Source organism: Stegostoma tigrinum, chromosome 4, assembly GCF_030684315.1.
Source record: "Stegostoma tigrinum isolate sSteTig4 chromosome 4, sSteTig4.hap1, whole genome shotgun sequence".
In the NCBI taxonomy this organism is placed as follows: Eukaryota; Metazoa; Chordata; class Chondrichthyes; order Orectolobiformes; family Stegostomatidae; genus Stegostoma; species Stegostoma tigrinum.
In genome coordinates this window covers 3497335-3641513 of record NC_081357.1, presented here as the reverse complement: position 1 = coordinate 3641513, position 144179 = coordinate 3497335, and the positions used below count along the sequence as shown (strand labels likewise).

General features: G+C 41.6%; 2 protein-coding genes across 5 annotated transcripts in view; both read left to right on the top strand.

Moving 5' to 3' along the window:
* Positions 1–42280, top strand: part of enah (ENAH actin regulator) — a 350400-nt gene extending 308120 nt beyond the window's left edge. Inside the window, exons 12-15 of one of the 2 annotated variants that reach the window (XM_059645099.1) lie at positions 5082–5141; positions 19539–19617; positions 37559–37616; positions 38361–42280. In XM_059645099.1, coding sequence (XP_059501082.1) covers positions 5082–5141; positions 19539–19617; positions 37559–37616; positions 38361–38398 — 235 coding nt within the window. In that variant the 3' untranslated portion in view covers positions 38399–42280. The remainder of the gene's footprint in view (positions 1–5081; positions 5142–19538; positions 19618–37558; positions 37617–38360) is intronic. The other variant, XM_059645100.1, reaches the window with a different exon arrangement.
* Positions 42281–74126: 31846 nt separating this feature from the next.
* lbr (lamin B receptor) lies at positions 74127–143827 on the top strand. 3 transcript variants are annotated; one of them, XM_048531349.2, is made up of 14 exons: positions 74127–74270; positions 87791–87958; positions 90525–90725; positions 91369–91461; positions 96266–96431; positions 97410–97606; positions 101966–102020; positions 110092–110286; positions 120495–120598; positions 125159–125284; positions 126878–127046; positions 127188–127268; positions 128557–128679; positions 139636–143827. In XM_048531349.2, the coding sequence occupies exons 2-14, from the start codon at positions 87794–87796 to the stop codon at positions 139794–139796; spliced, it is 1836 nt and encodes a 611-aa protein (XP_048387306.2). In that variant the 5' UTR covers positions 74127–74270; positions 87791–87793; the 3' UTR covers positions 139797–143827. The 3 variants fall into 3 exon arrangements, with proteins under 3 accessions (XP_048387306.2, XP_048387307.2, XP_048387305.2); XM_048531348.2 differs by having other exon boundaries at positions 74128–74270; positions 91360–91461; XM_048531350.2 differs by lacking the exon at positions 91369–91461.
* The last annotated feature ends 352 nt before the right edge of the window (positions 143828–144179 follow it).

Below are 144179 nucleotides of genomic sequence, written 5' to 3'. Positions count from 1 at the left end.
GCAATATATAATGCAGATACGCAGTTTTGTGTTTTATGGACCAGACCAACCCTGCTTTAAATATGAGATAACAATGTGTGGGGCTGGATGAACACAGCAGGCCAAGCAGCATCTTGGGAGCATAAAAGCTGAAGTTTCGGGCCTAGACCCTTCCTCTGATGAAGGGACTAGGCCCGAAACGTCAGCTTTTATGCTCCTAAGATGCTGCTTGGCTTGCTGAGTTCATCTAGCCCCACACTTTGTTATCTTGGATTCTCCAGCATCTGCAGTTCTCATTATCCCTGCTTAAAATATTGTAGCCTATATCCTAACTTTTTCTTATTTTAGAGGTGAGTGTAAGATATTATGTTCTGGGTGCAATCTGATTGGTCAAATTACTCAACTTTAAGCAAAAAACACTTTATTTTGACACTACAGTTAAAATACAGACAAAATAAAAATAAAAGAATTAGCTTAACTTAACTCTATTGAAATGCTTAACAATATATATATATTAACTGCCACTAAGTAACTGCTCCAATATAGTTACTTCCCATAAATACACCTTTGGCTAAGGCAAATTGATTAAAATGCATTGTCTCACATGCAATTCTAGCAGAAAAAAAGAGAACCCAGCTTTTATCTGTAACAGAGAGAGGAATAAGAGCTTCCACATCTAGCTTCAAGGTCCCAGCAACTGCAGAAAGCTAAAACTAAAAATCCAGGTTTTGTGGGACTTCACCCCACCCATTCAGGCTGCTTCTATTGTTCCAACATCTAAAAAAAAACTCTGGGCTTCACACACAGTTTAATTTATTGGCTTAGAGCAGACCATTCGACACCTCTGTCTTAACCTTCATTAAAAAAAATGTACAAAATACAGGAAAGCCATTGTATTGTTACAGTGTCATAACGTAACAACAGTATACTTCATTAATTCTTAAGATATTCTGCAGTGAGCAGGAAGATGCGAGCATGTCCTCAGATGATGTGTCAGATGCTGGAGATCAGAAATAAAAACAAAAAAGTTCTGTCAAAACTCAACAAGTGTGGCAGCATCAGTGGAGAGAAGAATAAAGCTAATGTTTTGAGTCTGATATGGCAACTCTTCAGAACTCCGCACTTACCAAGAATTTAGGTTTATCCTCCTTCAGAACAAGTATCTGATGTCGGACAGATTTCCAGGGAATCGTTTTGATCAGCTTTGACCTGACAGTTGCTTCTTCTTTTATTGTAGTATATGGAAAGCTATGGGTAAAGAGCAATGAATTAAAATTAAAACAAAATAGTTTGTCCCAGTGTAAACAGGACCTAGAAATTTCACATCAAATATTTTATTCTGTTGTGTCCAGCTGTCAAAAATTGTAACTGTCTTCAGATGCATCAGCACCCATATTTTGCTTGGACCATTTGCATGGTGTTCTTGTGCTTTTCATCAGTCAAGCTTAGCTGAGTGGATGCACTGCCTTCTCTGAATCAGAGGTTGTGGGTTCACTTCCCACCACAGGAGTGATCACATAATCTCATTTGACTTTCTGTTGCAACCTGAATATCTTGCAGATCATGGCGTCCTTCATGCACCATGGCAGGCAAGGTACAAAGATATATCACCTTTAGCTTACATAGAACATAGAACATTACAGCACAGTACAGGCCCTTCAGACCGCAATGTTGTGCCAACCTGTCATACCGATCTCAAGCCCGTCTGACCTACGCTATTCCATGTACGTCCAAATGCTTATCCAATGACGACTTAAATGTACCTAAAGTTGGCGAATCTACAACCGTTGCAGGCAAAGCGTTCCATTCCCTTACTACTCTCTGAGTAAAGAAACTATTCTGACATCTGTCCTATATCTTTCACCCCTCAATTTAAAGATATGCCCCCTCGTGCTCGCTGTCACCATCCTAGGAAAAAGACTCTCCCTATCCACCCTATCTAACCCTCTGATTATTTTATATGTTTCAATTAAGTCACCTGTCAACCTTCTTCTCTCTAACGAAAACAGCCTCAAGTCCCTCAACCTTTCCTCGTAAGACCTTCCCTCCATACCAGGCAGCACCCTAGTAAATCTCCTCTGCACCCTTTCCAAAGCTTCCACATCCTTCTTATAATGCGGTGACCAGAACTGTACGCAATACTCCAAGTGCGGCTGCACCAGAGTTTTGTACACCTTCACCATAACCTCTTGGTTCCAGAACTCCATCCCTCTATTAATAAAAGCTAAAACACCGTATGCCTTCTTAACAGCCCTGTCAACCTGGGTGGCAGCTTTCAATGATCTGTGTACATGGACACCGAGATCTCTCTGCTCATCTACACTACTAAGAATCTTACCAATAGCCCAGTACTTTGCCTTCCAGTTACTCCTACCAAAGTGCATTACTTCACACTCGTCTGCATTAAACTCCATTTGCCACCTCTCGGCCCAGCTCTGCAACTTATCTATGTCTCTCTGCAACCTACAGCATCCTTTGTCACTATCCACAACTCCACCGACCTTAGTGTCGTCTGCAAATTTACTAACCCATCCTTCTATGCCCTCATCCAGGTCATTTATAAAAATGACAAACAGCAGTGGACCCAACACCGACCCTTGCGGTACACCACTAGTAACTGGTCTCCAAGATGAACATTTCCCATCAACCACCACCCTCTGTCTTCTTTCAGCAAGCCAATTTCTGATCCAAACTGCTATATCTCCCACAATTCCATTCCTCTGCATTTTGTACAATAGCCTACTGTGGGGAACCTTATCGAATGCCTTGCCGAAATCCATATACACCACATCAACCGGTTTACTCTCATCTACCTGTTTGGTCACCTTCTCAAAGAACTCAATAAGGTTTGTGAGGCACGACCTACCCTTCACAAAACCGTGCTGACTATCCCTAATCAATTTATTCTTTTCTAGATGATTATAAATCCTACCCCTTATAACCTTTTCCAACACTTTACCAACAACTGAGGTAAGGCTCACTGTTCTATGTTTACCAGGGTTGTCTCTACTCCCCTTCTTGAACAGGGGAACCACATTTGCTATCCTCCAGTCATCTGGCACTATTCCTGTAGACAATGACGAGTTAAAGATCAATGCCAAAGGCTCGGCAATCTCCTCCCTGGCTTCCCAGAGGATCCTAGGATAAATCCCATCCGGCCCAGGGGACATATCTGTCTTCACCCTTTGTAGGATTTCTAATACCTCTTCCTTGTGAACCTCAATCCCACCTAGTATAGTAGCCTGTATCTCAGTATTCTCCTCGACAACATTGTCGTTTTCTAGAGTGAATACTGTTGAAAAATATTCATTTAGTGCTTCCCCTATCTCCTCTGACTCCACACACAACTTACCACTGCTATCCTTGTCATCTCTGTCACTTGGCTGCGCAACAGTACTTTATTTTTCATTTTTCAATATCAAGGACAAACATTTTAAGGAGAACGCCTTGCTCTTTAAATCATAATATTTACCATTTATATGAAAAGAGCAGCAGTTAAAAGGTTACCTTTTCAATTTACAACTCTTTAAATTTGGATTCCATGACAAAAATCATCTTTCAAATACCCGGAAGGTAATTGTACCTACCAAGGATTTGGGTTTCTACTCTTCTGTCTTCTGCAGAATCTGAGCAACACTGGCAAAAAAGAATGTGAAACAAATTTCTGATCTTTCCAAGAAGAACAGAAACTGCTTTTGAGAAAATACATTACTTTTGAAATATTGTGGTAACTGTTGTAGTGTTGGGAGCACAACAGCTAGTTAGCACGCAATAGGCTTTCACAAACAGCAATACACAAACGACCAGACCATCTGTTTTTAGTGATATTGTTAGCAGTAAATAACAGCCAACAAACCTGAGTAGTTCCCTGCTCGTTTTTGAAATAGTGTGACCTTAGATGGCAGATGGAGTGTCATGATGAAGCTGAGACTTCTTCAGTCAGTTTTGAATCTGTTACTGTGTCAACTTCAGGCCGATCTTATTATCAACTCTGGTTTCATGTGTCCTAATCCAGAAAATAAGCATGAATACTGCTGCAAAGAAAAGATTATGAATAAAATCTTATTTAGCTAGCTGAATCTGTTACTGTAGGGTTCATTTCATATCTTGCAACATGAAGGAATTAGCTTATGGCCAACATTCTCAGCAGTCTAAAAATCTAACACTCCCATTTTCTGATAAGGTGACTCTATTAGATGTCCCAGAGTCAGCATGAACACCATTATTCATAGAACATAGAAAAGTACAGCACAGTACAGGCCCTTCGGCCCACGATGTTGTGCCGTGGAATAATCCTAATCCAAAAATCATACTTAAAGTTTCCCTTAAAAGCCAGCTCCATATTCAGAAAATGCTTTTCATTTTGAAACTACGTACCAATTAAAGGCTGTGTTTATGTTTTAGCTCTTTGAATTCTGGAATAAATGACCAATAACTGCCTCCTCATTGCTGTTGTTCTTTGTATAACTCTGCAGAAATGTAATGGTTAAATAGACTTTAGCAGCTTAAGACGAGTTGATTGATGAACTGCATAGGGGAAGAGGGCCTGACTGCTGTTTGTATAGCCGGGGGCGCTGATTATTGTAATGTAAAAGCAGAGGGGAAACAGAGGGTGCAGTCATTAGTTGTTGAGGTGGAGGAAGCAGTAGCTCACAATGTGTTGTGATGGAGAAGAGTGCAGAATGGCCAATTATAGTATGTGGGGACACGACACTGGTTGGTTGCTGTGAGATCAGTATTTTAATGGATGTGTATTGGCACCAACCTGTCATGGCAGCCTGCAAATAATAGAATTCATCTGTTTCAATAGCAGTGTATTTTGAGCTGAATAACTGAAATAAGCTATTTTATGAACATTTGAACTTTGCAATTTACTTTGTGATATTTTATGTTCTGGAACAATCTTTTAAACACGGAGACAGGAAAATAATGCCCCAACTGTACTGTTGAGTACCCAACACTGCTTGCAGTTCTTCAGTAACTTCCCAATCCTGTTATTGGTAGTGTACCTTTAGGAAAAGCTACATTTGTGTTGATCCTGATCCTTTCACACACCCTCAATAGTGACAATTTATTTTCAAGTTTCCTTTTCTTTTTCATAGACGAGATTCTCCGTGGAGAAATCAGCTGATCTCTGACAAGTTCTATGATACATTAAACAGGTACCAGCTGGCCTGTTGAGTATGTTTATAAAAAAATTAAAAATCAGTGTGCTTCACCAGAAATTACCAATAGGGGTCAGAGCCCCACTATGCATGGGATATGGGGATGTGTGTTAATCTGCATGCCAAGTGTGATCCTTGTTTGTGTGGGGGTCCAATAATTTCCCATTTTTCTGCCCTTGTTTTCTCTTTCTTATTGTGAACAGTGGTTTCCTTCATATCTTTAAAGATATAGAGGAGAGCACAAATAATTTCGCTAACTTAAAGTTTCCCACTATATTCGCAAAGATTTCTGACTACACATTTTTCTACCGCAACTTAATGTTATGGTGCTTCGACTATCCCAAATAATGAATTAAATTTCTAAGGTTTCAGTTTGTGTCTGTCAAAATTCCCATGTTGCTGAGTTGAAGCATGAAAGCATACAGAGTACATAGATCATCTATCACAGAAAGGATTGCTAAGACTGTTGGGTTAACCTTCAACAAGAGGCCTTTGTGTTGCATGAAATAAATTTTGAACAGATCACATCCTTTTCCCCAATCAGCTACTAACACTTAATTCTCCATCTCTTTCCCGAAACATGGTAAGCAAGATCTACTAAGGTATTGAGTCTTAGTGTCCACTGTTGAAGGTTCATGTGCCCCGCATAGCTGTAAACTGAGATCATATATCGCAGATTAATGCTTTCCTTTATTTCTAAGTTTGTGTGCTATCATTGGTTTAGCAATATTAATTTTGGCTGAATTGGTTTAATCATGTTCTGTTCTGAAAGACAGCAGCAGTACTTTGCACAGTGAGACAAGTTAGTTAAACACATTATAGAGTATGATTTTCTCTTTGTTCTGAATAAATGTAGTTTCTTGGGTGGAACCAATTCATGTTTGTCATGCCAAGCAGTACGTAAGAAAAAACACATGAATAAGGAGCAGAAGAGCCTGCTTCACTGTTAAACATGATCATGACTGATCGTATCTACCATGACTTCTCACCATTGCAGAATCCTATAGGAGTTGGGAAGTCATGTTGAGGTTGCATGAGGTATTAGTGAGGCCTCTTACATAGATGATTTGGAGTTGGGGATCAGGTGTACTGTGTCAAAGTTCACAGATGACACTAAGATAAGGAATAGGGCATAGTGTGCAGAGGACCACTAAAAGTCTGCAGAGGTATACGGATAGGTAAAATGAGTGGGCAAGTGTTGGTAGATGGAGTACTATGTTGGTAAATGTAGGAATAACAGCAAAATGGACTATTGTTTAATTGGTGAAAAATTGCAGCAAGCTGCTGTGCAGAGGGACCTGGGTGCCCTTGTGCATGAACCACAAAAAGTTGGTTTGCAGGAACAGCAGGTAAGTAAGAAGGCAAATGGAATTTTGTCGTTCATTGCTAGGGGGATGGAATTTAAAAGCAGGGAGGTTATGCTGCAGCTGTTTAGGGGGCTGGTGAGGTCACACCTGGAGTGCTGTGTACTGTTTTGGTCTCCTTATTTGGAAGAAAGGATGTACTAGCACTAGAGGGGTGCAGAGGTTGATTGTCTAGGATGATTCTGATGTTGAGAGGGTTGGCTTATGAGGACAGATTGTGTAAATAGGGACTATACTCATTGGAATTTAGAAGAATGGGAGAGATCTTATAGAAATATATAATATTATGAAGGGAATAGATAAGACAGAAGCAGGGAAGTTGTTTCCACTGGCAGATGAAACTAGAACTAGGGCATATAACTTCAAAATTAGGGGGAGGTGATGACTAGTGGAATTATTGCTAGAATGTTAATCCAGAGACCCAGGTAGTGTTCTGGGGACCCAGGATTGAATCCTGCCACGGCAGATGGTGGAATTTGAATCCCATAAATATCTGCAATGAAGAATCTAATGATGACCATGAATCCATTGTCGATGTAGAGAAAAACCCATCTGGTTCATTAATGTCCTTTAGAGAAGAAAGCTGCCATCCTTACCTAGTCTGGCCTACATGTGACTCTGGACCCACAGCAATAGGGTTGACTTTCAACTGCCCTCTGGGTAATTATGGATGGGCAGTAAATGCACCATAGTCAGTGATGCCCTCATCCTGTGAATGATTAAAGGAAAAAAAGGATTGAGTTGAGGAGGATCTTCTTCGTCCAAAGATTTGTGAATCTGTGGAATTCCCTGCCAAGTGAAGCAGTTGCGGCTACCTCATTGAATGCCTTTCAGATATTTGATACATCTTTGAACAGTAAAGGAATTAAAGTTTATGGTGAGCAGGCATGTAAGTAAAGCTGAGTCCATGAAAAGATCAGCCACAATCATCTTGATTGGCGAAACAGGCCCAAGGGGCCGGATGACCTAATCCTGCTCCTATTTCTTTTGTTCTTATGTTCTGCACTGGAGTACTGTGTCCAGTTCTGGTCACCTTGTTATCAGGAGAATATTATTAAGTTAGAGATTTTACCATGATGTTGTGAGGTATGGAAGATTTGAGTTACAAAGAAAGGCTGGATGGCCTGGGAATTCCCTTCATTGGAGCTTAGGAATTTGAATGGTGACCTTCGAGAGGTTTATAAAATTAAGGTGTATAAATAGGATTATTGGTAAGTATCTCTTCGTTAGGATGGGGGATTTCAAGACTGGGGGCATATTTTTTAAGATGAGAGGAGAGATATTTAAAATACACATGAGGGGCAATTTTTTTACACAGAGGGTGGTTCACATGTGAAATGAATTTCCTGAGGAAGTGATGGATGTGGGAACAGTTAGAACATTTAAAAGACACTCAGGTAAATATTTGAATAGGAAAGGTTTGGGGGGGATATGGGCCATTAGCAGGCAGGTGGGACAAGTTTAGCTTGGGATTATGTTCAGCATGGGTTGGACTGAAGGATCTGTTTCCATGCTATATGACTTTAGAAACGCTTGCATTTTATTGCCTGCTTATAAAACTGCAGTATAGTGAAGCTGAAGGCTGAGAATTCCATAGTATAGAAAATCACAAGTAAATCAGACTTAGAGCAGCTGACTACATGGTGAGATAACAAAGTGTGAAGCTGGATGAACACAGCAGGCCAAGCAGCATCTCAGGAGCACAAAAACTAACGTTTCGGGCCTAGATCCTTCATCAGAGAGGGGGATGAGGAGAAGGCTCTGGAATAAATAGGGAGAGAGGGGGAGGCGGACCGAAGATGGAGAGAAAAGAAGATAGGTGGAGAGGAGACTATAGGTGGGGAGGTAGGGAGGGGATAGGTCAGTCCAGGGAAGATGGACAGGTCAAGGAGGTGGGATGAGGTTAGTAGGTAGGAGATGGAGGTGCGGCTTAAGGTGGGAGGAAGGGATAGGTGAGAGGAAGAACAGGTTAGGGAGGCGGGCAGAAGCTGGGCTGGTTTTGGGATGCACTGGGGGGAGGGGACGAGCTGGGCTGGTTTTGGGATGCAGTGGTGGGAGGGGACGAACTGGGCTGGTTTTGGGATGCAGTTGGGGAAGGGGAGATTTTGAAGCTGGTGAAGCCCACATTGATACCATTGGGCTGCAAGGTTCCCAAGCGGAATATGAGTTGTTGTTCCTGCAACTTTTGGGTGGCATCATTGTGGCACTGCAGGAGGCCCATGATGGACATGTCATTTAAAGAATGGGAGGGGGAGTTAAAATGGTTTGCGACTGGGTGGTGCAGTTGTTTATTGCGAACCGAGCGCAGGTGTTCTGCAAAGCGGTCCCCAAGCAATGGGCAATATATGGAGGGGAAATATTGCAAGTGTGGAGCTGGATGAACACAGCAGGCCAAGCAGCATCTTAGGAGCACAAAAGCTGATGGTTCGGGCCTAGACCCTTCTCGGATTCTCCAGCATCTGCAGTTCCCATTACCTCTGACGTAAGTAAGCAAGGTTGTGTTTGATAAGAATTTGAAGTCAAGACTTGAGAGAAAGTTGGCCACCTTTTTAATGAGTCGGAATTTGGAGAACCTTCACATGTATAGAGCATTGTTCAACTCTTCTTCTGGACTTGGGTATAATTAGAGTTAGTATGTGAAAATGATGTGAAAAATCAGATTTGCCCTTTTGAAGTCATTGTTTTTAATAAAGACTTTGGAGGGATTACACCTGTGAAAGGAATACGGTGCGAATCAAGGCCCCACTACTCCATGAGCCACATAGATGTTTAAGTAGTGTAAATGTTTGGATGCAATACAGACAAAAAGAATCTTCCAGGTTTCTTCAGTGAGCATTAAAATAATTAATCTCTAAAAAGAAGTGGCAAGACTGGTTACTATCCAAGCTGGAATCAAGCTTTTTGCTATTCATTCACAGCTTGAGGGCCTCACTGACTCGGCCAGCATTTATTGCCCACCCCAGAGGGTAGTTAAGACTCAACCACATTGATGTGGGTCTGGAGTCACATGTAGTCCAGACCAAGTAAGAATGGCAGTCTACTTCCCTAGAGTACCTTAGTGAACCAGATGATATTTTGCAAGCAACCAACAATGGTTTCATGGTCATCATCGGACTTTTAATTTTTGTAACCAAATTCTAATTCCATCATTTGTAATGTTAGGATTTGAAACCCAGGTCCCCAGAACATTTCGTGGGTCTCTGGATTTAGCAATCCAGTGATAATACCACAAGACCATCGCCTCCCAGTAGCTGGAGACCAATTGAAGCTTTTCCAAATAAAGATTCATTTCAGATGAAAGTCAGGATGGTTCCAAGTTTTTGGAAAGTGGTCACAGTTCACATTCTCTGGATTTACAAGATAGTCAAAAAAAATGAGATGTGGACACTTATCAGGATCCCAAATACTTCAAACATGAGAGAGGGGAGAGAGAGTCTTGAAGCCTTGCTGTAGCTTTGGAGGTTTTGCTTCTTCTAACTCCCCAATTTGTGAAGTCCAAATGGTTTGCTAGACAACCATCAACGTGAAGTCCAATAACCTCTTCCAAAACCAGGTTTTCAGCAATTAAGGGCAATAAACCCCATTTCTTACCTCTCCAAAAGCTTTGTTTGGCTGTGTTTGAAAGTCATTTGCTTTCTGTAATCAGCAGATGTTGATTTAATTTCCATGAAACTCTTTTTAACCCAGGAAGTGTACACTTTTTCACATTGTCTATATGCCTATTGCCAACTAAATTCATAAGATGAGTGAAGATGGGCCTGAATCTATATAGAAAGAATAGATGGCATTGAGGAAGTGGGAGCTGTTGATTAGATTTGATATATCTATTTGGGCCCAATAAAAAAGTGTTGGAGATGAGACAATAAAGGATAAAGAAAGAGAAAACAAATTAAAACGAGATGGTGCTTCACAAGCGTCTCAATACTTTACAACCAATGAAGTACTTCCCAAGTGTAGCTACATTTTCAATGTAGAAACAACAATATGATGATGCCAGAGAATCTGAGGATTTTTCTTCTGATATTAAAAAAGTCAGAATACTTTGGGTAAGTCTCCTGTTTTCCTCCCAAATAGTGCTATGGGATATTTCATGCTTGCCATAACGCAATTATCTCTGACTGTGCTGTACTGCCTTGGATTTGGACTTTAACACTTGTGCCATGATCCCAGCTGATGCTACTCCTGGATGAGTTAGCTGTCAGAGTGAAACTTGGCTTGATGGATCTTATGTTTACTTTTTGTGAGCTAACGTGGTCAAACATTGAAACATATTTACATGAGGCTGAAGATTTTCTTTCACAACAGAACAGAAATTTATTAAATGACAGATGTCAGAGGTAGGTTCTTTCCTCAGAGAGTAGTAAGGGTGTGGAATGTCCGGCCTGCGACAGCCAAGTTTAAGGGCATTTAAATGGTATCTGGATAAACATATGGATGATAATGCAATAGTATAGGTTAGATGGGCTTCGGTTTGGTTTTACAGGTTGGCGCAACATCGAGGGCCAAAGGGTCTGTACTGCACTGTAGTGTTCTATGAAAAGAGAAACAATAAACTAAGTATGAAACAGTGATAATAATCTTAAAACATGAAACAAAACAAAGTCTCAGCCTGTTTCTTATCCAGTATAGAAACTCAAGTACCGAGAAATTACATCCCTATCTCAACTCTTTCAGGTTCTATTTAACTGATACCTTTCATTTTCTTTGCTTTGGATTATGGAGACAACTTGGTGAGTCCATTCCATGTCTGCTGCCTTGACATGTCAGGAACCTGGGAGATGAAATATTCTCAGTGTTAATAATCTGCAGATGCCTAACCAAACTCACTTGGTTTAGAGGTTTTATAAACTAAACCTGCTTGTCCGGATGACTTGTTCCCTGAACTGTGCTGAACTACATTGAGGAGAGAACTAAACTTGCTCAACCAGATTAACAGTCCCAGTCAGGGAACTCGTATTCTATGAGGTCCACCTGGCTGACCTAGTTATAATCACTACATTCCTCCCACTCTAAGTCCAGGCATGTCTAATGGTAGAATCCCTAGAGTGGAAACAGGCCCTTTGGCTTATCAAGTCCACACTAACCCTCAGAGCATCCCACCCAGACCCATCCCTGTACCCTTTCCCTGTAACCCACCTAATCTACACACCCCTGGATACTACAGACAATTTAGCATGGCCAGTTCACCTCGATTACACGTCTTTGGACTGAGAGAGGAAACCCTACACGGACACGAAGAATGTCTGAGGGGTAATGTGGCTTAAATTTAGGTCTCTACAGGCCCTCTCTCACCCTGCTGTACTTACTGATCTCACTGATTCTATGATGATCACTGACATAGAAACTCAGAAACTCAGAAAATAGGTGCAGGAATAGGCTATTCAGCCCCTTGAGCTTGCACCATCATTCAATACAATCATGGCTGATGATGTAATTTCAGCTCCCATTCCTGTTTTCTGTCTGTGGCCCCCTCTCTTTAGCTGCAAGGGCCATGCCCAACTCCTTGAATATATCTAATGAGCTGGCCCCAACAGCTTTCTGTGGGAGAGACCTCCATAGGCTCACAACTCTCGAAGTGAAGAAATTCTTCCTGATCTCAGTTCTGAATGGCTGACTGCTCATGCTTACTTCCCATTTTTCTTGTAACCTCTCCTGAGGCATTTCACACCTGGTCTGGATTTTCCAACTGAGGAAGGTAATGACCTAATGGTGTTATTGCTGGTGTTAATTCAGAGACCTAGGTAACATTCTGGGGATCTGAGTTTGAATCCCGCCATGGCAGATGGAGGAATTTGAATTCAATAAATCCCTGGAATTAAGAGTCTGATGATGACCGTGAATCTATTGTTGATTCTTTAAAAAAACCCATCTGTTTCATTAAAGTCGTTAAGGGAAGGAAACTGCCCTCCTTGCCAAGTGTGGCCAAAATGTGATTCCAGACCCACAGCAATGTGGTTGACTCTTAACTGCCCTCTGGGTAACCAGGGATGGGCAATAAATGCTGCTTAGCCAGTGATGCCCTCATGCCATGAATGAATAAAAAAAGAATCTTGGATACAGGTGGTGTGTACAGAACTGTAGCCTGCCTATTTTGCCCAGAGCATCTCAGAAGAAATTCATCCTCTTCTTCAGGAGGTAAATTTGCCGAGGCTGCAACATTTGCCGTGTCTGCCTCAGACTCTAAGGTCTCTTCAACACTAAACAAAGAGAGAGCCCATGGGTTCCAGTACCCTTTCCGGCTGTTCTGAGGGGGCTGGGCATGTTTTGGTCCTGCCCTGTTAGTGAATTTACAACTTTCATGTGGTCCATGTGCTTGTTCAGGACTGCCTCATCTACCTGGACTTTGTATGTCACAGGACCTGACCTCGTATTGACCATGTCTGTTATCCATGCAGAGTCATTTCTATGGTTTTGGCACCAAACTAACCTGTCTCTCTCGCTTAAAGGAGTTTTGTGTCTGGCTTTGGCGTAACTGATGCTCGCAGCCTTTCTGTCATCGGCCCCAAATGAGCTCTATGCACCTCCAAACACTTTGAGTGATCATCCATAATGACTAGGAGCATTGAACCCATGAAAGAACCAACATAGCTGACATGTAACTGAGTCCAGGGTTTTCCCAGCCATCCCTATGAGTACTGTTGGCAGTAATTTTTATTTTTGTTGGTACTTTAATGCTGTCCCACCAACACAGCTATGTCTGCAACCAATGCTGGCCACCAAACATAATTTCTTGCCAACATTTTCATTTTGCAAATCCCTGGATAACCCTGATGGACCTCAGACTGTATCTGGTGGCAACCCTTACTCAGGACAAATCACTCTTCCTCACCATAATAAAATACCATCCAAATGGTGATCTGGTCTAGCCACGTCCAGAAAGGTTTCAGTTCTGGTTGTGATAGCCCTTTTGTTTTCCACACCGCTATCTGTTTTAGTTTTGCCAGAACTGGATACTTTTGCTTCCACAATCTGATAGTGTCAGCAGTGACCAGAATTGTGTCCAGAAAGTTCATAAGCAGAATGACTCTTCCAGTAGCAGCACCACCAGTGGTATATCTGCCAGCAGGACATGGCTCAAAACATCCGTATTTGCTACATAGCCATCCAGGTGGTGTTCCAGCTTGTAATTGTACTCACTTAGAGTGAGAACCCACCCTTGAATTCAGCTTGAAGCAGTGGGCAGTACAGCCTTGTCCTCTTTGAGAAGCCTTAGCTTGGGTTCGTGTTCTCTTACAGATTTATGTCCATAAAGGTATTGGTGGAAATTCTTACACCAAAGACGATCACCAAACCTACTTTCTCTATCGAGGCATATTTGTGCTCTGTCTTAGCCAAAACAGCATACACTATTGGGAGTTCGTCTCTATTGGGACATCTGTGAGCCAGCACTAACCCAATACCGTATGGGGAGGCATCACATGTCTGCCATTGCATAGTGTGCCAGCACAAACAACGGTGATAGCTGCTTCTTCACTTCCCTGAAGGCTACATCTTGGCTGCGATACCATTTCCAAGGCTGCTGCTTCTTACAATAGCAGATGTAAGGGTGCCAAGATGGAGGCATATCCAAGGAAATAACTAAGCTTTGGTACAGACATTGGAGCTGGGGCACCTTTGATTGCCTTCACTTTGTCTTCCAATGGGTGTAACCCTCTGTAGCTCATGTAGGTCACTTGAACTGCCTAGAACACACATTTTTCCCTTCTAAGACTGGAGAAATGTCTATGGACTATGTCTGAGTTCTCTAAATCCTCCTTATTGGTCTTCCCTGTTATTAACACATTATCCAGATAAATTGCAGCCTGAGGTAGACCCTGTAATATAGCACAGGCTGATGATGCCCCAAATGGCAGTCTCCTACATTGGTACAAGCCCTTACAGGTATTAATTGTAGCATATTTCTGGGATTCCTTATCTAACCGCAATTGCAGATACGCATGGCCCATGTCTAGCTTCGTGAAGGACAGCACCTCCCACCGGCTTTGCGTGTAAGTCCTCTATGCGAGGGATTGAGTATTTATCCAGCTGCCTGAAGCTGTTTACAATTTGTTTAAAATCACCACTCAGGTGAACCAACCTTTCAGGCTTTATAATTGGTACAATTGCTGCTGCCCATTCCACAAACTGTACTGGTTTGACAATTCTTCGCTTTCTAGCCTCCTGATTTCTGCTTCAACTTCTGCACATCGTGCAACTGGCGCAGGGTGGGTCTTGTAGAATCGTGGAATTACTTCTTGGTCAACATGCAAGGTGGCCTTGGCTACTTTGTTAGTCTCTAAGCCTTCCTGAAAAATGTCCCAATATTTAATTAGGGTTTTGCTCAGGCAGCCGTTTTCTAATTGAAAAGTGTTGAGCCAATCAAGGTCAATCTTTCACAACCAATTTTGCCCCGTCAGGCTTGGTCCCGAGCCTTTTACTAGTAATCAGTGGTAACTGAACATGCTGCTTGTCATACGAGCCTGGAACTGAAGTTGTACCCTTTATCTGTAAAGGTTTGCAGACCATTATCTGTGTCTCTGGATTAACACACCAGCGATAATACAACTAGGCCATTCCCTTCCCTGAGTTAATAAAGGAAAGAATTCCATACGCCTCAACCACCTTATTAATCTGTCTTGCTACCTTCAAGGATCTTGCACTCAAAGATCTCTCACTTACTGTACATTTTTCAGTATCCTCCCGTTTATTGTGCATATCTTTGCCTTCTTTGACATCCCAGAATCTGGCATTTTACACTACTCTGGGTTGAATTCCATCTGCCACTTTTCTGCCTACCTGATCAGTCAGTTGATATCTTCCTGCAATCTACAATCACCTTTCTCACTATCTGTATCAATTATGTAGTCAGTTTTTGTGTTGTTTGAAAACTTCTTGATCACAACCCCTACATTTACATCCAAATCATTAATATATACCAGAGAAAGCGGGGATCCTGATACTGAGTCTTATAGAACCCCACTGAAACTAGCTGTTTTCTTTTTATTTCAGATCACCAACATATCAGTGTTTACTTTTACTCCAAACCTAATGGCTTGGTAGCTCATTTCAGAGGGTAGCTAAGAGTCAATCACATTGCTGTAGGTCTGAAGTCACATTTAAACTAGACCAGAGAAGAATGGCAGATCTCCTTACCTAAAGGGTATTTGTAAATCTGATGGGGTTTTATTTACAACAGTTGACAGTGGTTTCATGTCACTGTTGCTAAGACCAGTTTTTTTTTTGCATCATTCCAGATTTATTCATTGAATTTAAATTCTAGCTGCCAGAGTGGAATTTGAACTCGTTAACATTAAACCTCAGCATCTAGACTACTAGTGCAGCGGCCTTATCACTAAGCCACCACCTCCCCGTAAGTAGGTAGGATAGATATATCTCTAGATATGAATGAAAAACACTGCAAATAATGGAAATCATAAACAGAAAGAGAATGCTGGAGAAACTCAGGTCTCACAGTATCCTTGAAGAGTGAAACAGAGTTAATGTTTCAGAACTTTGATTCTGAAGAAGTCATTCAACTCAAAGTGTTAACTGTGTTTCTCTTTCCATAGGTGCTGCCAGATTTGCTGCTTTTCTCTGTAAATCCCTAGGCTTTGATTTGTGAGGAAATCGAACATGCATGTGCAATTTTCATCAAGAATTATGCCAATGTAGTTTGAATTTATAGAAGGGACTTGATAAGAGTCTACACATGAGATCTTGAGTAAATGAAAATGCACTGACTGAGAGGTAACTCTTGAAATGAATGATTGATTGATTGGTCGATAGGAAACAAAAGGGATAAAGGAAATAAAAACCAAAAGAACTGCAGATGCTGTAAATCAGGAACAAAAACAAAGTTGCTGGAAAAGCTCAGCACATCTGGCAGCATCTGTGTAAGAAAACAGAGTTAACGTTTCAGGTCTAGTGACCCTTCTTCAGAACTGATGGTGGCTGGGAAATCGTCAGTTTTTATTTGCAGAAAATAGAGAGGTGGGTGGGGTAGGGAGTAAACAATAGGATAGAGCCCAAAGAGAGAGACAGTTGGACAGACAGAGGAGTTGTTAACAATCAGGCTGGGAGGGTGAATAGTTGTTAATGGGGACTGTTAGTGACTAGACAGTCCCCTTTATCTGTCCACCTGTCTTTCTCTCTCTTTGGGCTCTATCTTATTTACTCCATACCCCACCTACCTCCCTATTTCTGCATATAAACTGACGTTTTCCCAGCCACTATCAGCTCTGAAGAAAGGTTACTTGAACCGAAACGTCAACTCTGTTTTCTCCTACAGGGATAAAGGAAATGCTCTGTCATTTATGGCATATTATTAATCATGTTCCTCTGGGACCCGTACAACATTTTTCCCTATTCATACATGAAATCTGGGCATTTATTGCCCATCCATGGTTGTTTTTGAGAAGGTGAGGTGAGCTGCCTTCTTGAACCACTGAAGTATTTGGTGTAGGTAGATCCACAATACATTCAGGGAAGAAGCTCCAGGATTTTGACCCAGCAATCTGGAAGAAATAGTCTTATATTTCCAAGTGAGAATTGGAGGGTACCTTGCAGGCAATGTTGTTCCCAGATGTCTGGGGCAACAGATTTTAACCAGATGTATTCATGACTTGGATGATGGAATAAAGTTGTATGTCTAAGTTTATAAATGATACGAAGATAAAAGGTGCAATAAGTTGTGTACAAGAGAACTGGTAGTTCAACAGTGATGTACACAAAAAGGGGAAAGCTGCTACAGGTTGAGTTCTTCATTCAGAAGTGAGAAGCCAAACGTTTTAATTTGAATTAGACAAACTGGAATGGTTTCTTAATTGGATCCATGTACTGAAAATAATAAATTCATCCAATGGAGTAGGGTAACGGGAAATATTTTGTTCTGCATTTATGCAGAAAGAGAATCCAGAATATTCAAATTACAGCTAGGACATTCAAGTATAAAATTAGGAATCTACTTTTTAATTGAAAAGACTGTGGACTCTAGGGGTGCTGTCACTTGAAATTTTGAAAATGATAGACTTTTGTTAAGTAAGGGCATCAAACAATAAAGAATCCAAGATGCGTGAGTGAAGTTGAGGTCAAGATGAACCAGGATCTGGCTAAATGAGAAAATAGCTTCAAGGGGTTGAATGGCATACTCCTATTCTTAGGTCTGTAATTGACTGTGGGAATTGCGATCACATGAGTCCTAATTTTCCATTCACCCATTTAAACTTTTGCCCCTTTTGTGAATGTTTGTGATATAAAACAGTAACATGAATTTGCTGTCTGTTATCTTCTACTTGTCTAGGTTTGCCAAATACAACAAATTATATTGAGAATTATGTGAATTGTTTTGGTAATTTTGTCTTGGACATAGTGCTCTGGAAACCCGTGCTTTCATTTTCTATTAAATCCCCTCTGTAACTTTTCAGAGGACTTTCTGCTCTCTTCAGTGCCAGATTCAGCCCTGTGATTCTCCCTTCATGACTGAAATAGTTCATGTGTATGTCTGTGACCAAAACTGAACAAATTATTTCAGATTTGGTCTGAACACAGCTTCAGTATAAAAACTGAAAGAACTGTGGATGCTGTAAATCAGAAACAAAAACCAAAATTGCTGGAAAAACTCAGTTGGTCTTGCAGCATCTGTGGAGAAAAATCAAGGGTACTGTTTTGGGTTGAGTGACCCTTCCTCAGAACTGGAAGGGGGTCAGGAAGGGTCACTCGACCCAAAACATTAACTGATCTTTCTCCACAGGTACTGCCAGTAATTTCTGTTTTGGTTACAGCTTCACTATGATATTCTTCAAAATGTTTTTGATTTATTATGCTTTCTGTTTGTGATTACCACTGATCTAACTGAAACATTGTTCTTCTATTTGCAGCAATTCTGTCAGATGTCTAGAATCTTTCCACATTGCACTTTAAATTATTGGTCTGCCTGCAAACTTCAGTCCGTCTCCCCCTCTCTCCCTATTTATTTCAGAACCCTCTCCCCATCCCCCTCTCTGATGAAGGGTCTAGGCCTGAAACGTCAGCTTTTGTGCTCCTGAGATGCTGCTTGGCCTGCTGTGTTCATCCAGCTTCACATTTTGTTATCTTGGATTCTCCAGCATCTGCAGTTCCCATTATCTCTACACATCTCTCAGTGTTGGAACGTGATGTAAAATGAATTGATTTATAGACTTCAAGACTCACTCTGGTAAATTGCATTTCAGTGGGTTTCTGAAGGAGAAGATCTGAGGAAAATGTGATTTTGGAATCTGTGGTCTTTAGATATTGGGACTGAGGTTCACAAGTGGTAGATAAAGAATTTAATTGTATTATTATTTTTAATGTAGTACTTATTTTACTTGCAAATGCTTTTCTATATTTGTAATAAAAATTTAGAATAGCATCTGCTGGTCAAGATAAATTAAAAGTTGTGGCACTGTTAACACCTTGGTGCTATTTCACCACCAATCCTTCGGGGTACACACGTTGACTTTATTGAGGCACAGTTATTTTTCTTTCCTTTATTTATTCAGGGGATGAGGGCATTATTGGCTAGGCCAGCATTTATTGCCCATCCCTAATTGCTTCAAGGGCATTTCAGAGTCTACCATATTGCTGTGGGTCTGGAATCATATGTAGGCCAGACCAGGTGAGGGTGGCAGTTTCCTTCCCTAAATGACATTATTGAACTAGATGGAGTTTTCCAACAATCGGCAATGGATTCATGGTCATCATTAAACTCTTAATTTCAGATATTTATTGAATTCAAATTCTACCATCTGCTGTGGCAAGATTTCAACCCAGGTCCCCAGAACATTAGAGATAATGGGAACTGCAGATGCTAGAGAATCCGAGATAACAAAGTGTGGAGCTGGATGAACACAACAGGCCAGGCAGCATGTGTTCCTAAGATGCTGCTTGGCCTGCTGTGTTCATCCAGCTCCACACTTTGTTATCCCCATTACATTACCTGGGTCTCTGAATAGGCCATTGCCTCCCTATTAAGGCGTCTTGGTTTATCTTAAGTCATAATGCAGTGTAACTCTTCTGTTTTCCCCTATTCCAGAAGCAAATCTGCATCAAGTGGCCCAGCAAATACTAATGGTGTGCAGGCAGAATTCTTGGATTATGACAGATTGAAACAGGTATGTTGGATGGCTTTTCTGTTTCTTTTTCCTTTTCCCACATTATTAAGTACCACACGTTTCTCAACAAATCATTGCTATTCCTCTGGCTTAGTTAAAGTTATAGTGTTTCTGAATACAGTTCTGTTGTTGACGATGGCCTATAACGCCCGTAATAGCTTTGAACTGTGAGATGTATTTTGAGTCTATCCACTTAGCACAGTATTAGTACCATACAACACAATGGAGGATGGCTTCAGTGTGAAAAGGGGACTTTGTCTCCACCAGGGGTGTCTGGTGGCCATTCTGTCCAGCGCTATTGTGAGCAAGTGAGGACAAGGTCAAGTGATTGATTCTTTCATTATCTGCTGAAGGCCTGGTCTAGCTAATTATTCTTTTATGACTTGCTGAGTTTGGTCGTTAGTGATACTACTGAGCTAAGGTAGATGATAAGCAATGAACTCTTCATCAAGATTACATTCTGTGCCTTTGCTATCTTCAGGGCTTCTTCCCAGTTCTGTTGAACACAATGGTGACAAACATCGTGGAACGTCAGTGTTCAGGAACCCCAGGCCCACTCCTTTCTGAATATATAAAACAGATGGATTTTTACAACACTTGACAGTGATTACCTGCTTACTGTTTAGATTTTATTACTGATTTTTTTTGTCAGTTCAAATTATACCATATGCCACAGTTTCCCTTTGAATCATGTCCTTAGAATATTAACCTAGGGTTCTGGATTCCTAGTTACCACTGTTGCTGCCACCTTCCCCTAAATCCTGTAGCATATGACACTAAAGGTCCATATTCAACTGATTTCAAATGGAATAGTGGCTTTTATCGCTACCACGTTTTCATGCAATGAGTTCTGAATTCCCATCACACTCTTTCTAAGGTTCACCTCAGCTCCCCCAATTTCATTTTAGTTCTACAGTTCCTCGTTCTTGACATCTTTTCAAAGGGAAACAAGTAATTCTTACGCATTATCTATAACAATTTTAATTTTATACTAAATTAAAAATGAATATATGAACTAGAAGCAAGAGGAGGCCATTCAGACCTTCTGGTGTGGTCTGCCATTCAATAAGATTGTAGCTGATCTGATTGTGGCATCAACTCTACATTCTGGTCTCCCCAATAACCTTTAACTCCCTTATTAATCCTCTGCCTTGAGGATATTTCATTATCCTTGTTCCAGTACTCCCTGTGGAAGAGAATTCCAAAGATTCATGCCCCTTTGAGAGAATTTTTCCTCGCCACCATCTTATTGTCAGAGACGCCTTATTTTTAAACTTGTTCTAACCTACAGGGAAACATCCATTCTGCCCCATTACATCTGTTCAGGATCTTTCAATTTCAATAAGAACATAGAACAGTACAGCACAGTACAGGCCCTTTGGCCCACAATGTTGTGCCGACCTATTATCCTACTCTAAGATCAAACTAACCTTCATTTCTACATTTTACTATCATCCATGTGCCTATCCAAGAGTCGTTTAAATGACCCTAATGTGTCTGACTCCACTACCACTGCCAGCAGCGCATTCCACATACCCACTACTCTCTGGGAAAAGAATCTACCTCTGACATCTCCAGTCTACCTTCCTCCAATCGTAAAAATTATGCCCCTCATAATAGTCATTTCCGTCCTATTAAAAGTCTCTGGCTATCCACTATGTATGCCTCTCATCATCATGTATGCCTTTAACAAGTCATCTCTGATCCTTTCTCGCTCCAATGGGAAAAGCCCTGGCTCCCCTAACCTTTCCTCATAAGACCCGCCCTCCATTCCAGGCAACGTCCTGGTAAATTTCCTCTGCACCTTTTCTAAAGCCTCCACATCCTTACTATAATGAGGCAGCCAGAACTGGACACACTATTCCTGGTCTAACCAGGGTTTTAAAGGGCTGCAGCATGACCTCATGGCTCTATACTCAATCTCCCTGCCAATGAAAGCCAACACACCATACGCCTTCTTAACAACCCTATCAACTTGGGTGTCAACTTTGAGGGATCTGCGGATGTGGACCCCAAGATCCCCCTGTTCCTCCAAACTGCCGAGAATCCTGCCATTAACCCTGTATTCTGCATTAAAATTCGACCTTTTCTGGGTTGAATTTCATCTGCTACTTTTTTGCCCAGCTCTGCATCCTGTCACTATTCCATTGCAACCTACAACAGCCGTCCACACTGTCCACAACTCCTCCAACCTTCATGTCATGGGCAAGCTTACTAATCCACCCCTCCAATGCTTTATCCAAGTTGTTCATAAAGATCACAAAGAGCAGAGGTCCCAGAACCGATCCCTGTGGAACACCAGTGGTTTACTGAGCTCTAGGCTGAATACTTTGCATCCACTACCACCCTCTGTCTTCTATTGGACAGCCAGTTTTGTATCCAGACAGCCAATTTCCCTGAATCCCATGCCTCCTTACTTTCTGAATGAGCCTACCATGGGGAGCCTTCTCAAATGCCTTGCTAAAATCCATATACACCACATCCACTGCTCTACCTTCATCAATGTGTTTCCTCACATCTTCAAAGAATTCAGTAAGGCTTGTGAGGCATAAACTTTATCCAGTACTCTCTGGAAGAGAATTCCAAAGATTCATGCTGACTATTTCTCACAAAGCCATGCTGAATATTTCTAAGCAAACTGTGCTTTTCCAAATAATCATAAATACTATCTCTCTGAATCATCTTCAATAATTTGCCAACCACAGAAGTAAGACTGACTGGTCTGTAATTCCCAGGGTTATCCTTATCCTGTTTCTTGAACAAGGGAATGATATTTGCCACCCAGCAATCATCTGGTACTACACCAGTGGACAGTGAGGACATAAAGATTGTCATTAAAGGCGCAGCAATCTCTTCCCTCACTTCCCATAGAAACCTTGGGTATAGACCACCTGGCTTAGGGGACTTATCTATCCTCATGTTTTTCAAAATTTCTAGCACACCCTCCTTTCTAACATCAACCTGTTCAAGTATGTCATCCTGTTTCATACCGTCCTCACAAATGTCAAGGTCCCTCTCATGGATGAATACTGAAGCAAAGTATTCATTAAGGACCTCTCGTACCATCTCCGATTCTACGCACAAGTTCCCTCCACTGTTCCTCAACAGCCCTACCCTTAGTCTGGCCTTCCTCTAGTTCCTCACATAAGTATAGAGCACCTTGGGGTTTTCCTTAATCCTACCCGCCAAGGCTTTTTCATGCTCCCTTCTGGCTCTCCTAAGTCCATTCTACAGTTCCTTCCTGGCTACCTTGTGACCCTCTAGAGCCTTGTCCGATCCTTGCTTCCCCAACCTTAAGTAGGCTTCCTTCTTCCTCTTGACTAGATGTTTCACATGTCTTGTCATCCAAGGTTCCTACAACTTAGATCCCTTCCTTGCCTCAGTGGGACAAACCTATCCAGCACTTGTAGCAAGTGCTCCCTCAATAACCTCCACATTTCTGTTGTGCATTTCCCTGAGAACATCTGTTCCCAATTTATGCTCCACAGTTCCTGCCTAACAGCATTGTAATTCCCCCTCCCCCAATTAAATACTTTCCCATATCGTCTGCTCCTATCCTTCTCCTTGACTGTAGTAAAGGTCAGGGAGTTGTGATTACTATCACCGAAATGCCCTCCCACCGAAAGATCTGACACCTGGCCTGGTTCTTTGTCAAACACCAAATCCAATATAGCCTCCCGACTAGTCAGCCTATCTACATATTGAGTCAAATCCTTCCTGGACACACCTGACAAAATCTGCTCCATCCAAACTATTTGCACTAAGGAGGTTCCAGTCAATATTAGGGAAGTTGAAGTCACCCATGACCATAACCCTATTATTTCTGCACCTTTGCAAAATCTGCCTCCCAATCTGGTCCTCGGTGTCTCTGTTGCTGTTGGAGGGACTTTAGAAAACTCCCAATAAATTGACTGCTCCTTCCCGGTTTCTGATTTCCACGCATACTGACTCAGTAGACAAACCCTCCTCGATGACCTCCCTTTCTGCAGCTGTGGTACCACTCCTGACTAGCAATGCAACTCGCCCACCTCTTTTACCTCCCTCCCTATTTCTTTCGCAACACCTAAACCCCAGAACATCCAAGTGGCCATAATGAGCACAACATTGTAGGTCTAAGTCCTGATCCATGTTCTAAGTTCATCACCCTTATTCCTGACACTTCATGCGTTAAAATAGACACACTCCAATCTGTTGCACTGACTGCAACTTTGCCCTATCAACTGTCTGTCCTTATTCACAGACTCTTTGCATGCTGTATCTGCCTGTACAGCAGCTACCCCATCCTCTGATCTGTAGCTCTGGTTCCCATCCCTGCCAAACTAGTTTGAACCCTCCTAAAGAGCTCCAGCTAACCTTCCACACAGGATATTGGTGCCCCTCTAGTTCAGGTGTAACCCGTCCTTCTTGTACAGGAGGTACCCCAGTGATCCACATATCTGAAGTCCTCCCTCCTAACCAGCTCTGTAGCTATGTGTTCAGCTGCACTCTATTCCCAGCCTCACTAGCTCATGGCGCCAGGAGTAATCCTGAGATTACTACTCTGTTTGTCCTGCCTTTTAGCTTCTAACCTAACTCCCTATATTCTCTTTTCAGGTGCTCATCTCTTTTCCTAGTTATGTCATTGTTACCGATGTATACCATGACTTTTGGCTGCTCATCTCCCTTAAGAATCCTGTAGAGTCTATCAGAGACATCCCTGACCCTGGCACCTGGGAGGCAACATACCATCTGGGAGTCTCACTTGGGACCACAGAATCTCCTGTCTGTTCCCCAAACCATTGCATCTCCAATCACTATCGCTCTCCTATTCTACCACCTTCCCTTCTGAGCCACAAAACCAGGCTCAGTGCCAGAGACCACTATGGCTTTCCCCTGGTACTTTGACACCCACTCCTGCCCCCCTATTATCTCTGATATCCTTATCCTGTAATTTGGATGTAACTCCTCTCTATCATGCCCTTAGCCTCCTGAATGATCCAGAGTTCATCCAGCTCCAATTTCCTGACGTGGTCTGTGACGGGCTGGAGTTGGGTGCACTTCTCACAGGTGAAGTCAGAAGGGAGACTAGTGATGACCCTTACCTCCTGCATCCTACAAGGGAAGCATGCAACTGCCTTAGCTTCTATCCCCTCTACTTTAGCCTGCCAAAGAGATAAAAAGAGGGGAAAAAAATGCTTACCTTTCTGATCGTCTGCACAGAGTCTTTTGTTTTCTGTTAGAGGAGGAGGATGGGTGGGAGATATAGAACATAGAACATTACAGCATAGTACAGGCCCTTCGGCCCTCGATGTTGTGCCGACCTGTCATGCCAATCTCAAGCCCATCTAACCTACACTATTCCATGTACGTCCATATGCTTGTCCAATGACGACTTAAATGTACCTAAAGTTGGCGAATCTACTACTGTTGCAGGCAAAGCGTTCCATTCCCTTACTACTCTCTGAGTAGAGAAACTACCTCTGGCATCTGTCCTATATCTTTCACCCCTCAATTTAAAGCTATGCCCCCTCGTGCTCGCCGTCACCATCCTAGGAAAAAGGCTCTCCCTATCCACCCTATCTAACCCTCTGATTATTTTATATGTTTCAATTAAGTCACCTGTCAACCTTCTTCTCTTGAATGAAAACAGCCTCAATTCCCTTAGCCTTTCCTCATAAGACCTTCCCTCCATACCAGGCAACATCCTCGTAAATCTCCTCTGCACCTTTTCCAAAGGCTCCACATCCTTCTTATAATGCGGTGACCAGAACTGTACACAATACTCCAAGTGCGGCCGCACCAGAGTTTTGTACAGCTTCGCCATAACCTCTTGGTTCTGGAACTCGATCCCTTTATTAATAAAAGCTAAAACACCGTATGCCTTCTTAACAGCCCTGTCAACCTGGGTGGCAACTTTCAAGGATCTGTGCACATGGACACCGAGATCTCTCTGCTCATCTACACTACTAAGAATGTTACCATTAGCCCTGTACTTTACATTCCGGTTACTCCTACCAAAGTGCATCACCTCACACATGTCTGCATTAAACTCCATTTGCCACCTCTCAGCCCAGCTCTGCAGCTTATCTATGTCTCTCTGCAACCTACAGCATCCTTCGTCACTATCCACAACTCCACCGACCTTAGTGTCATCTGCAAATTTACTAACCCATCCTTCTCCGCCCTCATCCAGGTCATTTATAAATGTGTAGTGTTTTGGGTTTAGCCACTGCCCAAATATATTAGTGCTCTTGCTCTTCCTTAGCTTCGCCTATTCACAAGGAAACTTGTTATTACCTTCTTGGCTGCCCCCCAACTTGCACTGTTACTACTCCTGCTGCTGAATTAGAGGCTGTTGTCTCATGAGGCAAGTTTTTTTATCCGGAAACCTTTCCTTCCCGGCTGCTCCCGGTTCACGCTCTTACCACTCTCGCCGCTGATTTACAGTCTCTTATTCTTCTAAACTTCAACAGATAGAGGCCCAACCTGCCCAACTACCACCGCATTCCATGTATCGGCTGAGCGAATCTTCTCTGAACTGCTTCTAAAGTATTTACGTTCTTTCTTAAATAAGGAGACCAAATCTGTGCATAGAAGCAAAGAAGATAGGAGCAGGAGAAGGCCATTTAGCCTTTCTAGCCTGCTGCACTATTCATCGCGATCATGGTCAATTGTCCAACTCAGTAGCCTGATCCTGCTTTCTCCCCGTAACCTTTGGTTCCATTCTCCCCAAGTGCTATATCTAGCCACTTCTTGTAATCATTCAATGTTTTAGTGTACGCCATATTCCAAATGTGGCCTAACCATACATGTGAATCAAAACATCCCTACTTTTATACTGCATTTCCCCACACCAAAGAATATTCCATTTGCATTTTGAATTGCGTGCTGTATTTGCATACATCTACCAGCACTCCCAGATTCCTTGGAGTTCTGCAGTTTGCCTCCATTTAGATAATATACCCCTTTTTTCATCTTCCTGGCAGAGTAGAGGACTTCACACTTTCCCATAATACTCCATCGAGCACTTTTTTGCCCACATATTTAATTTACTTATATTCTTTTGCAGATTCTTTATGTCCACATCACAACTTTCTTTCCAATCTATCCCTGTGTCAGCAGGAAAATCACAGCCATCAGTTTGGTCTGTTTATCCAAATCATTTTTTAGGTTATAAATAATTGAAGGGCCACACATGCACCAGTGGCATACCACTTGTCATATCCATTCAGACCGAAAGTTACCCATTATCACCCATCCACTGCTTTCTATTAATTAGCCAATTCTCTCTCCATGCTAATATGTTTCTTGCTTTTGTTGTCCACCTCTTGTTTCACATGGTTAAGAGTCCACCATACTGCTGTGGACCTGGAGGCCAGTCCAGATAAGAACTGCAGATTTCCTTCCCTAAAATACCCTAGTGAACCAACTGGATTTTTTTATGACAGTTGACAATGATTGCATGGTCATCAAGACAGTTGGCGCGTAATAGCAGGTGCTGTTTCAAAATTTTTTTTTGACTGCAAGATATATCTCAGTGAGGAAATATGACTCCTGGAAGGGAATAAACCAACCATTGTATACCAAGAAAGTTTTATTTTATTTGTTTATGGTATGTTGGTGTTGCTGGCTAGGCCAGCATTATTGCCTGTCCCTAATTGCCCAGAGGGCAGTTAAGAGGTCTGGATTCACATGTAGATAAATCAGGTTAGGGATAAAAATCACGCATATATAATGTGGCAAAAATTAGTGGAAAGCCAGAGGATTTGTAAAGTTTTGGAAAACAAAAGATGGATATGGATTTATAATCATACAGTACAAAAGAAACCCTTTGGTGTGTCAATTGTATACAGACAAAAATACTCTAAATCTACATTAGTCCTGTTTTACAGCATTTGGCCTACACCTTGACTTTTATGACATTTCAAGTGCTCATCCAAGTACTTACTCAAGGTAGTGAGGTTTCCTGCCTCAGCTATCCTCTGAGGCAGTGCATTCTAGTTTGCCTGCCAGTTTCTGGATTTTTCCTCAAATCCCCTCTAAATGTACAGCCTTTCACTTTAAAATTATACCCCCTGGTTGTTGACACTTCATCCAAGTGGGACAGGTATTTTATATCCACCCTGTTCAAGCCCCTCATAATCTTATACACTTCATTGAGGGGCCGTCTCAACATTCCCTTCTCCAAAGAAAACAACCCAAGCTTGTCCAGCCTCCCTTCAGACCTTAAAGTCTCCACGCCATGCTGTACTTTTGTGAATCTCCTTTGCATTCCTCTGGTACAATCACATCCTTTTTATATTATGGTGACCAGGTCCAGATGAGTAGTATCATTTATGTGTATCACAAACAATAAAAGAACCAGGACTGATCGCTGACTTCCACCACAGAACAACAGTGTCCAGTAACACAAACAGCCTTCTACTAACACCCTCTGTCTTGTACACTTTTGGGGTCCAACTTGCCAAGTTACCCAGGATCCTACACACTTTTGCCGCCTTTATCCTATGTGGGACCTTGAGAAAGGCTGAAATCCATATAAGCCACAAAAACTGTACTACTCTCATACCTGGGAGAGTAGGAACTGCAAATGCTGGAGAATCTGAGATAACAAGATGCAGTGCTGGATGAACACAGCAGGCCAAGCAGCATCAGAGAAGCAGGAAGGCTGACGCTTCGAGCCTAGATCCTTCTTCAGAAATGGGGGAGGGGAAGAGGGTTCTGAAATAAAAAGGGAGAGACAGGAAGGTGGATAGAAGATGGATAGAGGAGAAGATAAGTGGAGAGGAGACAGACAGGTCAAAGAGGTGGGGATGGAGTGTAGGTGGGGAGATAGGGAGGAGATAGGTCAGCCCAGGGAGAGCGAACCATTTCAACTCTGCCTCCCATTCCTCAAACGACATGTCCATCCTGGGCCTCCTGCAGTGCCACAATGATGCCATCCAAAGGTTGCAGGAACAGCAACTTACATTCTGCTTGGGAACCCTGCAACCCAATGGTATCAATGTGGACTTCACAAGCTTCAAAATCCCCCCTACCCCCCTACCGCATCCCAAAACCAGCCCAGCTCGTCCCCGCCTCCCTAACCTGTCCTGCCTCCCACCTAACCCTTGCTCCTACCTCAAGCCCCAGCCCCATCTCCTACCTACTAACCTCATCCCAATCCCTTGACCTGTCCGTCCTCCCTGGACTGACCTATCTCCTCCCTAACTTCCCACCTTTACTGGCTCCGTCCCTGCCTCTTTGACCTGTCTGTCTCCTTCCTACCTACCTTCTCCTCTATCCACCTTTGATCCGCCTCCCCCTCTCTCCCTATTTATTTCAGAACCCCCTTCCCCTCCCCCATTTCTGAAGAAGGGTCTAGGCCTGAAACGTCAGCCTTCCCATTCCTCTGATGCTGCTTGGCCTGCTGTGTTCATCCGGCTACACCTTGTTATCTCATCTATATACCTGGTCACTTACTCAAAAATTTCAGTCAGGCATTACCTCCACTCTCAAAGTCATGTGACTATCCTGATCAAACCTCACCTCTCGAAGTGGAGATTAATTCTTTCTTTCAGCATTTTATCCAGCAGTTCACTGCCATTGATGTGAAACTCACTAGTCTGTAATTCCCTGTTTTACCTCTACCTTCTTGAAAAATGAAACTGCATTTTTGTAATCCAGTCCTCTGGCACCTTATCAGTGACCGATGGCTTTAAAAATTGTATCAGAGCCCTGGTGATTTCCTCCGTTGTCTCCTGTAGTAGTCTGGAAGAATACATAAGACATCGGAACAAGGAGCAGGAGTAGACAGTACAGCCCCTTGACTCTGCTCTGCCATGATGATCTCATTCCACCCCATATCAATAAAGTGAAGAGGAACTAAAGAATCTTTGAGGATAAACTAGTAAATAATATAAAACAAACAGTGAGAACTCCTTTAAATATATTAAAAGGATGACAGTGGCCAAAATAATATGAAATGAGGCTGGGGAAATAAAAATGGGGAACCAGGAAGAAACAGAAGAGTTGAAAATACTTTGTGTCAATTTTCATGCTGTAAGACATTAAGAGCAGTGACATCATGAAGGGGAAATCATGCCTGATGAATTTATTATAATTCTTTGAGGAAACATCAAGCAGGATAAGTAAACAAGAAGCTGTAGCTATAATGTATTTAGATTTCCAAAATGCAATCGATAAAATACTGCACGTAAGGCTCCTTAATAATATAAGAATCCTTGGCACTGGGGTAGTATATGAGCATGGATAAAGGTCTGGTTAACTATCTGAAGACAGAGAATTGAGAAAAATGGGGCATTTTCAGCACGGCAACCTGTAAATAGTGGAGTATCACAGGGATCAATTCTGGAACCAGAATTATTAAAATGTATTTTAATGACTTAGAGGATAGAAGGGAATGTACAAAGTTTGTAGGTGAAAGAATAGGTGAGGATGTTGTAAAGTGTCCACAGGGGGATGTAGTCAGGTCATGTGATAGATAGAATATAATGTGGGAAAATGCGAGGTTATGCACTTCGGAAGAATATAGGAGCTGAATATTCTTTAAATGGAGAAAGATTGCAGAAAGCTGTGGCACTGAGAGATTTGGGGGTCCTCACACATGAATTGTGCACAGATGCTAGTATACAAGTTCATAAGTTCATCAGGTAATATGGAATGCACATAGTGTTATACAGTACAGAAACAGATCCTTCGGTCCAACTCGTCCATGCTGACTAGATATCCTATGTCCCATTTGCCAGCATTTGGCCCATATCCTTCTAACTCTTCCTATTCATGTACCCATCCAGATGCCTTTTAAATGTGGAATGTTGGCATTTATTTCAAAGGAAGTGAAATATAAGTAGGAAAGCCTTGCTAAATCCATACCAGGTGCTAGTCAGACCATGGCAGGAATACAGATTCACAGAATTATTGCGATGCAGGAGACTATTTGGCCCATTGTGCCTACACTGGCTCTATTAGCTAGTGCTAACCTTCTCCCTTTGACCATATCCCAGCATACCATTACTAATTAAAAATAAACATCTGGTACTGTCTTAAATGCCTCAATTTGAACCTGCTTCCACCACATTTCCAGGCAGTACCGACCCTGACAATTCGCTGCCTGAAAAAATGTTTCTCACATCACCCTCCAGTAGGGCTTTGACCTATCTCTGGTATGGTTTGTCCAGCATGAATTTCCCTTCTCTCATTCCCTTGGCCCCAGCACAGATTTAGCCTAACCTGTGTGGTTTTCCCTTGGCCCCTTCTGTCCTGAATATTTCTGATTCCTTCAGATTTGTTTAATACTTAACCAGACCATTCGTAGCCTTACTGCCCTGACTATGGGTGATAACTAAAATATACTAAAATAAGAGTATCTTGTTCCTGACGCCATTTGTTGAAGCACCATTTGTTGAAGTTAGATTATTTTATGATGTCATCTTAGGATACTCAGATCCAGGATAACAATTGATTATTTTGCCAACATGTTGGTAAGTCACCACATGGAGAAACTCCAAAGTAGATCTCTGCCCTCAACAAGAAATTTGAGATATTTATACATTGTAAGTCAGGTAGAGAGTACATCGTTCAAATTCTGAAATTATCTGTTTTGGATAAACACCTTGTTTCCCACACATTCCAAACTTGTAGGGATGCCTAGGAACCCTTTTATCTATCTTTCCAGGTGTCACCATATTTCCTTCCCAGAGCCTGTGCTTATTCTCACAGCTTTGAGATCCCCCTAGTTTTGTCTGTTGGTACTTCACTTTGTGTGCAACGTCCCAGCTTCAGAAAGAGTCAAAGTTTACTGCTAGTTCAGCCACAATGGACTTTTGCAAAATTGTCTGTCTCTACCACATCAGTAATAATTCTTATTCTCAAATAAGAATAAATAAATCATATGAGTCTTATTTAATAAGTTAATTAAATTCTCTATTTCTTTCTAATGTACTTGCTCAACCTAACTTAAGATTTTATTAATCTTGCTGAAATAAATTGATGTTGATCTAACCCATGTTATTCCATGCCATACCCAATATTTTCCCCTCACACTTTGTTCGCACTTTAAATCAATGCCCTCGCATCCTTTTTTCCTTCACAGTTGGAAACAACCGTATGCTATCTGCTCTGTTTAGCCGCTCGTGATTTTGGAAACCTCAATCGTATCTCCTGTTAGCTTTCTTCACTCCAGGGAGAACAGACCCTTTGAGTACTTTTTGTGGTCTTATTAGACTAACTTTTTATTTTAGATTTTCATTTGAACCCATGTTCTAGAACATTAGCCAGCAGTTCTCAATTACGAGTGTGGTGACATTACCATACACCACTGCCAGCCCTGAACCATGACTCTTATTTTCTTCTTTTCTGACAAGACATGGGAGCAATAAAAGGCCATTTAACCCATAGAGTCTGCTTCACTATTTGGTGAGATCATAGTTGATCTGATAATGCTGAATTCCATTTTTCTGTCTTTTGACCTTGAATCCCTTAATGATTTAAAATATATCTCAGCATTAAATATAGCTAACCACCCAGCATCGCTAGACCTCGTTAAAGAATGCCTTGGATTCTTTGCTGTCTGAGAGTGTGTCCTCTGATCCTAGACTCTCTCTCAAGACTAAACAACCTTTCTGCATCTATCCCTGTCAAGATTCCTTTGAATCTTGTATGTTCCATAATGTTGCCTGTTATTCCACTAAACTAATGAATACAGACCGAACCTACTCAGCTTCTCATACGACAGTCCCCTCATACCTGGGATCAGTCTAGTTAAACTCTGTGGACTGCCCCCAATGCCAGTTATATCCTTCCTTGGATGTGGACCCCAAAACTGTTCACAGTATTGCAGATGTGGACTGACCAGTGGATTGTATAGTAGTACCAAAACCTGCCTGCTTTTATACACCATTGCCTTCAAAATAAAGACCAAAATTCCATTTGCCTTCCCTATTACTGGCTGAACCTGGCTGCAAGCTTTTTGTGATTCATGAACAAGGACCCCCAAATTCCTCTGTGCTGTACCTTTTTGCAGTCTTCCTTAATTTAAATACTATTCAGCTGTTCTAATCTTCCTGTCAAAGTGCATAACCTCACATTTCCCCACATTATGTTCAATCTGCCAAGTTTTTGTCCACTCTCATAAGCTGTCTAGATCCCTCTGCAGACTTTTTGTGTCATCTTCACCACTTGCTTCTCATCTATCATCCATTGACTTGAGAACAATACATTCATTTAGGTCATAAAGTCATTAAGAGAATTTGTAAATAATTGTGGCCTCAGCAATGATCCCTGTGGCATTCCACTAATGATAGGTTTTCATCCCAAAACTGTCCCCTTATCCCAACTCTTCCTCTTCTATTAGCTAGCAAATCCACTATCCATCCTAATATACTACTTACAATACCATGGACTGTTGTCTTATTAAGTAGTCCAATGTGTACCTTCTGAAAATCCAAACATATTACATTTGCTGCTTCCCCTTTATCTTATTACTTTCTTAAAGAATTCTAATAAGTTTGTCAGACATGATTTCCCCTTCATGAAGCCATGCTGATGCTGCTGGACCATATAATGTATTTCTAAAAGCTCCACTGTTACATCCTTTAAAATGGATTCTAGCATTTCTCAGTAACCGAAATTAAGCTAACAGACCAATAGTCATCTGTTTTTGTCTCCTTCCCTTTTTAAATAAAAAGGTACATCTACATTAGCAGTTTTTAAACCTCTGGAACATTTCCAAAATCTAAGGATTTTTGGAAGATTGCTATCAGTACACCCACTGTCTCTGGAGCTACTTCCTTAACATTCCGTTGGGTCCAAGGGTCTCATTGTTCCTTAGCATGTTAGAGCACCTTTTCTCTAGTGATAGTTATTATATTTATTTTCTCACCTCCTGCTGTGCCCTTGATTATTTTGGAAAACTATTACTGTCTTACACTGTGCAGACTGATGCAATGTAATTTATTCAACCTTGTAACATTTTCTGGTTCCTCATTATTATTTTCTCAGCCTCAGTTTCTTAGGTGCCTGTGTTCACTTTGGCTTCTCTTTTCCTTTTTATTTTTTCAACAAAGCTCTTGCTGTCTCTTTTGTTATCACTTGCAAGTTTATTCTCAAAGTTTATCTCCTCATCCTTGTAATTTCTTTGGTCATCTTTTGTCAGATTTTAAAACTTTCCTAATCCTCTAATTTCCCACAAAGCTTTGCCACATTGTATCTTCATTCGTTCAAATTGATCCTGTCCTTAACTTCCCTGGTTAATCATGCTTTTCTTATCTCTTTCCTAAAATCCCTCTTCCTCACCGAGAGATATCTTTGCTTTGATCTATGAACAGTCAAATGTCTGCCATTGTTCATCATTAGACTTTTCTGTTAAACCCTTTCCCCAGTTCACTCAGTCTGGCTCTGCCCTGATTTCCTTGTAGCTTTCCTTGTTTAAGCTTAGCATAGTTGTTTCTGACCCAAGTTTCTCTCTCTCAAAATAAATGCTAAATATTATGGTCACAGTTTTCTATGGAATCTTTTACCTTGATAGATTGTTTTAGGAAGTCCTCCTTTCTAGTTCTGCCAATGTTGACTATTTGATCCCTCTGTCTCCAAGTTCCTGTCAACCCCAAGGAGATGTTCTTAACCCTGGCGCTAGGCAAGCATAACTGCTATAACTCCCACCCATGGCTGCAGAGAACAGTATCGATTCTCCTTAATATACTTGCCTCTAACACTACTTCATTCCTATTTCCTCCCCTCACTTGAATGCATCAAGGTGCCCTTGTTGTTTTGCTCATTGTCCCTGTCCTCACTTTCAACTCCTTGGTCCTTATACCTGCCCCACCTGCATTCATGCTCTCCTGTCCATGATCACAGGCTAATTTTGAATGACCTAATCTGGAACAAAATGTCTAGGTGACGTTTCCCTTCCCTCATGTGGTGCAATGTCAGCAGCTCAGACTCCAGCTCCTAAACTTGGCTCAAGGAAGCTTGGATCTGCAAACACCACAGAGATGTTCCCTCTCTGGATCACACTGGTGTCCAGCAGCTTCCATATGTTGCAGTTACAACACATCACCTGTCCAGACATCATTGTCAAATTTGATTTAAGTTACAAATTAATTACTTGAGATTCTTTTACACTCTTGTGATATTTCATATTTATAAAAAGAAAAAAAAGCACTGTCAGTCTCACACTTAAGCAGCTACTTTTAAGAAGAAATAGAAGAAAATCACTAGAGACATTTTTTTAAAATCATGAATGGGATGAGGACTTTGCTGGCTAGGCAGCATTTATTGCCCATCTGTAATTGCCCAGAGGGCAGTACAGAGTCAACCACGTTACTGTGGATCTGGAGTCACATGCAGGCCAGACCAGAGAACGATGGCAGTTTCCTTCCCTAAAGGACATTAGTGAACCAGATGGGTTTTTCCAACAATCGACATGGTCATCACTGGATTCTTAATTCCAGATATGAATTGAATTCAAATCCCATTTTCTGCTGTGGCAGGATTCGAACCCAGGTCCCAGAACATTATCTGGGTCTCTGGATAACAGTCCAGCAATAATACCACTAGGCCATTGCCTCCCCGGGACTTAAACACAAACTGAAGACCTTACTTTTACATTTAAGACTATAAATGTTTATCAGTTCTACTCACTAAACAGCCTCTTTCCCTGCATTTGCATCACACTGTGGTCTGTAATGTCATTCTGCCTCAGGACTCACTGCAGGTCAGTCCTTCAATCCATATCTTTTATCCATTCCCACTCACCTCTCACTCTCTGGAGAGTTTACTTCTTGCAGTAAATCTGAGTTAAAGCATCTTTGTCCCCCTCAGCACTGAATTTCCAATAGTCTACTCACTCAGCTTTCATCTCACTCTAGGCAGTGACTAGTGGCATACCACAGGGATCAGTGCTTGAATTCCAGTTATTCACAATACATGTTCATGATTTAGATGAAGAAATAAGTGTTTCCAAGTTTGCAGACAACATAAATATGGGTGGGATGGTGAAGCACGAGGAGAATGCAGAGATGTTTCAGTCAGGTTTGGACAGTATGGATGAATAGCAGGTGCATGTCTGATGCACTGTAATGTGGTTAAATGTGAGGCTATCCACTTTGGTAGCAAAAACGGGAAGGCAGATTATTTTCCGAATGGCAATAGATCGGGAAATGGGAATGTGCAACCAGAACTTGGTGACCTTGGACACCAGTCGTTGCCTGATTGCGTGAAGATTTTCCAAATGCCTGCTTTAAACTCCTTAGTAATAGATTCCAGCATTTTCCCCTCCTAATCAATCTTTTCTCATGGCTAGAATTTTCCATTCCTACTGACATCCTCTTGAATTTCCTATATAACCACTCTAATGCATTCACATAATTCCGGTTTTTAGTGACAGAACTGTACTGTCCTCCAGCTGTACCCTGACTGTTTTATATATTGTTCCAGCATAACTTTCCTGCTCTTCTACTCTATGCCTCAGTAAAGGCAAGTATCCTGTATGCATTGTTAGCCACATATCTCACTATAAAGATCTGTGAAATGCACTGTGAAGTCCTTCTGCTTCCTGTGCACTTCTCAGCATCTTGGCAGTTGTTGTCTATGTCTTTGTGTTGTTAATCCTCCACAAGTACATTATCTCCTTTCTCAAAATTGAATTTCAATTGCCACAATTTACTTAATTTGCCAGACCTGGTTCTCCTTGTATGCCAGTCAGTGAGCCAGGAAGCCTGGTTGCAAGTCCCAGCAGGCAGTGAGGAAGGCAAATAGTATTTTGGCCTTCATAGCAAGACAATTCGAGTACAGGAGGAGGAATGTCTTTCTGCAATTGTGAGGATCTTGGTGAGACCACACCTGAAGTATTGTGTGCAGATTTGGTCTCCTTCCCTGAGGAAGTATGTTCTGGCTGTGGAGGGAGTGCGAACAAGGCTTACCAGTCTGATTCCTGGGATGATAGGGCTGACATATGAGCGGAGACTGGTTCAGTTAGGACTGTATTCTTTCGTATTCAGAAGAATGAGGGGGATCTCATAGAAACCTATAAAATTCCAACAGGACTAGAGAAGATAAACACAGGAAGGATGTTCTCAATGACAGGGAGTCCAGAATCAGAGGTGACAGTCTAAGGATACAGGGTATACCTTTTAGGACTGAGATTAGGAGAAATGTTTTCACCCAGAGAGGATAAGTTTGTGGAATTCTCTGCCACACAAAGCAGTTGAGGACATTGAATGTTTTCAAAAGGGTATAGCTCTTAGGGCTAACAGCATCAAAGGTTATGTGGAGAAAGCAGGAACAGAGTACAGAGTGAGATGATCAACCAAGATCAGATTGAATGGCAGAGCAGGTTCGAAGAGCCAAATGGCTACTCCTCCTATTTTCTATGTTTCTATGCTACTACCTTCCTTCAACAAATGAATGCCAACTGTACATACTTGACCTGTGTCTTTCTAAATCATCATTTATGTTGTTCCCTCAGAGTATTTCCACAGTGGAGATTAGAATGACTGGCCTGTCACAATTCAACCTTAAAGAAGGTCACGATGTTAACAGTGCTGTGCTATTACCCTGTAGCTGGAGAAAGTTGTAAAAGAGTAGAGCCTACACAATCAATTCTCTTAATTGTCTCAAAATTCAGAGAAATGTTTCATTGAGACCTGTTGATTTATGTACCTTCATTCATGATCAATGCCTTTATACTTTCTCCGTCATTATATTTATCCCGACTAATATTTCAAACTTCTGTTTAATGATATCCCTTATGGATTTTGTTGTGATCTGTGTTCAGTTTACAATCTGTCTCCAGAGCACTCATTGAGTGGCTTCTCAAATTGTTTCCCATCAAGATCAGTTTTGCTGTAATAGGATTGTTGAAGACAGTACCGCCTTGGATGGAGCTCTTGTGTGTAAATTTTCTGCTTTTATTTTCACTTGCTTTTTAATTTTCTTCATTGGAATTTGTTTGTAAAAATAGGATCTCTTGGAAGAAATGAGGAAAGAACTTCAGAAACTAAAAGAAGAGCTTATCAATGGTGAGTACAGACTCAATGTAATTTATAAACTACCTCAACCAACATTTACTGACTGCTCGCACATCATGCAGTTATTGAACACTCAGAACACGCTTCACAAGCTGATATCCAATTCTCAGCTCTTGTGCTGTTATCAAACAAGCAGAATACTTCCCTGTCATGTTGCTAATAAACACTCAAACCATTCCCCCCTCATGACATTATCAATCTCTCATATCCAGTGTCATCAAGCAAGGTTTTGATCTCTCTTGGTTTCTTGTGTGTATGGCATAGTAACATGGTAATCTACAAATTATTAGATAAATTCAACTCAATTTTATACTTTACATTTTAATGGTACAACCCTCTGCTTCTGGTTTGTAATGTTAGTACTATAAGCAGTAGATTATTTGCATGAGAACGAGAAACATTTGTTAGTTTGCATATTTTCAGTTTTACAAGCTTTAAATGGTAAGATCTAAGGGAGCTTGCCTTTTTAATTGATAGAAAGTGTCTAAACAGCAACTGTTTCGGCTCAGTGCTTTCTTTGCTAAACTGCCTATGAAACTAGAACAACTACATGCATTTATATAGCACCTTTAATATTTAGCATAGTACAATGCCAAAGATGCAGCAGGTAAATAACTTCAAGAAGGATAATCTTACTCAGGTGAAATTCAAACAATGTATATAATGCATGTATAAGTCCAGTTTTGGGCTGAAATTGATATGGTTATACTAACGCTCTTCTCTTTTTTTCCACAGCAATCAGACAGGAACTGAGTAAATCCAACAATGCGTAGACAACGTAGCAAATGGAATTGACCCTTTAATTAAGAAGTGATGACAAATGACAGTGAGAGGGTGATGAGAAAATGACAAGACATCGAGCAAAAAATGGGAGGGAAGAGCTCTCCCATGTTCTGCAGTTGGAGATTTTGCGGGCAGCCTCATCACACCGTTGTGCTTTTCTTTATTTTTCCCCCTCACTGCTTGCCGCTTTTTCTGACTTTTTTTCTCAGAGGAAGAGAGTCTTCTTACTGTAAAATTATGCAAAGTTTCTTAAGTCTGTTGAAATCTAATCACAGTGTGCTGAGAAGTCACATAAATTGAAAGAAAAAAATTTGCACAACAATTGTGTTTCTTTTCATTTTTTTTTCCTCTAGGAGGTGGCTTATAATTTGAGCACAAATCTTGGAGACAGCTAACTATTGAGCAGTTAATGCTACACCTTTCCCAGGAATGTGATCTCACCTGAATGGGAATGGCGAAGTTTATACATATAGGAAGATGCATTGAATATAAAAGCCTGGCAGAATGTTATGTGCCTGTAGTGAAGGTGTCCTGGGATTATGTTTTTTTTTAATATTCAAAGCATTGGCAGTTCACAGGGTTTAAGGATACAGAGATGCCTTCCTTAGTTTATTATCATGATAATGCTTTACCAAATCAAAGACTTGTCTGTTAATCCAATCAATAATGTAAGTTAATCAGTGCAGTGTCTGTAATCATTTTTTCCCTGATTGCGCATGTTGAGATGTAATTCTTTTTATAGATCAAATTTGTCTGTAAATTCGTGTTGTATCCCATTCTATCTGAGCAATAGTCAATCATGTTAATTTTCCATCCAGTTGCCTTTTCTCATGTAGGGCGTGGGGAGAGAGTGAAGCTGAGCAATCTGACACAATGTTCTCGTGTGGCTCACATCTATATATTCTGATAAACCTTGTGCATTTCTGCACACAATTAGTTTTTCCAATCAGTTTTCATAAAACTAGTAGAAAAGAAACACTTCCTAATGTCTATTGTTCATGTATTTTTGCTTGACAAGCAGATGTGATTCAAAAGTACCCACGAAAGGATATTGAACAATTATGGGTATGATTATAGAGATCCTTTAATTCCTAATCATTGGGTAGAGTCCTGAGCATTGGTCTCCTTTGTAACTGCAAGTTCAGACAATGTCCACCTCACAAAGTCACTTGCTGCTAAGATGGAACACTTTGTTTCCACTATGTATTTTTTCCAGCAGTTTAGAGACCCTGTGAAGCAGGTGGGTTTCATAGCAGGCCCATGGTATGTTTTCCACCAAAATCCCCATCCACCATATCTGCAGGTAGCTTTGGGACATGTTTGCTATCTTTTCTGGGATACTGAAGGAGTCCTGTTCCATTTGTGTATGTAGTTTGAACTGAAGCTATGCATAATGTTTTTTTTGAAAGGATTTGTAGCTCTGGTCATGCATGAGTTTGCAGACTCGCTCGCCAAGCTAGTGTATTTGATTTCAGATGTTTCATCATCCTGCTACATTTCATTGGAGGTGCACTGACGATGCTACTAGCAGGGTGATGAAAAGTCTGCAGTCCATCACACCAGCTCAGTGAGCAAGTTTGCACCCCAAAGCTGTGCATATTAAGCATGAACATTGGTTTCTCACTTAGTCTCATAATATATGAAAAACAAATTGATCCCAAAATTGAACTTTTTTTTAATGTGGCCTGGCCTTTTTAAACTTCAATTTTTAGCCTGATATGGCCCTCCAGCTTTCACAGTTGGAGTGATAGGGCATTGCTATGATATTATAATCGTTCTTTGAAGAGGGAGCCACTCCAGAAACAGGCCACCCACTCTAACTATTTAAGTTGGATTAGTCCCTGCTGTTTGGGATAGCACCAACTCCACATACATTCTATGAAGCAGGATTCTTGAATTTCAAGTCTGTTACATTTAGCAAATTCTTGAAACTGATTTTTTATTTGTTGCAGATAGTTACTAGTGGCTTGCCTTGCCTCCAGCATTACTCATCTCTAGTATCACCCATCACTTATGAGCCACATGACTGTTTCAAGAACCAGATTTTTTTTTGTTTAAAGATGGCATTTTTGCTTTATATGCAGCACTCCTTCAGGGACTGTCATTGCTATCAGAGTAAAATTCATTTTTCTTGCCCAGCGTGGGAATTATGAACAGGGTGCTTAATCTTTTTTTAAAAATGTCCTTCAGTAAGATTTTTTTTTGGCATATCCTAAATTGAAATCCCGTGTTAACTACAGTGTTAACCCAAAAGCTTTCAGTTAAAAATGTCTATGTGCGTTAGCAATTATTTTCCAAAAAAAGTTAAATAATTTCAATAACAAAATTGTATAAACAGCTTTAGAAATTTTATAAAATCTTCAGTTCATATCTTGTGGTCCTTGTTCATTGAAGTATAGATAATAGTTGCCAGTATAGCTCAGAATCCTAGTCAGCTGTTGAATGGTGGGTGAATGTAGTTGTGTCTTTGTTGTCCAGATTATGCTGAACTCATGGGATCTAATGAAAGTTCTAGAAAAGTAAACTTGTGTAAAAGATAATGAAATGGCTGATGTAATTGTCAGGAGGATCATTAACCACTTAATTTCAAAGCATTTTCACTATGGTATTCAGATGTATAAAAGCATACTCTTAGACAAAATAATCACAAACACTTGTTTTTTACATTAAGAAACATTTAATTTTTTTCTATAAAGGTGAGACTTTTCCTTTTTGAAATGTTTATTAATTCTTTTCCTTGATTCATCTCCAAGTACTCAGATCAATAGATTCAGAAGAATTTCAAGGGGAAAGGCATTGGTGATGTTGTGGGATGGTCATCTTCCTTAAATAATTTATTCTTTTCCTAAATTTCAGTGGAGGTGATTGGCCTCTGCATATTATCTGTCCACAAAATGAACTGTGATAATTGTGCAGAAGATAATCTTGGCCACAGTCCTAAATTCTAACACCAGGGTAACTTGTATATTGGAGTTTCCAGGTGTTATGTCAGCCAGTGCTTTGAGCTTAAACCAACTCCTTCACCAGATGATGGGCAAAGTTTATTCTGTCAGTTAAAAATAACTTGGGAAAACTATTTGTTAATTCCACACTCTTAAGCAATCTAGTCTTCCTTACTTGTGGAAAGAATGTTGTAGTTTGCAGTTCTCATCCAGTACACTCGTGGAGCAAGAGTCAAAATACTGGTACATAGAATCCCTACAGTTGGAAGCAGGCGATTCAGCCCATTGAGGTTCACATGATCACTTTTAATCACAGCTATCTCACATAAACTTTTAAGTCAATAGTTAAGCTAAAAAACTTGCCTTTCCTATGACTCAACAGAAATTAGGTATTCTTGTCTTGTTTAATTACCTGTGCAGCTATTCAGAGGATCATTGTACCTTAACCAATAGATCTGTATAGAAATGCTTTTCAAAAATAGTTCCACCTCATATTAACATGGAATTTTTTTAAAAAAGCATTATTCTGGTTTAGCTGAAATAATTTGTCAGAAAGCACACAACACTAGGTTATAGTCAAACAGGTTTACGTGAAAACACAAGCTTTCAGAGTCTCCCATAGATAACACAGTATGGAGCTGGAGGAAACAGCAAGTCAAGCAACGTCAGAGGAGCAAGAAAGTTGACATTTCGGGTCGGGACCGTTTCTGAAGAAGAGTTGGGACCCTTATGAAGAAGTGTCCTGACGCAAAACATCAACTGCTCCTCTGATACTGCCTGCCCTCTGTGTTCTTCCAGCTCCACAATATCTCTAACTCAAGCATCTGTAGTTCTTCCTATCTCTTTTGGAGTCTTACTCCTTCAGGTGTTAGTGAGAGAGGTAGTATCAGACACAGAATTTATAACTAGAAGCTCAAAGGGTCACACCACTGATGAGGATATACTAAACAAACCTGAGATGCTATTAAATCTTTTAATTAGTTAGAAGGCTTTAATTGAATAATATGTATATGTAAATCCCTGAATTCCCTTCAAGTCACTTTCCTGAAAGAACTAAATGTTTTATCAGTGTAAAGAAGAGGTGACACATTGAATGACTGTCAATAAGTTCACTCTCATAGATTCACAAGTCTGTGTATGTGTGTGCTTCATCCTTGACCACAATGTCTTCACCTTTCACAACCAGTTCTTCATCCAGACACATGGAACAGCCATCGGGACCAGATTTGCTCCCCAGTATGCCAATGTTTTCATGCACAGGTTTGAACAAGACTTCTTTGCTGCACAGAACCTCCGACCAATGCTATACAACAGATACATTGACAACATTTCTCCCTTTGGACTCATGGCGAGGAATCACTGAAACAACTACGTAGCGATATCCACAAGTTTCATCCCAAAATCAGACTTACCATGGACTAATCTTCAGAATGAATCTCATTCTTGGACACACGTACCTCCAGCTAGGATAGACCCTATGTACCTCACCCTACCGCAAGCCCATGGGTAACTTCATGATGCTGAATTTGTCTAGCTTCCACCATAAACATTTTAAAACAGCCATTCCCAAGGACAAGCCCTACGCTTACAAAAGATCTGTTTGGATGAGGAGGAACAAGATGGAAACCTGCAGGTGTTGAAGGACACCCTTATAGGAACAGGATACAATGCTCAAGTATTTGCCAGTTCTGACATGCCACAGCGAAAAATCCATAATGACTCCTCAGAAGACAGACACGGGTTGCGTCCAGGAGGGTATTCTTTGTTGTCCAGTACTTCCTGGGAGGGGAGAAACAAACTACACCATGTTCTTCACAGCCTTCAACACATTCTCGCTGATGATGATGAACACCTCGCCAAGATCTTCCCCATGCCTCCACTTCTCGCCTTCAAACAACCATCAAACCTTAAACAGACCATTGTTCACAGCAAACTACCTACCCTTCAGGACAACACTGATCACAACACTATACAACCCCGTCATGGTAACCTCAGCAAGACATGTCAGACATTCGACATAGACACAACCATCACTTGGGGGAATATTACCCACCATATGTACAGCAGATACTTGTGTAACTTGGGCCACATTGTCTACCTCATATGCTGCAGGCAAGGATGCCCCAAGGCATGTTATAATGACGAGACCATGCAGACGCTACAACAATGGATGAATGGACATCACCAGACAAGAATGTGTACCGTCCCAGTTGCGGAACACTTCAGTGGTCAAGGACATTCATAGAACATTACAGCACAGTACAGGCCCTTCGGCCCTCGATGTTGTGCCGACCTGTCATACCGATCTCAAGCCTATCTAACCTACACTATTCCACGTACATCCATATGCTTATCCAATGATGCCTTAAATGTACCCAAAGTTGGTGAATCTACTACCGTTGCAGGAAAAGCGTTCCATTCCCTTACTACTCTCTGAGTAAAGAAACTACCTCTGACATCTGTCCTATATCTTTCAACCCTCAATTTAAAGCTACGCCCCCTCGTGCTCGCCGTCACCATCCTAGGAAAAAGGCTCTCCCTATCCACCCTATCTAACCCTCTGATTATTTTATATGTTTTATGTTATATTCGACTTTGGATCTTCAGGTAAATGCCTTTTAAGGTGGACTTTGGGATTCGCAACAATGCAGAGTCGCCGAGCAGAGGCTGATAGCCAAGTTTGGTACCCATGAGAGTGGCCTCAACTGAGATCTTAGGTTCATGTTGTACCACAGGTGAACCCACCACACTTTCTACACACTTTATATACACACACACTGTCCAACCATGCTCACACAGATCCTCTTTCATACACATACTCTCTCAACGCACACGCGTGCACACACGTTTTCTGTCTCTCTTCCCCCATACACATACACTTTATCTCTGTTCCCCCCCACACCCCACCCACACACATCCATGGGATGAATTTGTATTTGCAGGTGCTTTTATGTTGTTCAAAAAGCACACAATTTATAGACAGCCAGTCAATGTGGCATTTTATAAATTCCTACTTTAGAAATAAAACCAGTCTGGCTCTAAAGCAAAACACAAACAGATACTAAACAAGTCCTTACACCTAACATGCATTGTCTGACCTAAAATGTCACCTTTTTTACACTGATAAAATGTTTAGTTCTTTCAGGACAGTGACTTGAAGGGAATTGGGGGATTTACATATGCATATTAATGAATTAAAGCCTTCTAACTGATTAAAGATTTAACAGCATCTTGGGTTTATTTAGTGCTTCGTCATCAGTGGTGTGACCCTTTGATCTTTTACTTAGAAATTCTGTGTCTGATACTACCTCTCCAATTAACACTTGAAGATGAAGTAAGATTCCGAAAGCTTGTGTTTTCAAGCAAACGTGTTGCACTATAACCCAGTGTTGTGTGATTTCTGACCTTGTCCACCCCAGTCAAATACTGGCACCTCCACATGAAATAATTTGTGATGCAGTTCATTATTCTTTTGCATCTGCCTCCTCTCATATCTTGGTATCAACATTATTTGGCTATGTTAGCTGGGCATCTGTCAACCAAATCCTGATAAACACACAATTATTTGGAGAAGTATTCTGCTTGGTCAGGTTTGTGTTGACTTTATAGGATTCGAGAATGGTATACTAAGGTATTGAGTGTTACCCAGGCCTTATGTTATTACTGGATACAAATGTTTCAAATTAACATGCTACAGAGTCAAGCTATTAATTTTAACAGTTTACACTTAATTTTCTTGAATCTCCTGTTGTATATTGGTGAAGGGTAATTAACAGTTGAGAAATAGCTAGAGCCAGAGTGCATTTTCCAGTAATGACCAACAGAACATTGACTAATGATAAAAGTACATATGTTTTCCCATCTTTTATGCCTCAAGGATTTTTTTCCTTTTGATTTGGGATTTTTTAAATGCTCTTTACTTTGAGAATTTGTGAATGCTTCAGAAAAAGTGTTCAAATTTCAATTTTGTTTTTAAATAACTCATGGTGAATGAGGACACATTTGTACAACCAGTGTTTGAGTGGTCTTCTCAAACGGAAGATATTTAATTCTGATTTAGTAATGAAAGAAAGGCTGGATAAGCTCAAGTTGTTTTCTTTCGGGAACAGAAGGCTGAGAGAGGACATGATTGAAGTGTTTAAGATTTTGAGAAGTATGGACAGGGTAAATAGAAAACAGTTGCTTCCCTAGTTGAAGGGTCAATAATAAGGGGTACAATTTTAAGTTGAAGGGAAGGATGTTTAGAGAGGATTTGAGGAAAAACCGTTTTCACCCAGAAGGTGGTGGGAATCTGGATTGCATTGCCTGGTAGTGGCAGGAACCCTCACAACCTTTTAAAAAGTATGTGAATGAACATTTGAAATCTCATAACCTTTAAGGCTGTGGGCCAGGTGCTGAACATTGGGATCAGTGTAGATAGGTCAGTGCAGGCTCAGTGGGCCAAAGGGTCTCTTCTGTACTGAATTACTCTGACTTATTTCTAAGACTGTTTTTCCCCTTTCGTGCAAATGAAGTATTGCTGGAAAAAAGAAATATAAAATGTAATCTTTTTGTTGTAGGTAGGGGGATAGTGGCAGGGTCATGGACCTCAGTAGCCTGGAAATTATAGGCTGTTTTGTCAAATAAATCTTGATGTTCAAATTGCACTTGAGCAGTGTTCTAAATCTTGAGTTCACTCTGGTAGTATGTTCTAAAGTCTGACAAGAAGTTTGTCCTGCACTGTTACAAATCTCAAAGAAGTTTGTGACTCTCTGGGAATGTGGGCTGCTTCTCTCCTTTTTGCATTTTTCTTTTAGAATATTAGTTGTATCTGACATTGAAATAACTGGAGGCAGAGATAACTCAAAAAACTTAGTGAGACTGAAACCATTCTGTAATTGGCATCGTTAGTGGGGAGGCAATGGCCTAGAGGTATTTCAGTTCTGCCATGGCAGATGGTTGAATTTAAATGAAAAAATATGGGATTAAAAGTTTAATGATGACCACGTGTCAATTGTCAGAAAAACTCCATCTGGTTCACTCATGCTCTTTAGGAAAAGAAACAGCCATCTTTGCCTGTTTGGGGCTATATATGACGCCAGACCCACAGCAATGTGGTTGACTCTTAACTGCTGCCTGGGCAGTTAGAGATGAACAATAAATGCTGGCCCAGCCAGTGATGCCATCATCCCATGAAAGAATGAAAACAATACAGCAGTTTTATGTCTGCTGTGTTCTGCCACACTATTAGTACAATGTTATGTTTTGCAAGTGAATTTGGGATAATTTGAATTGGAATATTTCCAGCTTATGTCCAATGTTCACCAAGCTATCTCCCTCTATACTATTTCAGTGGGAATATAATACGAGCAGTCAGCAGTTAATATTTTGCCTTTGCCATTATTTGATGACAAGCTTATAAAAAGTGCACTTCAGATCTGCCAAAAATCATAATAACATTTCTGTAGTGAAACTACAGTTTAAGACCTGTACACGAAGACCAAACGTTTACCTATATAGAGATGCAAATATTAAATTGTAGGCAAGTTGGAATAGAAAATATTATGAAATATCTTGGTAATTGAATACTGTTTGAAAAGTTGATACTTGTTCAAACTCAGCCTTATTTAGATATAAGGGGAATTAACTTGGTCCTGATCAACATAGAGTTCAATACTTTTTGAGTTTCATGCTCTCTACGGAGTTTTCTGAGGACACTTGCACAGAATTTGTGACTTTTTGTTGGAGTGACATGAATTGGCTTTTACTGGATTGAAGAATGTTGTTTATTTAACATATTTTATCTGCCTCTGTTTTAAAAGTGCATCTTGATTACATAAGCCTGGAGGAATACTGCCAGCTACTCAACTTATAAAAGGTCCACCTTATTAGTATTTTGATTGTGCTAGTTTCATGAAAGTTTTTAAAAAATAAATATGCAAAATGTTCCAATAAAGTTTCAGCAGTATGTACATTTATTTCTACATAACACAGAAATAAAACATTTAAATTCGGCTGTGTGTTGTGCGTGTGTGTGTCTCCAAAAGAGAATTAAATTGATCACGCTTATATTTTTCATCGCAAGTGCCATATAGTAGCAGAGTAGAGAAGTGGACGTATTTATTTCTCAATAGAGGTGCATTTCAAACAAGAGTCAAATATTTTCCTGGCTCCAGTGTTACGCGAAATAACAGGAGAATTGGCATACCCCACAATAAATAAAGTATTCTAGAAAGTTTTTTTAGATCAATCCCACAATCTAAACTGTATGCAGAAACCAGTCTGGTTCAAAAAGGATATTCTTCTCAATCTATTGCTTGTAATGAACTGAAATTAATATCTGTAATAAAAGTAAAGTGCTCATGCTGGAACATGGCTTCAGTCTTTCCATCATGCTGAGCAGTTTGTATCAACAAATTTTATGCTTTGTATGTTACAATTTACATTTAGGTGTTGTGCAGGTGAATGTCAGTTATTTTTAATACCATATGACCATAGATACAGGTTGCCATTGAGGCGAGAATATCCTTCAACTTATGTACTTTAGCTTTATGATGGATATTACAGAATCTCCCCATACTTCAATAAAACATTCCACTTAATTGGTGACAGTTACAAAGTGGACATAATCAGCAACCAACTGTATAACTGAGGCAGACCCAAGCTGACTCATTCCACCCTCCTTGGACAGTGCTGCTGTTGCCAGACTTTACAGTGAAAGTTGAGGTACAGCAGTGTCTTCTCAAAATTACTCTTGGTAGGGAAAAACCCCAATGAAAATGCCTATAAGGTGCATCTAGACAGCAGATCTATGTCATGGTCCCAGTATGTTTGCAAGATGGCATAAATACGGACAGCAAATTATTTTGATTCAACTACTTCCTATTATGTAGTGTTACCAAGCTTTCTGACTCCAGCACGTCACTGGATATTGACTGCACTCTACTTATTCTTCATCACCAACATTACTGCATTTTGTTTGGGACTGTTTATTCTTTTGGTTACCAAAAGTACTGTGCAGACTTATCTTGGTAACTGCCTTGTCAGAAGAGCATTAGAGATAATTTTCCTTTTCTGGTGAAATAAACTTTGTTAATTAATGTATCTGTCCAATTTTCATGCTTCTAAATCAGTGATTCACAATTTGTTGCTATTGTGTTTTATTAAGTTACATTTTAAAATTTCTTACATGCTACTTTTTCAGTTAATGGAATAAAGTCAATATTAGATCTTGTGGACTTTGTATTAATATGTCGCACCATTAAATACGTAAGCAAATTTCCTGCAAAGTTCATTGTTGAAATCAAGTCGTGAAGTTTTTGCAATTTTGCAGTGGAACACTATGAACAATGAAACTCGCTGTAAATAATAAAAAAACTTATTTTGACAAATAAATCATCGAATACCTACCATGCAGGTAGAGGTCATTCAGTCCATCAAGTCTGCACTGACCCTCCAAATAGGATTCCATCCACTCATTCACCTTTGTCCCTCTCTCCTAATCTCCAGGAGCCTCCATTTATTGTGGCTACGCATCTCTGGAGCTATAGGGCAATTTAGCATGGCCTGTCCACCAAATCTTCACATCTTTGGACTATAGGAAGAAACTATAGCACCCAGCAGAAATCCACAGACACAGGGAGAATGTGCAAACTCCACACAGATGCCCAAATCTCAGAACATTATATAAGATAAATTTATTTGTTTTGGTAGTCTCAGGGAAAACTCCTGTTATTTATCAAACTGTGTCAAGGTGTTTTTTATATACACACCTGACAAACACATATGGATTCTGTTTAATGCTTCGTCCAAAAGACACATTCTTTGACAGTCCAAATCTCCCTAATAATACACCAAATCAACGGTCTGGACTATAAGAATGTAAGAAATAGAAGCAGGAATAGGCCATTTAATGCCATGAATCTGCTGCACCAGTCAAAAACATTGCAGCTTATCTATGATTTTAACATTTGATTTCCTGTCTGTCTCCATAACCCTGGATTCCCAGGTTAATCAAACATTAAATTCAGCCTTGAAAATATTTCATGATCCATCCTTGACTGTTTTCGAAGAAGAAAAATCTAAAGACTAGACATGCTGAGAAAAAAATTCTCATTTCCATCTTAAATGGAAGATCTTAGTTTTAAACAATGCTCCCAGTTCTCGATTTCACTATGTCTCATTCCCTTCTGTATTGAGTTTGTTCAGAATTTGATATTCCAATGAGGTCACCTCTCATTCTTAAAGATTTAAATGACTTTCACCTTTCCTTGTAAAGCAACCTTTTATCCAGTAATCCATCAAGTGAAATTTCTAAATAGCTTTCCAAGTATGTTCTTCTCGAAATAGACCAAAATTGTACACTGCACTCTACATGTCTAACCAATGCCCTATTGCTGCTACAGACTTTTTTCTGTTGTTCCACCATTGTCCTTTTCATAAGGTTCAATATTCAATTTACTTTCCGAATTACTTTTTGTACATGAGTACATATTGTGACTCACAAACAAGGTCATCCAGATCCCTCTACATCTGCATTCTCTTCTTCTTACATAATGTCCTGTTTTCCAATACTTAAACCAAAGTGGACAACCTCATTATCCTCATATTATACTCGCATCTGAAAAATAATTACCCACTGACAATACCTTTCTGTATCCCTTTACAGACTCTTTATATCCTCTTGCATTTTGCTCTTACACCAATCTTTGCATTATCAGGAAATGTATATGCAACAGTTTTTTTTCATACAAGTTATTAATGTAGATCTCAATGAAGGGGCTTGACCTAGTTTGGCAGGGTGACAGCATCAGAACGATAGGGACACAGTATAGTAGTGGAAACAGGGCACAGAGAGTTAAAGCATTTTGAGATTCAAGGGAGTAAGATGAGACTGGATGACATCTACTTTAATGATATAAGTATTATAGGTAGAAAATAGATAACAGGTTAGACAGAGGATCTCGATTGATGCAGGCTTGGAGGGCCGAAGGGCCTGTTTCTGTGCTGTAATTTTCTTTGTTCTTTCTTTGTAAGATAGATGAGCTAAGGGCAAAAACTGATATACTGACTCTAGCATCTGCAGTTCTTACTATCTCCAAGTGAGTTGCTCCACGCCTGAGGTGTTTTTCTGGCCAATTTGTATGCCTCTTCCTTGGATCTAATTCATTCTCTAGTTCTTCTTGTAGGCTTTGATTGGCCATCTTTCCTGTTTTACTTTTGTGCCAAAAATAGTAGGAACTGCCGATGCTGAAGTTAGAGATAATAGTGTGGACCTGGAGGAGCACAGCGGACCAGGTAGCATCAAAGGAGCAGGAAAGTTGACGTTTCAGGTCTGGACCCTTGTTGCAGTTCATGCATTCACTTTTTGAACGTTTGCCCTTTCCTTTTCATTGTCTTTCCTTTATAAAAGATCTTAAAGTAAGGGAACACTTAGGAGGTAGCGATCATAATATGGTAGAGTTCAGTCTGCAGTTTGAAAGAGAGAGGGCAAAATCGGATATAATGGTGTTACAGTTAAATAAAGGTATTTACAGGGGCATGAGAGAGGAATTGACGAAAATCAACTGGAAGCAGAGCCTAACGGGGAAGACAGTAGGGCAACAATGGCAGGAGTTTCTGGGTGTAACTGGGGACACGGTGCAGAGGTTCATACCAAAGAAAAGAGATTATCCGGCGGGGGGGTGGGTTTAGACAGCCATGGCTGTCAAAGGACATCAGGAAATGTATCAAAGAAAAAAGACAGCCTATAAAGTGGCCAAGGACACTGGGAAATCAGAAGATTGGGAAGGCAACAAAAACAAACAGAGGATAACACAGAGAGAAATAAGGAAGGAGAGGGTTGAATATTAAGGTAGGCTAACTAGTAATATTAGAAATGATAGTAAAACTTTCTTTCAATACATAAGAAACAAATGAGAGGCAAAAGTAGACAATGGACCACTCCAAATTGATGATGGAAGGCTCGTGATGGGAGATAAGGAAAAAGCTGAAGAACTTAATAAGTACTTTGCATCAGTCTTCACAGTGGAAGACATGAGTGGTATTCCAACAATTAAGGAGAGTCAGGGGGCAGAGTTGAGTATGGTAGGCATTACAAAAGAGAAAGCTAAAAGGTCTAAAAATTGTTAGATCTCCTGGCCCCAATGGGCTACATCCTAGAGTTCTGAGGGAGGTGGCTGAGGAAATAGCGGAGGCTTTGGTTGTGATCTTTCTGAAGTCACTGGAATCAGGGAAAGTCCCAGATGATTGGAAAATCACTGTTGTAATACCCTTGTTTAAGAAAGGATCAAGACAAAAGATGGAAAATTACAGGCCGATTAGCCTAACCTCGGTTGTTGGTAAAATTCTAGAATCCATTGTTAAGGATGAGATTTCTAAATTCTTGGAAGCGCGGGGTCGGATTAGAACAAGTCAGCATGGGACTTAGTAAGGAGAGGTCGTGCCTGACAAACCTGTTAGAATTCTTTGAGGAGGTAACAAGTAGGTTAGACCAGGGAAATCCAGTAGATGTTATCGATCTAGACTTCCAAAAGGCCTTTGATAAGGTGCCTCACGGGAGGCTGCTGAGTAAGGTGAGGGCCAATGGTGTTTGAGGTGAGCTATACTGGCATGAATTGAGGATTGGCTGTCTGACAGAAGGCAGAGAGTTGAGATAAAAGACTCTTCTTCAGAATGGCAACTGGTGACAAGTTGTGTCCCACAGGGTTCAGTGTTGGGGCCACAGCTGTTCACTTTATATATTAATGATCTGGATGAAGGGACTGGGGGCATTCTGGCAAAGTTTGCCGATTATACGAAGATAGGTGGACAGGCAGGTAGTAGAGGAGGTGCGGAGGCTGCAGAAAGATTTAGACAGTTTAGGAGAGTGGTCCAGGAAATGGCTGATGAAATTCAACTTGAGCAAATGCAAGATTTTGCACTTTGGAAAAAAGAATACAGGCATGGACTACTTTCTATATGGTGAGAAAATTCATAAAATTGAAGTACAACGGGATCTGGGAGTGCTAGTCCAGGATTCTCTAAAGGTTAACTTGCAGGTTGAGTCCGTGATGAAGAAAGCGAAAGTAATGTTGTCATTTATCTCAAGAGGGTTGGAATATAAAAGCAGTGATGTGCTTTTGAGACTTTATAAAGCACTAGTTAGGCCCCATTTAGAATACTGTGACTAATTTTGGGCCTCACACCTCAGGAAGGACACACTAGCGCTGAAGCGTGTCCAATGGAGATTCACACGGATGATCCCTGGAATGGTAGGCCTAACATACGATGAACAGCTGAGGAGCCTGGGATTGTATTTATTAGAGTTTAGAAGGTTGAGGGGAGATCTAAAAGAAACATACAAGATAAAGCATGGCTCAGAAAGGGTGGATGCTGGGAGGTTATTTCCGTTAGGTGGGGAGACTAGGATCCGTGGGCACAACCTTAGAATTAGAGGAGGTAAATTTAGAACGGAAATGAGGAGACATTTCTTCAGCCAGCGAGTGGTGGGCCTTTGGAATTTGTTGCCATGGAGCACAGTGGAGGCCAGGATGTTAAATGTCTTCAAGGCAGAGACTGCTAATTTCTTGATCTCACAAGGTTTAAGGGCTACGGGGAGAGTGAGGGTAAGTGGAGTTGACATGCCCATCAGCCATGATTAAATGGCGGAGTGGACTCGATAGGCCCAATGGCCTTACTTCCACTCCTATGTCTTATGGTTCTATGATCTAAGTAACAACCCCCAACCTATCATTGCTAACTAATGCCTCATACCATTGTAGCTTCCTTTATTGAGATTCAGGACCCTAGGGATAAAATCAACCACATCATTCTACATCTTGATGAGGAATTCCATAATATAATGGTCACTCAGTCCCAAGGGAATTCCCAGAACTAGTTTGTCAATTATTACTTTCTTATTACACAATACCCAGTCTAGGATGGCCTGTTCTCTAATTGGATCCTGGAAAACATAGCAATACATAGAAACATTGAAGATTGGAGCAGGAGGAGACCCTTCGGCTCTTCGAGCCTTCTTCGCCATTCTTCATGATCATGGCTGATCGTCCAACTGAACAAGCCAAACCCACTTTCTCCTCATAATGTTTGATCCCATTCACCCCATGTGCTATATCTTGTTGCCTCTTGAATACAATCAATGTTTTGGCAGTAACTACTTCCTGTGGTGATGAATTTCACAGGCTCCCCATTCTTTGGGTGAAGAAATGTCTCCTCAACTCTGTCCTAAATTGTCTATCCTGAATCCTCATACTGTGACCCCTGGTTCGAGACACCCCAAAAGTCGGGAACATCCTCCCTGCATCTTCCCTGTTGAATCCTGTTAGAATTTTATAAGTCTCTATGAGATCCCCGCCTCGTGCAGTCTACACTCCAGGAAATCCTTTTTTTTAAACCAGTTTTATTTCCCAATCTATACGCAAATTAAAGTTACTCATCATTACTGATTCTTTTATTTCACGCAATCTCTATCCCTGTTTAATGCTGTAGTGATTAGAACTAGGTTGACATCATTGACTACAAGATCCTTGATAAGGGTGGTTGACTGTGGCCAGTCAGGAAACCCCTGGCTGACCAATACAAAAAGAGATTTAGAATGTCCTCAGCTCAGGTCACTGACTCCAAGCTAGCCAGCCACAGCTGTGCACAAGTATATAAAGGATGATTTGTTTACAAAATACTGGCCCCTGTGCAGTTATTTCAAATGACTTTCCTAACATCACTGGCAGTTATGACATCTATATCCACGAACCACCACTAATGTTTTTTTAATCACATCTATTTGCACGATTAATTCATCCACTTTATTCATAGAATCAGACAGTACAGGAGAGGTCCTTGGTGAAGAAGGCATTTGGCATGTTTGCCTTCATTGGTCAGAACGTTTGTGTATAGGAGCTGAGATGTCATGTTGTGGCTATTGGTGAGACCAATTTCAGAATACTGTGTATAATTCTGGTCGCCCTTTTATAGGAAAGATGTTGTTAAACTTGAGAGGATGAAGAAGATATTTACAAGGATGTTGTCAGGACTGGATGTTTGAGTTATAGGGAGAGGCTGAACAGGCTGGGGTTATTTTCCCTGGAGCGTCGAGGCTGAGGGTGACCTTATAGAGACATATAAAATCATGAGGGCATCGATAGGGTGAGTAGCCAAGGTCTTTTTCTAGGGTGGGGGAGCCCAAACTAGAGGGCCTAATTTTAAGGTGAGAGGGGAAAAATTTAAAAAGGACGTGATGGGTAACTTTTTCACAGAGGGGATAGTAAGTGGTTGGAACAAGGTGCCAGAGAAGTGGTGGAGGCTGGTACAATTAAACTTTTAAAACACACCTGGATGGATGCATTTTACGAGGGGTTTAGAGGGATATGGGCCAAATGCTGGCAAATGGGACTAGTCAGATTGGGATGTCTAGTTAGCACAGACGAGTTATACCGAAGGGTCAGTTTCCATCCTGTACAAACTCTGTGAGCCTAAGTCTGTACTGCCTATGCTACAGTAAAACTACACCAATTCCACCTTATAGCACTGGGCCCATATGCCATTGACATATTACATGACAGGTACAGGAATAGGCCCTTCGGCCCGCCATGTCTGTAATGACCAAAAACCATTCTAAACCAATGGTGTGGTGTGGTGAGTGGTGTTCCACAGGGCTCTGTCCTTGGACCTCTACTGTTTGTAATCTTTATTAATGACTTGGATGAGGGGATTGAAGGATGGGTCAGCAAGTTTGCAGACGACATGAAGGTTGGAGGTGTCGTTGACAATATAGGGGGCTGTTGTAGGCTGCAGCAGGACATTGACAGGATGCAGAGATGGGCTGAGAGGTGGCAGATGGAGTTCAACCTGGATAAATGCGAGGTGATGCATTTTGGAAGGTCGAATTTGAAAGCTGAGTACAGGATTAAGGATAGGATTCTTGGTAGTGTGGAGGAAGAGGGATCTTGGTGTGCAGATACATAGATCCCTTAAAATGGCCACCCAAGTGGACAGGGTTGTTAAGAAAGCATATGGTGTTTTGGCTTTCATTAACGGGGGATTGAGTTTAAGAGTCGTGAGATCTTGTTGCAGCTCTATAAAACTTTGGTTAGACCGCACTTGGAATACTGCGTCCAGTTCTGGTCACCCTATTATAGGAAAGATGTGGATGCTTTGTAGAGGGTTCAGAGGAGGTTTACCAGGATGCTGCCTGGACTGGAGGGCTTATCTTATGAAGAGAGGTTGACTGAGCTCAGACTCTTTTCATTGGAGAAAAGGAGGAGGAGAGGGGACCTAATTGAGGTCTACAAGATAATGAGAGGCATATATAGAGTTGATAGCCAGAGACTGTTTCCCAGGGCAGAAATGGCTAACACGAGGGGTCATAGTTTTAAGCTGGTTGGAGGAAAGTATAGAGGGGATGTCAGAGGCGGGTTCTTTACACAGTGTTGTGAGAGCATGGAATGCATTGCCAGCAGCAGTTGTGGAAGCAAGGTCATTGGGGACATTTAAGAGACTGCTGGACATGCATATGGTCACAGAAATTTGAGGGTGCATGCATGAGGATCAATGGTTGGCACAACATCGTGGGCTGAAGGGCCTGTTCTGTGCTGTACTGTACTGTTCTATGTTCAAACCTATCTACCTACATATGGCCCATACCCCTCTAATCCCTGTCTGTTAATGTGTTTGTCTAAATGCCACTTAAACATTGCTATCATTGCTTCGACCACCAGCCACGGCAGCATGTTTCAATCACCTAGTTATCATCTATGTAAAAAAACTTGCTTGCATGTCTCCTTTAAACTTTGCTCCTGTCACTTTAAACCTCTGATCCCTAGTATTTGAAATATCCCCCTGGGGAAAAAGACTCTGACTATCAAACCTATCTATACCTTCTATAATTTTATTTATTTCTGTCAGGTCTTCCCTCAGTCTCCAACACTCTAGTGAAAACAATCCAAGTTTGTCAACCTCTCCTTATAGCTAATATACTGCAAGTCAGGCAACATTCTGGTATACCTCTTTTGCAACTTCTCCAAAGCCTCCACATCCTTCCTATAGTGAGGCAACCAGAACTGCATGCAGTACTCGTAAGGGTCTTGCCATTTCCTGTATACTTTCCTCTTGCATTTGACTCCCAAAATGCATCACCTCATACTTGTCTGTTTAAACACCCGCCACTTCTCTGCCCGAATGATCTATTCACGCTGTATCCTTTTACAGCTCTCCTCAGTATCCATAGATTCACCAATTTTTGCATCATCTGCAAACTTATTAATAGTCATTACATTTTCATGCAACTCATTCTAAATATATTACACACAACACAGGTCCCAGCACTGATCCTTGTGAAACGCCACTAATCACAGATCTCCAGTTAGAAAAGCACCGATCTACAACTACCGTCTGTTTTTTTTATGACCAAGACAATTCTGTATCAAATTTACATATGACATTTCAATTGCTTATTCAAATTTAAAGATTGTGAGCTTACCCACCTCAGCTTCCCTCCCAGGCAGTGCACTTCAGATACCCACCATCCTCTGGCTGAAACTGATTTTCCTTAAATTCCCTCTAATTCTCCTGCCTTTCACCATAGACTTATGCCTCTTGTTCTTGACCCTTCAACAAAGGGAAAGAGTTGCTTTCCCCTCATAATCTTATATGCCTCTAACAGGTCCTGTTCTCCGCTGCAAAGAAAATAATCTCAGCCTCTCTTCATTGATAAAGCGCTCTATCACAGGCAACATTCTGGTGAATCTCCTCTGCATTCCCTCCAGTGGAATCGTAACCTTTCCATAGTTTCGTGACCAGGCCTGCACACAGTGCTCTAGCTGTGGCGTAACCAAGTCATGTATAGCTCTAAAGTAACCTCCCTGCTCTTATCAACTGATACAGGCAAGCATCCTTTACGCCTCCTTAACTACCCTGTTAAACTGTCCGACGACCTTCAAGGATAATGGGAACTGCAGATGCTGGAGAATCCAAGATAACAAAGTGTGAAGCTGGATGAACACAGCAGGCCAAGCAGCATCTCAGCAGCACAAAAGCTGACATTTCGGGCCTAGACCCTTCATCAGAGAGGGGGAGCTTCACACTTTGTTATCGATGACCTTCAGGGATTGGTGGACAAACACTCCAATATTCCTCTGAGGTGCCTTGTATTCTGCCATTTATTGAGTACTCATCTGCCCATCTAACCAATCCATTCACGTCCTTCTGTAACCTAGGATCCTCTTTCTCACTGTCAACCACCTGACCAATCTTCATGTCATCCATACTTACTTATCATTGCCCTAACACTCTCATCTACATCATTCATGAATATCGCAAACATAAAGGAACCCAGCACCGATCCTTCTAGTATGCCTCTGGACACCAGCCTAGACACACAAACAGCCTTCTACCACCATTCTCTGTCTCCTGCCATTGAGACAATTTTGGATCTTGCCAGGTTACCCTGAATTCCATTTGCTTCTACCTTCTTTGTCAATCTTCCATGTGGGACCTTCTTGGACTTTGCTGAAATCAATATAAAGTAAATCCACTGTACTACACTCACCTATGCACTTGGTGACCTCTTTGAAAAATTCAACGATTTGGAACAGGTTGCCAGAGATAGTGGTGGAAATGCGTACAATTTCATCATTTAAGAAACATTTAGACAGGTACACAGACGGGATAGGTGCGGAGGGTTATAGAACATAGAACAGTACAGCACAGTACAGGCCCATCGGCCCATGATGTTATGCTGAATTTTTACCCTAAACCTAAGGTCTATCTCACCTCCATCCCTACCTTATATTATCATCCATATGCCTATTTAATAGCCGCTTAAATACTCCTGAGGCCGACTCCACTGCCCTCTCCAGCAATGTATTCCACACCCCTAACACACTGCGAGTAAAGAACCTACCTCTGACGTCTTCCCTATATCTAACTCCACTCATGTTAAAACTGTAGCCCCTCGTAATGGACCAAATACAGGCAAATGGGACTAATTTAATTGTGAAAACTGGGCAACATGGTCAAGTCAGGCTAGAGGGCCGGTTTCCATGCTGTAGGTCTCTAAGGCACTTCTTTAACCAGATTTGTTAGTCATGACCACCCTCTGGCAAAGCCGTGTTGTCTACCAAAACCAAACATTGCTTCTCAAAATTGAGATTAATTCTCACCTTCAAAAGTTTCCTCAGTAGTTTCCTTAGATAATTAGATATCAGAGCTGAATTAGGCCATTCGGCCCATTCAAGTCTGCTTTTCCACTTGTTCATGGCTAATATGTTTCTCAATTTCATTCTCCTGCCTTCTCTCTGTAACCTTTGATCTTCTTATTAACCAAAAAACTATCCATCTCTGTCTGAAATACAAAGATTTGGAGTCCACAGATTCACCACTCTCCGGATGAAGAAATTCCTCATCTCAGTTCTAAACGGTCACCCCTTCACTCTGAGGTTGTGCCTTTGGATTCTACTGTCTCCTACTAGTGGAAACACTTTATCCTGATCCACTCGTTCCAGGCCTCTCACTATTCTGTATTTTTCCTTGAGATCCCCTCTCATCCTTCTAAACTCTACTGAATACAGCCTTGCATACCCCGGACCCTTCTGAAATAACTCTTCTGGACCGATCCAAGGCCAACACATTCTTCAGAACGTAAGGGGCCCAAAACTGCTCACAATAATCTAAGTGCAGTCTGACCACAGCCTTATACAGCCACAGCAGCACATCTCTGCTCTTGTATTCTAGCCCTTTCGCACTGAATGTTGACATTTCATTTGTTCCCCTTTCAAACTGCAGGTGAGCTCTATCATATTATAGATATTGGTGAGTTTCCCGAGCTAGGAGGTTTGATAACAGACGGCACAAGCCAACAGCGCTTCACAGGAGGCTCCACAGCACTGAAGATAGAACACAGAACATAGAAAAGTACAGCACAGTACAGGCCCTTCGGCCCACGATGTTGTGCCGTGGAATAATCCTAATCCAAAAATAAAATAATCCCCTCAATTCACTGCTGTCAATGTGCATGTCCAGCAGTCGCTTAAATGTCACTAATGACTCCGCTTCCACGACTACCACTGGTAAACTATTCCATGCGCTCACAACTCTCTGGGTGAAGAACCTCCCTCTGACGTCTCCTCTATACCTTCCTCCTAACACCTTAAAACTATGACCCCTCGTGGCAGTCAATCCTGCCCTGGGGAAAAGTCTCTGGCTATCGACTCTATCCAGCCTCTCATTACCTTGTACACCTCGATCAGGTCACATCTCTTCCTCCTTCTCTCCAGAGAGAAAAGTCCAAGCTCAGTCAACCTCTCCTCATAAGACAAGCCCTCCAGTCCAGGCAGCATCCTGGTAAACCTCCTTTGCACCCTCTCCAAAGCCTCCACATCTTTCCTATAATAGGGCGACCAGAACTGGACACAATATTCCAAGTGTGGTCTCACCAGGGTTTTGTAGAGCTGCAGCATAACCTCGCAGCTCTTAAACTCGATCCCCCTGTAAATGAAAGCCAAAGCACCATATGCTTTCTTAACAACCTTATTCACCTAGGTGGCAACTTTGAGGGAGCAAAGCACTTGAGCACCAAGATCCCGCTGTTCCTCCACACTGCCAAGAATCCTGCCATTAATCTTATATTCAGCATTTAAGTTCAACCTTCCAAAATGCATCACTTCGCATTTATCCAGTTTGAACTCCATCTGCCATTTCTCAGCCCAGCTCTGCATTCTGTCAATGTCTCGCTGAAGCCTGCAATAGCCCTCGATACTATCAACGGCACCTCCAACCTTTGTGTCATCAGCAAACATACTAACCCAACCCTCAACCTCCTCATCCAAGTCATTTATAAAAACTACAAAGAGCAGAGGCCCAAGAACAGAGTCCTGCGGGACACCACTCAGCAGTGACCTCCAGGCAGAATACTTAGCATCTACAACCACTCTCTGCCTCCTGTCAGCCAACCAATTCTGAATCCAGACAGCCAAACCACCCTGTATCCCATACCTCCTGACTTTATGAATGAGCCTGCCGTGGGGAACCTTATCAAATGACTTGCTGAAGTCCATGTACACCACATCCACTGCTTGATCCTCATCAACCTGTCTCGTGACTTCCTCAAAGAACTCAATAAGATTTGTAAGGCATGACCTGCCCCTCACAAAGCCATGCTGACTCCCTTTAATCACGCTATGCTTTTCCAAATAGTCATAAATCCTATCCCTCAGAATTCTTTCCAAAATCTTGCTGAACACAGACGTAAGACTGACTGGTCTGTAATTTCCAGGGATTTCCCTATTCCCTTTCTTGAAAAGAGGAACAACATTTGCCTCTCTCCAATCTTCCGGTACGACTCCCATCGAGAGTGAGGAAGTAAAGATCTTCGCCAGCAGCTTAGCAACCTCCTTTCTCGCTTCCCGGAGCAACCTAGGATAAATCTGGTCTGGCCCTGGGGACTTATCAATCTTAATGTTTGCCAAAATTTCCAGCACATCAACTTCCTCAATCTTGATCTGTTCAAGCCTGTTTTCCTGCTCCTCAAAGTTCTCATCCACAACAAGGTCCCTTTCCTTAGTGAAAACCGAAGCAAAAAACTCATTTAGGGCTTCCCCGACCTGCTCAGACTCCACGCACAAGTTCCCTACGCTATCCCTGATCGACCCTACCTTCTCCCTGATCATTCTCTTATTCCTCACGTATGAGTAAAATGCCTTTGGGTTCTCCCTAATCCTTCCTGCCAAGCCTTTTTCGTGCCGCCTCCTGGCCCTCCTCAGTCCACTTTTGAGCTCCTTCCGAGCAAGCTTATAATCCTCTAAAGCTGTGCTAGACCCTTGCTTCCTCCACCTTACATACGTTGCCTTTTTCTTTTTGACAAGAAGCACCTCTGTACCCGTCATCCAAGGCTCCTTAATCTTACCCCTTCTTACCTGTCTCAGAGAAACAAATTTATACATCACTCGCAACAACTGCTCCTTCAACAGCATGTCTGCTGTGCCCTTTCTGTCTCCTAGTAAGGGGATGAAATGACTGCTATCAAACCTCCCAGCTCGGCAAACACACCAACATCCACAACCAGCGCCTGAGCTACAGATCTTCACTCAAACTCTATCATATTTTGGTCACTACCCCCTGTGAAGTTCCTTTACCTTAATCTCTCAACCACTGATGTGAGATTCACTGGCCAATAATTCCCTGGTTTATGTCTACCACCTTTCTTGAAAATGTTACCTGTCTTCCAGTTCTTTGGCCCTTCATATGGTCAGAGAGGAATTAAAAATTTGGGTCAAGGCCTCTGCAATTTCTTTCCTCGTTGCCCGCAACGTGCCAAAACCTCAAATATCTCCCCACTCTCTTGTCAATCTGCTCAAGAACCTCATAGTCCACCTTCCCTAATTCTGTACCTACATCCTCTTCCAAAGTAAAAACTGATGCAAAATATTCATTTAAGTCTACCAATGTTCTCCAGCTACACACAGAGATTTCCTCCTTGGTCCCTACTCTTTACCTGGTTATTCTTTTCCCCTTGACATACTTGTAGAGTGTCTTGTGATTTCCCTTATCTTGCCTGTGAGTGTTTTCTTATGCTCTCTCTTTTCTCTCCTCATTGTTTTCCTAGGCTCCCCCTGCACTTTATATACTTCACTCGAGCCTTCATTGATTTGCTCCCTTTGTACCTGTGATATGTCTACTTTCCTTTTTGTCCAGTCTTGAATATTCTTGGAAATCAGGGTTCTCTGAGTTGTAACTCTGACATTTCAACCTGAAGGGAACTGGGAAGACTTACGCCAAGTATCTGTTCAGTTCCACTGCTCACCAATATGTTCTTGAATGCCTCCCACTATTCTGCTGTAGTTTAACCTCAAGTAGCTGTGCGGAATCTATATAAAAAAAACTGTATATGCTGAAAGTCAGACATAGAAATGGAAATTGCTGGAAGAACACAGCAGGTCTGGCAGCATCTGTAGAGAGAAAGCAGAACTAATGTTTCGGCTCCAGTGACCCTGCTTTCTGTTCCCAGTCTATTTGGCCAGATCCTACCTTATTTTAATAAAATCCACCTTCTCTCAAACTAAAACCTTTTTTTGCCATCTTTCTTTCCTTAACTAACTGAAATCAAAGAACACCTCCACAGAGTCTTTAAAATCAACAGCTACCCAAAAAGCATAATCCACCAGTACTTACTCAACAGACAACAACAGGAAGACACAACATGCCCAGATACATTAGTCAGCCTGCCATACATTAAGAACATAGCAGAGATGACTACCAGATTACTCGGAACACTAGGAATCGTGGTAGCAAACAGACCCACATGTACACTAGATTAGATTCCTTACAGTGTGGAAACAGGCCCTTCGTCCCAACAAGTCCACACTGCCCCTTGGAGCATCCCACCCAGGCCCATCCCCCAATAACCCACACACCCCTGAGCACTACGGGCAATTAGCATGGCCAATTCACCTAGCCTGCACATCTTTGGACTGTGGGACGAAACTGGAGCACCCAGAGGAAACCCACAGACACAGGGAGAATGCACAAACTCCGCACAGCCAGTTACCCGAGGCTAGAATCAAACCCAGGTCTCTGGCACTGTGAGGCTGCAGTGTTAGCCACTGAGCCACCATGCTCCCCGACGACAACTATGGACAAAAACGAAGGATCCCATTCCCACAACTAACAGGACCAACGTTACATATAAAATCCCATGCAAGGACTGCCACAAACACTATATCCGACAGACCGGGAGAAAATCAATTAACAGGGTACATGAGCACCAACTAGCTACCAAGGGACATGACCAACTATCACTCGTTTCCATACATGTGGACAAAGAAGGCCACCAATTTGACTGGGATAACGTACTCAAGTTAGGGCAAGCCAACCAAAGACACGCATGGGATTTCCTAGAGGCCGGGTACTAAATATGACACTAAATGTGGTACTAAACAAAATATGATCTGTCAATCTAAATTTCAGTCTGATATTTGACTTGTCCACAATAACTTCAGCTGGGATTACAACATTCTAGTTTTGGCTAGTTTTCTCTCATGTTCCAATTTCTCCCCTTTTTGGTTGCTTTTTTCTTTCCCCTTTCTTGAGTAATAAAATATCTCCTTAAACTAAGACTGACAGTAGGGTGGACTCCTTTCTTCATTCATGAGATGTGGGTGTCATTGGCTAAGCAGCATTTATCGCCCGTCCCTAATCAGCTGGAGGGCAGCTAAGAGTCACTACATTACTGTGGGTCTGGAGTCACATGTAGGCCAGACCAGGTAAGGATGGCAGCTTCCTTCCCTAAAGGACATCAATGAACCAGTTGGGATTTTCTCCTAACAATCAGCAATGGTTCATGATCATCAATACACTCTTAATTCCAGACATTTACTGAATTCAAATTCCACCATCGGCCATGGTGGGATTCGAATCCAGGTCCCCAGAACATTATCTGGGTCTCTGGATTAACAGTCCAGCAATAATATCATTAGGCCATCACCTCCCCTAAATAATTGAGATACCGGACAAATCTCCGGAGAGCGCGTTTACAGTTCCATTACAGCCACTGGTGGAATTTCAATTCAAATAATCAGTCTGCAATTATAAAGCTAATATCTCTAATGGCTACCATGACAACTATTCTCAACTGTCACAAAAAGAAAATCTAGTTCACCAACAGCCTTTTCAGAAGGAACTCCTCACCTGGACCAGCCTATGTCACTCCATACCATCAGCAATATCATTGGCTCTCAAAAGCCAAAAGAACTGCGTATGCTGTAAATCAGGAACAAAAACAAAGTTGCTGGAAAAGCTCAGCAGGTCTGGCAGCATCTGTGGAAGAGAAAACAGAGTTAACATTTTCGGGTCCGGTGACCCTTCCTCAGAACTGATGGTGGCTGGGAAATTGCTTTTTTCTTTCCCCTTTCTTGAGTAATAAAATATCTCCTTAAACTAAGACTGACAGTAGGGTGGACTCCTTTCTTCATTCATGAGATGTGGGTGTCATTGGCTAAGCAGCATTTATCGCCCGTCCCTAATCAGCTGGAGGGCAGCTAAGAGTCACTACATTACTGTGGGTCTGGAGTCACATGTAGGCCAGACCAGGTAAGGATGGCAGCTATGCAGAAAATAGGGAGGTGGGTGGGGTAGGGAGTAAATGATAGGATAGACCCCTCCCTCTGGCCTTTTACCTGCACTTGATCTTTTCATTGAGAACTGTCAACGTGACATCAGTCGACTCAATTTCACTGACCCTCTCAACAAATCCAACCTATCTCTCTTCAAACTGACTGCACTCCATGCACTCAGGAGAGCCCAAACAGAGAGAAAGACGTTTGGACAGACAGAAGAGTTGCTAATGATCAGGCTGGGAGGGTAAATTGTTATTAATGGGGACTGTTGGTGACTAACAACAAGGGGTGTGTAATGGCAGGCTTTGTGGTAACAAGGCCTGGTGTGTGGGGTGGGGGGCTGGGACATGGGAGAGTTTAGCCCCTAAAATTATTAATCTCAATATTGAGTCCGGAAGGCTGTAGGGTCCCCAAACAGAAAATGAGGAGTTGTTCCTCCAGCTTGCACTGGACTTCACTGGAACACTGTAGCAAGCTGGAGACAGAGATGTTGGCCAGGGAGCAAGGTGGTACATTGAAGTGGCACACAACAGGTAGTTCAGGGTCTTTCTTGCGAGCAGAATGTAGATGTTCTGCGAAGCAGTCGCCAAGTCTATGCTTTGTTTCCCCAGTGTAAAGGAGACCACATTGTGAGCAGCAAATGCAGTGGACTAGATTCTTGGAAGTGCAGGTGAAGTGTTGCTTCACCTGGAAGGTATGTTTGGGCCCTTGGATACTGGTGTGAGGAGGTAAATGCGCAGGCGTTGCACCTTCGCCGGTTACCAACTCAAAAAATAACTTTGGCTCTCTGGAACCTACCTCTCCTTCCCTTCCCTCTGACTCCATCCTCCCCCCCGCTCCTGTCAGGTATTCACCATCCTTCCTAACCTTCTGCTCTCTGATGCTGAACACTGTGTACTTAGAAAAGGCCTCAGCTTTATCCCTCTGTGTCCCCACCTTAACGAATTTCAGGCAATGACATGATGGCGAACCGTTCCTCCGCCGTTTTCACCTCTGTGCTCATTTCTTTGGGCAAGAGTCCTCTCCCAGCCCTAAAGACCCCTTTGCCCAACTCCTACACTCTCCCTCCAGCTGGACCCCTCCCTCTGGCCTTTTACCTGCACTTGATCTTTTCATTGAGAACTGTCAACGTGACATCAGTCGACTCAATTTCACTGACCCTCTCAACAAATCCAACCTATCTCTCTTCAAACTGACTGCACTCCATGCACTCAGATCTAACCCTAACTTTATCATCAAGCCTGCCGATAAGTGTGGTGCTGTTGTTGTCTGGCGTACGGACTTCTAATGTGCAGAGGCTGAGTGCCAGCTCTTGGATACCTCTTCCTACCTTCCCCTGGACCACGACACCACCATGGCACATCAGGCCATGTTACCACAAAGCCTGCCACTACACACCCCCTGTTGTTAGTCACTAACAGTCCCCATTAACCACTACTAACCCTCCCAGCCTGATTATTAGCAACTCCTTTGTCTGTCCAACTGTCTTTCTCTCTCTTTGGGCTCTATCCTACTGTTTACTTCCTACCCCACCCACCTCCCTATTTTCTGCATATAAACTGACGTTTCCCCAGACACCATCAGTTCTGAGGAAGGATCACCGGGCCCGAAACGTTAACTCTGTTTTCTCCTCCACAGATGCTGCCAGACCTGCTGAACTTTGTTTTTGTTCCTGATCATTGGCTCTTAATTGTCTTCTGAAGGAGCCTAACATTTGGTTCAAGGGCAGTCAAGAATGTTCACTAATATTAGCATTGCAAGTGATACCAACACATTTTGTGTGTGACTAAAAAAATTGTTTGCTTTTTTTATGTTCTTCATTCCCTTGTAATCCAGGGAAGTGGTATCATAATGACAATATCACTGGCAATGATCTGGATAATTTGGGGAGACAGCGATGAAGTGGTAATATTGCTGGATACATAATCCATTGTTCAGGGGACAAAAATTCAAATTGCACCATGGTAATTGGAATAATGGAATTGAAAACTATACGCAGCAATGGTTACAATGAAATTTCCATCAATCCAAAAAAAAACCTTCTAGTCCATTAAAGCCCACTAGGGAAGGAAAACCTGTTGCCCTTACCTGGTCCGGCTGAGATGTGACAGACAATGTGAACACCCTTTTCTTGAGGAGGCTACCAGGAGTGTTGATGAATGTGTGTTTGATGTGGTCTACATGGACACCGACAAGGCTTTTGACAAGGTCCTTCACGGCAGACTGGAAAAGAAACTTAAGAGTCCATGGGATCCAAGCAAAAAGGCATACTGGATATTGGTGGAGAGGCAGAAAACAGACGGCAACAGTAGAAGAATGTTTGCAATGAGGTTCCATAGGGCTTGGTATTAGGGCTCTTACTATTGTATTCATTAATATTTGGACATAAATTTTGACCGTATGATCAAGAAGTTCATGGATGACATGAAAATTGGTAGGATTGTAAATAATGAGGATTTCCATAAACTGCTAGAGGATATCAACAGGTTGGTTAGCTCAGCAGAACAATGAGAAATAGGATTAGACCTGAAAAAAGTGTGAAGTAATGCACTTAGGGAGAGCTATTAGGCAAGGGATTATAATATGAATGAAAAGAATTTGGAAAGTACTGAAGATCAGAGGAACCTTGAACTAACTCAGATGCAGGAGGAACACAGCAGGCTGACAGAGAAACAGACTTAACATTTTGAGTCCAGTAGGAATCTTCTTCAGAACTCTGCCATTTTAGTTTGAACACTGGCTAGCTAGCGACACCCACATCCCACAAATGAATAGAAAAAAAAGACACTTCACAAGTGCAATAGCAAATAATACCCCTTGGACATAAGTTCTGGTCCTGCCCAGGTATAGTTTTGGTAATCTTTTCTAAGATATAGGAGCATCAGAGGGAGTTGAGAGAATGTTCACTAAATTAATCCAAAATTAATGGAGCAACTGTCTTATGAAGAGAAGTGAAATGTGTCTTGGCCATACAAATTCGAGGTTAGAAGAATGAAAGTCAATTTTACCGAAGTATATAAGGTTCTCAAAGGACTTGACAGATGATGTGGCAAGGTTATTTCCCATTGTGGAAGAGTCTTGGACCACAGAGCATAATCTCAGAATAAGGGTTGCCCATTGAAGACAGAAATGAAGTGGAGTTTCTTCTCTGAGAATAGTAAATCTGCAGAATTCTTTATCACAGAAGGCTTTCCAAAGCTGTCATTATATATATTCAAGCTTGGGGTAGACAGTTATTTATCATTAAGGGAATCATTAAGGGTTATGGGGAAAAGGAAGGATAGAAATTGAGGACTGTCAGATTGTCTATATTCTGCTTGAATGGTGGAGCAGATTCAGTGGGCTGAATGGCCTATATCTGCTGCTGCATTTTATGGTCTGTTTCAGTCGGATGAAACTAATGCACCTCATGAATTCAAAAATGTAATTTTTGATGCGCCAGTTCGCAGTAATTGCACATGGTCATGAATATGTTGCATGAATGCATTCACCTCAGCAGCAAATATGAAAATCACCCGGAGAACATTTTCCATAATGGGATTGGGTTTTTTGCACTCAGTATGTTCCACCCTCATTTCAAGATCTCCTGGTGTTTTGGTAAGCATTTGTAAAATTCCGTCTTTGCTTTTGTAAACTAATAATAGCATTGATATGCACTGTTGGTTCAAATGCTGCTTTAGTCATCCAATTTCCAAGTCAAGATGTTGATGACTTGGAGGGGAACTTGCAGGTAATGCAAAAAATTGCTTGATAACACTGTTGATGACACCTTCCATCAGTTCACTGACGATCAAGAGTAGACTGATGGGGTGGGAATTGTCAGTAATTGGCACTTTTGTATCAACCCACCATTTTCCTCCATAATTGTTTCTAGAGGTTCAGTGATCACCAGTGTAAAACCAATTGTTCGGTAATTGCTGGGCCATTCTTCACATTTCTTTTGAATAAGAGCATTAAGTTTGCAAATCTCCAACATCTGGCACCACCCTGAATCCAGTCAAGACTGAAAGATAATTGCCAGTGCTTCTGCAAATTAACACTATCAGTTTCTTCAATATCCTTAGATTCATCTCATTGAGTCCAGTGCCTTATCGACTTTAGGCACTGGCAGCTTATCTAATAGCCATGCTGCATCTTGACAAATGTGATGCCTTGTCTCTACTATTTAACTGAAATTCCTCCCAACTTCCCTGGCTATATAATTTGTAGGAATACTAGTCCAGCACAGTTTAGGTGTCGAATGTCCCAAAGATATAACACACACTTTCCCCAAAACTGATACCAGTGGCCACTTCTCTGACACCAGTTTCTGAGCCATGTATTCATCTTAATTTTATGTGCCCTATGCCAATTTGCAAATGGCTCAGATAATAATCCAGAGACTATATTTGAAGTTCCCATTTTCAACATAGTACCCCAAACCCCGTACTCTCTATATAGGACCCTCTTTTGTTTTATCTATGTCAATGGTACCTACATTGAGCATGATAACTGGATCCTCTATCTCTCAATGCAAGTTCCTCTCTAGCCCATCATCTTTGGCACCTGGCAGGCAACATAGTTCTTTGGACTCACGTTCTTCGCGCAAAGAACTGAGTCATTTCCCCTCATTAAACTGTCATCTACTATCACAATATTTCTTGTTTCACTTCCCACTTGAATGGCTTCCTGTAACACAGTGCTAAGGTCAGTTTGCACATGCATCGTGCAGCCACAGACATTGGGTGTATCTCAACCATACTGGGCAATTAGAGAGGCTGGGAGTGGGGAAGTATGCAGCAGCCAGAATCACCATGAAGCAGATCGAAAGGAATCTGCAGCAGCTTGGCACCACTGTATCGTACTGGCAGGATTGAACTGAATTGAATTAGTTTCATTATCACATGTACTCAAATGAATACGGTGAAAAATTCACACTCACCGCATTAAAGCACTATCTCAGGTACAAGATACCTAGGTAGAGATACTTTAAGTTAAAATTCTTAGAAAACTAAAAAAAATTAGAAAAATAAAGAAATAAATTGCCCAACATTACAAGTCACTGGTATAAATTAGAAAAATAAAGTGAAAGGTTCAGAACATCGGTCTTTTTGACCCAATCCACACTGGTAACTGGTCTCAAGGGAGACATCCGCTGCCTCACCGCACCCTGCACCGGAACCACTGACATATCAATTGTCACACTTCAGGCGCCAACTCTTTGTCACTATACCCACTATGCTGATGCTGCTGAACCCACACTCGCCCTGCAACCATGAGTCCCTGGTTCCACTGTCAGGCCAGGCTGCTGCCAAGCCACAAGTCCCGCTTTGGCTGCAGATGTCACCTTGCTGGTGCCACCATCTTGAAGAGTCTGCTGCCATCAGTGCAGCCATCACCTCTCACTGAAACTTTGCTGCCACTGCTCCCCGAACGCTGGGGGAACAACGTCGCTGCTGGTGCCACTGGCTCCAACGCTGGGGGAGCAACCTTGTTGCTGTTACCATAAGCTTCCTGAATGGCAGGATACTGCAATCACTGTCACTTCTTCCTATTGGCAGAAGAATGTCCCTGTTGCTGCCGCCTCCTATTGCAAGGAGAAGCGATGTCCACAATTCTGCATGCAGCCCACTCTCAGTCTTTGTCAGAGCTGCTGACCAATCCACCACAGAAAAGAAGAAATAAAAGACCAAAAGGAAAGGATAATAAAGAGAAAGAAAACAGCAGAAGCAAGAATAAAGCAAACAAGCAAAGCAAATGGGCCCTAGGCAAGACCCTGAACGCAGCCCTGTTACTCTGCCGCCATCTTACACCAGAAGTACAAGAATGGGTTTGAGTGAGATTCAGAACACAGGAACATAGAAAATAAGAGGATTAAGTCATACAGCCCTTCAAACTGCTAGCTGATCATCCAGTTCAATACCTAGTTCCTGCTTTCTCCACAAACTCTTTGATCCCTTTATCCATAAAAGCAATATCTAACACCTTGAAAACATTGTTTCAGAGACAGTAGAAACTGTAGATGCTGGAGAATCTGAGATAACAAGGTGTAGAGCTAGATGAACACAGCAGGCCAAGCAGCATCATAGGAGCAGGAAAGCTTGATGTTTCGGGCCTAGGCCTGCTGCTTGGTCTGCCTGTTCATCAAGCTTCACACCTTGTTACCTTGAAAACATTCGACGTTTTGGTCTCAACCACTTTTTGTGGGAGAGAATTTCCACAAATTCACCACACCTCATTTCAGCATTGGCTTCCCTGGTCCCTCAGACTGTGACCCCTGATTCTGGACTGTTGAGTCGTACATACTTCCTGAGTTTACCCTGTCCAGTGCTGTAGAATTGTAGGTTTACAAGAACCAAAATACAGATACCTAGTCTACGACTCTGACAGTAAGAGTCAGTGCAGCAGCAGAGTAGTAAGCCTGTGTGTGAACTCTCCCCACAAATCTGTCAGTAAAAGCTCTGGGGGATGAGACCCAGACTGAATTCAATTGAAGCAGCAGCAACCCTGCCAGAATTCAAAAAGGCTGATGCAAGTCACATGAAGCAAAGCAGTGAACTGATTGGTGGGCAGTGGATAGCTATTCTTGTCCACATTAAACCTGTATTAACATAAGAGTTCTACTTATTACTTATTAACAAATTTAATTAACATTCTGAAACAAAAAGAAATAAATTTCTGGAGAAAGTCAGCAGTTCTGACAGCATTAATGTTTCAGCAACCTGTCACAGATGCCTGCCTGACTGCTGAGTTTCTCTGGCAAATTCTGTTTTTGTTTGTTTCAGATCTCCAGAATCTTCAGTTCATTTTTAAAATTAATTTTCTACTTATCTTAAATTTAGGGTAAGAGATTATTTCAACTAAAGCAACTAAACTAATGCTGGGAGCTTGGGCCCCTGGGTTGCTTGGCCCATTGTACGTGGGAAATCTTAGAATACTCCTTGCAAGCTGGATGACCAAATCTGCAGGTAGTGCCACCAGTTACATTAGCACAAACACTGGGTTTTGGAGCTTGAGTGTCAACTGGAGGCACAGTAGTGGTCTTGTGCAGTTGGGAGTATTTTGGTAGCATGTTTACAGAAATGCAGTCAGGGAAGGAAAAGAGGCAGGCAGACAGTCGATGAAGCTCTCAAGTGCAGCTCACTCAAGAAAATTGTTTGTTGGAACACAGTGACAGACATTTAAGGGGGTAACTCATGACACTCAGCAAAAATACATCCCAGTAAGGAGGGAAAATTCTGAGAGGGACAAATCAACTGTGATGGGCAGTAACTAGTGGGGTGCCACAGGGATCGGGGCTGGGAGCCCAGCTATTCGCAATATGTATTAATGATTTGGATGGGGAAATAAAATACAACATCTCCAAGATTGCAGATGATACCAAGTTGGGTGGAAGGGTGAACTCTGATGAGGATGCAGAGAAACTTCAGCATGATCTCAATAGATTGGGTGAGTGGGCAAATCAATGGTAGATACTGTATCATTTGTATACATGTGAGGTTATTCACGTTGGAAGCAAAAACAAGAAGGCAGATTACTACCTGAAAGGCTGTAAATTGAGAGAGGGGAGTGTGCAGTGGGGCCTGGGCATCTTTGTGCAGCAGTTGCTGAAGGTAAGCATGAAGGTGCGGCAGGCAGTAAAGAAAACAAATTGTATGTTGGCCTTCATAGCAAGGGCTTTCAAGTACAGGAGCTGGGCTGTGTTGTTGCAGTTGTAGAGGGCCTTGGTGAGACCACACCTGGAGTGTTGTGTGCAGTTTTGATCTCCTTTTCTGAGGAAGGATGCTCTTGCTCTCGAGGGAGTGCAGTAAAGGTTTACCAGGTTGATTCCAGCAATGGCAGGACTGACGTATGAAGGGAGATTGACTAGGTTGGGATTGTATGTCTGGTGACCCGGCAGTAATGGGGGAAATGAGAGTTACAGAGTGGTAGGAAAGGACAGAAAGAAGAAAAAAAAGAGTATCACAACAATCAAGACTTAGATATTTCAAGGATAACAAAAAGACAAAAGGAAAGGCTGTGCTTTTGAATGCAGCTAGTATTGAGAACAAATTCATACCGTACTCTAAAGTAAACAAACACAAGAAGGCTGGCATGTTGGCCCTTATTTCATGGGGATTTAGGTATAAGAGTAGGGAAATCTTACTGCAACTGTACAAGGTGCTGATAAGACCACTTCTGGGCTAGTGAGCAGTTTTGAGTTCCTTTTTTAAGTGTCATAGAAGATTGACTAAGACCATCCTTGGTATGGAGGGATTGTCTTATGAGCAAAGGCTGAACAGATTTGGACTCTACTCTTTGAAGAGTAGAAGGATGACAGGCAATCTCATTGAGATGTATAAGACTCTTGAAAGGCTTGAAAAGATAAATGCTGAGAGGATAACAAAGTGTAGAGCTGGATGAACACAGCAGGCCAAGCAGCATCATAGGAGCACAAAAACTGACGTTTCGGGCCTGCTGTGTTCGTCCAGCTTTACACACACTTTGTTATCACGGATTCTCCAGCATCTGTAGTTCCTATTATTTTTAATGCTGAGAGGATGTTTCCCTCAAGGGAGAGTTTAGGACCAGAGGGCATAATTTCAGGATAAACAGGCACCAATTTAAGACTGACATAAATACGAATTTCTTCTGTCAGTGTGGTGAGTCATGAACTCCTTGTCACAAAGAGCCGTGGGCTGGGATCCTTGTAAATATTTAAGCCTGAAATAAATGAACTGATGATCAGTAGGGAATCACACGGTATATACAGGAATATTGGATCAGGCATGATCCAACTGAACGTCAGAGTAGACTTAAGGGACTGAACAACTTGCTCTTGTTCCTACTTTTTACAGTGTTGTGGTCTAATCTAAGGCTATCCTCAATATTTACCCACTGACCAATTTACTTATCACATGCAAACTTTGAATCATAATTATGCAACACAGAAACATACCCGTTAGTCCAACCTGTCAATGCTGGCCATAATTGATCACCCTCTTCCATATATAGTAAATTGAAAGAAATACAAATAAAGATCCCAGCCTAAAGTGTTTGGTGCCTGAACAGTCCAAAGGTTCCCCGCAGTAAAAGTCAAGGAGGCATCCTGTGATTTTGTGGAAGGTGTTGGTATGGGAAGGGGAAATAAAATCAGAGTGAGCTCTGGAAAGGTGGCAGGGGAAAGTGCAACTGCTGTTAACACTATGTTAGAGATTATTGTACAACTTAAAGCCCTTACATAACACTTGCCGCTTAATTTCACTCAACCCTATTTTTCACTTCCTTAAAAGTTTGCAATGTTTCCCTTGTAACCATTTCCATTGCTGATGAATGTGACCATTCACCTGAATGTTAACTCCAGTTTTGTTTTATGTCTTTAGATGTGATCTGCTGCCTACGAACCAGCATTTTCTGTTTTTATCTCGGATTTCCAGCATCTGTCGGGATTGCAGAACCTGAGATGATGTGCGTTTAATGGCTGTCACAATTTTCTTCCCACAAGAGGAGTTTTATCTGAACTTTTTTTTCCTCTCTCCGAAAGTGTAAGACGGAGGAAACGGCATAACTTTCGATTGACGCTTGTCATTTCGGCCCGGAACCGCCAACAACACTACACCCGCTTCTGTAAACTCCACCATTTTGTAACGGCCGTTATGATGGAACGCGATCTCGAGTGGCCGAGTTCAGCCAATCCGCGAGCGGCAAGGCCGTGCAAACTCTTCGCTCTGGGCCAATGAGTGGTCTTGGCGCCTTTGTGGAGCTCGTGAGCTGTAGCGGCGGAAAACGAGAACATTTGTATTTCAAAAAAAAACTGTCTTTTTAGATCGTAGGAGAAGAGTTTATTTTGAAGAAAAGATTTAAACATTTCAGCTAAGGTAATGTTTTCTGTATGCTTGATGAGAGTTTGGAAGTAAAAATTATTGTTTTTCTTCGTAAACTTGTTTTATTTGACGTTTTGAGAGGGCGGGCGATGTGTTTCCTCCTGTCAAGTTTCTTCTGAAATGGTGGGTGGAAACAAAATAACGCGTAAAAAAAACCCGAAATGTTCTGCTTTTGAGCGCAAAGACATTTGAGACGTTTTAATCTCCCCGTACCCCACTATTTGCGTTAACGTGACAGGATTTTGATAGTTTTATCTCGGAAAACTGCAAGACCCCAGTAAAGTTTTTTTAAAAACTTGATTTTTCTCTCCAGTTTCAGGTTCAGAACTAAATGCGCTCGTCATCTATATGGTATTTTCTCCGAGTTCTAGTTAACATTTTTGAACGTCTACGGATTTTAAAATAAATATTGAAAGCAAACGGTCTCAACATAGCTTTTTTCTCCTTACCGAAGAGATATTTTTTAAAAAGTTCTACTTTTTTGTGTTTAAGTATAATTCACTTTGCTTTGTTTTCGGTGTTTTTGGACGTTATTCTCTAAGGCTGCTGGATAACAAGTGTATGGGGAGGTACTTCCTGTGCCTCACTGAGCTCAGTTTTTTAAATGCACCTTTATCTTTTCGGCTCACCGCTATTAAGCAAAGTCTATTTCTTTAACTTGCTGTAAACCAGACATCTTTCAAAATATGTATCAGAGATAATGGGAACTGCAGATTCCACTCTCCCTCCCATTCTTTAGATGACATGTCCATCATGGGCCTCCTGCAGTGCCACAATGATGCCACCCGAAGGTTGCAGGAACAGCAACTCATATTCCGCTTGGGAACCCTGCAGCCCAATGGTATCAATGTGGACTTCACAAGCTTCAAAATCTCCCCTTCCTCCACTGCATCCCAAAACCAGCCCAGTTCTTCCCCTCCCTCCACTGCATCACACAACCAGCCCAGTCTGTCTCTGCCTACCTAACGTGTTCTTCCTCTCACCCATCCCTTCCTCCCACCTTAAGCTGCACCTCCATTTCCTACCTACTAACCTCATCCCACCTCCTTGACCTGTCCGTCTTCCCTGGACTGACCTATCCCCTCCCTACCTCCCCACCTATACTCTCCTCTCCAGCTATCTTCTTTTCTCTCCATCTTTGGTCCGTCTCCCTATTTATTCCAGAACCCTCACCCCATCCCCCTCTCTGATGAAGCGTCTAGGCCCGAAACGTCAGCTTTTGTGCTCCCGAGATGCTGCTTGGCCTGCTGTGTTCATCCAGCTTCACACTTTATTATCTTTCAAAATATTGTTATTCAGGATCAAATCGATGCTTCGCTGTACCTGCTTGCTTATTCTTTGCGATGTGGATGTTGCTGGCAAACCCAGAACTTATTGCCCATTTCTAATTGCCCTTGAACTGAATGGCTTGTTAGTTTAATTTGGAGGGTAATTAAGACTGTATTACATTGCCACTGGTGTGCATATTACATGGGCCTGACTGGCAAAGGCTAGGAGACTTCATTCCTTGTAGGGCATTCATGTTGAACAACTTTGGACCAACTTGTCCATTCCAACCACGTTTCCCAAACTAAACTCGTTCTACTTAGCTGCATTTGGCATATATCCTTTTTAAACCTTTCATGTTCATTTACCTGTCCAAATGTATTTTAAAATATTATAACTACCTGCATCCACCACTTCCTCTGGCAGGCCATAGGAACATAGAAGATAGGAGTATAAGAAGGCCATTTGGCCCTTTGAGCCTGCTCCACCATTCATTACGATCATGGCTGATTGTCCAACTCAGAAGTCTAATCCTGCTTTCTGCTCATAACCTTTGATCCCGTTCACTCCAAGTGCTAAAGCTAGCTGCCTCTTGAATACATTCAGTATTTTGATCTCAACTACTTCCTGTGATAATGAATTTCACAGGCTCACCACTGTTTGAGTGAAGAAATGTTTCCTTGTCTCTGTCTTAAATGGTCTTCCCTGAATCCTTAGACTGCAACCCCTGGTTCTGGACTCACCCACCATCAGGGGCATCCACTCTGCATGTACCCTGTCTAATCCTGTTAGAATTTTTATAAGTCTCTGAGACCACCACCCCCCCTCCCATTTCGTCTGAACTCCAGCGAAAACAATTCAAACCTTGTCAGTCTCTCCTCAAAACGTCAGTCCTGCCATCCCTGGAATCAGCCTGGTAAACCTTCTGTGCACTTCCTTGAGAGCGAGAGCATTCTTCCTCAAAAAGGAGACCAAAACTGTGCACAATATTTTAGGTATGATCTTACCAAGGCCCTGTATAACTGAAACAATACATCCCAGGTCCTGTACTTGAAATGTCTCGGAATGAAGGCCAACGTACCACTTGCCTTCTGTACCACCTACTGCACTTTTTATGCTTATCTTCAGCAACTGTTGCACAAGGATGCCCAGGTCCCACTGCGCACTCCCCTCTCCCAATTTACAGCCATTCGGGTAGTATTCTGCCTTCTTGTTTTTGCTTCCAAAGTGAATAACCTCACAAGTATTCAAATTATACTGCATCGACCATTGATTTGCACACTCATCCAATCTATTGACATCATGCTGAAGGATCTCTGCATCCTCATCAGAGTTCACCCTTCCACCTAACTTGGTATCGTTTGCAAACTTGGAGATGTTACATTTTGTTCCCTCATGCAAATCATTAATATGTATTATGACATCAGTCCCCAGTCCTGCCCAGGTGTAACCCGTCCAATTTGAACAGGTACCGCCTCCCCCAGAACGAGTCCCAATGCCCCAGGAGTCTGAACCCCTCCTCTGACACCATCTTGTCATCCACGTTTTCATCCGATATATCCTGTCATTTTAACTCTGACGAGCACCTGTTCGTTCCACGTAAGAGCTACCCTGAATGGAAAAAGTTGCTCCTTGGGCCCCTTTTAAATCTTTCCACTCTTACCTTTAAAAATATGCCTCTAGTTTTAGACTCCCTTACCCTAGCGAAAAGGCTATTAACCTTATCTATGCCCTTGCGATTTTGTAAACCTCTAAGTCATCCCCCAACATACTACACTCCAAGGGGATAAAAGTCCCAACCTCTTACCACTTAGTGGTCTTTTGTGTGCAGAAGTTTTGGCCAGTTTAAACTGTATTTTGAATTGGAGGGGGGTAGCAGGGTGTGAACAGATATAAACAAAGAGGATACCTTTAAGATATATCTCCCCATGTCTGCGTGGGTTTCCTCCGGGCACTCCAGTTTCCTCCCTCAGTCCAAAGATGTGCAGGCTGGGTGGATTGGCCATGCTAAATTGCCCATAGTGTTCAGGGGTGTGTGTAGGTTATAGGGGAATGGGTCTGGGTGGGATGCTGCAAGGGGCGGTGTTGACTTGTTGGGCTGAAGGGCCTGTTTCCACATTGTAGGGAATCTAATATAAATTTGCTGCTCAGTGAGTTTATGATCAATCTGTCAAGACCACCAGACCTTCTAGCCTGGAGGTGGGGACACTATCATTCCCCCAGAAAGTTCCCAGGTTCTGATTGTGTGAACACCTTTTAATCAACTATGTAGATATCAGTAAAGGGCAGGGTGCTATTCTCCATTGTTTGGAAATGCTTGCATCACTTCAAAGTTCAAACTTTACATAGAGAATGAAGGAACAATTGACTTGAAGATTGAGCAGATGAATTAGATCACTGAAAGTAATTTAATCATTATTATATCTTGATTTAAAATTAACAAGAGTGTATATTAGAAGCTATTAGGCTTTTAATTTTAGTTCTAATTGCTCAGACGTTTAAAAGATTAGCACTCTTCAAATATACTTAACTACATTCACTCTTGAAGTTGTAGCCGGCTGACTTGCCTTGCTTCTTCCTACATTTGTGATTTTAGACTTCACTTGCTGTCTGCTTTTGCTCACAACTCACTTTCTTTTTTAAAAACATCTTTTGGGTCAATTTTTGCATGGACTGATGGAATGACACTGGTTTATACTTGAGGTCGCAACTTCCTTTCCAAACAGACACCAGAAAAAGTGTCATACGGACAATAATAGACCACTAGGTCCTTCAAGCCTGATCCACCATCCAAAAAGATTGTGGTTGATCTGATTTCTGTCGCACTTCTACGTTCTTGCATAATCCTGATGATAATCTTTCATACACTTGGTAATCAAGAATCTGCTGTCCAGCCAGCTGAGTTCACTGATACCTGATTGGCGATGCAGTGTGATGCCAGCAGTACAGGTTCACTTCCCCACTGACTGAAGTTACCATTAAGGTCATGCCTTCTCAACCTCATTCCTTGTCTGAGGCATGATGACCCTCAGGTTAAACTACCAGCAACCATCTCTCATTAGAGAGCGCGGTCCTATGATCTTCTGGAAATATGAAGTCTTCAATCAAGAATGTATATACCTATGCCTTGAAAATATATAAAGGTTCTACATCCATTCTGTTTTCAGAAATTATTATCTTAAATGGTGAACCCTTATTTTAAAACTACAACACTGACCAGAAAAGAAAACATCCTTTCACATCCACGCCACCCAGTCGAGTTCCCTTAGGATGTTAAGCTACCTTTGAGTCTTCAGACATTTCAGGCTTTCCTTATAAGGCAAGCTTCTCACCCCAGGTATTAGTCGAGTGAACATTTTCTGAACTGTCTCCAGTGCATTAACATCCTTTGCAGGCACGGTGACCTGTGCTGAACGCAGTATTCCAGATGCAATCTCACCAGTGCTCTGTATAACTGAGGCATAACCTCCCTAGTCTTGTATTCAGTTCCTCTTGCAATAAAGCATAACGTTCTATTAGATTTCCTGACTGTTTGCTGTACTTGCATACTAAATGTCTGTGATTCATGCAGTAGGACACCCAGATCTCTGCATATCAGAGCTTGGCAACATCTTGCCATTAAGAAGATTTTTATTTTCTCTGCTAAAATTGACAATTGCACATTTTCAGCCAGCCTGAAAGGATCCACTTTTTCCTACTCTGCTTCTTGTTAGCCAGTCAATTTTCTGTCCATGCCGATATTAGCACTTTGTTTTTATTTATTCATTTTGTGGGAGGCAGGCATCGCTGCCCGTCTCTGGTTGCCTTTGAAGGTGGTAGTTAGCTGCCACCTTAAATCACTGCAGTCCATCTGCTGTGAGTTGACCTACAATGCTATTACGGAAATGCCAGCATTTTGACCCAGCAACAATGAGGGAATGGCAGTATATTTCCAAGTCAGGGTGGTGAGTGGCTTGGAGGGAAACTTGCAGATGGTTGTGTTCTCACATATCTGCTGCCATTGTCCTTCTAGTTGGAAGTGATCATGGGTTTGGAGCATGCTGTCGAAAGGTCGTATGAATTTCTGTAGTCCGTCTTGTAGATAGTTAGTCAGTACACAGTTCTGCTACTATGGTGGAGGGATTGGATGTTTGTGAATGTGGTGCCAGTCAAGGGGACTGCTTTGTCCTGGGTGGTGGTAAGTTTTCTCGAGTGATGTTGGAACTGCAACCATGTAAGCAAGTAGGGAGTATTCCATCACACTCCTGATTTGTACCTTGAAAGATGATGGGTGATCAGGAGGTGACTTACTTGCTGCAGTATTCCTAGCATCTGTCCTTTTTTCCCTGGCCACAAATATAGTGACTAGAACTCAACTGGCCTCGCCAGTGGTAACCCCCAGTGTGTAGATATTGAGGGATTCGATGATAGTAACACCATTGAATGTTAGCGGACAGTGATTACATAGCTTCTTATTGGTGGTGGTCATTGCCTGGCATATGTGTGACAAGAATGTTACTTGGCGCTTGATAGCACAAGTTTGGATATTGTCTAGATCTTGTTGCATGGCTGCAACCAGCAGAAAGTATTCCCCCTTTACTTTGTTAGAGCTCGTTGATGCCATACTTGGTCAAATGTAGCCTTGATGTCAAGGGCTGTCAGTCTTGCCTCACCTCTAGACTTCAATTTTATTTTTGCCTATGTTTGAACCAAGGCTGTAATGAAGTAGGGAGCTGAGTAGCCCTGGCAGATCGCAGATTGGACATTACCAAGCAGCAATAAACTGCTCAGCAAGATTGACACCTTCCATATCACACCATCAGTTTATTCTCAGTCATCAGCTGGGTTGGATTTGTCCTGCTTTTTCTGTACAAGACATACCTGGGCAATTTTCCACTCCTCTGTTAAGTAGATGTCAGTATTTATGGTTATACGGGAAGAATTTGGCCGGGGAGAAGCAAGTTCTGGAGCACAAATCTTCGGTATTGCCAGGTTGTTGTCAGGATCCAAAGCCATTGCAGTACCCAGTGCCTCCAACCGGTTACGGCTGAAAATTGATACTTGTCATGTTGGGACCACTGGAGAGGTCAAGATGGATCATCCCCATGGCACTTCAGGCTAACAATTACTGCGAAAGGTTCAGCCTTTTATTTGTGGAGGTGAGTTGTTTAATGCTCACTGTGGGTGGCAGGACTACAGAGCTTAGATCTGATCCGTTGGTTGTGGGTTTGCTTAGCTCTGTCTATCATTTGCAGTTTATGCCATCTGGCATGCAAGTAGTCCTGTTTGGTAACTTTTACTAGGTTGACACCTTACTTTTTTGTTTAGGTATGCCTGGTGCTGCTTGTGGCACGCTCTCCTGCACTCTTCATTGAACCAGGGTTGATCCCCTAGCTTAGTAATGGTTGCGTATCCTGGGTGATGAAGTTGAAGATTGTGCTGGAGTATAATTCTGCTGCTATTGATAGTCTACAGCAACTCATGGATGCCCATGCTTGAGTTGCTAGATCTGTTCAAAGTCAGCCCCATTTAGCACAGATAGTGCCACACAATATGATGGAGGATAATGTGAAGGTGATATTTTGACCCCACAAGGACTCTGGTGGCCACTCCTATCAATACTGACACGAACAGATGCATCTGCAGCCAGAAAATTGGTAAGGATGAGGTCAAGAATGCTTATTCTTCTTGTTGGTTCCCTCACCACCTGCTGCAGACCCAAATTTTTATGGCCTGAAAAGCTTGATCAATAGTGCTCCTCTCAAGCCACTTTTGGTGGTGGACGTTAAAATTCTCCAACCAGAGTACAATGTGCTCTTACCACCCTCAATGCCTCCTCTTAAGTGTTGCTCAACGTGAAGGAATACTGAGTTTATTAGTGGAGGGAGGGTGAAACATGGTACATGATAACCAGTAGGAAATTTCCTTTCCCATGTTTAACCTGAAGCCATTAGTCTGAGCTGCTTCCAATGCAGTAACATACTTCTATAGAACATAGAACATTGCAGCACAGTACAGGCCCTTCGGCCCTTGATGTTGTGCCGACCTGTCATACTGATCTCAAGCCCATCTAACCTACACTATTCCATGTACGTCCATATTCTGTAAGTACATTGACAGTACTGTACACAGTGCTCTAGATGAAGTCTCATCAATGCCCTGTATAATTGAAGTCTAATCTCCCAACTCTTGTATACAATTCCCCTTGCAATAAAGCATAACATTCAATTAGATTTCTTGATTAATACGCAGGTGCAGCAAGTAATCTTCCATGATTCATGTAACCAGACACCCAGACCTTGCCGCACAGCAGCTCTGCATCCTCTCACCATTTAGAGAATACTTTACTTTTTTTTTATTCTTTGTGCCAAAATGAACAATCTCTCATTTTTCCATGCTGCACTCGATTAGCTATATCCTTGCCCACTCACTCAACTTACCCCCATCCCTGTTAGATACGATGAGTGAGGATGGTGGAGCCATCCTCTGGATTGATAGAAAACATTGGTTCATGGATTCAGCAGTGTGGTCTGTACTCATTTTTCCAGATAGCATTTAAACTGGAAATTTAGCCACATTGCACAGTGTAGACTATTATCTCTCTGCTCTTAAATGCTAGCCCTCTTCAAACAAATACAGGCATTAGATTTGTCTTTCTAACTGCTGACTGAACCTGCATGTTAACCTCAAGAGAATCCTGATCTAGGTCTCCCAAGTCCCTTTGTGCTTCAGATTTCTGAAGCCTCCCCCGTATTCAGAAAATATTCTACACCTCCAAAGTGCATAACCTCTCACTTTTCCACATAAATCCAATGTACCACTTCTTTGCTCATTCTTCTAGCCTGTCTTTCTGCTGCCACTCTACTTCCTAAACACTACCTGTCCCTCCACCTATCTTTGTGTTATCTGCATGCTTGGAAATAATGGCTTCAGTTCTTTCATCCCAATGTTAAAGTATAATATGAATAGTTGTGGCCCCAACACTCACCCCTCCAGAACTCCATTAGTCACTGGCTGCCATCCTGCAAAAGACCCCTTTGTACCCACTTTCTGCCATCTGTCAGTCAGCCAGTCCTCTATCCATGCCAGTACTTTGAACCTAACACTATGGGTTCTTTGTATCAGTGATAATGGGAACTGCAGATGCTGGAGAATCCAAGATAATAAAGTGTGAAGCTGGATGAACACAGCAGGCCAAACAGCATCTCAGGAGCACAAACGTCAGCTTTTGTGCTCCTGAGATGCTGCTTGGCCTGCTGTGTTCATCCAGCTTCACACTTTATTATCTTACTATGGGTTTTTGTCTTATTTAGCAGCCTCCTGTGTGGGATTTTGTCGGAAGCCTTCTGGAAATACAAATAGCTGATGTCCGCTGGCTCTTTCTAAGTTGCTCGTTACCACCTCAAAGAATTCTAATGAATTTGTCAAGCATAACTTCTTGACAAAGCTGTGCTGACTAGGCCGTATTTTACCATGCACTTCCACATATTCTGCAATCTTATCCTTAATAGACCCACAAATCTTTCCAACAACTGAGGTCTGGCTAACTGGCCTATAATTTCACATCTTCTGCCCCCTTCTCCCTTGTTAAATGGGGGTGTTACATAAATTCATCTCACAGTCATTCCTGAAAGATCACCACCAACGCCTCCACAATTTCTTCAGCAATCTCCTTCGGAATCCTGAATGTAGTCCATCCATTCTAGCTGATTTATCCACATTCAGACCCTTCTGCTTCCCCAGCATCTCCTCCTCAGTGATGGCCACTGCACCTGTTTTTGTCCCCTTACTCTTGTGAAGTTCTGGTATGTTGCTGGCATCTTCCACCATGAAGAATGATGCACTCTACCTATATTGATCCTCCACTGGTCACCGAACTTTAGGTTGAATACTTTCCATCTACTACCACACTCTGTCTTCCATTGGGCAGACATTTCTGTATTCTGACAGCCAAATGTCCCGAATCTCATGCCTCCTTACTTTCTGAATGAGCCTACCATGGGGAACCTTATCAAATGCCTTGCTAAAATCCATATTCAGCACGTCCACTGCCTGAGTTTCGTCAATGTATATCATCACATCCTCAAAGAATTTAATAAAGCTTGTGAGACGTGACCTGGCCCCCAAAGCCAAACTGACTATTTCTAATCAAACTGCGCTTTTCCAAATAACCATAAATACTATCTGTCAGAATACTTTCCAATAGTTTGCCCACTACAGAAGTAAGACTGACTAGCCTGTAATTCCCAGGGTTATACCTATTCTCTTTCTTGAGCAAAGTAATGACATTTGCCACCGTCCAATCATCAAGCGGACAGTGAGGACGCAAAGATCATTGCCAAAGGTGCAGCAGTCTCTTCCCGTGCTTCCCGTAGAAACCTTGGGTATATTCCGTGTGGCCCAGGAGACTTCTCTATACTTTCAAAATTTCTAGCACACTTTCCTTCCTAACTTCATCCTGGTCGAGCATGTCTGCCTGTTTCATGCTGTCCTCAGAAACGTCAAGGTCCCTCTTCCTGGTGCGTAATGAAGCAAAGTATTCATTTAGGACCTCCCCTACCACCTCCGACTCTGCTATCCCTGATCGGCCCTACCCTCACTCTGGTCATCCTCTTGTTTCTCTCAAATATAGAACGCCTTGGGGTTTTCCTTAATCCTACCTGCCAAGGCTTTTCATACCTTCTTCTAGCTCTCCTAAGTCCATTCTTCAGTTCTTTCCCGGCTGCCTTGTCCGATTCTTGTTTCCGCAACCTTAAGTGTTCTCTCTCCTATTACTGTTCTGAAAAATATAATAACTTTCTGAGCTTTGCTCCCCTTACTTTTCTGTAATTTTCTGTGCAGTGGAACCCAACCCCAACCCCCTCCCCCACTAAATTTAATTTGAGGCCCTATCTACAACCCTAGCTGTGCAATTTTCCAGGACTCTGTTCTTGGTATGATTCAAGTGGAGCCATTCCATAAGTAGAGTTCCCTTCCTTCACCAGTACTTGTGCCATTGTCTAATGAATTCAAACCTGCTTCTGCTACACATTTACTGCTTTTAAAAAGCAGCCAAGTGGTACAAAATTAAATTTGTCCCTAACTACCCATATCATTTTCTGCATATATCGTTGGTACCTACATGGATCACAACCGGATCATCTCCTTCTTACTCCCAAGTTCCTCTGTAGCCCAGATGAGAGATTCTGAACCCGGGTACCAGGCAGGCAACACAATCTTTTGGGACTTTTGATCCTGGCCACAGAACAATGTCTATTCCACTTACTCTACTACTGTATATCCTGCATACCCCAAGCCAGTTGAATAGCTACCTGTATTAGAATGGTGCATTACAAGCCCAGTCAACTGCGCCTTTCCTTACAAGAAAATCCCTCCAGACTCAAGATCAACCGTATAAACCTTTTCTGGAATGTTTCCAATGCCATTATATCTTGCCTTAGATAAATGAACCAATACTGTTTAGTTTTCTACTTGTGTTCTGACTTGTTTAATTTTAACTAGCATTTAGAATAGCCTTTATAGTCACGTCCGCTTGAATGAGTGCAGTGAAAGTTTGTAATGCCGTTGCTGTGGTGCCTTCTTAAAGCACATGTTACCAAGGTACAGAATACATTAAATGCTTGTTACAGAATTGAAATAGTTTTTAAAAAATAAGTCTAGCATAGAATACATGCAGGAAGTGGCCCAAGTCCAGGCTGACCTGGATGACAAGTTGTGGATGTGCGTCAATGGCCAGAGTCTGGTGCAGGAGGCAGCCCAAGTCCAGGCCACCCTGGGGGATGAGACCTGGAAGTGGGTCATGGGCTGGAGCCTGGTGTGTGGAGGCAGCAAGGTCTAAAGACCTGAAGCCCAGTGGGCACCAACTGTAATTTGAGTACTTTCTGAAACTTTGTATTCCTGTGTTCTCTGTTTTTTTGTGCAGCTGTGATATTGCCATGGAGCAGGAAAAGCCAGGCGTGTGACAGTTGGGTGGCGCGGGACTCAGTGGTTAGCACTGCTGCCTCACAGAGTGAGGAACCAGGGTTTGATTCCACCCTCGGTCAACTGTCTGTATGGAGTTTGCACATCCTCCTTGTGTCTGCATGGGTTTCCTCTGTGTGCTCTGGTTTCCTCCCACAGTCCAAAGATGTGCAGGCTAGGTGGATTGGCCATGCTAAATTGCCTGTAGTATCCAGGGATGTGTGGATTAGGTGGGTTATGGGGAGATGGATCTGGATGGGATGCCCTTGAGGGTTGGTGTGGACTTGTTGAGCCAAAGGGCCTGTTTCCACACTGTATGGACTGCATTTTATGTAGCATAATGATAGAACATAGAACATTACAGCACAGGCCCTTCGGCCCTCGATGTTGTGCCGACCTGTCATACTGATCTCAAGCCCATCTAACCTACACTATTCCATGTACATCCATATGCTTATCCAATGACGACTTAAATGTACCTAAAGTTGGCAAATCTACTACCGTTGCAGGCAAAGCGTTCCATTCCCTTACCACTCTCTGAGTAAAGAAACTACCTCTGACATCTGTCCTATATCTTTCACCCCTCAATTTAAAGCTATGCCCCCTCGTGCTCGCCGTCACCATCCTAGGAAAAAGGCTCTCCCTATCCACCCTATCTGACCCTCTGATTATTTTATATGTTTCAATTAAGTCACCCCATAACCTTCTTCTCTCTAATGAAAACAGCCTCAAGTCCCTCAGCCTTTCCTCGTAAGACATTCCCTCCATACCAGGCAACATCCTAGTAAATCTCCTCTGCACCCTTTCCAGAGCTTCCACATCCTTCTTATAATGCAGTGACCAGAACTATACACAATACTCCAAGTGCGGCCGCACCAGAGTTTTGTACAGCTTCACCATAACCTCTTGGTTCCGGAACTCGATCCCTCTATTAGTAAAAGCTAAAACACTGTACGCCTTCTTAGCAGCACTGTCAACCTGGGTGGCAACTTTCAAGGATCTGTGTACATGGACACCGAGATCTCTCTGCTCATCTACACTACTAAGAATCTTACCATTAGCCCTGTACTTTGCCTTCCGGTTACTCCTACCAAAGTGCATCACCTCACACTTGTCTGCATTAAACTCCATTTGCCACCTTTCAGCCCAGCTCTGCAGCTTATCTATGTCTCTCTGCAACCTACAGCATCCTTCGTCACTATCCACAACTCCACTGACCTTAGTGTCGTCTGCAAATTTACTAATCCATCCTTCTCCGCCCTCATCCAGGTCATTTATAAAAATGACAAACAGCAGTGGACCCAACACCGACCCTTGCGGGACACCACTAGTAACTGGTCTCCAGGATGAACATTTCCCATCAACTACCACCCTCTGCCTTCTTTCAGCAAGCCAATTTCCGATCCAAACTGCTACATCTCCCACAATTCCATTCCTCCGCATTTTGTACAATAGCCTATTGTGGGGAACCTTATCGAACGCCTTGCTGAAATCCATATACATCACATCAACCGGTTTACTCTCATTACCTGTTTGGTCACCTTCTCAAAGAACTCAATAAGGTTTGTGAGGCACGACCTTCCCTTCACAAAACCGTGCTGACTATCCCTAATCAAATTATTCCTTTCTAGATGATTATAAATCCTATCTGTTATAACCTTTTCCAACACTTTACCAACAACTGAGGTAAGGCTCACTGGTCTAAAATTACCAGGGTTGCCTCTACTCCCCTTGAACAGGGGAACCACATTTGCTATCCTCCAGTCATCTGGCACTATTCCTGTAGACAATGATGAGTTATGCTTAGTAAAGCCAGAATCAAGTTATTTATAGATTCACATAGCTTGGACCAGACCTTTAGTCCAACCAATCCATGCTGAACATAATCCCAAACCAAACTTGTCCCACTTGCCTGCCCCTGGCCCATATCCCTCCAAACGTTTCCTATTCATGTACTTATCCAAATGTCTTTTACACGTTGTAATTGTGCTCATATCCACCACTTCCTCAAAGTTTGTTCCACACATGCACCACCTTCTCCTCTCACCTTAAAAGTGTGCCCCCTAGCCTAGAAATCCCTCATCCTTGGGGAAAGACACCTACGGCTAATCCTGTCTAAACCCCTCATAATTTTATAAACTTCTATAAGATTACCAGTCAACTTTCCCACGTTTGTCCCACAGCATGGTCCTCTGGAACTTGTCCTGAGGTTAAGAGGCAAGGAATAGTCTGACTAATAACCAGAGGTTTTATTTTCATATTCTTGTCTGCTGGCTACAAGTGGAATAAAGTATCTGCTTTTCTTTCAGAGAATGCCAGCCAAAACTTTCTCAGATGGTGAAATGGTCATGGGTCGTTGGCCGGGTAGTAACCTGTACTATGAGGTTCAAGTTACTGGTTACAACAAGAGCACCCAGCTGTATGCAGTCAAGTATAAGGATGGTACTGAACTGGACCTGAAAGAAAGCGATGTCAAGGTGATGTTGGTGACTGAAGATTTAAGAATTGAAGCAAATATCTTTGTGATATTGCAAGCAATTGTGCTCTAACCATAATCTTGCATTTGAAATTGTTGCTGTACTGATGGTATAGACATTAGTTGCTTTGAATCATATAGTAGATTGTGTTCCACCATTTGAACTGAATCTTGCGCACGATTAGTTAATTGCTGTGCATGTACAAAGTAGTTCTCCAGTGGATTTTACTTCCTTCTCCCTTTTACACTGGCTTGGGTCTCCTGGGATGCTGCAGTCTCTGGTGCTACCTAAATTGAGATCTTACACTAAGAGTGTGCTGAAACAGGCCCATGGTAATGCAATGGAAAAATCAGAAGGCATATGCTTTATTAAATATCTTTTAAAAGGAAATTGTCAGAACAGGAAAGTTTTTTTTTCCTTCTGCCAGCAAATCCATCCTTTTTTTTGATCCTAAGCATGCTGAGGAATATTTTCACTACACCTACTAATTCCACCTCTGTCCAGAGTGCAGTCAGGATTGGAAGTTAACATGCCACAACCAGTAGTTCTTTGTTCCACCTGCAAATGTTTGACCTACTGAGGATTTCCAGCTGTTTTTTTTTATTTTTCTTGTTCCAATTTTCAGAATCAGCTATATTTGATCTTTAAGATAAAGATATTGGACACTTGGCAATCACCAACTTCTTTATTCTGTCTCAATTTAAGCTGCTAATTTGAAAAGAATCCTCTTCATATGCTTTTTGAAGTTGTTTACATTTTATTTAGATAACTTGTATCAGTCACTACCAATACCTCACTCAATATCTTTTTTTCTAATGTCAAGCCAAGTCTGGTTCTGTTTGTGCCATCTTCGAAATGCAGAAGTTCACAGGAATCGTTTGATAACGCTGTGCTTAAAATTAGTGTTGTTCGGAAATTATTCCAAAACATTTAAGGATCATCTGAGTGGTATCAGTATTTTCTTCAATTTTAGCATGTATCCGTAGAAGAGTAACATGATGCCAATTAAAAGAACAGAAGACCACCTTTTGGGGTAGAGGGAACCTTAACAGATTTCCAAAAGAAAGGAAAGATTAACATTGTGTGAGAAATAATGTTATAGGATCAAGGTGACTTGAGAGGTACTTCTTGTCTTACTGAAGAAAAATAAGGACTGACATTTGTGAAATTTATGCAATAAAAGATTCAAAAGCCTGGAGAGAGAAATAGTTGTACTAAAAACCTAAAGAACTGCAGATGCTGGAAATTGGAACAAACGAATTGCTGGAAAACCTCGGCAGGTCTGGCAGAATCTGTAGTGAGAAATCAATTAATATTTCGGGTCCACTATTACCCTCTTGAGAACTGATGGAATCCTGGAAAGGTTTGGTTTTTGTATAGAAGGTAGGGAGGAGGGAGAGTTAACGATTTAAATAATTGTATCGCTTTTCCATGTTGGTGTAGAATTGTATTATACAATTAACCCATGCTACATACACTGCAACATTTTGGGGATGTGAGGTTTACTTTTAGCAGGAGGCGTTATGACTTTATCAAATGGCCAGTGATGGGGGCAGCAGTGTGGCTACAGCTGAGATGGATAAGCAGGTACAGAGAACAAGAGTGCAGGAGCCCTCCACATTTGTCTGACAGATTCTTTCAGATAGTTTTGTTGAGAGTAGGGTGGCAAGTCTGATGAGACAACTGTTCATGGTAATGTACAGAATGCTGTAATAGTGGGGAGCAAAATGGAACATAGTGATAGTAAGAAGCAGTGTAATGGGGGGAATTTTCACTTTTTCAGCAAAGAGTGAATGTCCAGAATGCTTTGCTACCTGTCCAGTGGCAGGGTTTGCAACATCTCAGTGCTGGATTGATCTTGCTGTGTAAGGAAGGGTGGAAATGTATTGGCGGCAGTTCAAGTAGTTTAGTAAAGCTCCTTTAAAATTGGAAGGTTGACTTAGGAAGGAAATTTGGATAGGCTAGATTTGTATCTTATGGAGTTTAGAATATTGAGACAACTTGATTGAAACATGCGTTTCTGTGATGTCTTGACACATTGGAGGTGAAAGAGATATTTCCTCTCATGGGAGAAGCTAGAACCTAAAATCTCTTTCAAAATAAGCAGTAATCCATTTGTGAGAAAACAAGAATTTTTTTTCTCTCTCAAAAGATCGTTCCAAATGCTATGGAAGAAGGGGTTTTTGAATATTTTTACAGCAAGAGTAGATAGATTCTTGAGCAGCAAGAGAGTGAAAGATTATGCAAGATTATGGAGTAATCGTGTCAGCCATGACCTCTGTGAAGGTAAGTGGAGGCTCTGGAGCACCCTCCAGAAAAGTGACCTCATCCGCTCCAAATGCATATTCCATTTACCTTAACTGCATGATTTTGACTGCAGTTCAAGCATGATTTTTAAAATCAATTTAGTAGTGTTTACATGAGCAAACAATGGATGCAGAAAAGCAATGAGAACCGTTTGGATTTTGAGCACAATGTTAATTCAAGTTGCTGATGGATATTTGAAAATATTTAGTGCAAGTAAAACCGTAATTAATTAGTTACATTTTTCTTTTTCTTCTGTTAGCCCTTAAATTATTTTAGAATGAGAAAAGCCCATTCAAGATCATCTTCTCGACAGCGTAGTCGATCACGATCACGATCACGTTCTCCAGCTAGAACACAAGCCCCCAAGCGCTCAAACTCTCGTGGCAGGGAGACTAAGAAACCCATGCAGAAGGAAGAAGTGCAAAAGGAAGATGTGCCTGCACTGAAATTTGTCCATCAGGTATGTGAAGGTCTTGTCAAGATTTGGATTGACTCAGGACTAACCTCTGTGGTCATGTGACTGTATTAGTCTTCAACTCGGCCTCTTGACCCTCAACAGACTTCAGTATTGGCTAGAAATGAGAATGGCAAAGAGGCAGTCTCATGGTGTCTGCCTGTATGCCACTGTCTCTGTGGCTGTGTGGAGATTAGCAATTATAGTAACTATTAAAAGGTGGGATAGTTGGAGGTGCAATGAAATTTTAACAGAAATGTGATAAAGGAATTTAACTTAATTGCTCTTGAGCATCAAATTAGGTAAAATGTTAGAAATCTGTCATTTTTCTGGGAGCTGGTGATCACAGAGATACAAAAGAAGATGAAAGGCAAAGAGGAAATATTGTTCATGCAAGCTTTTTACATTGATTTAGCTTTTTAGAAGCATCCCTAAAATGAATAGAGCCCCAGCAAATGTGTACTAGTACTTTGAATGGTGGTTAATACTGTTAGTGTATTTGGACTACTTTACTGTTAGGTCTCAATCGAATTAGCAGTTTTGTGTAGTTGTGTTTAGGGAGACCAAATAAAACATTTTGTTAAATTCTGAAAGACACTGCTTAAATTCTAAGTCTTATTGATGCTTTTTTTTCTGTGAGATGCTTCAGGAGAACAGCACAAGCAGCAAACCCACCTCTGTGATAAACTACAAAGAGGCGGAGGAGGAGAACAGTGCCAAGAATACCTACAGAATTGTTGAGGTAGAGAAATCCCTTCTCCAGAGTACTGATAACATTCAGTGTTACTTCAATGGTACAAAGCATTACAAGGATCCACTGACCTCTACTTTCTCATTCTAAGAATGTAAGGAGTAAGAGCAGGAGTAGCCCATTCAGCCCCTTAATTTTGCCCCACCATTCTATAAGATTATGGTTACTCCGCCCCAGGCCTGAACTCCTCTTTCATGCTAGCTTCTCATAAATCGTTGAAATATCAGGGAGTTAAGATCTATCTGGCTTCTCTACAAATACTTGGTGATGTAACCTTCACAATTCCAGAGAATTCTAGACATTCACTACTCTTCAATAAATTCCATTGCATCTCAGTTTTAAATAAATGTCCCCTTATTCTGTAACTATGTCTCCTAGTTCAAGATGTCGCTACTAGTGGAAACATCTTCTCAACATCTGTCCTGTCAAACCCCCTTGGGGCTTGACGGTTTCAAAAATGTCACACCTAATTTTTTCCCAAACTCTACTGATGACAGGCCTAACCTTTTTAACCATTCTTTATAAATCAGCCTCTTCATCCTAGGAATCAATGTATTGAATCTCTACTGAGTAACCTTCAATGCTTGTATATCCTTAATATTGAAATTGTGCTTGTACTCCAGGTGTAGTGTCGTGAATACCCGATACATTTGTAACAAGACTTCTCTATTTTTAAAGTCCAACGCCCCCAGCCAAAAAGTCCAAATTATTTGCTGCATCTGCGTGTAACTTTTTATATTTTATGCACATAAACATCCAAATTCCCCTTGCTGTACAATTTTTTTGAGTCTCACATCATTGGAATAATAGCCTACCTTTTTGTTTTCTTACAAAAGTACATTACTTCACACTTTTCCCTATATTTAAACTTCATCTGCCAAGGTTTTTGCCTAGTCACTCAACCTATCTATATTCCTTTGCAGATTCCTTCTGTCTGCGTCACAACTTGCCTCCTGTGTTTGTGTGGTCAACAAACTTGGATATCACACTGTCCTGTCCTTCAAGTCCATAATACTGGAGGCTGAGGATTGATCCTTGTGCCACTCCACTACTTACATCTTTCCAACCTGAAAATACCCATTAATCCCAACTCTGTCCCCTTGATTCAGCAACTGGGTGGCTATTTAATGGGTTATATTACAAAGATGTGATGGAGTTTAAGACGGTCTTTGCATTAAATGGTGATGCTGTTTCAAAATGGCCACTACCCACACCAGGCTGGCAGTTCACTTCATATTTGTTGTATAAGTCAACCCCTATTTTTGGGATGAAAGTATCACTATCATGTAAAATTGGCTAAATGATGGAAAAGAAGAATTGTAGTGAATTTGATTACTTTTTCCATTCTGGAGGGTATATAATGAGTACCCCAATGGTCAATACTGTGACCATGATTTCTGATTCACGTGAATGACTTTTGGGGAGTTGTGGGTAGGGCAGAACATAGGAATCAACTATAAAATTTTCAGATGCCACAAAACTTGTAAGCATTGTAAAATACAATGCGAAATAGACATCATGATGATAGAGATGTGGTGGTGGAGTTGGAGAATACATGGCAAACTAAAGTCAGTGCAAGAAACGTCTGAGGCATCGTGGTTGACTCTGGACATTTTCGGGAATGGGTAATAAATACTGGCCTGGCCAGTGACAACCATCCCCTGTGAATCAATATATTTTTAAAATATTGGGAGAAATAACAAGGAGTGAGACTTACAATTGTATCAAGTAGCCTGCAAAGAGAATGAATGAAGAAAAGGACCTTCGTTGTTTATGTGCACAACTTTGGAGATAGTTTGGCAGGTTAACAAAACAGTAAATATCCTTTAATCAATTGAAGAAAACAAAAACTGCGAAGATTTGTTAAATCATGTCTAACCTCAGTTCAAACCCAGCAGGAGTATCATGTCTGATTCTGAACTGCACAATTTAGAACATAGAACATCGAAAAGTACAGCACAGTACAGGCCCTTCGGCCCATGATGTTGTGCCGTGGAATATTCCTAATCCAAAAATAAAATAACCTAACCTACATTCCCCTCAATTCACAGCTGTCCATGTGCATGTCCAGCAGTCGCTTAAATGTCAATGTGCATGTCCAGCAGTCGCTTAAATGTCACTAATGACTCCGCTTCCACGACTACCACTGGTAAACTATTCCATGCGCTCACAACTCTCTGGGTGAAGAACCTCCCTCTGACGTCTCCTCTATACCTTCCTCCTAACACCTTAAAACTATGACCCCTCGTGGCAGTCAGTCCTGCCCTGGGGAAAAGTCTTTGGGAAGGATGTAAAGATTTTAAATCTGTTTTAGAATAGATTTGCTAGAATGGTTCCAGACTGGAGCAATTACAGTTAAATGGCTTCACTGGAGAAGCTGGAGTTCTTCTCCCTTTTTAGAGATAGTGAAGACAGAGGAGATATGATGCCTTTATAATTTTAAGGGGTATAGATAGAGTAAATGGAAATGGATTGTTTCCAGTGGATGAATAATTGATAATCAGAAAGCAAAAGAAATAAAAAGTTTGTTTTATTGAAAGGAGTGTTTAGGATTTAGAATCAACTGTCTGAATCAGTATCCACCATTCTATGGTCACACTTAAAATGGAAATGGATAGTTGAAGTGGGGCAGGGGAGTGAGACTAACTGGATTGCTCTTTGAAAGTATTGGCAGAGAATCTGGATTCAGCAGACAACTTCTGTGCTGTACTGTTGTATCATGAATCTCAACTGAAGATTCAATTTTATGGGCTAGTTTGTTGTTATGCTGCCCTTTTATATTTGGGTTTGATGCCTTCGCATTGAATTATGGCCTCAATCCTAAATTTATTTTCTGAGATTGAACAAACAAACTGATATCCCTATTTATTTTTTTTAAAAAAAGCAAATGCTGTGATGTCAGCCTTGACATTAACAATATTTTTCTCGCCACGGATGCTGCCCGACCAGCTGTGTTCCTCTAGAATATTCTGTTGTATTTCAGACTTGCAGCATCTGCAGTATTTTGCTTTTATCTGATATTCCTAAGATTTAGTTATTTCTGACCAAGCAGGTGAGAAATTATGATAGGGAGTGTTTTTAATCGGTCATTGTTGTTTGGCCTTGGTGTTTCTTTCCATGGATGTAACTGAATGTTAACTGATTTTTCTTTTAAGGATTTGTTTACTTTTGCATGATGATATAGCCAAGGAAGTATAGATAATTTTGTGCCATTCCGTGGCTAGTTTTCTTGGGATTCCCAATATTCTTTTTCATTCTTTGCTGACGGATGATGTTTGACTTTTGTTTGTGACTCAGTAACGTAACTGAGCTCAAACTGGCGATTTCTTACAATATGGGCAGAAAACCCAAATGCTTTTGTGTCTGTGATAATAAAATATGAGGCTGGATGAACACAGCAGGCCAATCAGCATCTCAGGAGCACAAAAGCTTTTGTGCTCCTGAGATGCTGCTTGGCCTGCTGTGTTCATCCAGCCTCACATTTTATTATCTTGGATTCTCCAGCATCTGCAGTTCCCATTATCTCTGATGCTTTTGTGTCTGTGTTGTCTCTTTGCAGAATCTTTGCTCAGTTTTAGTTTTTATTTTGAGCTCCCTTTTTTGTTACTCTCCTGCTGTCCTGCTTAGTTTACAGAAAACTTTCATTTATCAGTTTTGCTGACAATTTACTTATTTCTGTAGTTGAGGAAGTGTATTTTGATAATGAACTGTGCAAAAATCCTCAACACTAGTCCCCTGCAAGGTTGCGTGTTCAGCCCCTACTATATTCTGTAAATAGTAATGAATGTGTGGCCAAATTTTGCGCCAGCTCCATTTTTTTTTACAAGTTTGTTGTCAACACTGCTGTAGGTCAGATCTCAAACTACAAGGATACAATACATGGCTTAGTGCCATGGTGTAAAGGCAGCAATCTCTCCATTAACCTTAGAAAAACAAAGGTGCTGATCATTAATTTCAGGAAGTGGAGTGGAGAGCATTTCTGCTGAGGTGGTGATGGTCGAGAGCATCATGATCCTGGAAGTGAGGATCATCAACAATTTGTTCTGGACTGTCCATGTCAGTGTGACAGTCAAGAAAGTACAACAATGTGTTTACTTCCTTGGGAGGCTAAAAAAATTTGCCATGTCCACAAAGACTCTGACCAATTTTTGTAAAGGCACCATAGAAAACATCCTACCCTGGATGCATAAGAGCAACTGCTCTTGCCAAGACCACAAGAAGCTATAGAGAGTCATGAATGCAGCCCAGTTCACCTTGCAAACCTGTATTCCATTCACAGGCTCCATCTATGCTTCTTGCTGCCTTGGGAAAGCAACCATCCGATTCAAAGACCCCTTCCATCTTGGCTACACTCTTCTTCTGTCTTCTGTCAGGCAGAAGATATAAAAGTTTGAATGCAGGTACAAACAGATTCAAAAACAGCTTCTTCCCCACTATTATCAGCGTTTTGAAGGGGCCTCTCAAATGTTAATTCTGAACTCCTTCTGCACCTTCTTTGCAGCTGTAATACTATATTCTGTAGTAGGTTCCCTGATGCACTTTGTATGGTACGTTCTGATTGTATAGCATGCAAAACAACACTTTCCTTCACTGTGTCTCTGATTTATTGTTGTCACATGTACATTGTTAGTCCATTCACATTATTATAGTTTCAAAGTATTGTGAAAATTATTCAGTGGTTTTTGTTTGGAGAAGGGGGAAGATAGGGGTATGGTGATCTCTAGTTATTGTTGAGTTATGTAATTCATATGTAGTCTTGTTCTTCCCTTTCTGTCAAATGTTTCATTTAACTTAGCACAAGATACGGAAGGAAATTGTAACAGACCAGTTGGATCTCCCTTACAATCTTCGAACCAAGAAGCAAGAAAAAAATGTTGTAGAACTGGAAACAAAAGATGACCATCTGTACATTAAAAAACAAGCAGTGCAGACTCAAGAGCGGGAGTTTGGAGGTAGAATTGGTAAGATCAGAGGATATTTCTGAGACCATGCATTTCTTTCCACTATGCCTTGCAAGTTATATTCTCTAACCAGTTTTCTTTTAGTTAAGATAGATTAGTCAGTGAAATTTTTGATGACTTCAGATTTAAAAATTAACTTCACAAAAGCCTGTCTGTTCAAAGAAATAGTGAAAAAGACTCTCTTGGGAGGACAAATTAAAGTTATAGGCAGTATCAAATTGAAAGGGAACTCATACTCTGCTTTAAAGATTCATGGCAGACCAGGAGGTTTTTAAAAACAAGAATTAGAAACCAGCAAAAGATAGCTGAAACAAAAGATGATAAATAGATAGCATGAAGTAGAAGTATTCTAGGCCATTTGGCTTAATATCTATCATTTGGGAAAAACATAGAACTAGGAGGCATAACTGCAGAATAAGAGATCACCCATTCAGGTTAGAAAGGAGGAATTTCTTTCAAAGAAACATGGATCTTTGGCACTCCGTACCTTGGGAGTTGTCGAGGTGTGCTGAATATATTCAAAGCTGAGATAGAGGTCCTTGAACAATAGGGTTGTCAATGATTAAGGGGAGAAGGCAGGAAAGTATAGTTGAGGTCAAGGTCAGATTAGTCGTCATCTCATTCATTGACAGAACAGCCTGGCTAGGGCCTTATCGTTTCCTACTCCTTTTATGTTCTTGGGAATAGATGAAATGCCTCTGCAATTAATGTTTATTTTTTAAAAAATGTTCTGGTATTATTTAGGATTACATTTATGGTTTTGATCATTAGTTGAGATTCCCTGTATTTTCCTTTTTTGCTTTCAAGTAGTAAGTGTAATAGTAGTAAGTTTTAAGATTTTCCCTCTGTTTGGGAAGTGTTCTTAACTGAACTTTCGCCAACAGAGAAGTCATTGAGTCATTTGCAGTTAGAGTGAAAGATGTACGTTTGCCAGTTCCCACTTTGATGCCTGCAGGCTAACATTTCACTTTCTTTTAGGTGTCTTCTTCATCATGTTCTTATTGCCCTTCACGGTCATTCTCTTGCTTTTGATGTGTGCGGAAGATGATGCCAGTATTCAGAGTTTTCCACCCCCTGTGCCAACCCTGCAGATGTTATGGAGTAGTAATGCACTAGGCGTCTTTGTCCTGTGGTTTTTATTCCAGGCTCTGCTCTACCTACTGCCCATTGGAAAGGTAATCCAAGTTATGCTTTAGCATTTTTAGTATTGAGACGTAGGTACCACTCTGCATATTTTTGGTATTCTCGCCGCTGGTACAAATGTTGTCAAGGTGAATGCACCAGTTTAATAATGACTGCCGGTTCACGTGCTGAGCTTTAAGTAATAAATCTGGCGAATTTATGCTGATTAATTGAGGCATTTTGCTGAGAAACAAACCAGAGCATGGCTATCACCTATTTTGTTGAATTGAAATCTTTCTATCTCCAATTTAATTAGTGTCTGGTGTCCACCGTGCTCTAGCACAGTGAATACACAGATTTATAACCCTTTGAGAGAAGTAACTTCTCCTCATTGCTCTTTTAAATCTGCCACCATTTAGTCTAAAGCTATGATTTGTGAATGACTAAAATTTTAAGCAAAAAAAAATCATTATATGTAGGATTTTTTAAGTTGGCGTGATTGTGATTTTGTTTCAGTCAGGACAGTTTGTGACCTTGTGAGTGTGACAAAGGACCTTACCTATGCTCATGATGTTGCAACACTTGTCCTTCTGAGTGTCGATAGTGAGTCTAGGTTATGTTTACATAGTAGAATTAATAACTTCTGTAGAATATTCAGTCATAACATTGCAGCCACCTTGGACTGGAGGTGAAAAAGTATGAACATATGTAAGAGATGGCATCGTATCAATGGACTGTAGGAGGTTGAGGGCTGACTTTAGGTTTATAAAATCATGAGTGATATAGTTAAGTGAATGGCAGGTTTTTTTTCCCTAGGGTGGGAGATTTCAAGACTAGGGACATCTTTCTAAGATGAAAGGACAAAAATTTTAAAAGAACATGAGAGACAATTTTTATTTTTATGCGGAGAGTGGCACTTCTTTGGAATAAACTTCCACAGGAAGTGGTAGATGTAGGTATAGTTATAATGTTTAAAAGGCGTTTAGATAAGTACGTGAATAAAAAAGTATTTGGAGGGATAAGGGCCAAGTGCAGGCAGGTGGGGCTAAATTAGTTTAGAATTATGTTTGGCGTGGACTAGTTGGATCAAAGGGTCTGTTTCCATGCTGTATGACCGTTAGTTCAGAATGCTGTATTATGTCTGCAATACCTCATTGTTGGTCTTTTTTTTTCATTTTTTCCAAATCCCCTTTGCAATGCTAACTGCTCTTGAAATAGTTTGATTACTGGTTACTCAAGTAGAGATCTTCTTTAGCAGCATTGACAAATGCTTTCAACAGAAAGATGCTGGAAATTGTGTTTTTAAGATTGAACAATACAGACACGAATTGATTAACTTGTATCATTTGACTTTTTTGCTCTTTCACAATGCACTAATATTTGAAGGCTTGGCAAAAGCACAAGCTAGTTTAGATTCCTCTCTGAGGCGATGTTGAGTCTCTCACTAGACCAAGGAAGCTGAATTCTTGACTTGTCATTTCAGCCGCTGTTTCACATTGTGCTGAAGCAGGTGGATCATTCGAGAATTTTGTGGAGGTAGTTTACATCTAGAGGCCTACTTTGCATGCATCTTACTGTCGTAAAGTCCTACAGCAAGGAGACCGACTGTTCAGTCCAGATTGGTCCATGCCAACCAAATTGTCTGTCCACGCTAACCCCATTTGCCTGCACTTGGCCTATATCATTCTAGATCTTTCTTATCCATATATTTGTCCAAATGCCTTTTAAATGTTGTTAATGTACCCGCCTGAAACACTTCCACTGGCTGTTCATTCCATATGCATACCACTCTTTATGAAAATAACAATTGCCCCTCATGTTCCCATGTATTCTTTTCCCTCTTAGCTTAAACTGTTTCTCTCTAGTCCTCAATTTCCCCAACCCTGGAAAAAAGACTCAGTGCATTCACCCTATCCATCCCTCTAAAGTCTTAGCTTGTCCAACTTCTCCCTACAATTGGGTCATGGCAACATCCCTGCAAATTTCTTCTGCACTCTTTCCAGTTTAATAACATCTTTCCTGTACAAGGTGACCAAAACTGATTACAATACTCCAAGTGGGGCTTCACTCACATCCTTTATAGCTGCAACATAACTTTCCAACTTCTGTACTCAATGTCCTAACTGATGAATGCCTTTGCGCCAAAAGCAGTCTCCATTGTCCTGTCTACTTGTGACTCCACTTTCAGAGAACTGTGCACTTGAAATCCAAGGTCCCTTTGTTCCACTACACTCCTTAAGGTTCTACCATGCGCAATGAAACTCCTATCTTGATTTGACTTTCCAAAAGGCAGCATCTCACACTTGTCTATATTAAACTCCATTTGCCATTTCTCAGCCCACTTCCCCAGCTGATCAAGATCCTGCTGCAATTTCTGGTAGCCTTCCTCACTGTCCATGATATTGCCTATTTTAATGACATCCGCAAACTTATGAATCATGCCTTGTACATTCTCAACCAAATTGTTGATATAGATAACAAACAGTAATGGGCCCAGCACTGACCCCTGAGGCACACCTGTAGTCATATGCCTCCTATGTATCCTTCCACTGTTAACTGTCTGCTTCCTACCATCGAGCCAATTGTGAATCTAATTTGCTAACTATCTCTGGATTCCATGTGATCCAACCTTCCAGAGCAGCCTACCATGTGGAAGCTTATCAAAGGCCTTACTGAAACCCATATAGATCACATATATTACCTGCCCTCATAACCTTCCTGGTCGTTTCAAAGAACTCTGACAAATTTGTGAGGCATGACCTCCCATGCATAAAGCCATGCTGACTACTCCTAATCAAACCCTGTCTTTCTAAATGCATGTATATCTTACCCCTCAAAATCTTCTCAAGTAACTTACCTATGACAGATGTTAATCTTACTGGTTTATAGTTCCCAGGTTTTTCTTTGCAACCCATCTTGAAAAAGGGCACAATATTTGCTACTTTTCATTCTTCCTGGGCCTCCCCCGTAGCTAACAACGATGCAAATTAATCAGTCAGGACCACTGCAATTTCTTCACTAGCCTCCTGCAGGGTTCTTGGATATATCTGATCAGGACCAGGAGATTTATCCACCTTCATACATTCTGGTACGTCCAGCACCACCTCTACTGTGAGATGGACTGTCCGGAAGATATTGCCACTAACTTACCCAAGTTCCTAAGCTGTCTTGTCTTTCTTCACAATAAATACAGAAGACGTTGAGGACCTCACCCATCTTCTCTAGTTCCACATGTACATGTCCACTTTGGTCCTTAAGAGGTCTTACTCTCTCAAGGTATTTTTTTTTCCTTCAAAATACTTAAAGAATCTCTTTGGATTCACTCCTAATCTTCTCAGCCAAAGCTATTTTGTGCCCCCTTTTCGCCCTCCTGATTTCCTTCTCCAGTAAACTTCTGTATCCCCAGGGATTCCCTTGATCCCAGCTGCCTGTTCCTGTGCCATGCCGCCTCCTTTTTTCTGGTCAAACATCAAATTCTCTTGTCATCCAAGGTTCCCTACTCTTGCTAAACTTGTGCTTCATCCTCATGGGAACATATAGACCTTGAACTCTAGCTATCACAGTTTTAAAGGCCTCCCACTTACCAGAGGTCCCTTGCCGGCAAACAAACTACTCTAATCAACCCCTGCAAACTCCTGTCTCAAAATTTGCCTTGCCCCAATTTAAACTTGAATTTGTGGACCAATTTTGTCCTTTTCCGTAACTGCTTTAAAATTAATAGAATTATGGTCCTGCAATTTTACTTCCAAATTGAGGATTCAAATCCAGCCCAGACTAACAGAATACAGTATGCAGTTATGCCACATTAAAGAAGTTTGTGGTAGTCTTATCCTAGTGGTACAAATCTACAATAGAAAATTACTTGGCCCTCTAAACCTAATTGACAATCTCATTTGGAACGGAGAACATTTTGGGCAATAAGGATAATGTGGAAGAGGAAATGGGACAAACCTAGCACCACTACTGTATCTGGGTAAAGGTATGTTGAACAGTACAGTGAAAGCTTCAGACTTGAATCTAACTCACATTGTATTAGATCTGGGGTTAATTGCTGGTGACAGTAGATGCTAAAAATGCAAGAACATCCTATTTACTCACCCTAATATCCTTGCCTTTTATTCAAAAGAAGAACTTAATAAGAATAACAATTCTATAAGTGAAAAAATACAATGAAAAAATTGGCAGCCACCTCAACAGAAACTGCATTTTTGTTAGGAGTTATGCCTTGTTGCTATGATTGGTCACCTGTTCAGGAAAATCAGCTGTATTTGACAGGGCTCTCATTTTAGGCGCATACCCCTTTTCTAACAGCTTTTTATGGAAGATTTGCTGTGCCTTTCATTGCTTCAGTTTCATTAATAATTCTTGACAAACCAGGTAATTTTTCTAATGATTACTTCTATTGCACACAGGTTGTTGAAGGAGTACCACTAGCAAATGGAAAGAAGCTTAAATACAGGATTAATGGTATGTTCTTAACAGGGCTAATAATTGAATTGATATGGGGTGAAATGTTATTAAGACAGTCAAGTAACCAGATCAGCAGTGATCTTATTGAATTACAGAGCAGACTGAAGGGATAGACTGGCTTTTGTCTGCTCCTAATTTATGTGTTTTTATTAATACAGATGTAGCATTCGGCACAACAGTGTACTATTTCTATAGGTCAAACCTAACTACCTTCTCAACCCACTTTATGATGTTTTCTTAATACAGTGGATTCTGCTATAACGCAGCCACTTTTTTTTCAATTGACGCAGTCAGAATTCAGAGTGTAATATGGGTAATTATAATATTTGTTTCTGCTATTCCAGCAGTTAGACTATTGAGGGAGATTGCAGTATATTTTAATTGACAGACCTTATTTGAAATTTAGAAAATATTAATGGCTCAAACTAGAAACTAAATATTGGGAGAGAGGATTCTTGTGGAGGAAAGTTTGGAAACGTTAGAGAAAGACCAAGCCAATAGTACAGAGTAGCAATATGAGAAATGATGACCTAAATATGACATAATGGGACAGAACCTACTAAGAGTGCATTGGGTAAGTAAGATATGGTGTAAAGACAAAATTAAAGGCTCTTTATCTGAAGTGCACAAGCATCTTAACAAGATGGATGATATGATAGCACAGTTAGAAGTAAATGAGTATGAGGTGATAGGCAAAGTGACTATGAGTGGGATCTGAAATTCCATGGTGTTTCTTCTTTTAGAAGAAGATTGCAGTGGGACAGTTTCATCGAAACATGAGCAGTAACTACATTGTATCACGTTTCTTGATTACTGAAAAGGGAAATCTTGAGAAAGAGATTCTGCCATGTGTGCTGCATGTGTGTTTTTGATATGTTGTGTGTTCCTGTTTTTGATTTTGACCTTTATTGCCAAGCCACTGGTCATGTGGTGGTCCACATCAGCCTACGGGAGGTGTTACTGTCTTCCTGGTATGATAATCCATGATTATGGATTTTGTCACATTTTATAAGCATACTTTAGGTTGAGCTTCGAATGTCCTATTGATTGTCAGGCTCTGGCTACCTCACCATGCAGAAAATCTGACCAGATATGCATATAGACTCTGTCCATGTGTAAAGGAAGACAAAATTCAAGAGCATGGAGACGACTATGTCTGAGTGGTGGAAAGGACACAGCCCTATTTCATTCTATTCTTCATTATGAAACTGTCCATCCATCAAACTGTACAAGATGTGACATATTGTTCTGGAAAAAGCAAATTAAACAGATGAGCTTTGCAGGGCAGGTCCTGTTTCCTGAACATCTTGAAGAATCCTGCTGTCTGACTGTATTCAACACTGCAACAGTAAGGTAGAGGTATGCACTGCTCTCTATACTTATATACCTATACTCCATAAGCCAGCTGCAAGAATAATTCTTCATAGATTCTTCTGACATGGAAATCACACTGAGCTTCTGGGCACACTCAACCTGCAATTAGACAGATTCTTTAACGGTACCCTCACTAAAGACTTTGCCTGTGATATTCAGGAGTGAGAGACCTCTGTCTGCAGCCTCCTCTATCACAGTTTCTGTAAATTGATGTCCTGCTAGGCTGAACACGACTGTTAGCTATTTCACATTCTGAACTTGACTCCTTCCTGTCTTGAATGAGTTAGTCAAAAGAACTTAGATTTCTTGAGCTCAAGTAATGCTTGGATCATTTAGCAAAATGTAAAGTGTCTGGAATTCCAGCTGAACTGCTCAATGAAGGGAAATCCCAACTATTGCTACACTTATGGTCATCTCTTCATTGAAAAATGTGTCCATTCCACAGGAGATAAATGATGCAAGGATCAGACTGTTTTTTTAAAAAAAACTAAACTAATTATAAATATAATAATGGGAGCTCATAAGTAAAGAATTGTAATATTTGGGGAAATGTTAATCATCATCTAGAATGGATCAAATGAAATTGGCAGAGAGATCCTGTAGAATACATGACAGTTTCTTAGAACAGTGCATTCTGAAGCCAACCAGGGAACAGACCATGTTTTTAGACCTGGTAATTTATAATGACACAACATTAGTTCATGACATCATAGTAAAGGAACTGTTAGGTAGGAATGATCAGCCAGCAATGTTAGCATCCTTAAGTGAATAAATAAAATAAAATTTTACTCTCCATTCGAGGGGGATAAGTGTGGGTCTTCAATAAAGACTTGGGTATGAAAACAGTTGGATAATGAGGAATACAAAAATAGTTTAAAAGGTAAAATGTAGAAAATAGAGGAGCCCTGGTAGATATTTAGGGAAATAATTTATAGTAATTAACAAAGATCTATTCCATCGGGCAGGGCGTTGGGGGGTGGGGAAAGCATTTATGGCAATGAAGGTAGTTAACAATAGTATCAAATTGAAAAAGTAGAAATTTTGCAAAGATTATTGGTAATTCAGGGCATTACAAAAACCTAGAAACCATCAAAAAAGGATTAAAAACTAATTAAGAGGGAGAAATTGATGTATGAGAAAAAACTGACAAAAAAATACAAAAAAGACAATTACAGCTTCTAAAAGTAATTAATCAGGAGTGTAGACAAAATGTGTCTTTGGCCCATTGGAGGGTAAGACTAGGGAATTAATGATGGGGAAACAAGGAAGTGACAAAGACTTTGCATATTTTGTATCTGTCTTTGCAATAGTATGCTCTTTGATCTACTAGAAGTAGTAGAAAAGCAGGGAACAACACAAAAGGAAAGGAAAACAATCATGATCAATACAGAAAATGGACTCGGAAAATCAGTGAGACTAAAGGCTGATAAATTCCCCCAGACGTGATGGCCTGCATCAAGTTATCTTAAAAGAACCTCTTTCCATGCTGTATGATGCTATGTGGCTGCAGAAACAGTGGAGGTATAAATTTATAAATTCCTTTGTTTCTCGAAAGGTACCAGCAGATTAGAAAGCCACAAATATAACATTACTGTTGATTTTAGGGGTTCATGATCACAGTTGCCTAATATAGGCAGTTGACAATTTAAGTGATTTTCTGATACGTCGATAAGTTTGATTAGAAGCAGCAGATTAAATAAAATATTTTTAAAATTGGATTAAGAAAGTGCATTACTGTGACAATTGAGGTTGATTCACTGATATCAGAGGACAAGCAGGTTATCGGCATGGAAGGTTTCAATCTTGTTAAAATGAGACAGCATTTTGGTCTCTAGCCAAGTTGTTAGGAAACTCTTCCTTTGGTCTTCCTCCTCTCCTTTTGGTCAGAATTGCATCTGCCTGGTGAAGACTGATTTCTGGAAACTACGGGGGATGTGATGGCCTAGTGGTATTATTGGTGGACTATTAACTCAGAGGCAACAAAAACAAAGTTGCTGGAAAAGCTCAGCAGGTCTGGCAGCATCTGTGAGGGAGAAAAGAGAGTTAACGTTTCGGGTCTGGTCACCCTTCCTCAGAACTGATGGTGACTGGGAAAACATCAGTTTATATGCAGAAAATAGGGAGGTGGGTGGGGTAGAGAGTAAACGTTAGGATAAAGCCCAAAGAGACAGACAGACAGTGTTGTATTAACTCAGAGGCCTAGGTAATGTCCTGGGGACCCAGGTGCAAATCCCGCCTCGACACAGTGGAATTTGAATTCAATAAATATCCACAGCCAAGATGACCACAAATTCATTGCTGATTGTCGAGAAAACCCATCTGGTTCACTAATGTCCTTTTGGGGAAGGAAATCTGTCATCCTTATCCAGTCTGGCCTACATGTGATTCCAGACCCACAGCAATGTGGTTGACCCCTCACTGCCCTCTGGGTAATTAGGAATGAATGATAATTGCTGCCTGGCCAGCAATGCCCTCATCTTGTGAATGAATAAAGAAAATTGCCCCTTCAGAACTGCTGCTTTCAAGGTCTTGCTTGATGAAACTCCCCAAAACAGAACACCCCTCTGCTCCTATTGCCTGCTATGTCATATTTGTAGGGCAGGTTATTTTCTGTCAACCAATTGTCTGAATCCTTTTGGACAAAGACCATGGGACATCTACTAGTGACTTTGGATGGATTGTTGTCTCCTTGCTCATCTTCATCTGAGGGTTCATTTGTATCCCTTCTGAGAACCAAATAAGATACATGATGCTAGTTCACTAGATGTTATATTTTTCCTAATTCTTTCTGATGTTTTCATATGCTGGAATTATGGAAAGTTAAGTATTAGTATAATAGCATGAGATTTAATTTAAAAACTGTGTAGCGATTACCAGGAGAATCAGGTCCCTTAAACCACAATATTCAAACCATGATTCAAGAAAGGAAGGAGACAAATTGGGCAACTATCGCCAGCTTACTTGACACCTATCGTTGGAATTAAGGAGATAGTATCAGGACGTTCAGAAGCTCGTTTCGTAGGTAGATGCAATATAGTTTTGTGAAGAGGAAAACACATTTCAGGAATCTATAAGAATTCTTTTGAGGCTGTAACAAATAGCATTTATAAAGGTTTGATTTGTGATAGTCAGCATGGATTTGTGAGGGGTAGATCATGCCTCACAAACCTTATTGAATTCTTTGAAGAGGTGACCAAATACGTGGATGAAGGTAGAGCAGTGGATGTGGTGTACATGGATTTAAGAAAGGCGTTTGATAAGGTTCCCCGTGGTAGGCTCATGCAGAAGGTAAGGAGGCATGGGATAGGGGGAAATGTGGCAGATTGGATTCAGAATTGGATGACCCTTAGAAGACAAAGGGTGGTAGTGGACGGAAAATATTTAACATGGTGCTCAGTTACGAGTGCTGTACGACAAGGATCTGTTCTGGGTCCTTTGCTATTTGTAATTTTTGTAAAAGATTTGAATGAATGAGTGGAAAGGTGGATTAGCAAGTTTGCGGGCGATATGAAGGTGGGTCATGTTGTGGACAGTGTGGAGGGCTGTTCTACATTACAAAGAGACATTGATAGAATGCAGAGCTGGGCTGAGAAGTGGCAGATGGATTTTAACCCTGAAAATTGAGAGGTGGTTCATTCTGGAAGGACAAACTTGAAAGCAGAATACAGGGTTAACGGAAAGATTCTTGGCAGTGTGGAGGAGCAGAGGGATCTTGGGTTCATGTTCCCTGAAAGCTGCCACCCATGTGGATAGAGTTGTTAAGAAGGCGTATGGTGTGTTAGCTTTCATTAATAGAGGGATTGAGTTAAAGAGGCATGAAGTTATGCTTCAGCTCTATAAAAGCCTGGTTCAGCCACATCTGGAGCATTGTGTCCTGTTCTGGTCGCCTCATTACAGGAAAGATGTGGAAGCGTTGGAAAAGGTGCAGAAGAGGTCTACCAGGATATTGCCTGGAATGGAGGGAAGGCCTTATGAGGAAAGGTTGAGACAGCTAGGGCTTTTCTCTTTAGAGGGACGAAGGATGAGATGTGACTGGATAGAGGTGTACAGAATGATCCGAGTTAGAGAGAGACAGCCAGAGACTTTTTCCTAGGGTGGAAGTAGCTTTTTTGAGGGGACATAGTTTTAAAGTGAGTGGAGGTAGATATCGGTGAGATGTCAGAGGTGGGTTCTTTACTCCGAGAGTGGTAGGGGGATGGAATGCATTGCCGGAGAGGGTAGTGGAGTTGGCCTCATTAGGGGCATATAAGCAGCTATTAGATAGGCATATGGATGATAGTAAAAGGGAGCAGCAGAGGTTAAATACACCTTGGGTTTCGGATAAAAGTTCAGCATGACATTAATCGTAAATTATTAAGTGGACTGATCTGGGGATCACAGCTGAGACCCCAACTATTCATGAAATGCATTCATGACTTGAGCGAAAAGACCAAAGGCCTTGTAGCCACATTTTGCTGCTATCACAAAAGTGAGTGAACAAGGAGGATACAAAGAATCTGTAAACAAATATACACGGATTGAGTGAATGTGTAGCAATTTGGCAGATGTCATATAATGCAAGAAAATATGTAGTTGTCCACTTTTGCAGGAAGAATAGGAACGCAGAAACTGATTTAAATAGAATCACAGCACAAACAAAGGCTATTATGTCTATGCTATCTCACAGCCAATTCATCCAGTGCACTTTGCTGCCCTTTTCCATACCTCTGCCCGTTCTTTCGTTTTTCGGATGATAATCCAGTATCCTTGTGAATACCTTGATTAAATGTGTCTTCACAACACTCCCAAGCATACTGTAAAAACACTCTGAAACTCCATTCTTCTTGACATTGAGAAAAAGGGCTGAGGCCACTGAAATTTTAGTGTCATTGTTGTTAGTTTGTATTTTCCCCTGAAATGATAAATAAATTAACAGAAGATTTAATTGACTTGCATTTGTAGATTAGAATTGAATTGAATTAACTTTGTCACATGTACACAAGTGAGTACAGTAGTTTAGATGCTGCATTGCAGAACTATCTTGGGTACAAAGGTACCTAGGTACAGGTATTTAAGATTAAGATCAAATTCTTAGGAGCAAAAAAGTTAGAAAAATAGGATGCAGCATTATAGGTCATAGGAATAAATTAGAAAAGTAAAGAAGTATAATGTTTGGAATACCAGTCTTTCTGACCCAGTCCAAGCTGGCACCTAGCTTCCAGGCAGACATCCATCACCTTGCTGCCTGCAGTGGACCCACCAAGGTAGAAATCGCCTCACTTTAGGTGCCATCCCTCTACCACTAGGCCTACTTTGCTGATGCCGCTGAACTCATGCTTTTCCCACAACTAGGAGTCCCTGGCTCCGCTGCTGGGCCACAAGTTTAGATTTGGCTGTAGATGTCGCCTTGCCTGCGCTATCATCTTGGTGCTGGTGCTGCCACCGCTGTCTCTTATCATCAGAGGAGCTTTGCTGTTGCTGGCCCTGAACACAAAAAGAGTGATCTTGCTGGTGCTGCTGCCTCCCGGCGTTAGGAGGATGATCTCACTGCTCCAGGCCATGAGTATTGGGAGAATGCACTGGCTGGTGCTGCCTGCAATCGCTGGACGAAGCCACATCTCCCACCCCACATGTGCTGTTATGTCACTGCTGCTGACCAAACTGCCACAGAAAAGGGGGTGAAAAAACCCAAATAAAAGGAAAATAAAACAAAAGAAAAGATCACAGGCAAAAGTTAAAGGAAGAAAGCAGATGGGCCCTGGGCAAGATCCGGCACGCGGCCCTGTTACTCTGCAGCCATCTTTCTGGAAGTTATGGTTCATATTTCTGTACGATAACACTAGGTTATTTGCTTGTGAAAAATTACTTCCAAAACATGCCAGCTGATTACATTGATCAAAGTACTGTTTAAAACTCCTCTCCACAGTATGCAAGTTCCGTGCATGCTTGAACTTGTAAAGTTTGTTGCTGAGTGTTTGGTCCAACACCTTCAGACACGTGCAATCAGTCTGGAACTAGCCAGAGTTATCTTCTAAATCAACACTTCACAAATGTTAATGTTTAAATTTGAAAAAAGAACAAGGCAGTACATTGGGAAAACAAAGAGCAGCAATGTGTATTGGAAATCCAAGTTTTATGAAGAAAACTGAAGAAAATAATGCAGAAGATTGACCAGTTTTTTTCTCCCCCACTAAAGATTAATGGCTAATCCCCTAAAGATTAGGGCAGCACGGTGGCTCAGTGGTTAGCACTGCAGCCTCACATCACCAGGGACCCGGGTTCGAGTCCAGCCTCGGGCGACTGTCTGTGTGGAGTTTGCACATTCTCCCCGTGTCTGAGTGGGTTTCCTCCGGGTGCTCTGGTTTCCTCCCACAGTCCAAAGATGTGCAGACTAGGTAGATTGGCCATGCTAACTTGCCCGTAGTGTTCAGGGGTGTGTGGGTTATAGTTGGATGCTTCAAAGGCGGTGTGGACTTGTTGGGCCGAAGGGCCTGTTTCCACACTGCAGGTAATCTAATCCAATTAATGTTTCAGTTGTCTCTTTTTATCACTACTCACTGCGGTAGTGTCTTTCTTCAGTGAGAGATCCAATCTTAATATAGTGTGGAATAACTTACATGATTGTAACCAGTGTTAATATGAAAATAAAATATTTTTTAACTTTTGTAGTGTTCAATTCTGATAATACTGATTGCCTTCATTTTTTTTCTTTCAGCATTCTATGCATTTGTACTGTGTGCTGCTGCATTAGGTGCTGCCCTGTACAATGAGGTAAACCTGAGTTACATTTACAGCAGCCAGTTGCAGCTTGCAATCTCCGCAATTTTGTTTTCTGTTTTATTGAGCATCTACCTATATGTGCGCTCCTGGCGTGTTCCTGCAGATGAACTGGCAGAAGGAGGAAATTCTGGTAAGTGCCTATAAATAAAGTGAACAAAGGTTGGGTATAGCCATTCTCATTGTAATTCATTGTCCTTTCAATCCATTCTTTTTATTTTCAGATACTTTTCCTGCTCCCTTTTTAAGTGATGCAAAAGAAAAGTACTAATAATGCTGGAAATAATTACTGGGATAAATACCAAAAGAACTGCGGATGCTGTTATTCAGGAACAAAAACAAAATTGCTGGAGAGGCTCAACAGGTCTGGCAGCATCTGTTCAGGAAAAACCAGTTGACATTTCGGGTCTAGTGACGCTTCCTCCTGAGGAAACATCAACTCTGTTTTTTCCTTTGCAGATACTGCCATAATTACTGGCATTGTTAGTGGAGCAACTGAAATTTGATAATTAATTATCAAGCTGAAATGTTAATTGTTTCTCCACACATGCTGACAGACCTTCTGAGTGTCTAGCATTTTCAATTTTTTGTGATGTTAATTACTGTTTTATTGAAGACTTATAGCAAGTCATTGAATATTCTCAAGATTCTGCATAGAAAATTTTTTTCTTTATTTTACTTCTAATTAGCCTAGCTGTTTTTTTTATGGTTATGCTGATTTCTGGATTTCCCCCAATGGATTTCCATTTTTACCCCACTGCAGCCTTGAACAGGAGACTGGGAGTAAGCAATTCAACCCCTTGAGCCTGCTGCACCATGCAATTCATAAGAGAAAGCAATGCTAGACGTTTAAGGAGGTAATTCATGACATTAAGCAAAAATATATCCCATGTAAGGAGAAAAACTCCTTAGAAAGGGAAAGACCAACTATGGCTAACCAAGGAAGTTAAGGAGAGCATTAACCTGAAATAAAAAGCATATAAGGAGAGAAAAGTCAATGATAGCCCTGAAGTCTAGGATAAATTAAGAAACCAGCAAAGAAAGTCTAACATGATAGAGAGAAAAAGTAAGCTGAGGTCAAACTAGTGGGGAATATGACAACTGACAACAAAAACTTCTTTAAGTATATAAAAAGAGGGAATTAAAAGTGAACATGGCCCCCTTTTAGAAAATGAATCTGGGGAGGTAGTAATGGCAGAGGACTTAAACAGATATTTTGCATCAGTTTTTAAAGTGAAAGGTTCATCAAACTTTCCATTAATATTGAATAATATGGGGGAGGAATAAAGTCCCGACATGAGAAGTAGTATTAGACAAGCTAATGTGGCTAAAGGCAGATAAATTGCCTGACACTAATGACTTGCATCCTAGCATCATAAAAGACATAGCTATAAGGATGGTGGATGCTTCGGTTGTAATTTTTTTTAAAAAAGCCCTTGATCTCTGAAGAACAAAGAAAATTACAGCACAGGAACAGGCCCTTTGGCCCTCCAAGCCTGTGCCAATCGAGATCCTCTGTCTAAACCTGTCATCTATTTTCTAAGGGTCTGCATCCCTTTGCTCCCTGCCCATCCATGTTCCTGTTCAGATACATCTTAAAAGATACTATCGTGCCTGCATCTACCACCTCCGCTGGCAACGCCTTCCAGCACCCACCACCCTCTGCGTAAAGAACTTTCCATGCGTATCTCCCATAAACGTTTCCCCTCTCACTTTGAACTCATGACCCCTAGTAATTGAGTCCCCCATTCTGGGGGGGAAAAAAGCTTCTTGCTATCCACCTTGTCTGCACCCTTCATGATTTTGTAGACCTAATAGAGGTATTGGAGGATTGGAAAACTCACTGTGACACCCCTAATCCAAAAGGGAAGGAGGTTAACTATAGGCTGATGAGCATAACAATGATTGTTTAGAATCGATTATTAAGGAAGTAATAGCAGCAAAAAAAACTCTAATCTAATCAAGCAGAATTAGCATGCCTTTGTGAAAGGAAAATCGTGTTTGATTAATTTATTATAGTTTTTGAAGGAAGTCCCATCTCGAGTAGACAGAGGGGAACCAGTAGGAGTGTTGTATTTTGATTTTTCAGAAAGCATTCAACAAGATTATTCAACTTGATTGAGATTTTTTAAGAGCTAGCAAAGAAGATAGATCAAGGCATAGTGATAGACGTCGTCTATATGAATTTCAGCAAGGCCGTTCAACTCTGTTCCACACAGTAAATTGGTAGCAAGGTTTGATCGTATGGAATCCAGGGGGAGCAAACCAATTGGATGCAAAATTTCCTGGAAGGTAGGAAACAGGTGTGGCATTAGGGAGTTGTTCTCCAGACTGGAGGCCTGTGATCAGTGATGTGCCACAAGGTTCAGTTTGGATCTGCTGCTTTTTTCCTTTTATATAAATGATTTAGATTTGAATATAGGAGGTATAGTTAGTAATTTTGGAGATGACATCAAAATTGGTAGTGTAAATAGACAGATGTAATAACAACATCTTGTTACAGTGGGATCTTGATCAGATGGACCAGTAGGCCAAGGAGTAGCAGATGGACTTTAATTTAGATAAATGTGGGATTTTACATTTTGGTAAGGCAAACCATGGCAGGACTTCTAAACTGTTAATGGTAAGGCCTTGCGATGTGTTGCTGAGCAAAGAGCCCTAGAGGTGTAGGTGTATTGTATTTGTACCTTGAAGGTGTCGTCATAAGTTGACAGGATCATGAAGAAGACATTTGGCACTCTTGCTTTCATTGGTCAATGTATTGAATATGGGAGTTGGGGTATCATCTTGCTGCTGTACAGGATTTTTGTAAGCCACTTTTAAAATAATGCATTCAGTTCTGACCATACCTGCCATAGGAAAGATGCTATTAAACTTAAAAGAGTTCAGAAAAGATTTACATGACTGTTGCTGGGATTGGAGGTTTTGAGCTAAAGAGAGAGGCTGAATAGGCTGGGGCCTTTTTTTTTCCCTGGAGTGTTGGAGGCTGAGGGATGACCTTTTATAGATAGAAACTTGTAAAATCATGAGGAACATGGATAGGGTGAATAGCCAAAGTCTTTTTCCAGGGTTGGGGAACACAAAACTAGAGGGCATGGGTTGAAGATGATTTGGGAAAGATTTGAAAGGGACCGAAGAGGCAAACTCTTCACGCACAGGATGACGCTTGTATGGAATGAACTGCCAGAGGTCATGGTGGAGGTGGGTACAATTACAGCATTTAAAAGGCATCGGATTGGTGTATTTCCTAGGGTGGAGGTACATAATTTAAAGCGAAAGGAGTTAGATATTGGGGCGACGTCAGAGGTGGGTTCTTTACTCAGAAAGTGGTCGGGGTGTGGAATGCATTGCCGGAGAGGGTAGTGGAGTCGGCCTCATTAGGGACATTTAAGTGGCTATTAGATAGGCATATGGATGATAGTAAAAGGGAGCGGCAGAGGTTAGATAGCCTTAGGTTTCAGATAAAAGTTCGGCACAACATCATGGGCTGAAGGGCCTGTACTGTGCTGTACTGTTCTATGTTCTGTGAATAAGAAAAATTGAAAGGGATATGGGCTGCATGGTGGCTCATTGTTCAGCACTGCTGCCTCACAGCAGCCTGGACCCAGGTTTGATTCCATCCTCAGGTGTGGAGTTCTCACTGTGTTTGCATGGGTTTCCTCAGGGTACCATGGTTTGCTCCCACAGTCCAGCGATGTGCAGGTTAGGTGGACTGGCCATGCTAAATTGCCCATAGTGTCCCAAGATGTGGAGGCTTGGTGGATTAACTGTGGGAAATGCAGGGTTAAGGGATAGGGGCGTGGGTCTGGATGGGGTGCTCTTTAGAGGGTTGGTGTGGACTCAATGGGCCGATTGACATGTTTCCACACTAGGGATTTTATAATTCTATGAAATGGTACTAGACTAGTTTAGGACATCACATTGGCTTGGGTGAGTTGGATCAAAGTGTCTGTTTCCATATAACTCTGACTCTCCATAACGGATCAAGTCACAAGATAAAAGTCCATGGTGTTGGGGGTACAGAAAACTGTTTATACCTTTTTATAAAGCAGCACTCTTGATAAACTTGGAAAAATTATTTAACACATATGCCAGAATTTTACTGCATTATTGTGATCTATGTGACATCCAAGTAGTCAGTTGAAGGTGCAAGCTGAGACCCTTCTTACCATTAAGTTTTATTTAAGGCAAAGTTGCATTATTATTTGTGATTTATGCTGTAAATAAAGCATAACAGTGATTTGTATATCCCGTGCATTATGTTTCTTTTACTTAGTATGTGTTTTTACATTGATTATATGGACCTCTTGATCAACTGAAACTTCTGGTCCCGTAGGTGCTGGTTAATAAAAGGTTTGCAGTAGTATATTGATGTACATAGAGAATTGGCTAAAGGGCAGGAAACAGTGAGTGGGAATATGGGGCTCTGCCTCCAGTGGAGTCCCACAGCAATCTGTACTGGGACAGCAACTGTTTACAATCTATATTAATGGCTTGGAAGTAGGAAACAAGTGTCCAGTTGACAGTTTGCAGATGATACAAAAATACGTAGAAAGGAAGTTGAAAGAGGGATACACAAGGTTTACACAGAGTCATTGATAGATTAAGTCAGTAGGCAAAAAGTTGGCAAATGGTGTATAATGTGGAAAAATGTGAAATTGCTCCCCATGAATGGACAATAACTGAACGGTATTATTTACGTAGAGAAAAACTACAACACAGAGATTTGGGGATATTTGTGTGTGAAACATAAAGCTTAGCATGCAAGTGCAACAGGTAATCAGGAAAGTTAATGCAATGTTGACCCTTATTTCAAGGGGGTTGGAAAATAAGAACAGAGAAGTCTTGCTGCAACTGTACAAGATGCTGGTAAGACCATTAGAAATAGGAACAGGAGTAGGATGAGACAGTAGGAACTGCAGATGTTGGAGAATCTGTGATAACCAGGTGTAGATCTGGATGAACACAGCAGGCCAAGCAGCACCAGAGGAGCAGGAAAGCTGACATTTCGGGTTGAGACCCTTCTTCAGAAAATTTTCTGAAGAAGGGTCTCAACCCGAAATGTCAGCTTTCCTGCTCCTCTGGTGCTGCTTGGCCTGCTGTGTTCATTCAGCTCTACACCTGGTTATCACAGAGTAGGATGTTTGGCTTATTTAACCTGCTCTGTCATTCAGTTGGATCATGAATGATCTGACGTTTCTTGCATCTGTTTTCCTGCCTTTCCCTTCTAACCTTTGATCTCTCCCCCGATTATGTATCTATCTTAGCCTTAATTAAACACGAGGACTCTGCCCCCACGTTGTCTGTGGCAAGGAGTTCCAAAGACACCTAACTCTTTGACTGAAGGTTAGAAGTCAGACTACACCAGGTTATAGCCCAAAGGGTTTATTTGAAATCATAAGATTTTGGAGCATTGCTTCTCTCACTTCACCTGACGAAGGGGCAAACAGACACAATTTATAGGCAAAGAGATCAGAAGATCATACAAAGTGGAAAGGTCAAATAATCAGTCTCTGCTAGTGATCCAGAGTGTCAGACGATGTGAGGAAAATGTCAACACCTAACTAACAAGCGAAGGGATGACCTATAATCCGATTAAATGAGGTAGAGAGATAGTTACAAAAAATTAAGAATAAGGCAGTGCTGGAAATGAACTAAATGACTGGAATAACATGATAGGTATAAGATTCGCATGTCGAGGGTCTAACCAGAGTAATAAGTAATCCAAAACTGTACAAACTAATTAAGTTAGGGAGGTCATAATTTATCAAGGTGATGGTATCAAAACAGAACAGTAAGGAAGATTTTATAGATGCAGAAGTGTGTGCTGGGGTAACATGTAGCATGACATGAACCCAGGATCACTGTTGAGGCTGTCTTTGTGGCTGCACAACTTGGCTGTCAGCTTCTGCTTAGTGATTCTGCATTGTTCTATATCTTAAAGGCCACCTTGGAGGGCACTTAGCCAAAGATTGGAGGCTGAATATCCTTGACTCCTGAAGTACTTCCCCACTGGGAGGGAACGTTCCCACCTGGCAATTTGTTGCATGGTATCCATTCATCTGTTGTCGTGGCATCTGCGTGGTCTCACCAATATACCATGCCTTGGGGCATTCTTGCCTGTAGCCTATGAGAGAACTGTTGACTGGGTCACAAGTGTCTGCCATGTACGTGGTGGGTGGTGTTCCCGCGTGATGGTAGTATCCATGTTGATGCTCTGACATTGTCATGCAGAGGTTGCCATGACAGGGTTGTACAGTGTTGTGGCTGGTGTTGTCTTGAAGGCTGGGTAGTTCGCTGCGAATGATGGTCTGTTTAAGGTTTGACGGTTGTTTGAAAGCGAGAAGTGGGTGCCTAGGGATGATCTTGATGAGATGCTTGTCATCATAAATGGTACATTGAAGGCTGTGAAGAACATGGTGTTGTTTCTCCGCTCTGGGGAAGCATTGGACGATAAAGGGTACTCTATTGATTGTGACCTGTGTCCGTTTTCTGAGGAGGTCGTTGAGGTTTTTCACTGTGGCCAGCCAGAACTGGTGATTGATGAGTTGAGCATCATATCCTGTTCCTGTGAGGGCATCCTTCAAAATCTTTAGGTGTCCATTGTGTTCCTCTTCATCTGAGCAGATCCTGTGTATGTCCAGGGCTTGCCCATAGGGGATGGTTTCTTTAACAGATTTAAGGTGGAAGCGAGAGAAATGCAGCATCATGAAATTATCCATGGGCTTGCGGTAGTGAGGTACTGAGGTGTCGGTCCTTGATGGAGATGCATATCTAAGAATGAGACGGATTCTGAAGAGTAGTCCATGGCAAGTCTGATGGTGGAATGAAACTTGTTGATATTGCTGCTAAAACAAAGTTGCTGGAAGAGCTCAGCAGGTCTGGCAGCAAGTATGGAGGAGAAAACAATTAACGTTTCGGGTCTGGTGCCCCTTCCTTGGAACTTATGACGGCTGGGAAAACATCAGTTTACATGCAGAAAATAAGGAGGCAGTGGGTTAGGGAGTAAACAATAGGATAGAGTCCAAAGAGAGAGACAGTTGAACAGACAACGGAGTTACTAACGATCGGGTTGGGAGGGTGAATAGTGTTAATGGGGACTATTAGTGACTAACAACAGTGTGTGTGTAGTGGCAGGCTATGTGGTAACAAGGCCTGGGGTGTGGGGTGGGGGGTGCTGGGACATGGGAGAGTTTAGCCCCTAAAATTATTGAACTCAATATTGAGTCCAGAGGGCTGTAGTGTCCCTAAGCAGAAAACTAGGTGATGTTCCTCCAGTTCGCATTGGGTTTTACTGGAACACGAACGAGACAGAGATGTTGGCCAGGGAGCAAGGTGGTGCATTGAAGTGGCAGGCAGCGTTAATTCAGGGTCTTTTTTGTGAGCAGAATGTAGGTGTTCTGTGAAGCGGTCGCCAAGTCTACGCTCCATTTGCCCAATGTCGAGGAGACCGCATTGTGAGCAGTGAATGCAGCAGACTAGATTCTGGGACGTGCAGGTGAAGTGTTGCTTCACCTGAAAGGTATGTTTGGGCCCTTGGATGCTGAGGGAGGAGGTAAGTGGGCAGGTATTACACCTTTGCCACTTACAGGGGAAGATGCCGTAGGGCTGTGGGAAAGTGTTGGGCATGAAGGATGTATGGATCTGATATCACTATGTAGTTGTTTCAGTAATTCCATGCCATGAGCCCAAAGGAAGAAAATGTCTTTAGTGTATCTCGTGCACAGTGTTGGTTGGAGGTCCTGTGCAGCAATGAAGTCTTGCTCAAACTTGTGCCTGAAAATGTTTGCATATTGTGGTGCTGATTTAGTCCCTGTGTCTGGATGAAGGGTTGTCGAAGATGAAGACATTGTGATCGAGGGTAAAGCAGATGAGTTGTAGGATGGCATCTGGAATTTGACACTTGGTGTTGAGTACTGAGGCTGTTGCAGTGATGCAGTCATCATGGGGGCAGCTGGTGTAGAGAGCCAGAATGTTCTTGTTTCACTGGTCTGCGGGTGCTGAGTTTCTGTAAGAAATCTGTAGTGTTGTGACAGAAGCTGGGTTTCCCTGTGCAATGGGTTTCAAGAAGCCCTTGACATAGATCCTGTGTGAGAACCTCTCTGACTCATCGGTTGATACAGTTGGCTTTGTGTATTTTTTTGGGAGGCAGTAGAAGACGCCTTTGCGAGAAATACACGGGATGAGACTGCATATAGGATGCTCTAAACATCTGGATCAAAGGTCTTGATCAGTCTGAGTTGATGGGTGTGTTCTTTGGTCAGATTGGCAGGTAGTTGTCTGTCATGTTGCTGGCTGTTCAGTTGTCAGTCCGCCTCTTTGCAGTCGTCCTTTCTATTCTGTCTGATGATAGCCCCTCCATTGTCTGCTGGTTTGATGACAAATTGTGATTGGTCTTGAGAGCTTGGGTGACATTCTGTGCTATCTTGTGTGGCTGGCATTAATGCATCTCCTCATGGCAAGAGCATATGTGCCGAGCCTAGGGCAGCAGCCTTCTGGAGGGGTCCAGTTTGACTCTTTCCTCTTAGACAGAGATCCACAGTGCAGAGTCAATTGACTGTTTTGGTTCATTTGCCTTGCTGCTGAAATCTTGAGGGTTTGTGGAAGAATTTCAGGACCCTCATTCACCTGATGAATTCCTCTGTGTCTGCCTGAGACCAGTGGAGTCCATTTTGGTAGTGGGGCTGAAATTGAGCCCTTGGCTGAGCATTTCGATTTTTTTTTTCGCCTGACCACACTTTTCAGCCAGATAAAGTTGATGGATTTCCCTGTAGTGGTACCATTTCAACTGTCATGCTGGGAGAGGTTTGGTTACTGCAGATGGTGCTACCAGGTTTCTCCAGTTTCCTGTTCCTGGTCTGCATGTAAGTTGTGTCACTCTGTTGCCTTGTCTGGTGGCAGTGCCTTGTAGGTAGTCCTCTGTATTTTGTGCGCAAGCTGAGAATATGGATTCTATCTCGATTTTGAGTTTGCAGTGTTTGCTGGTGTGCAAGATGAATGAGGAGTGTGCAAGAGATGCGATGGCATAATCTCTCAGCGTAATTTGTTTTGTAGGTTGAGTTGAGTGGGTTTGTGATTGGTACTCCTTCTGGAATCTTATCTGCTTTCTTGCATCTCTGCAGAAACCTGATGTTTGTGTTGATAAGTGTAATCTTCTTGGAGATGCTCTTCACTTTGACATTCAACCTCTGATCTTCAGGTAAACGTCCTCCAAGGTGGCTTTTAAGACACACAATGCAACATTGCTGAGCAGAAACTGATAGCCAAGTTCTGTACTCATGAAGATGGCCTCAACCACGATCTTGGGTTCATGTCATACTACATATGACCCTACCACACTTCTGTATCTGCAAAGTCTGCCTTACTGTCCTGTTTTGACACAGTCACCTTGATAAATTGTTGTGATTACTCTACCTTAATTAGTTTGTACGGTTTTGGATTAGTTGCTATTTGGTTAGACTCTCGGCATGTGACCCTTATACCCTTCATGTCATTTCAGTTTGGTTTGTTTCTAACACGACCTTTTAATTTTTAATTTTTTTTTGTAATTATCACTGTACCTCATTTAATCAAATTATAGGTCATCCCTTTGCTTGTTACTCAGCTATTGACACTACTTGAACCATTTGATGCTCTAGATCACCAGAGACCTATTATTTGGTTTGTCGATACTCCACTTTGTATGATTTTTAAACAATTTCTTTTCCTTTTAAATTCTGTGCCTGTGTGCTTCTCTTTCACTTCACCTGATGAAGGGTTGACGTTCCAAAACCTTGTCACTTAAAATAAACCTGTTGGACAATAACCTGGTGTTATCTGATTTCTAGATCGTAGGTAAAAACCAAAAGAACTGCGGATGCTGTAAATCAGGAACAACAACAAAGTTGCTGGAAAAGCTCAGCAGGTCTGGCAGCATCTGTGGAGGGAAAAGCAGAGTTAACATTTTTGGGTCTGGTGACCCTTCCTCAGGACCCTTTCAGACCCAAAACATCAGCTTTCCTGCTCCTTTGATGCTACTTGGCCTGCTGTGCTCATTCAGCTCTACACCTTGTTATCTGATTTCTAGCCTTGCCCACCTCAGTCCAACACCATCATCTCCACATCTCATTTTAATTAAATGACCATATCGGATGTTATTAGAGTCATACAACATGGAAACAAACCATTTGGTCCGTATTCCTGTAAACCCATTCTATTCATCCAGATGCCTTATAAATGTTGTAATTATACCCACTTCCACCACTTCCTCACTGAGCTCATTTCATACACGCACCATCCTCTGTGCAGTTGCTATATTAATAAATCACATGTTGTAATTACTTCATCGGTATTGGTTTGCAGGTAGTTTTATTTATGACTTCTTCATTGGGCGTGAACTGAATCCTCGTATCAGAAACTTTGACCTGAAGTTCTTCTGTGAACTGCGCCCAGGTTTGATGGGCTGGGTGAGTTTGAAGCATCTACTGATATTTTTGAATTCTGAGTTATATTAGCAGATCTTCTGGTTCTTTCTTCCACCCTAAGTTTCCTTACAGTTCTACACATCATCCCATTCTTTGGCCCTGTTTCCCTCAACACACTCAAAGCTCACAGTAAATGTGTGTCCAGTCACCAACCACTTGGGAAAGCCTTGAGCCCCATTAATTCCAGTGTCATTGCAGAAGTCAATCAAGTTACTCAAAGTCCTCAATATATCTGTCTGATGGATACTAATTAACAGAGAATTGAACAGCTTTAAGTACTTAATGAGCTACTACTTATTAGAATTATATCAGTTCTAACTGATGTAAAACAATAACATGAATTATTAATGTAATTCTGCTAGATGCAGCTCTACTCGCCATAAATATCTATACTCAAATTGAGACAGGTACAAACGTAGATGTTATTGGGGGGAGGATAAAAATGCTGGGGACAAACAGTTCATTGGCACCAAATCAACAAGGTTCAATGAGGTGTCCCTTATCAACATAGAAATAGAATAGTACAGCACAGTATAGGCCCTTTGGCCCGCCATGTTGTGCTGACCTATTATCCCACTAAGATCAATCTACCCTGCATACGCTGTGTTTTACTATCCTCCATGTGCCTATCCAAGAGTCGCTTAAAAGCCTCTAGTATCTGACTCTACTACCACTGTCGACAGCGCATTCCACATACCCACCAGTCTCCGACATTTGCCCAATATCTTCCTCCAATCGCCTTAAAATTATGCCCCCTTGTAATAGTCATTTCCGCCCTAGGGAAAAAGTCTCTAACAATCCACTCTATCTATGCCTCTCATCAACTTGTAAACCTCTATCAAGTTACCTCTCATCCTTCTTCGCTCCAATGAAAAGAGCCCTAGCTCCCTCAACCTTTCCTCATAAGACCTGCCCTTCAGTTCGGGCAACATCCTGGTAAATCTCCTCTGCACCCTCTCTTAAAGTTTCCTAATTTTTCCTGTAATGAGGTGACCAGAACTGAGCACAATAATCCAAGTGTGGTCTAACCAGAGTTTATAGAGCTGCAGCATCACATCGTGGCTCTTGAACTCAATCCCCCTGCCAGTGAAAGCCAATATACCATATGCCTTCTTAACAACCGTAATTATGCCTTCTTAACAACCGTAATCAACTTGAGTAGCAACTTTGAAGGATCTATGGACATGGACCCCAAGGTCCCTCTGTTCTTCCGTACTACCAAGAATCCTACCACTAACCCTGTATTCTGCATTCAAATTCAGCCTTCCAAAATGAATCTCTTCACACTTTTCTGGGTTGAATTCCATCTGTCACTTCTTTGCCCAGCTCTGCATTCTGGCAATGTCCTGTTTCAACCTACAACAGCCTTTTACGCTGTCCACAACTCCTCCAACCATCATGTATTCGGCAAACTTACTCACCTGTCCTTCCACTTCCTCATCCAAGTCATTTATAAAGATGCAAAGAGCAGAGGTCCCAGAGCAGATCCCTGCGGAACACCCCTGGTCCCCAAGCTCTAGGTTGAATACTTCCTATCTACTACCACCCTCTGTCTTCTATTGGACAGTCAGTTTTGTATCCAGACAGCCAAATGTCCCTGAATCCATTGCCTCCTTACTTTCCGAATGAGCCTACCACAGGGAACCTTATCGAATGCCTCACTAAAATGTACATACACCACATTCCTTGCTCTGTTTTCATCAATGTGTATCTTTACATCCTCAAAGAATTCAATAAGGCTTGTGAGACATGATCTGTCCCTCACAAAACCATGCTGACTATTTCTAATCAAACTGCTTTTCCAAATAATCATAAATACTATCTCTCTGAATCCTCTCCAATAATTTGCCCACCATAGAAGTAAGACTGTCCGGTTTGTAATTTCCAGGATTATCCCTATTTCCTTTCTTGAACAAGGGAATGACATTTGCCACCCTCCAATCTTCAGGTTCTACTCCACTGGACAGTGAGGATGCAAAGACCATCTCCAAAGACGCAGCAGTCTCTTCCCTTGTTTCCTCTAGAAACCTTGGGTATATCCCATCTGGCCCAGGGGACTTATCTATCCTCACATTTCTTTCAAAATTTCTAGCACATCCTCCTTCCTAACAGCAACCTGTTCGAGCATATCTGTTTCATGCTGTCGTCACAAAAGTCAAGGTCCCTGTCACTGGTGAATACTGAAGCAAAGTACTCATTAAGAATCTCCCCTCCCCCTTCTCACTCCGCCCACAAGTTACCTCCACTATTCCTGATGGCCTTACCCTCGCTCTGGCCCTCTTGTTCCTCACATAAGTGTTAAAAGCCTTGGGGTTTTCCTTGATCCTACCTGTCAAAGTTTTCTCATAACCCCTTCTAGGTCTCCTGAGTCCGTTCTTCAGTTCCTTCCTGGCCGCCCTGTTGACCTTTCGAGCCCCGTCCAATTCTTGTTTACTCAACCCAAGTAAGCTTCCTTCTTCCTTTTGACTGCATGTTCAACATGTCTTGTCATCCAAGGTTCTGTCACCTTGTCATCCTTTCCTTGCCTCAGTGTGACCTTGCCTGCGGCTAAAGACAATGGAAAGGTTTCTTTCAAGGCCCCAGCAATCTTTTCTCATGCCTCCTTAAGTATCCTGGGTTAGATGCCACCAAGCGCTGTGTTATCTACTGTTTTAACGTATTTGAATACACCAAACACCACTTCAGTTTTTAATATCGACGTGCTTTAGACTTTTAACAAACGCCTCCGGAATCTTGCCATTATCCACGGCCACCTTGGTGAAGATCGATGTGAAGTATTCATTAAGGGCCTCACCCATTTAGTCTGGCTCCATGCACAAATTCCCTCTTTGTTCTTGTGAACCTACCCTTTCCTTAGCCACGCTCTTGCTCATAATATGCATGGAATCCTGAGGCATTTTATAAATAATGCTAGTTGTCAAGGACATTTCCTGGTCCCTTCTAGTCCTCCTACTTCCTTGTTTAAGTTCTTTTTCTGTGTTTTTTTTAATATTCAAGGGTCTTGTCTTTGTTTATATTTTTTTCTTCTTGATTAACTATTTAACATCTCGTCATCCAAGATTCCCAAATTTTGCCATCTTTTTCTTTCATCCTTACAGGAACATGCTGGTCCTGAAATTTGATCAACTGGTCTTGGAAAGACTCCCACATGTCAGAAGTGGATTTAGCCTCAAAAGCCATCCCCAATCTAATTTCTCCACTTCTTACCTAATAGTGTTGTGATAAGCCTTCCCCCAATTTAGCACTTTTACCCTGGATTGCCTCCTGTGCCACCTGCTAGTAAGGCAAAAAAAAAGAAGGTATTACGATGGAATATGTGGCTAAAGGGGTGGGGTAAGAGAATGGGTTCAGATGTATGGATCATTGGGATCTGTTCCAGGGCAGGTAGGACCAGTACATGAAGGACGGGTTGCTCCTAAACTGGAGGGCCACCAATATCTTTTTCCATGACTGTCTTAAAACTTACAGAATAAAAAACAGAAGAACTGCAGATGCTGTAAATCAGGAATGAAAACAAAGTTGCTGGAAAAGTTTGAGATAACATGGTGTAGTCCTGGATGAATACAGCAGGCCAAGCGGCATCAGAGGAGGAGGAAGGCAGACGTTTCGGGCCTAGACCCTTCTTCAGAAATGATTTCTGAAGAAGGGTCTAGGCCCAAAACGTCAGCCTTCCTGCTCCTCTGATGCCGCTTGGCCTGCTGTGTTCATCCGGCTCTATACCTTGTTATCTGCAGAATAATTTAGGCAGGTTAGGAGTGTGGGCAAAGAAGTGGCAGATGGAATATAACATGAGCACTACACCTTGTTATCTAACATTTCAGGTCTGGTTCTGAGGAATGTTAACTCTATTTTCCTTCATAGACGCTGCCAGATCTGCTGAGCTTTTCCAGCAAAGACTACATTACCTTTTTGAGTTGTGACATCACCACCAGGGCTCCGTCTCTGCATTCTGCTCTGTCATGTTTCTGCCACTACTCTGACTGACTTTGATCCAGGCTCCTCTCTCAAGTATTTATCTGGAATCTCCTGCTGTTTGCTCCCAGGTTCTCTTTGCTGTGCTCCTGTTGCCGCCCCTCTGACTGGCATGTTCTCTCACGATAGGAAGTATTCCCCTTTAGAACTAACTTGTTCTTGAAAACATTCAATGTTTTGGCCTCATTGCTTTCTGTGGCAGAGACTTCCATAGCCTCATCACTCTGAAGGCATGTCTCCTCATCTTGGGCTTGAATGGCTTACTCCATACCTTTTAAACTGTGACACTTGCTTCTGGATGATGCAGTCATTGGGAACATTCTTCCTGTATTTACCCTGTCTAGCCCTACTAGAATTTTATAGGTTTCGGAGAGATCACCCCTCATTCTTCTAAAAACAAAAGGGTCTGCTGTTCACGTGAATGAGGTGTACTTCAGAATTCTGTAAAATTAAAATACTTTTGCAACATGTCAGAGTAAACGATGTGCTTAACTGTTAAAGGCCTACTTTGTGTGGATGTGTTGTCAATTTTTAACTATTTTCCAGTGACTTTTATGAAAAATCTTGCAGGTTGTCATTAACTTAGGATCGCTGTTTGCTGAGATGGAAATGCAGGGCCGAGAGGCACCCTCATTGGCGATGATACTGGTGAACAGTTTCCAACTCCTGTATGTGATAGATGCACTCTGGAATGAGGTATTTTGAAATTAAATTACTCGTATTAACTTTTCAAATACTGACTTTCTACTGCATCTTGTGAATAGTGATGGTAGGCAGCAAGAAGCTTAGTGTTTGTGGCCTTTTGGAGGAGAAGACAGCCAAAGTTCTAAATCTGATCATTGTTCCAACCATGTTAGATAGAAGTCTGCAGAGGATAGAATGCTAGGATGCATCAGGCTTAGTCATAAATCCTTTTCATTGCTGATATTAACTAATGGGCTTTTCATGTCTAATAAAAAGTTGGTTCAGAGGAAGTGGGTGACCATTGATGGAGTAATTAGTTGCTCATTAAGAATGAGGGAGTACTGTATGTATGGGTCCTAGGTTTTCTTCGGACACTAGCTGGATAGATCTTTGAACTGTATAAATTGAAGGTTCCTAATTTTATCCCTGATTGTTTGATGTTAACTGTGGTCATTGGAGGTGATGGTCTAGTGGCATTAGACTGTTAATCTGGAGACCCAGGTAATTTCCTGGGGACTTGGGTTCAAATCCTACCAGAGATGGAATTTGAACTCAATAAAAATCTAGAATTAAGTCTAATGATCATGAAACCATTGCTGAGTATTGGGAAAACCACATCAGGTTCACTAATGTCCTTTTTAGGGAAGGAAACTGTCATCTTTATATGGTCTGACCTACATGTGACTCCAGACCCACAGCAATATGGTTGACTCTCAACTGCCTGATGATGTTGGGCAATGGATGTTGGACTAGTCAGTGATGCCCACATCCTGTGAATGAATACGAATAAAAACATAAGATGAAAAGGGCTGCTCCTCAGTGCCTTGGCATAGGCTAAAAAGCATTCTACAGTATACCCTCCTTGCAGCTTACTTGTGCCACTTGTAAAATGCGTTTGTCCAGTTGTCGGGTTAAGATAGAACTTTGCTCAGCTAGGATGCTTTTCAAAGGTTTAGTCTGCTGCCAGCACTTGCTGTAAGTTTATGTAGCTGAGGCCTGGTACCTCTACTGCTATCTCAGCAAGGAGACATGCAAACATATAAATTAAGTGCAAGAGTCGGCCATTCACCCCCTCAAATGTGCTCTGTAATTTGATTAGATTTGTTGGTGGCCTCAACTCTACATTCCCATATATTCTCTATAACTCTTGACTCCCTTGTCAATAACAAATCTAGTTAACTTGGTTTAAAAAGTATCATGGACCCAGCCTCCACTGCTGTCTTGGAAAGAGTTTCAGCAAACCTTGGGGAAAAACATTCACATGATTATAATCCTAAATAAGAGACCCCTAATGTTTAAACTATAATCCCTTAGTTCTGCTGTCTTGCTGTTTGTTTGTGTGTGTGTGTGTGTTTTTGTGTGAGAGAGAGAGAGAGAGAGAAAGGAAATAGCATTCTTGGCTTCCATTTTGTTGCATGTCTCAGATCACTTTTTGCACTTCTAAACGTCAGTGGGTGCAGACTGAACTTGGCCATCAACTTGCAATGGGGACAGTGGTTGAAAATTATGGATGTTGACTGTTTCATCATGGCTTTACTTCAGATTGCAGGATTAATTCATCTCAAGAGAGTTTCCTGTTCTCACTTTTCTTCTTTTTCAACACAGACAGCAATTCTGACCACCATGGATATTGTGCATGATGGATTTGGATTTATGCTGACATTTGGAGATTTGGTCTGGGTACCATTTGTATACAGTCTACAGGCTTTCTACCTGGTTAATCATCCGAATGAACTGAGTTGGCCAGTAGCTCTTGCGATCATTGCACTCAATAGTAAGAGCATTTAAAGAACTTTTTGTCAGTATTTTTTGCTATCTAATGACCAAATGCAGATATAGTGCTTTGTTACCACTGTGGAATTGATCTTTCCAGCTGTCAGGTGTTGTATGGTTGATGGTATTTGTTATGTTACAGCTGTTGGTTATATCATATTCCGAGGGGCTAACTCGCAAAAGAATGCTTTTAGAAGGAATCCTCATGATCCAAAACTGGCACGTATGTACCAAGGGTCTTGTGTGTGTGTTGTCTGTGCGTGTTGAAGGTGGGCCATTAATTCCATCTATATAAGCCACTGTAAATGAAAATTTATTATTTGTGACAGAAATATTTTACTCGTCATACTTTTAACAATTCTTTATATTAAATATGTAACAAACTTAAAGCTTTAGTTTAATTTCAGTGTTTGCGTGTGATTCCCATGGGTAGTTTTACATGAAAGAGTAATTCAGTTTGCAGCTTATATGATCGGTTGCATTTCTCATCATAAATTTCTAGGAAGTCATGGACAAATGGCCTATTACTGCTCACAAATCATAGGCTTCTGGCTTTTTAAGCAGCAATTTATATATAAAAAATCAGAGCGATAGTAGACAATTTGGCTTCTTGAGCTTGCTCCACTTAAATAGGCTGAATAGTCTACTTAGGAACATAGGTGAAGGAATAGGTCGTTCAATCCCTTGAGACTGTTCTGCCATTCAGTGAGATCATGGCTGATCTGTGTCCAAGTCCATACCTTGCCTTTGGCCCATATCCCTTAATCTCTTTGCTTTAACAAAAATGTATCTATCTCAGGTCTAAAAGTAACAACTGGTCCAGCATCGACAGTTGTTTATGGAAGAGCATTCTGGAAATGTACCACCATTTATTTTTTAAAATGTTGAAGTGCTTCCTGACATCTCTCCTCTCCTGAACTGTCTGGACCTAATTCTCAGACTATGCTCCCGAGTTCTCGAATCCATCAACCAGTGGAAAAAGTCTGTCTTTACCTACCCTAACTCTTCATATCTTGAAGATTTCATTCAGATCATCTCTAAACGCTTTAAATTCTGGAGAAAACGGGCCTAATTTGTATAATCTCTCCTCATACCTGAACTTCAGGGTTTAAGTTATCATTCTTGCCACTCTGGTATATTCCATCCAGGGCTAATATGTCCTTTGTAAGGTATGGTGCCTAGATCTGCTGTCCTTTCTCTAGGTGGAGTCTAACTGGGGTTTTGTACAGCTGCAGCATAACATTTATGTTTTTACCTAGTCCACTAGATGTAAAGGCCAGCGTTCCATTAGCTGTCTTGATTACTTTCCTCACCTGTTTGTAACATTTTCAAGATCTGTGCACCTGAACCCCCAACTCTGGACATCCAACATATTTGACTTTATACCGTCTAGAAAGTACCTGGATCTATTGTGGTTTTTGTTTTATAAGTGAATAGCCTTATACACTGCTTACATATAGACCTTGCGCAATTATAAATGTGTTCTTTGTCATAATTGTTTTTTCCTTCAGATTTAAACATTATTCCCACAGCAGCTGGGAAGAGCCTGATTGTTTCTGGATGGTGGGGATTTGTCCGTCACCCAAACTACCTGGGTGACTTGATTATGGCCTTGGCTTGGTCTCTGCCCTGTGGTAAGTAGAAAACTGTTACATCCAAAGATTTGATTAAGTTGTACTGAGGAATCAAAGTGAGAGGTTCATCAGTCAAGTTGCTAACCTCCCCCTGAAGTTGCTCAGTCCCAGGTTGGAAATCAAACTAAAGGTTTGAGGGTAGCTAAGTAGAATGCCAGACAATTTGTAAAGCATATTGGTTTTTCAGATGCCATTTTATATCGTAGAGAGCAACTCACGTGAAACTTTAACATTAATCATTTATGGTGGTTGGTACTTTTGGAAAGGAAGTGGGAGGAAAAAACAACAGAAGATCTTTGCCCAGAAGGTTAATAAGAGACTTCTGGTCCCATGATCAATTAGGAGGGAAAGAAAAGAATATTTACAGGAAAATGGATTGTATGATCTCACCATTTTCGCAGGGTTTGGGACGCCAAGCCACCATCCTATTTTCTAACCTGTGAAAACCTTGTATAGTGTGGAGTTAGCTAGCTGCTACAGCCAGGCTTTTCAATCAGGCCCTGCAGAAAGGGAATTCTTAAGGAAAATTATGCATGATTCTGTTTCCGTGCAGACATTTCTGTCTGGATGTCTTTTTATCTGCGTCTGAGAATGTTGATAACTACCTGTTATCCAAACTGATAGTTAGGAAAGTGGAGATTTGCTGGTGGCTACCAAACTCTACTTGCCCTGTTCTACACAAGTTGACATGTTAAACTCTCAGACAAATGTCTAACACAAGCTGTTGTTTTTTGGGTGGCCGAGGTTGATGATGGTCTTACCATTTGACATGCTACTTTGACATCTTCACAGAAAATGTGAGGACATTTTGGATATTGGAATAACTTTGTAAAATTTATTAACGTAAATATATTTCATGGGATGTGGGTATAGGGATGCTAGGTCAGTATTCCTTTCCACTTTTGAGTAGTGGTGAGTTGACTTGCTCAGCTGCAGTCCATGTACTGTAGATTCTTCCATAGTGGTATTAGGGAATATCAAGTCATGCTATATTCTGACTAAGTAGCAGATCTGAATCTGGATCTGAATCGCCATAAGATGCTGCAGCATCTTATGGTCTTTTATGATGGTGGGAAGATCATTCATAAGGCAGACGAAGATAGTTGGGCCTAGGACACACCTGAGGAACTGGGACTCTTGTGGAGCAATGCCAAGTGTGTCCTTATCTTCGAGCTGCAAGGCCTGGGTTCAAGTTCCGTCTGATCCAGAGCCATGCAAAAACATCACTGAATATTTTACTTAGAAATATCTATTGAGGTTGGTTGGCTCGCCGAGCTGGTTTATTGTTCCGCAGATGTTTCATTACCATGCTGGGTAACATCATCAGTGCAGCCTCCAATGAAACGTCGGTGTGTTTTCCCGCCTGGTTTTTAAACTGTGGAATCCATTGGACTGGATTGCCTCTCTTCTGGTTTTCCTTCGTACTGGAGTGTATATGGAGTCGAGTTCTATGTGTTTATTAATGGCTTTCTTCATGGAGTGACTGGCTTCTAGGAATTCCCATGCCTGTCTCTGCTTAGTTTGTCCCAGGATTTTGGTGTGGTCCCAGTCAAGTTGGTGGCTGTCCTTATCCAGGTGGATTGAGATGAGTGAGTATTGGTCGTGTCTTTTTGTAGCCAGTTGGTGTTCACGAACAAGGTATACAGACACCAGCTGGCTACAAAAAGACACGACTAATATTCACTCATCTCCATCCACCTGGATAAAGAGAACCACCAATTTGACTGGGACAAGCTAAGCAGGGACAGGCACAGCAATTCCTAGAAGCCTGGCATTCTACGAAGAAAGCCATTAATAAACACAGGTGAGGAGGTAGGAGGGGATAGGTCAGTCCAGGGAAGATGGACAGGTCAAGGAGGTGGGATGAGGTTAGTAGGTAGGAGATGGAGGTGCGGCTTGGGGTGGGAGGAAGAACAGGTTAGGGAGGCAGAGACAGGTTGGACTGGTTTTGGGATGCAGTGGGTGGAGGGGAAGAGCTGGGCTGGTTGTGTGGTGCAGTGGGGGGAGGGGACGAACTGGGCTGGTTTTGGGATGTGGTGGGGGAAGGGGAGATTTTGAAGCTTGTGAAGTCCACATTGATACCATTGGGCTGCAGGGTTCCCAAGTGGAATATGAGTTGCTGTTCTTGCAACCTTCAGGTGGCATCATTGCGGCACTGCAGGAGGCCCATGATGGACATGTCGTCTGAGGAATGGGAGGGGGAGTTAAAATGGTTCGCGACTGGGAGGTGCAGTTGTTTGTTGCGAACCGAGCGGAGGTGTTCTGCAAAGTGGTCCCCAAGCCTCTGCTTGGTTAATGCACCGATGCTTCATTGGAGGCTACACTGATGATGTTACCCATCAGGGTAATGAAACGTCTGGATCAACAAACCTGCTTGGCGGGCGAGCCAACCAACCTTAACACCCACAACCCAAGCTACAAATCTATTCCAAAACCTTCGAGAAATATCTCTTCTGAGGAACTTCTGCAGAGACGTCCTGGATCTGAGATGACTAACCTCCAATAGCAACCTTTGTGCTAGGTTAGACTGACCAGTGCAGGGTTTACCCCCAATTTCTATTGACTTTGAACAGAAGATGCTGATGAAATGCACCTGTGGAGAGAGAAACAGTTAATATTTCAAGGGTAATATGACTTCTGTAGAGTTTTTTTTAATTTCAGATTTCTAGCCGCAGTATTTTGCTTTTATCCCATTGACTTGAGTTTTACTTGATCTCCTGATGCTGTACTGTCTTAACTGCTACCTTGATGTTAACTTCAGCTCTGGAGCTAAACTCTGTTTCCTGTGTTTGAACCATGGCTGTAATGAAGTCAAGAGCTGGGTGTCCTGAGCGGCACGGTGGCTCAGTGGTTAGCAGTGCTGCCTCACAGCACCAGGGACCCAAGTTCAATTCCACCCTTGGGTGATTGTCTGTGTGGAGTTTGCACATTCTCCCTGTGTCTGTGTGGGCTTCCTCCCACAGCCCAGAGATGTGCAGGTTAGGTTGATTGGCTATGCTAAATTGTCCATAGTGTTCAGGGATATGTAGATGAGGGGGATGGGTCTGGGTGGAACGCTCCGAGTTTCGACGTAGACTTGTTGTGCCGAAGGGCCTGCTTCCACACTGTAGGGATTCTACAATAACCCAAACTTAGTATTAGTGAGCCAGTTACTGTTTATATGTTTCAGTGACAATGGGAACTGCAGATGCTGGAGAATCCAAGATAATAAAATGTGAGGCTGGATGAACACAGCAGGCCAAGCAGCATCTCAGGACCACAAAAGCTGACGTTTCGGGCCTAGACCCTTCATCATACCTGTGATGAAGGGTCTAGGCCCGAAACATCAGCTTTTGTGCTCCTGAGATGCTGCTGGGCCTGCGGTGTTCATCCAGCCTCACATTTTATTATACTGTTTGTATGTTTTTTGATAGCACAGTTGGTGATCAGGTGTAGACTGAGAGGATGGTAATTGGCTGAGTTAGGTTTTAAAAACATCTCTCAAATAATAAGCCATCTGGCTCATGGGCTGGCTGTGCCATTCAACACGATCATCATTGATCCATATTTACCCTGCTGTCTCCCAAGCACCTTGATTTGACATCTAGTAATCTAAGGATTTCTTTCTCAAATATTTTCCATGATATGGTTTTCTGTGTACCCTTGAATCCTTGCTGTGGACACCTCGACAGGGTGGAGGTGAAATGTATCATCGTCCCTGCATTCTGTCCCTTCAGTCCTGTCAGAAGTTTTTGTTTCAATAAGATCCTTTTTGATTCCTCTAAACTAGTGAATACAGAACCAGTTAACCTAAAACCTCATGCAGTGGAGGCCAACAATGGGAGATGGCTGCCTTGTAGTAGTATTGCTAGGCAATTAATCCAGAAATCCAGGTAGTTTTCTGGGGACCCAGGTTCAAATCTTGCCACATCAGGTGGTGGAATTTGAAATCAATAAGAATCTGGAATTAAGAGATAATAGATGACAGTGAAACCATTATCAACCATTGGTAGGGCAAAAATATTCTTGGAGAGTTTTGCTAGTGCCATTTAGGAGAGTGTAAACTAGTGTTGCAGGGGGATGGGACCCAGACCAGTCAGTCAGCATCTGGAGTGTTTGAAGAGGAGAGGGCTAAATTAAATAAGTCTCTGGTAGGAAAGACAGGCAGGGCCAAGCGAGGGATCACTGCAGGACTAGCAGTCTGAAGTGTATTATTTTAGTGTAAGCAATATAACAGGTAAGATAGATGAACTTTGAACCTCGATTAGTACATGGGACCACAATATGGTAGCTATTACAGAAACTTGTTTGAAAGGAGAGAATGACTGGCAGCTCAGGGATCCAGGGTTTAGATGTTTCTGAGGAACAAATTGGGAGACAGATTTTGGAAACTTGCAGAAGTAATAGGGTTGTTGTCATGAGTGACTTCAACTTCCCTAATACTGACTGGAACCTTTGAAGTGCAAATAGTTTGGATGGATCAGATTTTGTCACGTGTGTCCAGGAAGGATTTCTGACTCAATATATAGATAGACCAACTAGAGGGGAGGTGCTATATTGGATTTGGTGTTTGGCAATGACCCAGGCCAGGTGTCAAATCTCTCGGTGGGAGAATATTTTGATGATAGTGATCACAACTCCCTGAACTTTACTGTGGTCATTGAGAGGGATAGGAGTAGATGGTATGAGAAAGTATTTAATTAGGGGAGGGAGAATTACAGTGCAATTAGGCAGGAACTGCGGAACATAAATTGGGAACAGATGCTCTCTGGGAAATGCATGACGGATGACTTCTAGGCGACTGTTGGATAGGCACATGGAGGATGGTAAAAAGTTGGGTATACAGGATAAATTGATCTTAGTAGGATAACAGGCCGAAGGGCCTGTACTGTACTGTCCTATGTTCTAAAAATTTTCTCCAATAGCTTCCCACTCACTGGTCTATAGTTATCTGGATTGTCTCTATTTCCCTTCTTGAACAGAGGAACAACATTAGCATCGCCAGTCCTCTTCTGTGACCTCTCCTGTGGCTAGCAAGGAATCAGAGAACTTGGTCAAGGCCAAAGCAATCTCCTCTACTGCCTCTCTCAGTAACCTGGGTAGATACCATCTGGCGTTGGGACTTATTCACCTTTAATGCCCTTCAAGAGGTCCAACACCACTTTCTTTCTTGATCTCAAAATACCCTAGGAAATTAGCATGCTCCACACACATCTCACTATCCTTCATATCCTTCTCCTGGGCGAATATCAATGCAAAGTGCTCATTTAGGATCCCACCCACATTATCTGCCTCTAATCACAAGTTCCTTCCTTTATCCTTTAGTTGTCCTAACTTTTACCTCGTTATCCTATTTTTGTATCTATAGAATGCCTTGGGATTCTCTTTAACCCTGCTTACCAAGGTCATTTCATGGTTCTTTCTTAGTCTGCTAATTCCCTGCTTGAGTTCTTTCCCGCTTTCTTTATATTCCTCATGGGCCCATTCTGATTTTTAGCTTCCTAAACCTTACACCGGGCGGCACGGTGGCTCAGTGGTTAGCACTGCAGCCTCACAGTGCCAGGGACCCGGGTTCGATTCCTACCTTGGGCGACTGTCTGTGTGGAGTTTGCACATTCTCCCTGTGTCTGCATGGGTTTTCTCCGGGTGCTCCGGTTTCCTCCCACAGTTCAAAGATGTGCAGGTTAGGTGGATTGGCCATGCTAAATTGCCCGTAGTGTTCAGGAGTGATTGGGTTATGGGGGATGGGTCTGGGTGGGATGCTTCAAGAGGCAGTGTGGATTGTTGGGCCGAAGGGCCTGTTTCCACGCTGTAGGTAATTTAATCTAATCTAATATACTTCTTTCTGCCTTTTGACTAAATTCACAACCTCCCCTGTTATCGAAGGGTCCCTTTCCTTGCCATCTTTGCCCTTCCTCCTTGCTGGAACATGCTGGTCTTGAACTATGTCCGAGCAGGTCTTTGAACAGTTTCCATGTGTCAAATACGGCCTGGTCTGATAACAGCTCCTCCAAGTTAACACTCTGTAGCTGTTGCTTAATGCTGACATAATTTGTCCTCTCCCAATTTAATACCTTTCTGCAAGGTCCTGACTTGAGAATTCCTCCCTATCTAAGCCTTTTGTTCTAAGGCAGTCCCAGTCAATATTGGGGAAGTTAAAGTCATTCACTATGATAACTTTTTATTGCACCTTTCTGTATTCTGCCTTCATATTTGTTCCTCAATGTCTCGATGGCTGCTGGGGCCCTGAAATATAATTCTAAAAGAGTGATTGCGCCCATCTTATTTTTCAGATTTTTCGATATTGTCTTAGTTGGTGAACCCTTCAAGTCGTCTCTGAGCACAGATGTAACGTTTCTCCCTGACTAGTAATGCAGCTCCTCCACCTCTTATCTTCCTCTATCTCATCTAGAACAACAAAACCCTGAGTCATTGAGCAGACCATCCTGTCCGCCTCTCAACCAAGTCTTTGTAATGGCCCAACATCACAGTCCCATGTACTGATCCAGGCCCTGTCCTTATCTGCCTTATCTATAATACTCCTTAAACACACATCAGCCCGTTAGTACCATCGTGTTCATTTATCTGTCTCTGCTTGTCTTTTCTTTTTGATTTACTGGTCTTATTGTCTACCTTCCCTTCAATCCCTCCACTTGCTGACTTGCTGCTCTGGTTCCCAGTCCCCTGCCACTCTAGTTTAAACCCTCCTGAGTGGATCTAATGAATCTCCCTGCCAGAATATTGATTCCCCTCCAGTTTTGGTGCATTCTCTCATGTTTGTGCAGGTCCCCCATGCCCTAGAAGAGGTCCCAATGATCCAAGAACCTGAAACCCTGTCCCCTGCAGCATCTCATTAGCCATGTATTGATCTGTCCTGGCTTTCTGTTCCTTGCCTCACTCGCAATGTGGCACTGGTGGTAACCCAGAGACTACTACTATTGAGGTCCTGCTCTTCAGCTTCTTTCCTAACTCCCCTGTACTCACCCCACAGGAGCTCATTCTTCTTTCTATCTATGTTGTTGGTACCAAATTGTGTCACGACCTCTGGCTGCCCACTATACCCTTTTTAGAATTTTATGTAATGGCTCAGAGACATCATTCACTCTGGCACCAGGGAGACAACATGTCATCCTAGAGTCTCGGATGTGGCCACAGAAACGCCTGTCTGTGCCCCTAAGTAGCAAATCTCCTCCCACTGTTACTAACTTGGATCTTGACCAACCCTGCTCTACAGCAAGCAACAACTACAACTGACTCAGTATACTCCCCTGAGCAGCTACACCCCTCTCAGTATCCAAAACAGTTGTTAGAGTGATAAATAGCCACAGGAGACTCCTGGTCCACCTGTCTGCCTCTCCTGGCAGTCACTCATCTACCTGACTAAACGTTTGGTGTGACGACCATCCTGTAACTAGTGTCCGTCACACTCTTGGCCCCCGTAAGGTCCTCTGTGTGTCCAACTGCTGCTCCGCCTGAACAACGTGGTTGATGAGATACAGCCAGTCACATATCCTGCAGACATCATCATCATCATCATCAGGGACAGTAGACTGCCCCCCCTGATCTCCCACATCTGGCAGGAGGAGTACATCACTGTCCTAAATGCCATCTCTGCCCCTTATATTAAGAACAATGAAAGAATTTTACCTTGCGTTCACCTTGCTTGCCTTACTCACTGAAGCCCAGTATTCACCTAAGCGTGCACTTCACTGTTCCTTGTCATGGAGTTCTTCCTCTCCGCTGAATGGTCGCAGTGACTGCACCAACTTCTCCAAGAATGCTCAGCCTCTCGGCATCCTCTATTAGATGCTTTTCCTGCTGCTTATCACCGAGATGGTTCTTCCCAGGTTGGAAGAGTCTGTTAGTAGGGGGCATAGGTTTAAGGTACGAGGGCAAGGTTTAAAGGTGATGTACGAGGCAATTTTTTATTTTACACAGAGGGTGGTGGGTGCTTGGAACTCGCTGCCAGGGTAAGTAGTGGAAGCAGAAATTATAGTGACTTCTAAAGGACATCTTGACAAATACATGAATAGGATGGAAATAGAGGGATACAGTCCCCAAAAGGGTAGGGAGTTTCGGTTGTGACGGGCTACATGTTGGCACAGGCTTGGAGGGCCGAAGGGCCTATTCTTGTGCTGTAATTTTCTTTGTTCTTGAGCTCAAGTTGGGAATTAGGAGGGGAAAAAATTGGCCAGCACAGCTGAGGAGAATCCCAAGGCATTTCATACATAAATTAGCAGCAAGAAGGTAGCTAGGGAAAGATTAGGCCCACTCAAGGATAAAGGAGGGAGATTGTGTGGAGTCAGGGGAAATGGGTGAGATCCTTAAGACTACTTTACATTGATATTCAGCAAAGAGAGCGACTTGAGGTTAGGGAAAGGTGTGTAAATACTCTCAGGCAGATCAACATTATGAAGATGGAAGCATTGGGTGTTTCGAAATACATTAAGGTAGACAAACCCCCCAGGGCCAGATAGGATCTATCCCAGGATACTGTGGGAGGCAAAGGAAGAAATTACTGGGGCCTTAACAGATATCTTTCCATCCTGTTTTGCCTCAGATGAGGTTCCAGAAAACTGGAAAATGGCTACTATTGTTCATTTAAGAAGAGAAACAAGCACTCTAGGTAATTGCAGCTGGTGAGCTGTTGGAGAAGACACAGAGACAAATTATTCACATTTAAAAGCAAATGGACGTGTTAGTGATAGGCAGCGTGGGTTTGTGCAGGGAAGATCATGTCTCACTAACTTGATTACTTTGAAGAGGTGACAATGATTTGAGGCAAGCACCATGGATGTTATCTGCATAGACTTGAGTAAGGAATTTGGTAAGGTACCTCATGGCAGGCTGGTGTAGAAGGTGGAGTCTCATGGGATCCAGGCTAAGCTAGTTAGATGGATACAAAACTGGCTTGGTCTTAGGAGACAGAGTAGTAGTGGATGTTTTTCCAAGGGCAATAAGTAGCTAGTAGTGTTCGGCAGGGATCAGTGCTGAGAGCTTTGTCATATAAATGATCTGGAGGAAAATATGTGGTCTCATTTAAGTTTACGGTTGACACCAAAACTGGCGGAGTTGCAGTTAGTGAGGAGATTTGTTAAAGGATACAGCGAGATATAGATTGTAAATTTAGGTAGAGAAATGGCAGATGTAGTTTAATCTGGACAAATGTGAGGTGATGCATTTTAGATCAAATTCAGGTGCAAATTATGCAATAAGTGGCAGAACCCTTAGCAGCATTGACATGTAGACAGATGTAGGCAATACAGGTCCACAGATGCCTGTAAGTGGCAACACCAGTAGCTAAAGTGGTCAAGAACACATACAGGACACTTCCCTTCATTAGCCAGCGCATCAAGTATAAAAGTTGGCAAGTTATGTTGCAGCAGCACAAAACTTTAGTTAAGTTACAATTGGATTATTGCCTGCAGTTCTGGTTTGCCACACTCTCAAAGATGTAGATGCTTTGAAGAGGATTCAGCAAAGGTTTACCCGGATGTTGCCTGGTCTGGAGGATTTTAGTTATGAGGACCTGAATTATCAGCTTTCCGGCTGCTGTACTGCCTGGCCTGCTGTGTTCCTCCAGCTCCACGCTGTGTGGTATCTTTATTTATGCCCATTACTGTGCTGTTTTATATTGTGTTGTTATTTGAATTTACTGAAGAATGGTAACTGTGATGCTGGGGACCCTCTGAGAAGGTGGAAATGAATTGTCTAATTAACACTGCAACAATCCTCAGCCAAATGCTTCAGCTTTGTCTTTTGAATTGATGTGCTTGGTTGCATCATTCGAGGATGGGGGTTTTTATGGAGTCTGCTCGTCCAGTGAATTATTTCACTGCCCATCCCCATTCATGACTGGATATAGCAGGATTGTAGAGCCTAGATCTTAGATTTGCAGTTTTTATTCAGTCATACAGGTAATTTTCACTTTTTCCAACTGAATTCACTGCATAAAATAAAAACCCTTGCCAAGAATTCCAAATGTGCACGTTTTAATGACTGACAATTAAATCATCATGCACTCCTATTACTAGTTATTTATCAACTGGATGTTGTGTGCGGACTTAAATTCTGCTTGCTTTTGTCTCAAGTGAATAGAAGAGTGGAAATGGGATTGCTGAGCATGAAGTCCTGGATTCATTATTTAAAAAGTTGAGCCATTGAGTATTACATTCCAGAGAGAAGTCATTAGAGTCTAAATGTTAATCTGTTTCTCAGATGCTGCCAATCCAGCTGTGCATCCCGAGCACTTGTTCTTATTTTGCTTCATTATAAAGACTTGGCAAGGTGTTACTAAGTGTGAAGTACTGCGATGGAGAGAGGGAGTGAAGCAGGTTTTAGTGCATGTAGAAAGGAGACCTGATGGGGAGCAGAAGTTGAGCAGAGTATATGAAATGCCTGGTGTCGAAGGTTAGCAGGATTCAGAGACTGAAACGGGTTGAGAATTGTGTTTTTTTTCTCCCCAATCATCTGATCTATGTTGTTACACCAAGGAGCAAGTACATTCTTACAGAAATAAGACTTCAATTTGAGAAGCCATGATGTGGACGTGCCAGAGTTGGACTGGAGTGGACTAAGTGTGTGAATGTCAGGTGAAGGGTTGTGTGACTTTTGACCTGATCGATCATAGGTCGTCTCTTCACTTGCTATTCAGCTGTTGACATTTCACTCTCGCCATTTCGCACTTTTGATCACCTACAAAGACTTGTTATTCAGCTTGTCAACAATGCGCACTCATTTGTAGTATCTTGTGATACTTTTAATTACCTACAATGATCTTGCAATGTTCTCTCCACTTATAAATTCTGTGCTTGTGCGCTTCCCTCCATTTCATCTGATGAAGGAGCAGTGCTTCAAAAGCTTGTGATTTCAGATAAACCTGTTGGACTATAGTCTGACGACTTGTGATTTCTCGAGCTGTAATAGATCTTTTGATTTTTAAGAAAAAAGTTTACATTTTCTCACTCTCTTTCACAGGGTTCAATCACATCATTCCGTATTTCTATGTAATTTATTTCACTTGTCTGCTTATTCACCGTGAAGCCAGGGATGAACGTCAGTGCAGGAAGAAGTATGGTGTGGCTTGGAATAAGTATTGCCAGCAGGTCCGCTACCGAATCTTCCCATATATCTACTGAGCATGTCTGTTTTACCTATTAGATTACGTGCCTCTGCACATTATTGTCACTTGTGTTTTGAAGAAAATGCAACATGAATGTTAATATATTCATCCAATTTTAATCATGAGGCTGGTTGGTTTTAAAAGTAATTATACATTTTTCCGTTATAACCTTGTCCCTGCCCCTTTTTATAAGAGAAAAACTCTTCATAGTTAGTCACCTATTTACAGCAGAACAAAGTATGTAATCTTCCAATGGACAGAATGCCCTGGCAGACTGTTAAAATTTGAAATATATTCCTTTATAGCTCATTTTTCTTTTCCTTAATTTGAAGGAAGGGACAGATAGCTTGAGGGACAAATAATTTGTGTTGGTGTTACTATTTAACTTTGGAAAAGACTGTGAACTATAAACATGGTTAATTATTTAAAGATTTGGTATGTCACTCACCACATTTACTTCTCTCAGGTATTCATGAAATAAGAGCTGATTGCATTGAGACGTGCTTTAAGATGGTCATAAAATCATCATTCCTCATGGCACATTGCACTATCTCTTGTTTAAACACTTCAGCTGTTTTAAAGAAAATTTAAATTTTTGCTTTTTCATTTTTTGATTCTTCCTGTATTTTAATAAGGGGCAGGTCCTGCACGATGCATGTTATAATTTTGAACCTTTATTTACATTGTCATGATTGACCTAATGTGCAAAACATTTCAAAATTTTCCTTCACCCACTTTTCAAAAAAAAACTCTGTAAAGGTAACTACTGGAATTAATGGCCATTTTCCAAATCTTTATCACTGATTATGAATACTTTGGCCAGTTGCTTTGGGTTGTAATTTCAGTTTGAACTTTTGTATTCATTCACCTTTTTAGAAAATCTGGAGAGGGAACTGAAGAACTGTTACCTAACTGTTACCATAAATGTGAATATTCTGATCACTACTTCAGTTATTCCTTTCTTCCCTTTCCTTCATTCTCTATATCTGCCCATTCGTCTATCCTGAATTATGATATTCAGGTTGTTTGATTGTGTATAGTCCAAGTTCAGCCCAAAGGGATTACCAGATCTTTGTGATGCTGCATCATGGGTTCTGTTTCCCTTCATATCTGTTTTCTGCAGTAGTATTTAAAGGAGATCATCATCTGGAAGTATAGAACAATTATGAGCCTACCTGCAGTACCTGAAACCTTTAAAACTCTGTCGGGTACTTTTTCCTGATATGGTGACCTGTGTAGTTCTTGTACTGTAAGACACCTTTAGAACAGGGATCCAAATATATTTAGCCAACTTTAGGTTTCTTTGAATGCTTTGCTGTTTTCTGTAATTCTGGTTTGTCACTTTGCTATTTTGTATGAGTGAAGAATATACACTGGAAGGCTCATGCTTTATCCTTAACACTCTTGATGAAGTATTTTAAAAAGAAGTCATTTTGTTCAGGGATATTGAAAATTTTACTTAATACAGCGCTATTAATGAGATTTGGTAACTAGAACGTTCATTTTTCCAGTGCTGGTAGCTCGAAGATGGGTTAAATCTTCAACCTCATCAAAAACACTTAGTGCAGGCAAGTAAGTGGCAAAATATTGTAGAAGCTGGAAATCAGAAACAAATACCATGAAAGCAGGAGAAATGTAACAGGCCTGGCAGTATTTGTGGACAGAAAAACACGAGTTGATGTTTTGAGTCCAATATGTCACTGTGTTAATTCTTTTCATAGAAACTGCCAGACATTCTGGGTTTCTTCAGCATTCCTTGTCGAGCAGGAAAGTGTTTATTTGCCAAGGACAAGTAGGTGTAGCCACAACATTTTTGATCCTGCTGTTTTGGGAAATTGAGGTACACCCCATTTTCTACTAATCCATGGCATAACATGGACCATTCATTCTGAGCTGCGGCTTAGTTTTCTTGAATCCTGTTTTTATCTTCAATTTAGCTTCCTTTAAGACATTAAGGAACTTATTTTTAAAGCTGGAAGATGGCGTCTGATTGAAAAGTCTATTTTAATATTAGCTTGCTGCCTTCGTTGGAATGTGAGGGGTTGAGTTTATTGTTGATAAATGAAACCTCTCAACTGTGTATTTTTCAGGAGGAGCTCCCCCATAGCTTAATTTTATATGACTACAGAATGGATCTGTATTGAGAGGGGCTTTGTTTTGTTTTAACTTCTGGCTTTGCAACGTATCACACTGTTTACATTTGATTATTCACTCATCATAAAGCTGTCGTCCACCAATTAGAAAATGAAGGGTGGGCTCCAGATTCCGTGAAGCCACAACTTCTCTGGAGTGCAGGCAGTTTTTTTTGTAGAATTTGTGTTAGTTATCCAGTTTGTGAGTTTTACCAGTAAAATAAAACCAATAGAATGAATTCTACCTTGCATTTGCTTGCTGTCCATTGACTCTAAATAAGGACAGGTTACAGATTTCTGCTGGTGCAATCTTAAAATGATGCAGAAATTGGTGGGACGTCCAAAGAGATCTTCCTGCACTTGGTAGTGGCAAATAGTCACATCAGCAGGCAGCCTGTATCGGAACCAATTTTCACAGAGTTGACTGTTTTATTAAATGTCCTACTGATTGTATTTCTAACCATCAGTATTAATAAATGACATGGTGCACAACCTGAGTTTAAAAACTGCCATTGACTTAAATGGGGGGAGAGATAAGGCCACATAGTTACCATAGCCTGCATGAGTACAAAACCTAGTCAGACTAGCACAGACTCTCCCTATGTATAAGATGTACACGTTCTGAATTTATTTTTGATTTTATTTTGTGCTCAACTCTGTATCCTTAAAATCAGATTTCCTGTGACTAAAAGAAATTTTTGATGTATTCTTGATTATAAATGTAACTTTACTGATTAAATATTTTTATATATGAAAAGAATTACAGTATTTCAGATAGATTTAACTGACTTCAATGTAATCAATTTAGTGTGACATTCATTGTCTAGCACTGCCAAGGAGGCAGCACTGTAGCTCAGTGGTTAGCACTTCTGCCTCACATTGCCAGGGACTAGGTTCAGTTCCACCCTTTGGCAACTGTGTGGAGTTTGCACATTTCTCTCGTATCGGCATGGGTGTTCTAGCTTCCTCCTAATGACCAAAGATGTGCAGGTTAGCTAGACTGGCTAGGCCAAACTGTCCATAGTTTCTAGGATTGGTGTATTTGCATGGGAAATGTAGGGTTACATGGGTCTAGGTGGGATGCATGTTGGAGGGTTGGTATGGACCTGATGGGCCCAACAGTCTTCCCTTGCTCTGTAGGGATTGTGAGGTTTTTTTTAAAAATCCCTTCTGTGGCATTCAGTGCTACATGCTTGTAGAAATCTGTGGCTCATGAATCCATGTAAAATGAAACTAATTGTATTATGGGATAGTAATCAAAGTAGCCCCTGCTGTCCCTTCAGAGCTTACCCTTATACAAAAATAACCCTGGATTCTGGAACATTGTTTGAAACTGATTTGATTTGAGGCACGATGCTAAGCTTAGAAGCTTCCTGTGCAACCTTTAAACATCAATCTATTGTCTGGAGCAATTCACTGCACTTAATCCTAGACCTTGACCACAGCAGCTGAGTCAGTAAAATATCAGCACCAAATCAGAAGACTTGTGACCATCAAAGCTCCGGAAACAATGTCGAATAAGTAGAAATGGGGTTGATTTAAATTCTGACAGTTCTTCGGTCCCATGCATTGCTTTGAGAATATGGGTGAACTTGCTATTTTTTTTCTCTATCTAGGACTATTTCACCAATGTGAGAAGAATTGTTTTTTGTAGTTATGAATAGTTCCAGCTTGTGATGTGAACTCAAGCTAAAATTCTTTTTTACTTCAGCACTGCAATTTCAGTGAGCCTAGGAGTTCTGAGGCAATATTGTATATAGATTTGTCTTGATAGGAACGATTGTTGAACATGGGTAGAAGGTATTTTTTTGTGACTGCTTGTGTAACAGTACCCAAGATTTTCTTGCTTGCAAAAACATGCACTGTACAAATAAATTTTTATATTTTTTGATTGAAATAAAGATTTCCACTCAGGCTTGTGCTGCCTTCACTTTGTTTCTTGATTGAAAATATATATATATACACACACGCACCCATAATACATGTGTAATTAGTACCTATTGCAACCTTTTACTACTAATGAAATGAGACCCTTTGCCTGAAGAAGGGCTATAAATAGCAAAATAATTGACAGAATAGCCAGTTTGAGGGTTAAATAAAACTGGCTCCCAAAAGAAATTCACTTCATAATTTTCAATTTTTAAAAAATCTAATTAAGTAGTGATCTGACACACATGCTTAAGAGTTAAGCTTGCTTGTCTTTCCTCTAGGTACTGAAACCTGAAAATAAAGGATTATTTCCCACACAAAGAACGCAGCACGAACCA

Excerpts from the sequence above, each read along its gene's own strand:
- lbr (XM_048531348.2), top strand. The coding sequence starts at position 87,794 with ATGCCAGCCAAAACTTTCTCAGATGGTGAAATGGTCATGGGTCGTTGG. Across the intron at positions 110,287-120,494 it reads GGCAGAAGGAGGAAATTCTG|GTAGTTTTATTTATGACTTC; the intron begins GTAAGTGCCTAT and ends ATTGGTTTGCAG. Across the intron at positions 120,599-125,158 it reads GCCCAGGTTTGATGGGCTGG|GTTGTCATTAACTTAGGATC; the intron begins GTGAGTTTGAAG and ends AAAATCTTGCAG.